Here is a 143781-nt window from a genome sequence, read left to right as displayed (position 1 = left end):
TTCCTGACTGTGGCGGTATTCAAAGCCACATTTGTAATGGGGATCCAAGCTGCTGTGACATGGAAGGAGTTCAGAAGTTTTTGCTCTCCTGTGACAAGGCAAAGCTGCCCAGACTGGAAATCAAAGACTTCCTCTGCCCCGCAGAGACCTGAGGTCACAGGGCCGGCCCCCCAATCTGGAGAGTCAGGCATCACTGGAAAGGAAGGTGGAGCTAAAGCACCAGATGCCACGGGGCAGGAGCGAGTTGTCGGTAATTCTAGCCAAGTGCCGAGTGACTGAGTGCAGAGCGGGCTCCGGGGCTGCCAGTGAGGGTGGGCCTCGCTCCTGCAGTCTTCTCCTACTGGGACCCGCAGATGGGGCTGCCCAAGTGAACTGTCAGGGGTTGGAAAATCCTCTTAATGCGACCTTCCTGGCCTTCCTCACAAAGGTCTGTGCTCTGTGGTGAGGTTCTAAGGAGACCAGGCTCCACACTTGGCTCAGTGGAAGGGAACCAGGCTTCCGCAGGAGTGAATAAGGCAGAAGCAGTAGTATACCGGGTAGGACACTTGCCTTACACAAGGCCCAACTGGGTTCAATCCTGCACACCCCATGTGGTCCCCTGAGCCCTGCTAGGTGTTGATTCCTGAGTGCAGAGCCAGGAGTAACCCCTGGGGTGTGACTCAAACACACACACACACACACACACACACACACGAAGTGAATAAATAATCAACTAGGGAGAGTGTCTCTGTTTTCTTCTGGTCTGAGGATCAAGTCTGGGCGGTGTCTTGAGGAATGGTCTGTGCTGAAGTTGGAAAGGGACGGAGCAAAGTAGGAGGAAGATGTGGGCAGAGTCTGCAGAAAAGTTTCTGAGGCGCGGTGAGCAGATGCCTGGGACAGGTGAGCAGGCCTCTGCACTAATGGCCTTGATCTCTGTCATTAGGAATCCAGCCCGAGAGCTGCAGGACAAGCAGTTCAAGGACAAGCCCCAGATATAGACAGGAAGCAAGCGCTGCTGTGCTATGTCCTCCACCAGGTCAACCCCAGCCCGTATGGGGACTGTGAAAAGCCTGGCAGCAGTGTGCAGTGCCAAACACTGTCCACATCTACCTTGTGACGAACCCAAGATGTTTCTCAGAGTGTGACCTGAATTTCCTGTGTGAAAAGGAGTGGCGAAAGCTGAGAAGGCCTGTTGTAAAGGAAGGGGAGCCCTGCAGTGCTCAGCGCCGCAAACATTGCACCCCCTGCTCCCTGCCACTGTAACTGAAACCCATATACAAGTCACTTGGCTACCTCAGTGTCTAGTTTTGAAATAACGTTGGAGGGGTGGAAGATAGGGTTAGGGCACTTGCCTTGCATCTGGCCAACCTGGTTTAGTCCATGACACTGCTAGAAGTAAACCCTGAGTATAAGACAGAAATAAACCCTGTGGCCCCAAATCAAATCAACAACCAAAAAAGAAGGAGGAGAGGAGGAGGAGAAATTTTCTGACCAATTTCAAAGAAGTAAAGAATGGAGAAGCACCAGTACTGAAGGTGTCACTCAGTGGATAACAGGTGTGAGACACTGTCACAAGAGTCAATCAACAAAGCTAAATTGTAAGAAACCATTCTCCAAAACCTTTTCCTTGACAGTGCTTGAAAACTAGAAATGAAAAGAAAATTCAGTAATTGTGAGACCATTATGAAAGTTATAATGAACATCATTAGAATATAAGAGATTGATAGGATTCAATAAAAGATTGGACCAATAATCAAGGCTATCTTTAAAAAAAAAACATAAGAAGGAAAATAGAGATTAGAACACTAAGCATGTTTGAACACGCTTGAGAATATTCCAAAATTGGCAGATAAGGCCTGGATCAGTTAATAAAGTGTACTGTAAACTCTAGCCAACATCTCAACACCTTTTTGTTGTTGTTGTTTTTGTTGTTATTGTTTTTGCTTTTTGGGTCACACCCGGCAATGCTCAGGGCTGACTCCTGGCTCTGCACTCAGGAATCACTCCTGGGGGTGCTCAGGGGACCATATGGGATGCTGGGAATTGAACCCGGGCAAGGCAAATGCCCTACCCGCTGTGCTGTCACTCCAACCCCTCAACACCTTTAAAAGGAGTAGAAATGACATCAGAGGGTCTGGAGCGATAGTACAGCGGGTAGGGCGTTTGCCTTGCATGCGGCCGACCCAGGTTTGATTCTCAGCATCCCATAGGGTCCCCTGAGCACCGCCAGGAGTGATTCCTGAATGCAGAGCCAGGAGTAACCCCTAAGCATTGGCAGGTGTGACCCAAAAGGCAAAAAAAAAAAAACCCAAAAAAAAAACCCCAAAACATCAGAGAAGAGGTGAGTGGAAGCATATTAAATGCTCAATTAAAAGCAGAGAAGGAAGACGGGTGGGGCAGACCACTTATGCATCAGATAGAAAACTTTAAAAATACAGACATGCGCTTGGAAGGGTGATGTGTGTTCTCGGGCTCTCTTCTATCTGTCTCTCTTCTCTGTCTCAGTCTCTGTAGTGTCTCCTCTGGTCTCTTCCTACCTCTTTCTGTCTCTTCTAGTCTCCTCCAGTCTCTTCCGATCTTTCTTCTTCCGATCTCTCTCTCCGGAGCCCTTCTGCTTCTCTCTCTGGAGCCCTTCTCGCTCTCACTTCTGACTCTGACACTTACTTCTGACTCTGACCCTCTCTCACTCCTGACTCTGACTCTTACTTTTGACTCGCTTTGTGCTCTTTCTTTCCCCTGCTTCTGGCTCTGATGACTCCCTGATTCTCTTCTGCTTTGTGCTCTGCTTCTGTGTTTTCTCCCCTACTTTTCTTACGGTCTTAGTTTATATAGCAATCATATAGGATGGTAACACAAAGGTCGGTTGAACATTAACACATCAACAAAGAGGGGTAAGACCACTCCTCCAAGAGATTAACAAAATCTCATCTAAGGAGATTACTCCAGATTACTAGGGGATTCGCTTCACGGCGGGATCCCATCCAGGGTGTGTTGCTTTCTTCTTTCCTCAGCTAGTAATCCACTTAAATAGTTGTAGTAAATCTACTTCTAGTATTTCTAGCAATGTCATTCTGTATGAGCACAGTAAGAGATATATCAGACTTAAAGTTTGGTTCTTCCTGAAGACATTCACTAAATATTCCAGACCACAGTCCTCAGGTCAGGTTAGTCTTCCTAACCCCATCAGGGTCCTAGTCCTTTTGGATCATGACAGCATTTGTCTATGACCATGCTCTCAACTTATAGTTGAGTATTGTGGTGCTTTGGCCTGGCCCATTTTGATGCCAGGGTAGCTCATAGCTTGCCCTAGGTCCATTCAATCCCTCGTCAGGACCCTGCTTTTGGGGTGCTAGGAACTAAGGGCAACTGAGTCAAGAAAGCAGATGCCCAGGAATAAATATTACTGGAGTCAATCAGCTCCCAAGTTATAAAGCATAATATTAACTGTCTTCTTGTGTCCATACAGAGAGGACATTGCTTTAAGGTAAACTAAGTTCCTGTGGCAAAGCTAAAAGGACAAGCCCAATATTATCCTACAGAAAGCATTCACATAGATGGTAAATTTTATTTTTGGTGATGCCAGGTATTGGCCTCACACATGCAGAGGGAACTGCGTTACCACTAAACTACATAAAGGTGGGTATTACTGTCACCACATTGAAAATGACTTCAGGAGCAAATGGTAAACACGACAGTTAAGAGATAGAGATTGATAAACTGGAATAGAAAAAAAAGACCAAACCCAGGATTTTACATGCAAAGCATGTGCTCCAGCCTTTTGAGCTACCTTCCCAGTGCTCTATATTATATTTTAAAGGAAGAGGATAGGGAAAGGTAAATTCCATTTATAAAACCCTGGAGTGGCTAGATTCACTTGAGACAAATTATTATTATCTTGTTATGAAGTTTCCTGTGCCATCACTTTGATGTGGGGAGACTTTTATAATTCCTTTTGATTTTTAAGAAATTGTGATTTAAGGTTCCAGCCTACTGAAGTAAGGCATTAGTCTGGAAGAAATAACATGATTATGTTTTGAGCTTTTTCTGTGCGTCAAAGCATTGAGGGTGAGGATGGGGAAGTTACATGAAGTGTCTTAGAAACTGTGTTCCAGAGAGTTACTCAGGGCTGGAGTGATAATGTAGCGGGTAGGACTCTTGCCTTGCATGCGACTGACCTACGCTCGATCCCTGCCATTCCATATGGTTTTCCAGAGCACTTCAAGGAGTAATTCCTAAATGCAGAGCCAGGAGTAACCCCCTGAGCACCACTGGGTATGGCCCCCAAACAAACCAAATCAAACTAAACAGAGCTACTGAGAAGAGTGGCCCCAGACAGAGGTTCATACAAGTGGATGAAGTGCTTGGTGGGATTGGGCGGGGGCAGGGAGCATTTGTCTACTTTCACACTGAAGTAGATGCTGGAAACAATTGCTTCCTCAGCATCCATGTGAACGGTGGTCCCGGTATGGAGATAGTCTGAGGTTCAGAGCTCTCTTTTCTTGTGAGGCATTACATGTACTTACATGTTCTTCACATCAGCCAGGGGTCCAGGCTAGGTTAAGGATGTACCCAAGAAGAACTATTCTCTGGTGAAAGCTACATACAGAGGGATAGCTTATGACAGACACCAAGGGTTCCTTGGTACTTTATAGGAGGTCTCTTATAGTGGGTGGCTGAGCTATATTTGGCCATTTAGGTGGGAGCAGAGAGGCTAAAGATCTTATGTGATGGCTGCATGAAAGGTGATTCTATTTACACAGACATTAGTCTCTGCACTTTAATCTCATGTGAAAATAAGCATTACCAAATACCGGTGGTATTGATGTTGGTGTGATGCTGTTAATGGTGGTGCTGGTAGTGTGCTGGGAGCAGTGTGGTAGTGATGTGGTGATAGTACTTTTGGGGGTGCCGGTGTTGGTACTGATATTTGTGTGCTGGTGGTTGGTGTGGTGCGGGTGTTAGTGGTAGTACTGGTGTAGTGGCTGTGCTGGTGGGGGAGGCCCAGTGTGGTCGGGCATGCCCTGCCGTGGTCCGCACTACCCACCCTGCCCCACACTCTCTGAGAATCCCTTTTCAGTTGTGCAGAACTCAGAGCACAGCGTATCTTTATTAACCCCAGGAACACAACGTTGGCATAAATCTACTGAGGCAAGTTTAAATCAACTGAACAATTTAATTACATCTTAGAAGAGGTTCCTGAGGGAGACTTATTTTTTCACTTGCAGATTTAATACAATAACCCCTTGGTCATTAATCTGCCTGGGCGGTTCGTGGGGGTTGTGTTCACACCTGCCCTGAGCTGTACTCCAGACCTCGTTCAGTTGTAAGTTTCCCTGACGTCAGCTTCACACACCACCGGCCCAGAAAAAAATCATGAAAATGCTCTAACTCTATCAAACCCTTCAGAGATATCCTTAATTTTTCAGCTATGTATAACAATTTTCAAAATGAGCAAACAATTTCTGAACAAAGGATATTGCCTTCAAATGAAAATTCTACCTGATTCAACCAATAATTAAATGTATTTTTGTGTGTGTGATGGGGAGGGCATGGTTCTATGCCTTGTATTTATTTTTAAAACCAATTTATAATAATTATGGAAAGATATTTATTAAAGAAAAAAAATCTACTGAATTCACCACCCCTTCTGATTTTGGAACCGAGGGAGAGGTTTGTGTTAGAATCTCCCTCTCACAGCACCAGGGGGAGCAGAAGCCCATTGGGGCTCCAGTTGCTGATTTAGGATTCTGTGATTTCTGATTTTGTAGCTTCTCATTTTCTCTGGTAAGAAGTCCTGAAAGTGAACAAGCACCTTCCGTTCATCCTCAGAGAGAATACGAGGGTGAATGCTGACGAGAGCCCTGTTCAGAGCTGGTTTGAGGGATCAAAGCTCGGACAAAGTTTGTTTGGTAGGGCGTTTGCCTTGCAGAGTCACCATGGGGAGGAGGCATCCTGGAAGTCTCACCCAGGACAGGAGACCACGGGAAAAGGCCTGGGTCTAGGATTTGGAGGAGCAGACAGTGCCCCGAGGTGGTGGTTGAGGACTGTGGGAACAAGCAATATCAAATAAATTATTTTGAGCCTGCTACAGAGAGGAGGAGGTGACAGTTGGGTTGTCATTCATCACAAAAATGACATAAAAGCAAGTATCATTTTTTGTTGTTTTTTTTTTTTGGTTTGAGGGCCACACCTGGTGGTGTTCAGGGCTTACTCCTGGCTCTGCACTCAGGGATCACTCCTGGAGGGGTTTGGGGGACCATCTAGGATGTTGGTCATCAAACCCTGGTCGCCCTCATTCAAAGCCAGCATCCTACCAGCCTTACGTTCTTTCCAGGACTATGGACACCATTAAAAAACCCTTTTATTTATTTTGCCCCCAATTTCTTTAAATACCATGGTTTATAAAATTGCTCATGATTCTTTTTTTTTTACAGGCATTCAATATTCCACCCCCAATCCCACCACCACTGTCACCTTCCCCCCACCATTGTCCCCATTTTCCCAACCACCCCTTCAGCCTGCTCCTGAGGCAGGCTCAAAATAACTTATTTTATACTGCTTGTTACCACTAAATGGCAAATGAAATTATCAGAAAACACTTCAACGAAAGAAAACTTGAACATTGTTGTATTTTACCATGGGGACATTTAGTCCTTGTCCGAGGGTTTACTAAGATGTTGTTGCTTGTTGGACATCTGTGTTCATTTTTGTTAATCAAACTTTGTTAAGTTTTTTTTTGTTAGTCAAACTTGGTTGGCTTCTACCTTACATTCCCATCCACGCTAGTGTGCTCCTACTGCAGTGTTAGTATTGTAGTTTGGAGTACTGTAGTTTGGAGATGTCACTCCATACAATTCGGAGTATTTAACTGGGCAGTGAACTTGATTGATTGTGGTGGTAGAATGTGGGTGTGGCTGCCGGGACTTCTGGAAGTACAGGTGAGGTTGGGGAGGTCTGACTCTGAGAGGGCCTGAAGTTTTCATCCAAAAAACCCGTTGTACCTGGGACTTTCAGCAGTTTGGTGTCTCTGAGGAGCTCATCACATCAGTTGTGATGTGGTGGTGTCTGGCCATAGGCATAGCGGCAGCTGTTAGGGTGTGAGCCCGCCGCCCTCCTAGATTACCTGTGATCTGGGGACCATGCACATAATTTTTATTAACACTTTTTTTTGAAAATACAATGAAGCATTTTATAAACAAAAAGATTTTAATCTTCATTTGCCAAGAAAATTGTTTCAATCCTATTTTAATCCAAATTACTGTAGTTACTTGATGTTCAGAGCTCCTTGGGTCTAGGTGGGGCTGCGATTTGTGTTTGTTTGGTAGGGCGTTTGCCTTGCACACAGCCGACCCGGGTTTGATTCCTCCATCCCTCTTGGAAAGCCCGGCAAGCTACCAAGAGTATCCCGCCTGCATGGCAGAGCCTGGCAAGCTACCTGGGGCGTACTTGATATGCCAAAAACAGTAACAAGTCTCACAATGGAGACGTTACTGGTGCCCATTTGAGCAAATCGATGAACTACGGGATTACAGTGCTACAGTGCAGAGCTAATTGTTTCCAGTTCTGAAATAGGATTTAGACCATGTAGAGCGGATGAACGGGTGGATGAATTCAACTACCATTGATGCCTTTTTGGTGATAGAACACTAGATGGTGCTGTTCCCTGAGAGACTTGATTAATTTTTTTTTTTAAGTGAAGCAAAATTGTTTTGATGGATAGACATTTAGAGATGTGAGGAGAGAGATACATGTTCAAGTTCAAGAGAGAACATGGGCTTATCCAGAGTGATGTAAGGCCCTAGCTCATTTCTTAAGTCTTTTATCATGTTTTTTTTTTTTAATGTTGTTCATTAGATAAAAAAGTCTTTTATTTCTGAGCTTAGTTAAGCTTAAAATTTAGGAGCAAATAAGCATGGCCATAAATAATGTAATGGTAAAGTGTTGGGTGCTCTGGGAAATTTGCTCTCTAAGGAAAAGAAAGGAACCATAGAAGTTGTTTATCTCCCTATTGCTAATAAGCTTTTTTTCTCTTTTGTGGTTGTTGTTGTTTGGCCACATCTGGCTACGCTTAGGGCTTATTGCTGGCTCTGCATCCGGGGCTCATTCCTGGCAAGGCCCAGGGGACCATGTGGGGTGCCTGGGATGGAACTGGGTCGGCCACGTGCAATTCAAACACCCTCTCTACCGCTCTGGACTCTCAACTTCCTTTCAAAAACAGCTTTTGATATACAAAAAAAGTCCAAAGCCAGTACACTGGACTCCTGTGTATCACGTGTCCACATGTGCACGTGTCCCCCTAGAGTAGCATGTTCAGGCACACGCTGTGTCTTGCGCGCTGCTGGTGTGTACCTGAGAGCGCCCGTGACTGGGATTTTCTCCTGAGGTCCCGTCCAGACTGCCAGGCATCCAGCCGCCTTTCCTCAGAGTCCTCTGCTCGGGCGGCCTCTCAGGCTGCTTTTCATTTCCAGTGACGCTGCTGGTTTTGGGGCTCCTGAGTTCGTGTCTTGTTTTATTTATTTATTTATTTATTTATTTATTTATTTATTTATTTATTTATTTTGCTTTTTGAGTCACACCTGGCAATGCACAGGGGTTACTCCTGGCTCTGCACTCAGGAATCACTCCTGGCAGTGCTCAGGGATGCTGGGAATCGAACCCGGGTCGGCCGCGTGCAAGGCAAATGCCTTCCCCACTGTGCTATCACTCCAGCCCCCGGGTTTGTGTCTTGTAGAGACACCAGCAGCGTCGTGAGTTCAATGGTTTTCCTCGTGACTAAAGGGAGGCTACAGAGAAAAAACCCACAAAGGGAAAGAGCCATGTCTCGGCCATCTGCCATGAGTCCAGACTAGCAGTGCAGCCCCCTGGGCGGTGCTGACTCAGTCTGAGTCCCTCGCTGACAGGTTTCCCCTGCAGTTAAGGGACCTCTGCCCTGATGCAAGCACTGAAGCAGGGGAGAGTTATACATTGTTTGGAATTCTGTCTGGAAAAATATTCTTTTTTTTTTTTTTGGGTCACACCCAGCGATGCTCAGGGGTTACTCCTGGCTCTGCACTCAGGAATTACTCCTGGTGGTGCTTGGAGGACCATATGGGATGCTGGGGATCGAACCCGGGTCGGCTGCGTGCAAGGCAAACGCCCTACCTGCTGTGCTACCGCTCCGGCCCCTGGAAAAATATTCTTGTCTCTTTTCATTGAACCATTTTTATTTCTCTTAGTATGAACTTCTGAATATTGATTTTACAGTCTGTTATCATCTAACACTACTTTATTGTACTACAACAAGTGTCCCAGATCCTTCAGTTTGCTGTTCTGTCCCTTTGACACCTGTTTGTTTAAAGCCTTATCTTTACTTAATTTATGATTTGTTGTGGTGGTGGGTGTATCCAGGGCTTGCACCCTTGGGTGTGGTACAGCCAGGCTTTGTACATATTATCCTGTCACTTCAGCTAACTCCATGGTCCAGTGTGTGGGTGCATATATGGTTTTGCTTGTTTTTGTTTGGGGGCCACACCTGGTGATACATAGAGGTTACTCCTGGCTATGCACTCAGGAATCACTCCTGGCAGTACTCTGGGGACCATATGGGATGCTAGGGGTCTAATCAGGGTCAGCAGCATACAAGGCAAGCACCCTACCTGTTTTATTCTCTCCAGCCCCATGTTTGTATTTCATTTTTTTAAGGAGCCACCAATTCACTTTTTAGTAAATTTTGTTCAGTCAACAAATAGAATTTAGCTCCATTATTCTGTATTTATCTTTTACTTGGTTGAATAATATGAATGATGAAAATTGAAAGATGGAAGCAGAAAGACAAGCTAAATTCAACCTTTGACATTAAGTCTGTTCCCTCGAAGTGACTTAGGCTGTTCTTTCACTTTTCTACTGTTATTACTTGCATAGTTTTGGACAGTTTTTCTTTCTTTTGTGGGGGAGGGTGCACCCAATAATTCTGTGGTGCTACTCCTGGATCTGTGCTCAGGGACAAGATGAGATGCCTGGTTGGATCATTGTTGCTGCTAAGGTAGCTGCATGCAAGGCAGGTGCCCTACTTTCTGTCCTATCTCTCTTGCCCTGGACGGTTTTTCTTCCCCTACCCCCTTGTTGGACCTGTTAGCATGCACATATCAGGAGATAGCTTCACTCTTGAGCTTCCAACTACCAGCATCCATTTGCCTTCTCATTCCTTACTTCTTTCCTCCCTGCTAACCACTATTCTTTATTTGTGGGGGGGGTCACATCCGGCGATGCACAGGGGTTACTCTTGGCTCTGCACTCAGGAATTACTCCTGGTGGTACTCGAGGGACCATATGAGATGCTGGGAATCGAACCTGGGTCGGCCGTGTGCAAGGCAAACACCCTACTCTATCGCTATCACTCCAGCCTCCCACTGTCGTTTTGGACTTGGTGCTGGGGCTCATTCCTGACACAGCGTGGCAGTAGGTCACTCCCAGCAGTGCTCAGGAATTGTGAAGTGTCAGCAATTGAACAGAGGCTCCTACATGCAAATCATGTAATCCACTGCTCTGAGTCATTTCCTTGGTTCTTGACCTTTCTTAAAAACTACAAGTGCTTTTTCTATATTTATTGCAGCACTATTCATGATAGCCAGAATCTGGAAACAACCTGAGTGCCTGAGAACAGGCGACTGGTTAAAGAAACTATGGTACATCTACACAACGGAATACTATACAGATGTTAGGAAAAATGAAGTCATGAAATTTGCTTACAAATGGATGGACATTCATGAAATTTGCATATAGGTGGATCAACATGGAAAGTATCATGTTAAGTGAAATGAAAGAGAGGGACAGACATAGAAAGATTGCACTCATTTATGGAATATAAGGTAACAGAATTGGAGACTAACACCCAAGAATAGTAGAGATAAGTACCAGGAGGATTACTCCACAGCTCGGAAGCTGGCCTCACATGCTGGGGGAAAAGGCAGCCCAGATAGAGAAGGGACCACCAAGCAAAGGGTGCTAGGAGGGCCCACTCGGGATGGGAGATGCGTGCTGAAAGTAGAGTATAGACCAAATATGATGGTCACTTAATACCTCTATTGCAACCACAACACCCAAAAGGAGAGAGAGAGAGCAAAAGAGAATGCCCTGCCACAGAGGTGGGGTGGGGTGGGGTGGGGGTGTTGGGAGGGATGCTGGGACCATTGGTGGTGGAGAATGGGCACTGGTGGAGGGATGGGCACTCAATCATTGCATGACTGAAATGCAAGCATGAATGTTTGTAAGTCTGTAACTGTACCTCACAGTGATTCACTAATAAAAATTAAACAAAAATAAATGGGTGGACATGAAAGGTATCATGCTAAGTGAAATGAGTCGGAAGGAGAGGGACAGGCATAGAGTAATTGGACTCATTTGAGGGATGTGAAAAAAACATAATATGAGACTAATACTCAAGGGCAGTACAAACAAGGGCCAGGGAGATTGCTCCACAGTTGGAAGCCTGCCTCAGTGCTGGGGGAGGAGGCAGCTGGGAAAGAGAAGGGATCACTATGACAAAGGTAGTTGGAAATGGTCACTCTGGATAAGAACAGCATGCTGAAAGTAGGGAAAGGAACAAACATGATAACCTCTCAGTATGTGTACTGCAAGCTGTTAGTGCTGAAAGGGGGGGAGAGAGAGAGAGAGAGAGAGAGAGAGAGAGAGAGAGAGAGAGAGAGAGAGAGAGAGAGAGAGAGAGAGAGAGAGCTGGTACAGGGATGGGTGTTGGAACAGTGTATGACTGAAATCTGATCATGAGCAGTCTTGTAACTGTATCTTGTGGTGATTAAAAAAAATAAGTACAAGTGCTTGACCCCAGAGTATAGAAAGGAGAAGGAGAGAAAGTGAAGAGGTAGGGGAGAGGAGTTAGATACGAAGCAGCAGGGGCAGGGCCAAGGGATTCAAGTATCAGTGGTGTTAAGGAATGGTCGAGATAAATACCCAAACCATAGTCAGCAACACTGAACTCCCGAGGTCCAAACTGTGGGAGCCAAGCTTAAGACGTGCCAGCCAGGATGGCAGGCTGGGTGGGGGCCAGGCAGGAGAGGGGCATGAGGACACCGCTGGAGGGAAGTTGGCCGGTGTTGGGATCATGATGGAACACTGTAGAGCAAAAAACCAACTATAAGTAACTTTGTAACTCACAGTGCTTTAATAAGATAAATTTAGGAAAAATGCAAGTGCTGGGACTGGAGAGACAATACAGTGGGTAGGGTACTTGCCTTGCATCCTGACAGCCAGAGTTCGATCCCTGGCCTCCCCTATGGTCCCCTGAGCTTTGCCAGGTGTGGCCCCCAAGGAAACAAACCAAGTGCTGGTGGGAATACGGAGAAAACAGTCACTGTTGGGTGGGCAAGAAAACCGGCCCTTTCTGTATGGAAGATGGTATGGAGGTTTCTCAAAAGGTTAAAATATAGAATCCCCACACGATGCAGGAATCCCGCAGCTAGATATCTCTCTCAGGAGCATGGAAACACGGAAACACTGTCTGAAAAGGCATTCATACTTGTCTCTGCGTTGTAGCACAATTACCGAGAAGAAAGATCCAGAAACAATCTATGTGCACCACTCCCCAGTGTGTGGATGAAGAAACTGGGAGTTAGACACAGTGGAATGCTACTCAGGCATAAGAAAAGACGAAATCTTGACTTTTGCTACAACATGGGTGGAACCAGTAATTGTCACACTAAGCCAAATAAGTCAGGAGGAAAAAAGCAAACACTGGGTGATTTCCCTCATACATGTTATGAAAAGAAACAAAACAATGTCTGGTAAAAAGAAACCCTTCCTTAGACTCTTACCAAAGAACTGAGTTTATTGAAGGTGAAAAGTACAACAGGAAGGGCATTGGCCTTGCATGCAGCCACCCCGCATTGCATCTGCTCCACTGAGTCCCACCAGGAGTGATCCCGAGCACAGAGCCAGGAGTAAGCCCTGAGCACAGCTGGGTGTGGCCTAGAGCCCCCCACCGCCACCCAAAGGTTTCTGCTTAGTTACTCTCTGTGCTGTCCAAAATTATCCATAAAAAGAGAACACAGTGTCCTGAAAAAACCATAAAACCCCAGAAGCTAAGCGCCTACATCAGAGGAGAGAGGAACGCTCTTAAAGCTCTGGAACTAGATATTGTTCTGTTGCTCTTTCTTTTTTTTAGCTTAAAAACTTTTTCCTGCGGGAGAGGTTTTCATTACTTGGTGCAGTAAGTTGTAGCTCCTTGCGTGCTCTTAGATGCAGGTTTCCGAGTTGATCTTCTGCCGCAGACGCCTTTATTGGTGCTCTGCTTCCAGCCACACCCGGTGGGGCAGAGGGCTCACTCCCGACTGTGCTCAGGGGTCACTCCGGGTGGTACTTGGGGGAGTATACGTAGTTCTGGGGATCAAGCCTGAGGTCAGCAGGGTGCCTTCCTGACCCACTGTACTCCCGGCCAGTGCCCCGAGTTTTTAATCCACAGCAATTGTAACCAAAAAGTTGCTATATGTGAAATCATACCTTTAATTGTTACGCCATTGATCAGTAAGAAAAAAACATTAATTTTTCTTTGACACTTTAAGGTTGAGAGTTTTAATTTGATTTTCAAGCTTTTTATATACTTTTCCTGCATTTCCTACCACAGACTAAGAATCTACCTGGGATAAGGCATATGTATATTATATATATATATATAAATGTATATATCTTGCTTTTTGGGTCACACTCAACGATGTGCTCAGGAATTACTCCTGACAGTGCTCAGGGGACCATATGGGATGCTGGGAATTGAACCCTGGTCGGCCATGTGCAAGGCAAACAACTCTACCCTCTGTGCTATCGCTCCAACCCCTGGCTTGGATATTTTTAAAGCTGTTGACAGATGGGACGCTGCTATTCAGAGAGCTAAGTGATAACAGAAGCTAGCGTGTGAGGGCAGGGGTGATACTTGTGTCCAGGTGCTCCTAAGTATGAAATACATTACAGATAGCCCTGCACCAGCGTGGGGCAGAGTGCCCAGCAGGGGGCCAGGAAATATTACCTGATCATGTAAATGAATAACTGGTACCTTATTGTTAATCATTTCTCAAACTTGAGAACAATTCACTTGTGCTTCCGATCCAAGAGTTCTCTGTCCTGAGTTCTGGTTTCTTTAGGGGAGAAATGCTTCAAATGACAGCATCTAGTCTGAGGATGTAGCTCTATTTAAGAGTGCATGCATGGCATTAGATAAAATCGTGAGTTCAATCTCTGGCATCTCTCCAGAAACCATTGGTGTTTCTGGAATACAATTAAATACAATGAATGATTCTGCCAAGAAAGAATTTGATGTTGGAGAGAATGTTAGCAAGCACTGGTGACCTCAAACCCTAGTTGTCAGTGGGACCCTTTGGATCTTGGTGCATTTGGCTATCTCACTAGTTCCTGCCGAGGGATCACAAGTACCAGCCCTGGTAGCCACACTGATCTGCTCAGTGATGCAACTGCTACTGGGTGTAATGAACAAGCAGAGGAATTCACCTGCACTGGTGGATGATGACAGCACAGGAAGAACTGCAAACACAGCGATGCTTTCTAAAATCCCTGGTGAAGGTGTCAATGCAACAATTCTTTTAATGCTCACAGAAATGAGGAAATAAATGGGAGAGAGCTCAATGAGGACAGAGAAAATGTGAGGTGGGAAAAAACCTAAAACAAGGGCCAGAGGACACTACAGAGGGCAGGGCACTTGCCTTGCACACTGCTAATCCAGGTTTAATCCTTGGATTAAACCTTGGATTAAAATATGGTCCCCTGAGCCTGCCAGGAGTGATCCCTGAGTGCAGAGCCAGGAGTAAGCCCTGGGAACAACTGGGTAGCACTGTAGCACTGTCGTCCCATTGCTTATCAATTTGCTTGAGCAGGCACCAATAATGTCTCCATGGTGAGAATTGTTGTTACTGTTTTTGGCATATCGAAAACACCATGGGTAGCTTGCCAGGCTCTGCCGTGTGGGCAGGATACTCTCAGTAGCTTGCTGGGCTCTCCGAGAGGGACGAAGGAATTGAACCCAGGTCGGCTGTGTGCAAGGCAAATGCCCTACCCGCTGTGCTATCACTCCAGTCTGAGAACAACGGGGTATGGCCCAAAAACCAAAAAGAGAAAACAACCAAACAAAAACCAAGCAAAAAACAAACTAATCACCAAAACATTGAACTGAAGAGTACAATAGCTGAGCCAATAATAAAATAGAGGGCCTCCACTCTTGCCTGACTGAGCTCTGCAGAGATGCCGAACTGCCAAAAATTTCAGGTACACCAGGTTGTTTTCTTTTCTTTCCTTTATTTTGACTGAAAACCCTGGGCCTTCTGGGCTACTTCTCCCCACGTCCCTGTACTTCCAGAAGCCCTGGCAGCTACATCCATGTTGCATGCTGCCACCATGTAAGTTCACTGCCTGTGTAAGTACCCGGTGACTTAGAATCCTGGCGGCTCTCTCTCGCCGCCACTCAGTGGTCTTGGGCCACTCCCCCACCCGGGATGACCAATGCCATGGGCAGATGAAGGAGGAAACAAGGGCCAGTTGGTTGGTGATCAGTTGGTTGCTGTTTATTTCATTCTCCCCACGTGCCTGTTCCAGTCTTACTAAGCCCCTCATTCCTTTTTTTTTTTTTTTTGCTTTTTGGGTCACACCCAGAGATGCACAGGGGTTACTCCTGGCTCTGCACTCAAGAATCACCCCTGGCAGTGCTCAGGGAGCATATGGGATGCTGGGAATCAAACCTGGGTTGGCTGCATGCAAGGCAAACGCCTTACCCGCTGTGCTATGGCTCCAGCCCCAGTCAGCCTCTCATTCCTATCTCCTCCTGTCTCCCTTGCTTGTCTCTCCGAGCTCCGCCTTGGTCTTCCTCTCATCTCTCTCCAACTCCCCGAGTTGGGGGCAGTAACCACACACCCAGGTCGGCTATCAGACTCCACGTGTCATAGCCCTTCTTGATCGCCTGCAGCCAGGTTCAAGGGTGAAAATACCAACTGGGGTTTTTCTCCTTTCCTTAGTCCAATAACTTAATTAACATCTCAATTCTACTTCTTAATATTAGTTATTTTGTATGGACACAGTAAGAGATACATTAAGTTTCTAGGGTGGCTCTCCTAAGGACATCTTGCTATAGATCTCGGACTACAGCGCTCAGGCCAGATTAAATCTTTCCTAACCCTATCAGGGTCCTAATCCAGTTGCTACTTTTTGGATCATGACAGAATTTGCCCACGACCATGCTCTTAACTTATAGTTAAGTATTATGGCGCTGTGGCCTGGCCCATTTCGATGCCAGGGTAGCTCACAGCTTGCCCTGGATCCAGCCAGTCCCTCATCGGGCCCTGCTTCTGGGATGCTAGGAAGTAAGGGCAACTGAGGCCCAAGTCGAGAAAACAGATACCCAGGAGTGAATATTATTTGGAGTCAATTAACTCCCATGTTACAAAAGCATAGCATGGACTGTCTTCTTATGTCTATACAGAAAGGACATTACTCTGAATTACTATGCAACGGACTTAAGGAGAAGAGAAAAGAAATATTTGCAAGTTAATAGAATCTGATTAGGAGATAAAGGTGACTGGTTGTGGAAGCAGTGCGCAAAGAAAGAGGTTACAAATAAACACAGAGGAATGGGAGCACTGTGATGGGAATAACCCAATAAAATAAGCTCCCCGTGGCAAGGTAGAAAGGACAAACCAATGTTATCCTACAACTTCCCAGTTAAATAATTTATTTATATAATATATAAATGAATTTATTGGAGAAACATCTTCAAACTTTACAATACTAACATCCCAGTAAGAATATAACAAACTGAATGGGAATTGTAAGGTAGGAGTCAATTAAACTTGATTAACAAAAACAGTAACATAACACAGAAGGGTCAACTAGCAACAACAGCTCAGCAAACACTCAGACAAGGACTTAACGTCCCCATGGGGAGATGCAGCAATTTTCACCAATTTTCTTTCACTGAAGTATATTTTGATTATTCCATAAGCCACTTAGTAGTAAGAAATATCACTGTATCATTGTCATCCCATTGTTCATCGATTTACTTGAGCGGGCGCCAATAATGTTTCCATTTGTCCCAGCCCTGAGATTTTCGCAGCCTCTCTTTACTCTTTTTTCCCAAGGATTGGAGGCTCTTTTCAGGGTCAGGGAAATGAGACCTGTTATTGTTATTGTACTTGGCATATTGAATATGCCACGGGGAGCTTGCCAGGCTCTTTCATGTGGGCGGGATACTTTTGGTAGCTTGACGAACTCTCCGAGAGGCATATATATATGTATATATATGATAAGAGGCCGTGTGGTCCAGGAATATGTTCACTCATGCGTGAGATTCAGCCTGAGCATGTGGAAAGCAGCCTGGAGCGTGGTGGCGGTGGGGTAGTGGAGGTCGGCTAGTAGGGCTGGGTCCCTTGGCAGTAAGACATAATATAAAATAAATTATTTTGGGCCTACTACAGGGGCAAGTTTTAGGGGTGGTTGGGAAAATGATGGCAATGGTGGAGGGAAGATGACAGTGGTGGTGTATCATGAGCAATTTTGTAAACCATGATTTTTAAATAATCACTGTATCACCCTATCACTATCATCCCGTTGTCCATCAATTTGCTCGAGCGGGAGCCACTAACGGTGCCAGTAACGTCTCCATTTGTCCTAGCCCTGAGATTTTAGAAGCCTCTCTTTACTCGTCCTTTCCAATGGTGCCGCATTGGAGGCTCTTTCAGGGTCAGGGGAATGAGACCCAGCATTTTTACTGGTTTTGGCATATTGAATATGCCATGGGGAGCTTGCCAGGCTCTGCTGTGTGGGCAGGATGCTCTCGGTAGCTTGCCAGGTTCTCCGAGAGGGAGAACTAAACAATAAGAGGGAGGCCTAGTCCCTATCCGAACAGGCTTGCAGATCGCAGCCTTGGGTCCCACACACTTGGGTTCCTCTGCCAGTTCCTTCACGTGTGAGGCTCATCCGAGTATGTGGAGAGGGACCTCGAGCTTGGCTGTGGCTGGGTTCTGGAGGTCTTCGGCTGCCGGGGTTCTGCTGGGGGCGGGGAGGGAAAATCAACCCTTCCCCACTCCGAGGAGCCCCGTGAGGACAGCCAGGCACGGGGGCAGGAGACTCTGCCGATGTTTAAATAAAGTGGGCAAAAATGGAGGAGCTCACCAGCAGAGTGACAGAAACTGAAGATCAAATTAGTAAACTCAGAATAGGAGAGAAGTGTGACAGAAGAGAACAGAAAGGGGCAGCAATATGCTTAAAGATGAGACAACATGGGGAGATGTGGATGGCACTGAGCTTAACCCCGAGCACGGTGTGGACTAGAGCAGCACGAGGAGCGGCCTCATGACTCCTGAGCACTGCCAGGTGTGCCTCCCTTCCCCAGAGGGACAGAAAGATAGAAGTCACACAAGAGATGTGCGTGACAGAGGCTGGAGCTATGGTACAGTGGGCAAGGCTCTTGCCTTGCATGCAGCTGACTTGGGTTTGATTCCCAGCACCCTTTAAGGCCCCTTTAACCCACCAGAAGTGATCACTGAGTGCAGAGCCAGGAGGAAGCCCTGAGCACTGCTGGGTGTGGCAAAAAAGGGAGAGATTTATGGGTCAGCATCAGAGAAAAAACATTTACATGGTAAGAATTACAGAAGGGTTTGGTTCTTGGAAACTAAGTGTTTTACTGGAAAAGCAGACACACATCAATGGAATAGAATTGAGAGCCCAGAAATAAACCCTCACATCTACGGAGTTTATTTATAACACAGGAGCCAAGAGCATAAAACGGAGAATGGAAAGTCTCTTCAACAAATAGTGTTAGAAAAATAGAATAACCACATCCAAAAGGATGAAATTGGACCATTTTCTCACACCATACACAAAAGTTAATTAAGAATGAATTAAAGACTTGGATTTTAGACCTGAATCCACAGAATACACTGAAGAAAACACAGGCAAAACATTCATGACACTGCCTCTGTGTTGTGTCCAGAGATTTCACTGCGCCGGCAAGGGCGTAAACACTTCACACTAGGAAGATCCCACACTGTGAGACTGTCATTGAACAAGTCATCCTACCAAGTGGGAGAAAGAAAAGTTTTTAATGGAGAGATGTTCTCCAGGATGATAGCCTTATTTTTAAAAGTTTTAAAAACATTTTGAGCAGTTTGGTAATTGGTATGGTTTCATATAAATAGGAGAAACTATTTTCAAATTATACATTTGACAAAGGGCTATTATGCAAGATGTATAAAGTACTCCCCAAACTCAACAGCAAAATAAACAACCCCACCCCAAATGGGGGGAAAGAGCTGGACAGATACTTCTCCAGAGACACGTAAGAGACCAGCAGGTCTCTTACTGAGCATAAAAAATGCTCAAAAAATGCTTAAATAAAAAAAGAATAGTAAGGTAGCATCTCACACCTATGAAAATGGCCTACACAAAAAAACCAGGGGCAGGAGAATAGCAGGTGGGGCGTTTGCCTTGCTCATGGCCAACTGGGTTCAATCTCCAGCATCCCAGATGGTCCCCTGAACACCACCAGGCGTGATTCTGGAATGCAGGGCTAGGAGTAACCCCCAAGCATTGCCAGGTATGGCCCAGAACAAACAGAAGAGACCAGAGCGAAAGTGTTGGTAGGGATGTGAAGAGAAACAAAACTTCATTCCATGCTGCTGAGTGCTCTATGGCTATGCTTCTGTGGAAAAGAGTCATGGGATCTAAAAAAATTGAAAGCTTCACGTGACCCAGCAATACGGCTCCTTGTCATCTACTCCAAGAGCAGAAAAACATTAATTTGGAATGACGTGTGCACACGTGTGCCCATTGCAGTTCTATCTGCAGTAGCCAACGACTTAATTGCCCAGTGACAGCTGGTGGATGACGAAGTTGTAGTCAATATACACTCTGGAACCCTGCTTGGCTGGAAGGACAGATGAAGCTTTTCTTAATGAAGTTTTCTTCACCCCCCAGACAGGGGCAGACTCGGGGGTGTGGTGGGGAGTGATGGGAGGGAAACTGGGGACACATTCTGGGAAATGTGAAGGGTTGGGTGTTGGAACACTGTGTGACTGAATCATGAACATCTTGATAAGCGTCTACCTCACAGTTGAAAAAAAAAGGAAAGAAAAGATGAAGCCTTACCATTTGCTACAACATGACTGGAACCACAGAGGGTCACATCAAGTGATATAAATCAGAAGGGGAAAGGCAAATGCCTGATCATCTCACCCACATGCGGTAAGCAAAAAACAAACCAGGGAGCAATGTCCAAAGAGGACAGGCTATAGAGCTGAGGGGCAAGTGGCAGGGATGGATTGAGAGCGTCCAGTGGACGGTGGTGGAGGGTATGTGAGAGCGTTGTGTCCCTAAGGCCAACACACAGTTAGGCTCTTGGGAATCAATGAAAAAGACATTAAAAAAAATCTTGTGTGGCCACGACAGGGTGCAGTGGTCAATGCATGCCAGCACACACCTCACCCGAGTTCAGTCCCTGGCACCACACGGTCCTTCAAGCATCACCAGGTACAACCCTGGAGGCCCCTGGCACACAAGGGGTGTCCCTGCGCATCCCTGGCAACTGCAGGGCTGGGCAGGGTCACATCATCAGTCCTTGCAATAAGCCAGTAGCTGGGTGGCAGAGGATCACCGGTGGGCCCTGCACCTCCTGAGCACTGGTTGGAAAGAAAAGAAAGAAAGAAAGAAAAAAGAAAGAAAGAGAGAAAGAAAGAAAGAAAGAAAGAAAGAAAGAAAGAAAGAAAGAAAGAAAGAAAGAAAGAAAGAAAGAAAGGAAGGAAGGAAGGAAGGAAGGAAGGAAGGAAGGGAGAAAGAATGAAAGAAAGAGAAGGAAAGAAAGAGAGAGAGAAGGAAAGAAGGAAAGAAAGAAAGAAGGAAAGGAAGGAAGGAAGGAAGGAAGGAAGGAAGGAAGGAAGGAAGGAAGGAAGGAAGGAAGGAAGGAAGGAAGGAAGGAAGGAAGGAAGGAAAGGAAAGGAAGGAAGGAAGGAAGGAAGGAAGGAAGGAAGGAAGGAAGGAAGGAAGGAAGGAAGGAAGGAAGGAAGGAAGGAAGGAAGGAAGAAAATAAGAGCCAAAACCTCTTTGTATATCTACGTACTTGTTGAAATAACGATTTGGTGGTGGATGGCCGCACTGGCCGTGACTGCCTGTGTCTGGGGGTGCCCGCTTGGAGCTGGGCTGGACACACGCCCTCTCCCTGTTCTTCCCATCATCACAATCACTGATGGAGAAAGCACCACGGGGTCTGGTGCAGAGGCCCCGAGTGGGACCTGCACCTTCTCTCTGTTTCTCGGAACCTGGCTTTGCCCACCCCCAAACGACTGCACGGAGGGGTCACGGCTCCGTGCGTGGGCACGTGAAGGCCAGGCTGGGCCCCACGAGACCACACAAGGGACCGCCCAGTAGCCTTGGGGTCTTTACTTGCAAGTTCAGGGATGTTTGGGGGATCAGAAATCATTATTTCATATTTCAGGAACTTAACTCTTTTTTTTTTTTTTTTTTTTTTTTTGCTTTTTGGGTCACACCCAGCGATGCTCAGGGTTTACTCCTGGCTTTACACTCAGGAATTACTCCTGGCGGTGCTTGGAGGACCATATGGGATGCCAGGGATCAAACCCGGGTCGGCTGTGTGCAAGGCAAACGCCCTACCCGCTGTGCTATCGCTCCGGCCCCAGGAACTTAACTCTTGTTCATATCAATTTGCTGTGAGAGAACTTGGTTTCCTTTCATGCAGTCTAACTCAGAGTTGGTTTCTCTGAACCGTCTGTGGGGTCAGGTGAGCACTGCCCCCCTTGGTCTGCGTGCCTGACAAGCACGTTGCGGACACGTCCCACGGGGCCCTGGGCACCGTCCTCTGCAGCCTGCTATCGGCTCCTGGCGTCTTTCCTCCGGCTTCTTTCTGCCCTGGAGGTTGCGGTCACGGCTCCTTGCCCCCTCAGCCCTGTCCAGTCCATCCGAGGAAGCCCAGGGACTGTATGTGTCACCATTTCAGGGCACAAGGCCCCTCAGCGCGGCGACTGCCATGGGCAGCCCGCGTGGCTAGCCCTCGCAAAGGCTGATGCCTTCAGAGAAGAGGGCACTCGAGGATAGCGAGAGGCCTCAGGAGGACCCAGCTCTGCCAGCACCTTGATCTTGGCCTTCCTGCGTCCGGAGCTGGGGAAGGCGCGTTTCTGTGGTTAAGCCACCCAGGACGTGGAGCTGTGTGTGGCAGACGCAGCCAGCAGACGCCGGCTCTCCACAGACGTCCGTTCTGCTGTTTGCCTTCCCCAAGCCACAGCCAGCCCGAGGGCTGGGGCAGGAGCACTGCCTCAGAGATGAGCCGAGCAGAGGCCCAGTCCTGCATGCTTCAGCTCTGAGATGCCCACCCTCCTGAGTGCTGGGAGCTGGGTTCCCTCCTGAGTGCTTTGTCACACCCCGTAAGCAGTGGAAATCCTCTCCCTGCCCCTGTCACTTCCCAGAGAGCGCTGCAGTTGGGTAGGGCGCCCGGGCCTGGACCCCGAGGGGCTGGCCTTTCCAGGGCGCTTTCCTCTGGAGGCTCATGCATCCCTTTCACGCCTCAAACTTTCCCTCTTACTGCTGCCTTTGATGTGAGCCTTCCTAGCTGGGCCCTGAGGCCTGCGGGCGGGTCTTGCTGGCCCTTCCAGGGTAGCCAGGGCCCTTCGTTTGCAAAGCAGTGACCACACCCCACACCTCCAGGGAGCCACCGCCCCTTTCTCACCACCCCAGTTGGCGGGGGACGAAGCTATGCTCCAGGGCTGACCTGGTCTGTGCTGGCCGCAAAGCAGGCCCGTGCCCTCCCCCCCACCCTGCTCTGAGCGGCCCAGTGCTCTGTGCCCGTGCCCTCCCCCCCCCCCCCCGCCCTGAGCGACCCAGTGCTCGGCGTGTTCTCTTGGGAGCTGTCAACACACTGCAGCAGTGGCACTTGTCTAGCTGTTGACGCATGCACTGACCTCATGCTACCCCAGGGAGTGCAGTGGGCTTTGGAGCACTGTCCCAGCTTCCTGCGGAGACCCGGACGACCCACGCTGTAGCTCCTGACCCCAGAACCAGCACAACTCATGATTTATTATTTTTTTTTCAACTGAGGGAACATTGGCTTACAAGTGTGTACATGTTCCTGTGTCTTCGGGCTCTAACGTCAGCCTGCCACATCCACCCTCGAGGTGCCAATGCTGCTTCACCAGCGTCCTCGGGATCCTTTCTGTCTGGGCTCCAGCCCGCTGCCTGGCAGCTCCGATCCTGCTGCCAGAGTCGCAGGCGTTTCCGCTAGACCTCGTCTGTTCACTCTGTCTTTCTCTCTGCGCTGTACATAAGCAGATCGTCTGATGTTTGTCTTTCCCCCTTGGATTTATTCCACGTAGCACAACAGTTTTTAGTTTTGTCCATACTGCAGAATAATGCGAGGTCTTGTTTTCCCTCACAGCCGAGTAGAATCCCATTGTGTGTAGACACACACCACTATTTCTTGTATGACCCCTTGGGTGGCCCTTGGACTGTTTCCCGATCTTGACTCGTACAAACAGCCCCGCAGTGCGGCAAGGCTCTGTCTTTCTGAATCAGGGGTGTTTGTGTTTCGGGACAGATACCGCTGCGTGGAGTCACCGGGACACATGGATGGGCCAGTTTTCATGCCTCGAGGTGTCTCCTTGCTGTTTTCCAGGGAGGCGGAGCTGGTTTATAATCCCACTGTTTGAATGAGGGTGTCATCGCATTCCCACTGCGCTAGTTTCTTTCTTTCCACTGTTTTAGAACACTGGCCACCCTCACCAGTGTGAGATGCCGTCTCGTTGTCATTTTTGACCTGCATTCCTCTGATAATTTGTGGTGATGAGCACTTTTCTGCATGCCTGCTGGAAGTTGAGCTGTACCCGCTTGTTCTGACCGTTCGTTCATTTTCTTTCAGAGTAGATGACCTAAGCTCGTGGCCCCATAGACACGATGCTGCAAACACACTCTTCTTTTTTGCAGGGGCTTCCAGAGGAGCTTGGGAGGCCCAGGGGGCCCTGGGTGGTCTCAGCTCACTGTGGGGGGATTGTGGCTCTGTGTGAGGGTACAGGCTTGGTCCCCCCAGGCTCCACGGCCATGCTTGGGGGTCCCCAGTGCAGCTGCACCGAGCACTGCCCATGGGAGCACTGTGACATCAGACCCACAGGTCAGCCACTGCGGGATTATGCCCTAACTATGTCCCTAGTCCCTGTAAACGGATTTTCTCTTATGCTTTTCTTAACCGTTTTGATTGTTTTTAGCTTACATTATTTTAAGAGTACAATCTTTGATACACATAGAGAACGTATTTTTTTTTTTTAGGGTGGGGGGTGCATCCAGCTGTGCTCAGAGCTTACTCCTGACTCTGTGATTACTTCTGACAGGCTCGGGGGATCAGAGGAGGTGCCGGGAGTCAAACCTGGGTTGGCCGAGTGCAAGGCAAATGCCTTACCCACTGGACTATCACTCTGGCCTAATTCTATTAGTCTCTTAAACAGAAAAACCCAACCAAAGTGAACAACAAACGTGAAGGAAACCTTACCCAGAGAATGACAGGAAGGGAATGAGCCATGTGTCTACGTGCAGCGTGCGTGATGCAAAATCTCTAATTGCCTTCTTGCGTTGTGACTGGGCTTCATCTTGGAGCATGTGACTAAAGCCATCACTGCTTCTGGACGTTCTCTGCGAGTGTCGCACATTGGCGGATCCTCCAGAGTTTCTGTTCTTTATCTTCCCGGACACGGAGAGATGGGGGCCACTGGGCCAGCTGCCACCATTTTCATCATTTTTCACATCCAAGATCACATGGTGGGCATCTTGGCAAGCTTGTGGCATCTCAGCACGCACTGGGGCCTGGTAGGAGACTCCTAAGAGCACCGGGAATCATCTGCCCACGGCTCAGTGGTGGAGCGCATCCAGCAGACATGCAAAGCCCTGGGCTCAGACCCTAACACAGAAAAAAAGTTAGAATAATCATACTGTGGCAATGTAGCACTGCACTGTCGTCCTGTTGCTCATCGATTTGCTCGAGCGGGCACCAGTGACGTGTCCATTGTGAGACTTGTTACTGTTTTTGGCATATCCAATATGCCACGGGGAGCTTGCCAGGCTCTGCCGTGTGGGTGGGATACTCCCAGTAGCTTGCCGGGCTCTCCGAGAGGGATGGAGGAATAGATCCTGGGTCGGCCGCGTGCAAGGCAAACACCCTACCTGCTGTGCTATTGCTCCAGTCCTTGAGTTATAATACAGAGAAATTAAATTGAAGCTTGTTTGCATTACAGCTTTTATTTATTTGTTTGAGGTCACACCTGCTGGTGCTCAGGGATAATTTCTGACAGTGCTCAGGGGACCTGTGTGGTGCCAGGCATTGAAGAAGGGTCAGCCATGTGCAAAGCAAGTGCCTTAACCTCTACACTCTCTCTTTGGCCCACTTTGCTGCTTTGGAATTACAGTTTTCCTCCTGAACATCTAACAGATTCGAACTTCCTGTGTTAATTTCCATGTCATAAAATGGGAACGTAGATGCTATCAGAATATTTGATGCAAAAGCACGGCATCTAGAAATATTTTTAAAGTATGTGAGTGGCTGGGGCCAGGGAGATAATACACCAGGGAAGGCACTTGCCTTGCACGTGGCCAACCGGGGTTTCCGGCAACCTCATCGGGAGTGATTCCTGAGCACAGAGCCAGAGTAAGTCTGGGCACAGCCAGGTGTGGTCTAGAAAACTGAAAGAAGTATGTGAGTGGTGAGTTGAGTTTCTGCATGATTTCTCTCCTAAAATACTAGGAGGATGTTCCCTTCACATCTGTATGGACTCCAGTTGGGCATTTTGTAAGTAATTCCTCTTGTCCACTTTGGACACCCAGCTGAGGCCAGGAAATTCCACAGCAAAGGTGTTTTATGAGGAAATGACATGAAATGAAGCCAGCCATTCCTCTGACGCCTTCTTTGTACCCAGTTTCCCAGCCGTGAAACAGGGAACATACCGTCTGAATCTTGTAGGTAGGAGTCTTGTGTGAAATAGAGGGAATTTTGATAAGATGCCGGAGCGCAAAGGGGAGCACTGAGTGAATGGGAACATCCCGGTGCCTTGTTTGTCTCTGGTCACCATGGTTACAATCACTTGTTTCCACTGGGAAGAATGGTGAGGCTGGTCCTCACTGTGACAGGTGCTCAGAACACAGGTCGAGAACTGGGGTCTCCACGTAAGGAGATGGGGGTGGGGGGGAGGAGACGGTGGGGGAGGGGCATGGGATGGTCTCATCTGAAAGATGCTTCTGGCTGGGAAGGTGCCTTCCCTAGGGACAGCGGCGTCAAGCCTGTGGGTTTCCCTCAAGCTCCAGGTTTGCAAGGACGGTGAAGACGCCCTTTTTCCTTCCTCCCCTGCCCCCTCACCCGACCTTGGGACGCCGTGTGAGAAGGTGAAGGCCCCTCTCTTCCTCGGCAGGTGGCTTGGCCATGAGGACCAGGCAGGGAGCTGCCCCCCAGCTTCGGGCCCATAGTGTGATCTCCTGGGAACCTTCCTGAGTCATCCTGTGTCCCTGACGTGTGGCCACGCTCTGAGGGGTCAGCACCTCTCTGGCCATTGTGTTCAATGGTCTGTAAGTGTGATCACTCAAATTCAGAGGGGTCTCACATGACACGCCTAGGCTTGACGGCGTAATGGTACCCACCAGGGCACTGTCATGCCCGAAGTCGGCTGTCGACTGAACTGTCACTGAGCGCCGAAATCCACGCACACACGTACAGGCCCCCGAGCAGACAAACAGACACGTACAGGCTCCAGAGCAGGCATCACGGTTCTCAACCTCTCAACGAGGCCCTGGGCAGTGAGGCTGCAAGTCCTTCTGCCCTGCCCGGGACTGGCCGCCCATGACGGGGAGAGGCAGGTCCAGTACCAAAGGACGATCCGGCCTGGGCTCCCCCAGGACCACATGATCAAAGCAGTCGCCACAAGAGTGTTGAAGCGGGAGCTGAGTGAGGGGAACTCGGAGGAGAAGGGAAGTGAACGTTCTCACCTTAGAGGAGAGCTCGGGCAGAAATGCCCAAAGGATGGAGAAAGAAGAGAAACAAAAACATACACCCAGTAATTGTCCAAAAATTTTTTTTTTTTTTACTTGAAGGGTTCTTTCCACTCGGCACCGATACGTTAGGCATTCGGGAATAAAAGATGACAGGCATTAGGATGGAGGAAGCTTTCTGTGGCACGCCACGTACCTAGGGCCGCTGACGCCATGCATGCGACAATATTCTGTCTCTGTGATGAAGGCACTTGTGAACTGAGGATTTTGAGTATTTTGGCATATGTAAAATGTTCCACCGGAGAGGAAGTTAAAAGTTAGGGGGAAAGGAGACTGTTTTCTCGTTTCCCCGTGACACCTGAGGTCTCGCCAACACTAACAGGATGAGAGACTACTGGCTCCTGCCACAGCTACTTGAAAATAAATCCTCCTCGGACATCAGAAAGGGCTTTCGGGCACCAGGGCCGCACAGCCCTCAATTTTCCAAGCTGAAATTGTTCAAAAGTAGAACTTCTGTGGGTGTGCTGTTTATCCTTTGCAACTCTGAGGAATCCCTGTTCATTCCCCTGACCCTTGGTGCTCATTTCTCATCCTGGAAAAAAGAAAGAAACCTGAAAATATTAAACACAAGTAAAAATCTTGAGATGTTATTATTCAGGTATATTCAAATAAAACCAGAAAATAGAAATATTAGTATGTACATGACAGCATTAAGTGACAGAGCATTTTGCACTGGAAGAAGCCTACAGAAAAACCTAGTCAACTGAATTTCTTGTCTCTGCATTCGTGACTCATCACCTTGCCATTCCTTACTATCCATGTATAAATAGTCTCACGAAATGTGCATCACATCTTACAAAAATCTAGAAAAGGTTGCTGGACCAAAAAAAAGTTCCAAGGACTGGCAGTTTTACTTTCAAGCGTATAACTAAAATTAACACACGACCGTGAAAACAATGTTCAGACCATCGGAAGCAAGAAGAGAATTCTTAGGCGGGGGAGGGCGCCCTACGCAGGGTGGCTCTCGGAACGACAGTGTCCAGAGGAAACGTGAGACGGAGACTCCGAGCCATCGGCACTGGCTCTTCCTGAGGGCGGCCGCTGCTGCTCTCTCCTCTCTGCGGGGGCAGGGTGGCAGCCGGACTCCACCGAGGCAGAGGCTGGGGGGCCTGAGCTGTGTCCACGGAAGGAAAAAGCTGGCGGCCTCCGATTCCGGGTCAATCACCAGGATCCGGAAAACACAATTTTGGGTTGATTTCGTTTTATTTAAGCATCTGCTTCGCCTGCAAGCGCTAACAGGTCAGGTTAGTAACTTTTAAACAGATCAGCCAAAGCACAGAGAGAAATCAGAGAAACGTCCTCAAGGGCATCTGCTTAATACGTGAGTGTCCTTCCGTGGCTGCTGGGCACGGGTCACAGCCCTGTTGTAAACACGGGCCAGCCGAGGGCACGAGGAGCAGGAGGGTCTCTCGGACGAAGGTGGGGGCCGGCCGTCGGCACAGCGAGGCAGGGCAGAGACCCAGTTCCGGGGGCGCCCCTGCTCTCGGGGGTGGTCGGCGCCCGCCAGCGGCTCAGCTGTCCCCGGCCCTAGGGCTGCTGCTGGTACTGGCCCTCCGTGGCCGTGTAGAAGTCGTCGAGGACGCTCTGCAGGTAGTCGAAGGTGGGTCGCTCCTCCGCCTTCTCCTTCCAGCACATCTTCATGATGTCGTACAGCTCTTCGGGGCAGTTGTCCATGCGAGGCATTCGGTAGCCCTGGGACAGGGCGGTCATCACGTCCGCGTTGGTCCTCCCTGGGAAGCAGACCCGAGCTGTTAGGCCCACACGGGCGCCAGCACTGGGGCCCAGCGTGGGGCCCGCCACTCCCTGCCCTCTGCACCCGGCATAAAGCTCTGCCCTGGAGCCTCCCCCACCCCCAGCCTCAGGAGCCCAGTCTTCAGACTTCAGCATCACCTCCACCCTCCTGTGTCCTCGGAGGGAGGGAGGAGGCAGAGGCGCTGGTGCAGACAGGGGACAAGGTCGTCTGAGGTCTCAGGGAGGCCTCAGGAGACACCAGGGCTGCTGACGCCCCAGCTCACGCCCTCACCTCCCCAGAGGTGAGAAAATGGATCTCTCCAGACCTGTGCCGTTTATAGCAACCCCAAAGAACATATGTGGTTCCAGCACTGCATGCGGCCTGCCAATTCCTGCCAGGAGTGAGCCCTGAGCACAGAGCCAGGAGAGAGCCCCGAGCACAGAGCCAGAAGGGAGCCCCGAGCACAGAGCCAGGAGTAAGCTCTGAGCACAGTCAGGAGTGAGCCCTGAGCACTGAGCCAAGAGTGACCCTTGAGCACAGAGCCAGGAGTAAGCCCCGAGCACAGAGCCAGGAGTAAACTCTGAGCATAGTCAGGAGTGATCCCTGAGCACAGAGTCAGGAGTGAGTCCTGAGCACTGAGCTAGGAGTGATCCCTGAGCACAGAGCAGGAGTGAGCCCTGGGCACAGAGCAGGAGTAAGCCCTGAGCACAGAGCCAGGAGTAAGCAAGCCCTGAGCCGGGAGTGTCCCCAAAACAGACAACTCCCTTCTCCCTAAAAAAGAAAATACCTGATCTTGGGGGTGTGGGTTCCGAGGGGCAGTCTGCAGGAGGTGTGGGCTGGAATACTGCATTAATAGAAGGCTTACTGCTAATAGCATCGTAAGTTAGTGACAAGAAAAAAAGGAAAAGAAAAGAGGAGAAGCCGGTACGTTTAATGCTGATTTACAACGATGAAGAGACAGATGAACGTGCGTATACACAGACGAGAGTCAGTGCGTGTCTGTGGAGTGTGAGCCTGAGTGTGTTTCTGCCTCTTTCCTTCCTTGTTTCGGTCGGGGAATGGCCGCCCCTCCTGATGGCCACATCTAGGCGTTTCCTGTTGCACCGGCAGAGCGGGAGTCCCACTACAAACCCCCGCGTCTCACTGCACAATGCCTGGAACACACCACAAAGCGTGTTCCAGGCATTCAAAGTAAGTGACGGAAATAACCAGTGAAGAAAAAGTGCAAGCACGCAGCCCAGCAGGAGGGCAGAGGAGGCCTTAGACTTTCTTTCTCAGAAGGGCCAAACTCAAGCTGTAGCCACATTGTGGCTCCATAGGCCTGTCCTTACTGTCCCCTGCGATCTGTGTTGGTGTTGTTCTGGGGCTGCGCCTGGCGATGCTCAGGGGTTGCTCCCGCTTCAGCACTCGGGAATCACTCCTGGAGGCGCTCAGGGCACCACACGGGGTGCTGGGAGTTGAACCCGGGTCCGCCACTTGCAAGACAAGCACCCTCACCTCGGGCCTCTCTCTCCAGCACCGTGTCCCCCCACTTATCTCTGGGCTGGGAACAGGTAAGGGCACGGTACCTGGGTAGGGGATTTTCCCGTAGGTGACGATCTCGTAGAGGAGAATTCCGAAGGACCAGACGTCAGACTTAATGGTGAAACAGCCGAAGTTGATGGCTTCCGGAGCTGTCCACTTGATGGGGAATTTAGCACCTACGGGAGAGACGGGAGACTTACTTGAGCGTCTGAGCTGAAACAAAAGCCTGCGGGGACCCTTGGCTTCTTCCCCTTCGGGGAAACAGTCCCCATCTCAGACAGGGGCCAGAGATACAGCACAAAACAGGGCCCCGAGAGTGCTGAGACGCTGACCCCGGGGGCTCCCTTTGGGGTATTCACTTGAGATGCAGCTTCTACGCATCCTTCCAGGAACCCGTCAGCTCACTGAGTCACACAGGAACACGACAGAGCCCAGGCCCTTATTCTGAGCCTGCAGTGAGTCTCCCTAGGCCAGTCCCTAACGCACTACAATTTCTGATACTCAGATTTTTTCCTAATAACCCATACTATGTTCATGGGAATAAAAATATCTCTTGATGCATATATTCATTTTTGGAGGGGCCTCACATCCAGCAGAGCCAGGCTTATGGCTCTGTGCTCAGGGGTCACTCCTGGGGGGAACGGCGTTGGCTGCATGCAAGGCAAGGGACTTACTTCCTGTACTCTCTCTTGGCCCATCACAGCAGATGCGCTCTGAAGCCTCCTCCTGGCCCTTAGCGATCTTTCTTTCTCCTTTCTTTCTTTCTTTCTTTCTTTCTTTCTTTCTTTCTTTCTTTCTTTCTTTCTTTCTTTCTTTCTTTCTTTCTTTCTTTCTTTCTTTCTTTCTTTCTTTCTTTCTTTCTTTCTTTCTCTTTCTTTCTTTCTCCCCTTTCTCCCTCTCTCCCTTCCTTCCCTCCCTCTCTCCCTTCCTTCCTTCCCTCCCTCCTTCCTTCCCTCCTTCCCTCCCTCCCTCCCTCCCTCCCTCCCTCCCTCCTTCCTCCCTTCCTTCCTCCCTCCCTCCCTTCCCTCCTTCCTCCCTTCCTTCCTTCCTTCCCTCCTTCCCTCCCTCCCTCCTTCCCTCCTTCCTTCCTTCCTTCCTTCCTTCCTTCCTTCCTTCCTTCCTTCCTTCCTTCCTTCCTTCCTTCCTTCCTTCCTTCCTTCCTTCCTACCTTCCTTCCTTTCTCTCTCTTTCTGCCACACCCAGGGATGCTCAGGGGTTACTTCTGGCTCTTGACTCAGGAATCTCTCCTGACAGTGCTCAAGGGACCATATGGGATGCTGAGGATCAAACCCAGGTCAGCTGCATGCAAGGCAAATGGCGTCCCCCACCCCCCTGCCATGCTACTACTTCGGCCCCTGACAGTCTTCTTGAAGGCCCGGGCCAGCCTGCCCGAGGAGCCTGTGCTTGGCGGTAGGAAGAGGGGTTAGTTCTTAACACTACAGGGGCTCCGGCAGTCCCCGGGCACTGAAACAGAAGGAAAGGAATGGAAAACGTTTAGAATAAAACCACATTTTAACAGCTGAGTCTGGTCTGTTTGGGGTTATTCTACAAACAAATGCTTCTTTGACCCAGTGGACTCATCAGTTCTATTCCCAAGTGTCAGAGCTGCTCTGGGACCAGCCCGCCCGGGACCCACCTTCCCTGGCTGTGTATTCATTATCTTCGATCACCCGGGCCAGGCCAAAATCTGCAATTTTACAGATCAGTGAGTCGGAAACCAGGACGTTGGCTGCGCGCAGGTCTCGGTGAATATAGTTCTTCCGCTCGATGTAGGCCATTCCCTCGGCGATCTGAAACAGAGCACGCCCTGGTCAGCACTGGGGGCTGGGGGGCTGCCCAGAGCGCCCGCAAGGGAAGCCGGCAAACGCATCCTGTCTGAGGTCCTTCGCGCCTCGGACTTTTGATTTTCAAAAGCAGAGAGTAAACGTCGAGGCAACACCCCCGCACCCCAACTCCATATTGGAAATCACTTCTCAACACGTTCTTTTTTTTTTCTTTTTGGGTCACACCTGGCGACGCACAGGGGTTCCTCCTGGCTCTGCACTCAGGAATTACTCCTGGCGGTGCTCAGGGGACCATTTGGGATGCTGGGAATCGAACCCGGGCCGGCCACGTGCAAGGCAAACACCCTTCCCGCTGTGCTATCCCTCCAGCCCCTCTTTTTCTTTTCTTAACTCACGGGTTTCTTTTTCCTGGCCCCCTGCTGTGGTGGACTTGTCCAAAACCCACTGGTGTTCTCCGCTCAGGGCCTTGTCACTACCTGGGGCATGCCAGGGCCTCCGGGATGGAAGCGCTAGCTGCTCTGAGCCGAAGAAAGTGCTCTAGAGAGCGTCTGGGTCTCTAACACAACCAGAACAGCTACGTTGCTGTCGCTGCGACAGGAATGCGGCAGGTGACCCTGGTGGACCCAGGACCCGGCCGGTCACAGCACCCTTCCCTGCTCTGCCCTACCCCGTGCCACTGACCCAGCGGCTCACGTCGCCCGGGTGCCCGGGGAAGGCTGCCGCAAGCAGAGGCAAGTGTGGAGGCGCCAGCTGGATGCGCTACCTCTTCTGCAACCCAGAACTACCTGTGGGCCCTGCAGCTGTGCGGGTGGGGCCAGGCCAGGCGAGGCCCCCTGCCGGCTGGGGGGAGGGGCCGCTCCCTGCTGGGCATCTCAACCCGCTCCCCTTCCACAGCGGTGTGGCCCACTGCCTCCGTGGACAAGAGTGCTCATTCCCTAAGGGCGTCTCGGAGCACGTCTGGGCTCCGGGACACAGCTGGGAAGGGGCCCTGCCTTGCACTCGGACCCCACCCCCCCACTCTCCTCAGCAGCACCCAGGCTCCGGGCCGCCCCCCCCCCCCCCCCCCGCCTCTCCCGGCCACTTCATTGGCAGGTGCCTCCTCCACAAGCCCCTCCTGCCCCTCCACCAGCCAGTGGGTCCCGTCTCAGGGCTCCCTGCACCTCGGTGCCGCCCCATCAGGAATGTAAACCCTGAGCGTGGCTCCGGGGGTGCAGGCCCCCATCTGGCACTCACAGAACACCTGCAATTGGATAAAAACTAGGGAGGCGCTGGACGCTGGACGCAAACACAACGTAGGTGTGTTGGAGCAGGTGACAGGCGCCATCGGAAAGGGTGCAGACCCTCCTGCGGAGAAGAGGGCCGACCACACTGCTGTTTGACTGGTGACATGGACAGAGCCCCCGGGAGCTGGCCTCCCTCACTCGTGGTCACTGATTTTAATCACCCGCTTCTGCGAGGTCTGGGGACTTGTGAGAGCTCGTGGCACACCCAGACCAAGTTCCATCTTGACACAAACCGGGATGCGTTTTTCGAGACGACTCTCTGACATGCCAGCAGAGTTGCAATGGGCGCAGCGTATTTTGGCTCTCCTGCCCGAGTCAGGGTGCCTTAAGGAGCGCATATTTCAAACAATAACAATAGTGTTGTATCCACCGAGACCCGGATTCAGAACCAGCACATCAGCCGAGCTGGAGCCCTCACGGACACGGGGAGCGAAGTCGTAGCTCCCTGCCATGGCTCGAGCTGGGGAGCATGAAGGACCACGTTCTGCTCGTTCACTCACTCACTCTCTCTCTCCGTGTGCTGCTCCTTTAAAAACAAAAACCCTCATCGCCCACCCCCAGTTGTTGTATTTATTTTGGCTAAAGTAAATCCAGCTGCATTTCACAACAGCAGGAGGAAATCAGAGGCTGCTCTGCTCATGGAACCGAGGCTCAACTTGTCCTTCCTCGAACAGTTTCCTCTTTCCCAGCCACCAGCCCTGGCAGTTGTCAGCAGTGCAGAAAGGGCTGTCAAATGGACGCACGTGCCAAGACTCAGCCGCTGGGGACCCTGGCAAAGGCCTTCCTCTCCCGCAGCATCTTCAAAGGGCCCACGGGGGAAGCAGTTCACGGAGTTGCTCAAATCTGGCTGACCCAGCAAACGGCTTTGTGGCCCGGATATTTTCCTACAACGATGACTGTAGGTGGATGGTTGCTAGGGGAGTAGGTAGGTGTTCATAACGTCACTCGACAAACGTTTGCTCTCCAACTGACACCGTTTGACTTTCTTTACACCCAACTCTTGTTTCTTTGGGCTAAGTGTTCCGTATCTCTGTTACATAGACAGACACGAGGCTTAGAGAAGCTCAAGGGCCTGGTGAAAACCAGCCCCAAAGAGAAGCAGGGGTCACACCAAGATGGGTCTCGACACTGAGCTTCAAGAGAGCTTAGAACCGACGAGACAACTAGTTGCTTCTAGAACTTACTTCCCATTGAGAAAATGCCTTCTTTCCTGAGAAGAGAGAGATACGCTTCTGCAGTTTCCTCTCACGATACCTAAGAGCAAGTCTCCGCTCAGAGAGGGAACCCAACACTCCTGGCTAGGATTCCAAACACCCCCCAGCAAGTCCACCAAAGCTTAGTGTGTCTAGAACGTTTCCTCAGCTCTGCCATGCAATCCCAGTTGACAAAATTCTGATTAAAATTAAGTGAGTGAATTTCTCCTTAACTGGGGAAATTAGCTACAAAGACAGTATTTTATCAGATAGGTCAGGGGTGGTGGGCCCAAATCTTCGTAATATCCGAGATGTCCTCATTCCCTCGGGACCATTCTTGGTTCCCTTGGGGACGACAAGTTCCAACATGCGATTTCCCAAACTTTTCCCACTCGAGACCCCTAGGATTCATTCCGCATCTGAGCGTGACTCCCTTTGGGTCATTGCGTGTTCAGAGACTTTACCGTTGCCAGATTTTCATGGCCTCTGCGTTCCCTTACGTGACCCTCGGTGGGGTCCTGAGCCGCAGTTGAAGAAGCTGGGCCTGGAATAGTGACTTGCCACGCCAAGACCTCGGCTAGCCCGCAGAGGGGAAGACCCCGCTTCACAGACGCTAACTGGGTGGGGGAAAGACACTGATTCAAAAGATGCCAACCAGAACAAAGGTTTATTTTTTTGTTTGTTTTTGGGCCACCCCTGGCAGTGCTCAGGGGTTCTTTCTGCTCAAGAATTACTGCTGGTGGCCTTGGGAGACCAAGTGGGGTGCTGAGGCTTGAGCCCAGTTAGCCGTGGGCAAGGCAAACGTCCTACTTGCTGTGTTGTTCCTTGGGCCCCTGGAACAGGATTCGGGTTAAAGCCAAGTTTGCCCCATGGCTCGAAGGAGCGAAATAAGATGGATGATCTTATATTCTGGTCTTGGATGAGGCTGAGACCGTCAGAATGAAAACAACCAGGCTAAAATTAAGCTGGAAAATACTCTTTCATCCAAACGACCCCGAAATGTTGTGAAAAAGCAATAACAATAATTCCCTGTAGACATCTGTCGGGGTGGGAAGGAAATCACTTTCCCAGAGTCCTTCACGGTGAGCGCAGTGATCTGCAGGCGAGTCCAGTTTCCCTTCTGCGCCTCCGGTGATTAAATTCCACCCTGTAATCTTAAGTCAATATTTCTCAACTTGGGCTGGCTACCTCGGGAGCTTTTAAACTCCACTCCTGGTCCTCCCCTGAATCGGCAGGAGCCGGGCCAGGTATGAGCCACTCCCGGTCCAGGTAGGGGCCTGTGACACCAGCTGCGACCCCGGGTCAGTGGCTGCCTTGATGCCAGAGGGAAGTCTGTTGCTGGAATGCAGCCATTTGGACTCTGTCCCCAAGTCCATTCAGCCAGAACCCAAATGCCCGACCCGCTGTCTCGACAAGCACGTGAAAGCAGAGAAGCACTAGGTGAGGTCATAAGCCTTTAAACTTAAACCACCTCAGGGTTTAAAGTGCTACGTAAATTGGGACAAAACCTTTAACTCTGCCTCTAAACAGCCCTGGTGGCTGCCTGGGGCAAGTCAGTCCTGCCACCAGGGGACGGTAGAGAGCTGAGCCAGGAGCTGCAGGTCCAAGGAGGAGGGGCCCAGCCGGAGCTCTCTCCGCCAGCTCAGGGAGTGGTGCTCCCTTTCTCCCAGGGCTCAAGCGAAGGGCTCTGGTGCCATCCTTTTGAAACCAGCTCAGTGACCTGGGCTGGGAAACGCATTTCCTCTTCATGTTCTCACACTATTTGAGATTCTTTTCACCTATAGTCCCACGATGGGGAAAGCCTAACTTTCTAAAGCACCCGCTGGTGCCAAGGCTGAAAATACCCGCGTCTTGGGGCTGATCTAACTCCACCAGAGTTTGAATGCGAAACGATTAGAAACCTGAGTGAAACAACATCCTCCTGGCCTAACACGAAAACAGCCAAGAGAGAAGATAATCTGAGTGATGTTTTCATAGTTCTGCCTTAAAATCCACGGAGCAGGGTGTAGATGTGCTTTGCATTTCTCGTATTCTGCTCAAACAGTGCAACGATTGAGCAACTTCTTAGTTCCTCTTTTTTTGTGGGGGTGGGGGGGGAGGAGGATGTGGGGGCTCTGCCCAGCCGTGCTCAGGGCTTACTTATCACTTTTGGGGGTGCCTGAGGGACCATCTGTAAGTACTGGGCATCAAAGCTGGGCTGGCAAGTGCCAGTGCAAGGCAAATGCCTTAACCTTTGCATTACCACTCTGGCCCATTTTAGTGGAAATATATATTTTCTCCCTCTGATGGTGTAAGTGTAAGTGGGTGTATGGATGGATGTGTGCATGTATAGCACTGTAACACTGTTGTCCCATTGTTCGTTGATTTGCTCGAGCGGGCACCAGTAACATCTCCATTGTGAGACTTGTCATTGCTGTTTTCTGGTATATCGAATATGCCACGGGTAGCTTGCCGGGTGCATGTATGTATGGGTATTGATATATGTCCATGTATGTGCATGCATGCACATGCGTGAATGTGTATGTATATATATGTGCATACTGGTATAAGTACATGTGTGCATATGCATACACATATTTTTGCATGTGCTGATATGTATGTTTTGTTGTATATATAGATGTATCCTATGCATGTGTACATGTGTATATGTGTGCGCTGATATCAATGTGTACAGGCACGTGTGTGCATGCATGTATACGCATATGTGTGTCTGATATTGGGGTGTGTGTGTGTGTGTGTGTGTGGATGCTGCTCTGGGTGGACAGAGGGAACTTCCTGACAGGTGAGTTCTGCGATACCTTGACACCCCAGGCATCTGCACCGGACGCCAGTTCTGGCCCCAAGGAAACGTTCACGAGGACGTGTCTCAGTTAAAGGTCAGTCTGGCCTTCACATGCCAGAGCAGCAAAGAGGCAGCTCCTGCAGCCTCACCAGCGGGCCGAGGGGGCTACGGGCATGGGAATCTGTGCAGGCCTGTCTCGCCTTCCACACATGGCGCCCTCCCCGGCGCGATGACTGTGACCCAGGGCTAGTCAGTAAGGTGCGGTCTTTCCTAGCCCAGCTTCTCAGCTGGCCTCAGTGGTCCCGTCTGTGTGGCCAGTGGGTGGCTGTGTTGGGACATGTCCGTGTCTACATGCATAACTTCACATGTGTGATTTGCGTGTACACACATGTGCGTGCGTACAACCCCAGGTAATGTTTCAGAAGCCCCATAGCATGGAAACAACGACAGCTACCTCCATCGGCTTGTCCCTTTCGGCCAAGTGCGCTCGAACACACACACACACACACACACACACACACACACACACACACACACACACACACACACGATGTTTACATCTATGCTACTTCAGACGGGCAGGGGTGGGTACTTAGGCCTACAGTGCTCTGTAGTTTAAAAATTCATTTTTTCCAGTTCCCAAATGTTAAACCAGACCCGAAGTTTCAGACGCACTGAGCCGTGCTTCCTCGTTTGTGATTTTCTGCATGATCCAGGAGAAAGTTTTCAAGGAGGGATGGATTGCATCGCCAGACGCGCTGACAGAGGTGTGAGCGATATCTCAAGAAACCTCAGCCTCGGGTCTAGGCGGGACTCACGGGATGTGGAATACAACTTCCAGAGGAATAAGACTCACCGTCTCCTGTGCCAGCGGAGAACTGAGACCGGGCCCTTTGCGTGGCCTTGTGTCGTGTGTGAGGGCTGCAGTGACCTGCGCATCCCTCTCACTCCCCACTGTCGGCCAGCTCTGCGCAGGCAGGCTCTGCGGCCAGGTTCTTCCCAAGTCTCTGCTCCGGAAAAAGTGCTCTCTGTCCACCCGCTGCACTAGCTCCGTAGGAGAAATCAGTGAATTAAAAAAGACAGGGAAAAAAAAAAAAGCGGCTGGTGTAGACGGCCTTGTCTGGCAAGGCCTGCTCTGGTGAGCTCAAGTTCATCTAATTACTATCATTTTTCAGGGAAACTGGCAAATAAGAAGCTGTCGTGCTTAGGGAGTTATTTTTTAAAATTTTAATGAGAAGAAACCCACATTTGAGTCAGCGGAGGGGGCGCGTAAAGAATGAAAGGGACCTAATGGAACCTCTCAATGTGATCTCTCAAGCACAGCTAAAATCTACCCAGGAAATTCCAGGCTCAATGAGAAACTGGAACTGAAAACACAACCTGCCTTAGAATTAATTGGCTGATTGGAAAACATTTGTCATCTAGACAAGCCGGGAGAGACTGAAGCAGAACCCAGCCAAAAGGCAGGAAAGAATAAAAATCTGCTTTCCGTGTGGCTTTACCTATTCTCCCGGGCCCTGCCTGCTTCCCTCTCTGGAGCTGGATTTCCTTCCTACACAGAGGGAAAGTGCATTTTAAGTAATTACTTTCAAATGCCCTAAGAAGCTTATGATATAATAGTACTATTAATAGCTTGGGACTGAACAATGGGAGCAGTTGGGTCGAACTACAGGCCCTCGGAGGGGTCAAACGCAGAGTAAAGAAAACAGCTTTCCAAGAGAACGTTTAATGAGAGATGCTGACGGGGCAAGTGTTTGCCTCAAGCCGCTGGCGCTGGAGCTCTCCCAGCACACCTAGGAGTGATTCTTCCGCTCAGACTCGGGAGTAAAACACCGGAGCACAGCGGTGGGGCCTCAGAACCAAACCGGAATCCATCTCCCCGCACTCCAGATATGGCTGCACTCGTCTTACATGCACTAGGAGTTCTGGAGAAAGAGTTTTCTCCCTATTCCTACTCACGGCTGCTTCGCTTTGGACCGATTTGTCTCTAATCCATCCTTGGGATGAAGGGACGAGGAATACCACTTGCCACGGTTTGGGCCAAGTGTTCTTAGCACTCTGGTTTCAGCCTTATTTGTCATTTTGAAGAACGGGAAATCACTAATGAACCATATAACTTCAAGATAACAGGCGTGAGGAGGGCAGTGATGAAGATGACGGCTGCCTGCACTGGCTGCCCAGGAAGCCCACCGGCATTCACCGTCCCTTCCTGGGCCTGGAAACAGGCCTGGGAGGAGGCAATACCCAGTCCAGACAAGGAAGGGGAACCGCAGCAGAATCAAGACAGAGGCTGGGCTTGGAGTCCACCCTGACCCTGAAGCGTTCACCCTTCCTGGCTCTTCACTTTAAAAAGAGCAGCGGAATGTTCACATGTTGATGGTTCCAAAAAGAGAAATTAGAAAAACAGATGACTTATTTATTTGACTTATTCATGGTCTTGGAGCCACACCTGGCAGTGCTCAGGGGTCCCACCTGGAGGTGCGTGGGGGACCATACGTAGTGCAGAGGATCGAACCCACGTCAGCTGCATGCAAGGCAAGTCCCTGACCTACTGCACCGTCTCTCTGGCCCAGGAAAGTAGATGCTTTAAAAAGAGGTCAAGTTAAGTTTGCCGTAGATCAACCTGTACTCATTTGGCATACACAAACTCAGGACCGGGAAATTTTCTGTGCCTTGTCAGATTTTAATCGGCTGACAGGCCTGGGGGAAAGTATGATGCGTCAGAGAGACACCATTTCCTAAAAGACAGTTTCACCAAATTACCATACTTAGCAAATGTCCATAAATTGCTAACAGAAAAAGAGAAGGAGGAGGAAAAGGAAGAAGAAGAAATGTCAACTAATAATCCCCATGAACTCTGTCTTGAGCAAACTTGTTAAATTTATTCATTAGGATGGTTATGACTTAAAAACACACATACACACACAAAGCCCCAAATTCAAGTGCTGGCAAGGATGTGGAGAAACTGAAGCCTTGTTCACTGTTGATGGGAATAGAAAATGTAGCAGCTACTATGTTGAAAAGAATGAGTGGTCTGAAAAAATGAAACATAGAATTACCATAAGATTCACATATAGATTCATACGAAGAAAAAGCAGGACTGTAACAGAGATTTGTAGATTCTTGCTCAAGGAGCACTGTTCACAAAAACCAAAAGGTGGAAGCGCTGAGGGCTCAGCCATGACAGAATAGATGAGTGAACGTGGCACAGACACCAGGGAACTCTACTTGCCAGAAAAGAGTAGAATTCTGGCACAGGCTACAACAGATGAACCCTGAGGACACTGCTGGGTGAACTAAAACCCATCACCGAGAGACAAATAGTTTTTGGTTCCATTCACGCGAGGTCCTTGGAGCCGGCAAACCCAGAGACAGGAGGTGGAAGGGTGGTCACCGAGGTCTGGGGGCAGAGGAAACGGGGAGGGAAGGGTTCGGAGAGACAGAACAGCAGTTGTGAGTTCCGGGGAGGGTGGAGGTGGTGCCCATATAGCCAATGTACTGAACAGTGCACCTAAACATGGCCAGAGTTTTATGTTCCGCATTTCACCACAAATCAGACAAGAACTGCATTGGCATCGTCTGGTCCCAGGAAGGCAGGACCAGCACTGGCGTGAGTGTGAGCTGAGAGCTGGGGCAGCTGCGGGCTCAGAGCCGGGGAAAGGCCGAGGTGGCCCCTGGGGGGACCACACCCAAGTGGGAAGTGTCGAGGTTCCTCCTGTCTCACTTCCTCCCCCAGCTGCTTCTCCGTCTGCCTCAAACAGGCGTGGCCTGATCGAAATGCAGAGTTTGAGACCCCGGTTGGATGACTGCGGGGCTCTGACGGTCTCCGGTGGAGATCAGGCACGCTAGAAGGAGCCCCGGCGGGTCGGTAGGAAAGAGGCTGAGCCCCTCTCCTCTCCAGAGGCAGTGAGGTCGGAGCTACGGCATGCAGCCGACCGGGGTTTCATCTCTGCCATCACACAGGGACCCCCGAGCCCCGCCGGGAGTGATCCCTCACCCCAGAGCCGGGAATAAGCCCTGAGCACTACCGGTGTGATTCAAAACCAAAGAACAGTGAAAAAGGAAAAAAGAAAAATGAATATGATAATGAAAACCGTTTTGGCAGGATGGGGCTGGAGTGATACTACAGCAGGGAGGGCGCTTGCCTTGCACACAGCGGCCCCGGGTTCAACCCCCGGCCCCCTGTATGGTCCCCTGAGCTGCGCCAGGAGTAACCCCTGAGCATCACTGGGTGTGACCCCCACTCCTAAATAATTTCCACCCGAGGCCCAGAAGGGCACGTGTAGTCCCCAACACTGTGACTTTCCTTTCTAACAGGCAGGTGGAAAGGGGCACCGGGGCAGACACAGACCATGCCGGATGGCAGAGAGGGAAGAGCGGGCACCGGGGCTGTGTCTGCGCTCCGGTGAGACCCCTCCAGCACTGGCACTCCTGCCGGACGGGAAGGAAGCCTGTGCAGAGACAGCACTCTAGCTGAGAAGGGACCCCCGGCGCCTCCCCCCGCAACAGACCCGAGGGAAGTCTGTAACAAGACCTGGTAAATTCCAAATCTCCCTGAAACCGACTTGCTATCATCTTTATTTGTACGCAGGCCCACTGAAAAGAAGTCTTCAAAATATGTGTGTGTAGGCACGGGGCCTGTGAGCGTCGGCCCTCCCTGCATTTCCCTTTTCCGGGGGATCTGGGAGCAAAATGGGGCTCTGAGTCTCGGGGAGGGGGGGGTGGGGAGCCACGGCCGCATCTGAGGAAGCAGCACCGCCCAGTATTTTGCTCCCCAAGAAGAGTCCTTCCATGCCCACAGTTAGGGGAGTGACGACTGGGGGCTTCACTAACGTCCAGCCCTCCCTGGTCGGAGCAGCCTTCCGACGAGGACAGGCGTGTCGCACCCTAAGAAGCAGAGCCTGCAGCAGGATGGCCTGCGGTGATACCTGCGACGCAGGAGAAGACTCCACGCCTTGACCAGGGGGAAATCAGAGTCCCCGGGAAGTCTCCGGGTGAAGGACGAGAGACCCTGCGACAGAGTCGCCAGACGAAGCAGCGGGTGGGAATTCATGGAAAAGAAGAACTTCCAGGGCAGAGCGGGTGGGGACCCTCCCATAGTGGAGCTAGAGCCAGTGGGCGCCTGAGCGGCATTCTCTCTGGCTGTTTGCTTTGGGGCCACACTTGGCAATGCTCGGGGGACTGTATGGGATGTCAGTGATTGAACCCAGGTTGGCTGCGTGTAAGGGGAGCACCCTACCCAAGGGACTCTCTCCAAGCCCCCTCAGAGATGTGCGGTGAAGAACAGCGGGAGGCTGAGGGGGAACAGGTTTGACTTACACGGAGAAGCAGCACCCAGGAGGCTCCAGAAACCCAGAGACAATGACAGGGAGAGAGGGCAAATGGTGATCCCAAGCCCGGGGCCCCCCGAGATCGGGAGAGCGGGAAAAGGATGGAGGAACACGGTGTCTCACTGCACCTCGGCGGGTAGGCTGAGCCTCTAAGCTCCGTCCCTGCTGCCACTCCTCATGCGACTGTGATTCAGCAGCTCTGCCCACGGGCCGAGTGTGCACGGCCGCCAGCACTCCTGAGCGCGGGACCCCCAAGAACACAGTGACTAAGTGCACAACCCCCTCAACACCAAAGGGGAGGTTCCTCTCGGTCACCAAACAGCAATAAAGGAAAGGGGAAAAGAAATCGACTCATTTTTCAAACGGATGAACAATTAAAGGGCCGGCGAGGCAGCTCAAAGGGCTCGTCTGCAGCCTTTGGCGTCACAGGGTGCCCCAAGCACCAAGCAGCACAGAACCAAACCCCAAGCAACAAAATCCCCCGGGCCCACACACAGGAGCTGACGGCGATCACAAAGCCACGACTGCCCCCACTGGGGACACGTATAAAGACCAGGAGCATGGACACGGCATGAATGAAGCCTGCTGGAGCGCTGGGTACGATGGGAGGCTCGGATCAAGCCAGAGTGCAGCCAGGACAGGGGGCGGAAACACGAAGAATCAGGTGGGCCTCAGGTGCAGTTCCTGGGACCGAAACAGACTGTTTCCCAGCACTGAAACAATGTGTCACTGGCCGACCTGAACCCACCAGGGAAGCTCCTGGGCCCCGCCAGTGGGCTCAATCGGTCACTACGCCTCGGCTAAAGTGCCCCAGAAATGATCTCTCGTTAGCCGTGAAGAACGGGCAGCCTATGCAATCACAGAACTGGTCCTGCTACTGGAAACTTGTTTAACTGTTGCCTGGTCACTATGGCCACCACGCGTGCTTGGTTTGCATGACCGTGTGGGGCCTTGGTCTCTCCGCAATTGGAGAATCTGAGACTCGGGCACAACAGAAGGACCATGAGTGGGAGCCGGTTCGGGCTCGCTGGCCGGTGTGTGTGTGTGGGGGCTCTCCCCGGCCCTAACTGGCTTCACGGCCCCCGCCTGTGCTTCCTCCCGCCCGGGAAGGGGACAAAGTGGCTCTTTGTCTGCTGAAGTCCAGCCCCTACGCGCGACATCCTTCTCGTACTTTCACTCCGACCTGTGAGGTCAGCCTTGTGCAGGAAAGTAAACACAGAGGCGAGGGCGGGAGAGGTGTACCGGAAAAATATTTTACGATGAGCTGACTCCTGAAATAAGCCAGAGGATGGTGCGAGGGAGGAGGGGGGACGAGAGAACGCGGGTTCTTCTCACTCTGTGTGCGGGGCTGCGCGAGGCAGAGGAGGGGTAATGCCGTTCGGGCCAGACACAGCAGAGCGGGGGAGACTCTCGACCTGCGCCTGGCTGCCCCCGGCAGGGTCCCCGCCCCGCACTCTCCAAGCCCGGCCACAGTGACCCTCGAGCACAGAGACAAGTGTTAAGTCCTGAACACAGTGAGGGGTGGCTAAAACCGGAAACAGAAATAGTAACTTGTGATTGATTTGAGACACTAACCTTAACTGACTGCTTTGTATTTTCAAGGTAGGAGAACTAGAGTGATTGAATCAAGGGAAACCACCAACTAACTGCTCACAAAAGTTACTAATTCACAGGAGTGATTCAGTTTTTTAAAGTTTGAAAAACATTAAACCATAAATTCAACAGCCAATCAGCATATACCCTCTAAGGAAATAAGCGAAGTTTGGGCTCTGAGAAGTCCATATTGCTAAGTGTGTAAATGGGATTCTATAGTTACTAAACAAGATAGATATATATGCTTTGCCCCTCTCGGAGAGCCCAGCAAGCTACCGAGAGTATCTTGCCCCCATGGCAGAGCCTGGCAAGCTCCCTGTGGTGTATTCGATATGCCAAAAACAGTAACAACAAGTCTCACAATGGAGGTGCTACTGGTGCCCGCTCGAGCAAATCGATGAGCAACGGGATGACAGTGCTACAGTGCTACAGTGATATATGCTTTGTTCTGCTTTGTATATGAGACTAAACTCTGAGCCTGCAGAGACAGAACAGGGGTCAGGCTCTAGGAATGATCCCTGAGCACAGAGCCGGGAGTAAGCCCCGAGCACCACTGAGTGTGACCCCCAAACAAAAACCAAACCAAACCGAAGAATATGTTTCAAACTGAATACTGGAGCCCCACTTTGGTCAGTAGAAACATCCCCCGCCCAAAAAAAATCCCCAAACCAGCAAGTAACAGTTCTATCCAGGTGCTGTGTTAAGTGCCAGAGGTAGGGAAAAAGAATGGAGGGGACTGGGCGGGAGAGAGAGTACGGGGGTATTTCACGCGCCCTGCATCGAGGCCATCCGGGTTCAACCCCCGGCACCCCACATGGGTTTGATCACCAGCGTCCTCCTTCCTGAGTTCAGAGCCAAGAGTGACCCCCGGCCCTTGCTGGGCGCCTCCGTGTCGAATGGACGGAGAGGGGACGCTGGGAGCACGGCCATGATTGGAGGCACGCAGACAGGCGGGTGGGACCCCAGGGGTGGCAGAGCTGGGGTGGGAGTCGTGTGAGGCGCGTCTTCGGACCTGGATGTCCAGGAGGGGGCTTGGGAGAACCCTCAGGGTCCCCGGGAGCTGAGGGGTCACGGCAGGCCTCTGTGCCCCGTGGCAGGCAGCGGGCACTCTGCCTGTCCCCAGCGCACAACTGCCTTCCACCTCGGACCCGCAGACACAGGGTGGAGGCTCAGCCGGGGGCTGGAGGAGAGGGCGGTGTTGGGTGCGGGAGTTTCCGCTCGGGAAGAGAAGGACATTCCAGAAAGTTCTGGGATGGTATGTGGACAGAAGGTCACTGAAAGGAGCAATTTGGGGGGGGTGAGGGATGGCGCCTGGCACGTTTGATCCCTGATGCCGCCTAGCCCCACCCACAGTGCTCATCTGCTGACTCAGCGTGGGAATGTGCAGGGCCTCCCGGAATAGCCCAGCGGGAAGGACACTTCTCACCTTGCACGCCACTGTCTTGAGTTCGAGTTCGAGTCCCAGCACCACAGGTGGTCCCCTGAGCCCCACCAGGACTGATCCCGGGTGCAGAGCCGGGTGGAAGCCCTGAGCACTGTCCGGGGCAGCCCCGAGTTTGCTTTTCTGAAGACTCTGTTACCTCAAACACGGCAAGAGCAGTTCGCCGCCCGTGCCAGCCCTCCCTGCCGGGCCGGCGGGAGGGACAGGCGGGGACAGGCGGGGACAGGCGGGGTTCCTGCCAGGAGCCGGGCTGCCGTCGGTGGCCCTGGATCCCTGGGCGGGAGCCGGATGCTCCGTGAATCCCCAGCCCACGCGGGCTGCCCTGTCCCTCCAGCCCAGAGAGCAGGGGGCGGGCGAGGGGAGGAGAGGGAGCAGAGCTCAGGAGACCCCCAGGAGAGGAGCCTGCAGCCACCCCTCGGGCTCAGGGCCGGGAACGCAACTTCCAGAGGCGGCTGCTGGCCTGGAGGCCGTGGCCTACCCAGAGAAACTGGGGCGGGTGTCCTGGGGCCCGTGTGGCCTCAGGGAGACCCAGCAGCAGCAAAGGCCTCCCCCACTGGGTGAGGGGTTCGAGCTGACTCCGCTCCCTGCAGTGCCTAGACGGGGCTTTACCGGATCCGCAGAGCCGGTGTCGGAGGCGGGCGGGGGAGTGGAAGCCTGGCCCTGCCCGGCTGGAGAGGCAGCACGCGAGGAAGGGGCCCCCACGCGGTCACCCAAGCAAGCTCGGTCCCTGGCACCCAGAGCCCGGAGAGCAGGAAAGAGGAGAAGAGAAAAAGTGACCCTCTAATTCTATTTCATTCTTCTTTCCACAGGTCAGCCCGAGTGCTCACACGGCCCGAGCTCACGGGGCCTGGCGGTTGCGGAGGGCGGCCGGGGGGGACTGGGAAGGGACCTGGGGAGCAGGGTGGACTCCAGGAGTGGGCGAGGGCGGCACAGCCCCATGTTTGGCCTCCGGAGGAACCAGGACACGGAGAAGGACCTAGCAGGTGCTCCAAGCACTCACGTCCGCAGAGCCCTCCTCCTCCTCCTCCTCCTCCTCCTCCAGGCAGCCCCTCTGCCATCTGCGCCTCTCTCAGTCCTGCTCTGCTGCACCCAGCAGCCACCCAGGCACTAGCCAGGGACCCAGCCTTCCAGAACTTTCTTCCGCTCCTGCTCCCACCCCCACCCGCTTCCAAGAGCCCACTCCTGTTACTGGAACATCTGAACGCAGGGGGCACCCCGAGACCTCACGCCTACACTGAAAGGTAAACTGGTCTCGTCAGCCAGGCCGGTGTCCACTCGGCTGCTCCGTCCAACCCCCGTCTCAGTCTCCCCTCTTCCCTTCTCCCCCAGCCCTGTCCTCCCCAGCCTCCCGCTTCCGGTCACGTCTCTGCGTTTAAAGCTCGGGGCCTTTCCCAGCTGGGCCCTTGCTCCCCACCTCTCAGGATCAAGCGTCTGCTCAGGCCTCTGGCAGGAAGCCCAGCTGCGCAGACCCCGTCGGAATTGTGTAGGGGGAGACGGATATTCCGGTGGCAGTGTGAATGCCCTCTGAGCTCCAGATCCCAGGAATAGTGCTCTCTGGCCCTGGGGCTGCGGGGTGGGGATGTTAAGGACCCCCACGGCTGGTCGGCTTCTGGCCGCCCTGGGCTGCACGTCTAAGGTGTGCAGGGGGCCAGGCTTGCTCTCCCCCTCCCAGCCCTCCTTGTCTCCTGTTCACACGCGAACGGGGGCCAGGGCAATCACACAGCGGGCTGAGCTGAGCGCCTTGGATGTGGCCGACCCGGGTTCGATCCCCGGCACCCCTAGAGTTCCCCAGCCATGCCAGGGGTGAACCCCGAGCTCAGGTAAGAGTGAGGCCTGAGCATCGTCAGGTACAGCTCTCACGGAAAACCCAAACCCAAAGCAGACAACAGCGAAACGGGCACAAAAGGAACTTTCCGGGGCAGAAAGGCCGAGTGTAGGGCTGCCTGATGGTCATAGAGCTGTCGTACCTCCCCGCTAAATACAGCAGATGGACTAGCTGAGGGTGTGTGTGTGTGTGTGTGTGTGTGTGTGTGTGAGATACAAACACACCCAGTGGTTACACAAAGGGAACCGTGAAGAGTGTAGACCGGGGTTCCTGTGTTCTGCCTCGTTCTCAGCTATCTCCCCAGATGCACCAACAGGTGCGGGTCCCCCCCCCCCACCCCGGCCTGAGCCAAACACTCTTCCCGCTTCTGACCAGCCTCATCTCTCGGGCTCCTCCACACCCCCTGGCACTCCCTCGCACTCCCTCCTGCACTTCTCGGGCCCCAGACCCCCACTATCACCGGCTCCTCCCTGGCTCCCCTTCCCTGCTGCCCACCTGCCCTGCAGACCCCAAGCCGCCTCACACCCCTGCCCTACCCCCTGTGTGCCGCCCACTCTCTGCTCTCGGCGGCCTCTCGCACCCGGACTCTGCTCATCTCCTCCCCACACACAGGCCCTCCCGTGCCCAGTGTGCGTGCCTGGGTGACGAGGAGGGGCCCGCAGGGCGGGGCACAGGGCAAGCCAGCCCCGCACGAAACACTCATCTCCCTTAAGAACTGTGGGCGGCGAGGGGCTGGAAAGATAGTGCCGTGCGTAGTATGCTCTGGCGTGCAACTGACCCGGGTTCGATCCCCAGCATCCCACATGTATGATCCCGAGACCCACCCAGGAGTGATCCTCGAGCACAGAACCAGGAGTAAGGCCTGAGCACTGCTCAGGGGCTCCCCCAGAAGCAAACAAACAAAAAAACAAAGCCACAAACCAGCCGTGAGCAAGCTCCCAGTGTGGCCTGTCGGGGTCAGACTGAGTGCGGAGGGCAGATGCGTTTGTTAGTCCGAACAGCCTGGAAATGGCCCCAACACCCGAATGAAATCGCACCTAGGTACAGGCTGAGCCAACCTGCACCGCCCCACACAGGAGCTTCGAGTTTCCCCAAACTGGGCACGAAAACTCGCAAGTCAAGGTTTATAGCACAACCACCTTTCCAAAATTTAAATGACAAGTGAAACGCAATTAGTGAAAATGAAAATAACACGTACGCTTATTAGAGTGAATTAAGATGATTAGACTCGATTTAAACTAAATCACTCCATTCAATTGAAATGATAACCCCACTTTCTGTGTTGTTGGGCATTTACGAGGCCAGTCAAGACTCCTCCGCTTACATAAACGCCACTCCCACCAATATCGGCCATCCAAAAGAATATCAGTTCCTGTTTCAGACTATTTTTAAGTGACAGTTTCCTAGTTCAACTTTTTCAAAAGAAAACTGCCTCGAACCCAGTTTTGCAGTTCTGACAGTTTCAGTTTCACCTGTGCCTTTTGAGAGTGCTCACGACCAAAGCGGAAATGTCAGATGTGCGACCCACTCTTCAAACCGGAGTCCCTTAGGTACGGACACTTAATTTGTGCAGAACCACTGGGTGACCCGAGCAAATGGGATCTGCCCCCTGCACGGACACCGCACACCTGCCCCCTGCACGGACATCGCACACAGGTCGCCCTGCTGCCCCTCTCACTCCCCGCCCCCAGTCGGGACTCGCGTGAGCCTCAGAGTTTGCCCGTTCCTTTATTTAGAGCCACGTCAAAAATCTCCCGGCAGGGTGCCAGCCCACGCCCAGAATGACGAGTTTTAACTCGGGTGATGATGCGCGTGTCTGAAGCCCGGGGAGACTCTCTGGGTGCTGGCCCTCTCCGCTGCCCCTCACCTCGCACCTGAGGACACCTGCACCCACGGGGGACGAGCAGGTTTGCGGACTCCTGAGCCAACAGGTTCCCTACCACTAGCTCTAGACTCAGGAATTACTCCTGGCAGTGCTCAGGGGACCCTACGGGATGCTGGGGGTTGAACCCAGGGGGTTGGTCGCGCACAAGGCAAACGCCCTACCCGCTGCGCTATTGCTTTTGCCCCCTTCAGCCCTTTGAGGAGGTTCCTGCACTTGAAAGGCAGCCCAGCCCTCAGAACTTCCGAGCACCGAGGAAGAGTCCGTATAGGGTGGGAGGCGTCTGTGGGCCGCGTGAGGCCAGCGGAGCCTACTGACCCGAGCTGGCCTTCTACGGGTTGTTGGTTCAACATCTGGTTCAACGTCTTCACCCAAGTGGTCCTTACAGAAAGTGGTTCGGATTGATACACTGTGACAGCTATTAAACACAGACTCATTTTCGTTATGGTTTTGAAAATAAAGGGCTGTTACAGGTGTGAGTAGGGGAGAGGCGGGTAGGGAGATCGGAGCCAGAAGCTAGAAAATAAGGACCTCGCTTAGCTTTGCGGTGCCTTACAGAGATAAGAGGAGATGCCTGTCTGGTGGTATTTACAATGTTCTAGAAACTTCCCAGGTCCAGATATTTTCTGTTTGATTTACCACCATTAGACTGCTGGATTCCAACTCCAAGTTATTCCCAGGGATTTCTGCCCTATATATGTTTTCTGTCAGCAGATACTATAATGAAGACTAGAAAAGCTCTGACATTAAGGCTTTCCTATTAAAAAAAGGTTGGCTTTCTTATTTTTTTTTGGGGGGGTGGATGGGGAGGAATGGTGGACATACTGGCAATGCTCAGGGGTTACTCCTGGCTCTCTGCTCAGGGATCAGTCCTAGGCAGGCTGGAGGGACAATATGGGGTGTGTCAGGAATTAAACCCAGGTCAACTGAGTGTAAGGCAATTGCCCAACCAGCTGTACTATCTCTCTAGCCCCAGATATAGATATTTTTAAAAAGAAAGAGCTAAAGACACATCTTTAATTTTGATGAGCAAAGCCCATAAAGGGAACCATGCATAAAAGCAGAGTTTCCAGTGTGGAAGCATCTAAGGAGTAAATCTTGTCTTGGAAAGATGTAGGGTACAAAGAAAAGAACCGGTTATCCGGATCAGAAGACCCAGAATGAGTCCAGGGGTTCCAAGTACTGTGTAACTTTGGGAAAGTCTCAGGCCACCTCTTCACTTGAAAAATGTACTAAACAACCATACAACCATACATACACATTTACATATAAAACAACCATATCTTTATATATATATATATATATATATTCAAGGTAGCACTGTAGCACTGTTGTCCCGTTGTTCATCAATTTGCTCGAGCGGGCACCAGTAACGTCTCCATTGTGAGACAAGTTGTTACCATTTTTGGCATATTGAATATGTCACGGGTAGTTTGCCAGGCTCTGCCGTGCGGGCAGGATACTCTTGGTAGCTTGCTGGGCTCTCCAAGAGGGACAGAGGAATCGAACCCGGTTCGGCTGTGTGCAAGGCAAACGCCCTATCTGCTGTGCTATCGCAGCCCCGATTTTCTCATTCTTACAAAAATAATTAAACTTTGACTTTCTTTTCATTTTAACTGCAGCTTCACTGACATATAATTTCCCATTTTAGTGTTACTACACTTACACTTTATGGAGACTGCCACCAAATAGCCAGAAATACTCCGATTCAGTTTCTTGAATCAAAGAAAGCGGCGTGAAGGCTCAGATGATGATTTATGTGACCTTTGTAGTGCAACTAGAATTTTGTACCTCCTTTTCCTCTCCTGTCTTTAAAAGCCTCTGATTCCATTTCAACTTCTGCTGTGGGGAAGTCCCACAAATTTTTAACTCCTTTTTCTCCTTCAGGAAGGCAAACGCAGGGAGGGCATTAGTCAGTGTCTCTGTCGGGAAGCGCCCAGCTTCCTCTGTGCAAGATTCGTTTTCCTGTTGCTTCATAAACCATAGGAGAGACAGCCCTGGGCCTTTCAGCTCTCGAGGCGTTTCTTCATGGCCAGTGGGGAGGGGGGGGGTGGGCTGGGAAACGGGCCAGTGTGGCTCAGTCTGGGGCTTAGAGGAGCTTCTGAGATGCCTCCTGGGACAGGAAGTCACGAAATCAGAGCTCACATGCCAGGGAGGCGTCATGTGTTCTCACCCACTTCCCGTCTCTGAGGGGACAGTGAGGGGAAGTAGGTCTCGGGGAGAAGGAAGAAGAGGCCAGGAAGAGACCGGGTGAAGTCACAGCACTGCCCCTCACCCCCGCCGGCTTCCTGTGAGCCCCAGGCAGGGGTGGGGCTGGGACTACACAAACTGGTTCATTTTTTTTTTTTTTAAGTTCTCCTATTCTCGAATCACCATGAGAGACAGCATCCTAAAGCTGCTCACGGCTGGGGTTCAGTCAGACGGTGCCCAGCACCTGCTCCTTCAATAAATAATAAATAATAGTTTATTTCTATCCCGATCTCTTATCAAGAAAACCTGCTCAGTTTAACCAACTCCTCTCAGGAACACTCAGTCTCCTCACTCGCTGATGCTATTGGCTGAGTGTGTGGAGAAGAGAAAATGCATTGATTTGGATTTTGCACCCCCCCGCCCAGGGGACTGAGGGGCGGCTCACTCAAGGGAGTGGACTGGCAGAGGGGAGGAAACAGGAGCTGATTTGCAGGCTAGCCGTCCAGTCCAAGCTCAGACGCCACAAGGGCAAATATCTTTTTCTTCTTTTTCCGCCCTAGACAGTCCAAAGGAGGGGCTCGGCAGTAGCTTGGAGGCAAAGCATCTGGGGGGGGGGGGAGTCTGAGGCGGCTGCTGACGCTCGTGTCCGATCCTTGCTCGGCCCCAGGTGCGACGCAGAAGCTCTGCTGTTGGGACTCTGCAGCCCACAGTCGCAGAAGCAAGTGCCACCCCCGCTCCTTCCGAACTCAGGAAGATTCACTAACTGAACCGGGATTTACTAACTGCAACTAGGAAGGAAGAGACCTTGACTTGCGCCCTAATATTTTTTTTTCTGATTCTGTCAAGATAAGGTTTTGTCAGTCAGGCAAACCCCACTGCAAAACAGCCACATGACAAAATGAAGCCCCTGTCCAAAATCAAGCCCTGCCCCGACATGTATTATTTCCGCCTCCGGAGCTGCAGGCACCAGGGGCATCCTGGGACACATGCAGCAGCCAGGCCCTGCAGGCTCTGGGCCGCAAGTCCACCTTCCCGCTCCCAGCACCCCCTCGACCTTCCTGGGGCACTGGGGAGATTCCACTTCCCAAGTCTCCTTCCACAGGGACTGGCCAGGCCCCCAGAGCACAGCCTGGCTCATCGGTGCCCGCGTCGTGACCCACTGGGGCGGATCCTTCTCTGCTTCCTGCTCCTGCCGTGAGAGTGAACACTCAGTGCCCGCGAGGCAGCCTTCCCGGCCTCCAGGACTGTCCGAACTACGACCCTGGGCTCCGTTTGCCCAGGCAGCCTTCAGAGCTCAACGCCAAGTCTGACAGAGAGTTGAAAGTCAGGGGCCCTGCACTCCTTCCGAACTCGGCAGTTTGCTGGCCCCCCACACTGCCTACGGGACCTCCAGGTCACCCCTGAACTCCCGACACAGGGAAGGAGTCGCTCAGCTAGCCACACGTGGCTCCGCAGAGCAAGCAAGGCTGAGGAGAAGCACCTCATCACACACCACGACAGGAAGGAGACTGGGGTCGCTTCCTTCCACTTCCTTGCACTGGTGTCTGCCACCTCTGTTTTACTGGACACCCAGCACCATCCCCTAAAGCAGGGGCTCCCAGATCCACTGGACGGGGCAATAACTTCAGCCCAAGGGGCCAAGGTGTTAGAGCTACAGGCAGCTGTGGAGTCCTCAGATGTTACGTTCCAGCTCTGCCCACAGTGCTCAGGAGTGGAGATTCTGTTCTAATCCCATCTTCCTTGGGGTGCTTGGCACGTGCCCAAAGTTATTCTTTTACATCTCTTATTCCTAAGAAGGTCTTAGTGATTTCCCAACCCCTGGAGGCCTGAAAGCCGACCCTGGTCTAAGCCTTCTGCATGCTGTGTCCTGCTACTTCAGACTTTACGGTAGCTGGCCCACCCAGTATACTGTCTCCCGGCCAGGCTCAAGTAAAAGGAAAACTACCCAGCAAGACACACAAAACTGAAGAGTCAAGCGTGGGCACCTTCTAGTGTGCATTTCCTGGATCTACCAAGCACAGTCTGGGTTTCTGGAGAGCTTTCCTCGGCCCTTAAGCACACATTAGGAAACACGTGATTCAAAGTAAACCAACTCACAACTTCTCTGCCAGCCCTAGGAATAACGGGAATCGCGAGTTCTCAGAGTCGGAAAGACACAGTAAACAAGGACTTAGAGGCGGTAACTGTGAGAAAGGAACGTAGTTCTGTTTTCAAGAAAACTAAAAATGTCAAAGTTCCAGTACGTCCTCCCGGTAAGTTAAGTATCACTCACACGTTGTCCATATGATGTGACGCTTACCCTACCTGGAATTCTTTCTCCAAACCACAGCACAAAGGATCCGAATAAGCGGCATTGTTTTTATCACGAGTGTAGACAGGGATCGTGCAACCCAAACTCAACCCAAGGGTGTCCTGCGTGACACCCCCACAGCTGGGTCCGGAATGCGTGTAATAACTGTTGCCGGAGCCAGCGGGAATGCCTCCTTGGGGGACAGTTTCACTCTGGGTCTGAGCAAGGAGGCCTGTGCAAACCGCCCAGGGCGACACCCGCTGGTACTTCACCTGAGCAGAAAAGTCGATGAGCTTCGGAAGCAGCACTTTGGCCCCCTCGGCACTCTTCAGGAAGTCCAGCAGGCTCCCTGTCGAGGGAGGAAGGGCAAGGTCAGGTAGGGTAAAAGCAACAGAACGTCAAGAAATTAAGGGTCATGATTCTTGGGGGTGGAGAGGCACAAAGCGATGGGCTTTGCATTTCCATGTGGACTTAATGCCTCTTCCTGGACAGGTCAAGTTCATTTCCTTTGACCTGGTGTGAAGGAAAGGTGGCATGAGCTCCCTGTGACAGATGCAGGTCCTCTGGGTTTCTCAGCAGCGTCACTCTTGGGCACCCTGTCCCTACCCGCCCAAGGGGAAAGGAGCCCCTTGATCCTCAGGGCCTCTCTGCAACAGCAAGTGCCCAGCACGGGCCAGCTTACAGCCAGGAGTCCACGCAACTCACAAAGGCCAGAACTCCACACGGCGATGCGTGTCCACGAGCAGCTGAAGTTCTGTGCTTTGGGAAAGAGCCACCTTCCGAAAGGGGACACTGACAGACCACTGCTGGGCTGCTAAGACTCCGTCTCTAAATCAAGACCCGCGTGTACAAGCCGGAGCGACAGTCCAGCGGGGAGGGCGTTTGCCTTGCACGCAACTGACCCAAGTTGGATCCCCGGCATCCCTTATGGTCCCCCAACCACCGCCAGGAGTAATTCCTGAGTGCAGAGTGGAGAGAGCCCTGAGCATCACTAAAACAAAACAGACTAAAAAAGACCTGGTCTTCCCTGGAATCTTGGGGCTCCGCCGGAGAGTAGCTCCGGGCAAGCTCCTTCCCTTCCCGAGGTCCCTGCAAAGGGGACTTGTCCCCGTGGCTGTATCAAGATGGGCTTGAAGCACCGTGCCATGGCCTTGGGAAGCAGTAAGGGCTCAGGGAATGTTTGCTCCCTCCCCCATACGTAGAGCAGGTACTTAGGCTTCAGGGAAGTTAAGCAAGATCACCCCTGAAGAGCATGAAGAAACCCTGGCATATTCGCATGCTCAGTGAAGGTTCGATATTGTTCTAGGAGAAATTCCTGTTTACGTGTGTGACAGAGAGTACTATTAGTTAATCCCACAATTTGTAAGATGCAGAAATCTCTGAGTCTGCTTCTGAGTTCATGCAGCCTAAGTCTGAGGGACTAAGGTGGTTTGTTTTGGTTTGTTTTTGTTTTTTAAAAGCAGATTTTATGGAAGGACTTTGAGTGATTAATATAATATTTTGCTTATTTTTCTTAAATTTCTTCCTGTATTCCTCAGAGATTTTTTTTTAATCACTGTTTTGTTGTTGTTTGTTTTTTGGCCAAACTTGGTGGTACTTAGGGCTTACTCTTGGCCCTGTGCTCAGGATGACTCCTGACGGTGTTCTGGGGACCATAGGGGGTGCTGGGGATTAGACCCAGGTGCATCGCATGCAAAGTAAGTGCCTTACCCTCTATGCTGTCTCTCTAGTCTTCCATTCAGTAGTTTTTAAAAAGTATCTCTCCTGAGGGGCTGGAGCGATAGCACAGCGGGTAGGGCGTTTGCCTTGCACACGGCCAACCCGGGTTCGATTCCCAGCATCCCATATGGTCCCCTGAGCACCGCCAGGGGTAATTCCTGAGTGAAGAGCCAGGAGTAGCCCCTGTGCATCACCAGGTGTGACTCAAAAAGAAAAAAAAAAGTATCTCTATTGGAAGAAAAGAGACCTGAAACCCCATGTTCCATTATTCAGTGGTTATATAGAAGCTTCATCTTGGCACACTTTTTTGCACAATTTATTAACAACAGCAACAGTTCATAATGGCATCCTGAACATGCAGATAATGCTAAGGAGGAAAATGAACAATTTTTAGAGTTGTGAGACTCACATTTTAGCTATGGAGCAAAATGCTAGTATTTGAAATACCTATTATTTGACCAATATTTGTAAAGGCCAAAGTGGGTGGATGGGGGACTCTTCTGGAGTTTGGTACAGAGACAAGACTATTAGTGGCAGAACGCAGACGACTTCTGGTGAGTTGAGGAACATGCACTGATTTCTGATGCTTTCCAGGTTTCCTGCAGTGAGTCCCTGTTCCCGAGTGCCCCCACTCTGAACAGTCCCTGGGCATGCAGGAATTTGCCCTCCCTGAGCCTCGAGCCTTGCGGACGGATGCACCCCGCCCAGGTACCCACCTTTGGCCATGTACTCTGTGATGATGTAGATGGGCTCCTCCTTGGTGACCACGGCGTACAGTCTCACCAGCTTGTCATGCTGAAGCGTCTTCATGAGGTTCGCCTCCTCCAGGAAGGCCTGCACGGACATGGTGCCCGGCTTCAGGGTTTTCACGGCCACTTTGGTGCTGTTGTTGTAGAAGCCTGGGAAGACGGAAGGGAAAGGGGCTTCAGCGAAAGGAACGCAGTGGGATGTGCACAGGAGAAAGTTTCATTGCAGAGAGAAACAGTGCAAATGAAACTCCACAGTCTTGGCTCGAGAACGTGCGGGGATGGTGGAGAGTATCTAGCAGACCTTCGCAGTAACAATACTCTGCAGCTCTTAGAGCAAATCATGCACTTTGCAGCAACAAGGATGGGACCAGAGGATCTCAGGCTGAGTGAGATCCATCAGACGGAAAGGGACACATACAGAATAATCTCTCATAGATACTCAGCAATGGGGCTGGAGCAACAGCACAGCGGGTAGGGTATTTGCCTTGCATGCAGTCGACCTGGGTTCGATTCCCAGCATCCCATATGGTCCCCCCAAGCACCGCCAGGAGTAATTCCTGAGTGCATGAGTCAGGAGTAACCTCTGAGCATCTCTGGGTGTGACCCAAAAAGCAAAGGGAAAAAAGATACTCAGCAAGACAGCAACAAAGGGCACAGTGGGAGTAATATGGTGGGAAAAGCGACCCACACAATTGAGTTGGGAGAAGGGGTTGAAAGGAAAAGTGTTGGGGCTTTTGGGGGAGGGAGGTGGGTATATTGCTGATGGGTGTTGGGTTGGAATTATATTCATGGGAAACCATTATTAGTAACTTTGTAAGCCACAGAAACACAATGCCAGAAAGTTAAAATAATACTGGAGCCACTTAAAGGGTTTAAGATCAAGGGATTTTATAAAATAAAGTAAAAATGGGAAAGCCAATGTTATAGTATAGCAGGTTGGGTGCTTGCCTTGCACCTGGCTGGGCCGGCTTTGATCCTTGGCATCCCGTACGGTCCCTGGGCCCCGCCAGGAGTGATCCCTGAGTGCACACCAGGAGTGTGCCGAGTGTGGCCCCCAAACCCTTAAAGTAAACATGTATACGTGTACTCCACCACAAGAACTAGAATTTTGGGGCTGGAGCCATAGTACAGCAGGTAGGGCACATGCCTTGCATGCGGCCGACCCAGGTTCGATCTCCGGCATCCCATAAGGTTCCCTGAGCACTGCCAGGAGTAATTCCTGAGTGCAGAGCCAGGAGTAACCCCTGAGTGCCGCCGGGTGTGACCCAAAAAAGAAAAAAAAAACTAGAATTTTTTCTAATTGTTCTTTTCTGGAGGGTGAGGGAGGGGGAGGTGGGCCGTAAGCAGCACAGCTCAGGGCCTGCTCCTGGCCCTGTCCCCAGGAGGGACCCCGGCAATGTTTGGGGGACCATACAGGGTGCTGGGGATTTGAATCAGGATCAGTGAAGTGAGAGGCAAGCAACTTGCTCTTGTATCATCTCTCGGCCCAATAAAGACGAAAAAAGAAGAAACCCACACAAATGTCCTTTATACTCACACACAAACGCACGCGCACAGCACACTGTAATCCCCACTTAGAACATATAAACTTGCCCCCTATCAGAATGGACCGAGAAGAGACACCAGCACACATCGAATGCTGCTTGGCTCCCAGTGCTGCACTATTTTTGTTACTTTTATTCACTTTCTTTCAGGAGTAACCTGATTTTCAACCAGAAAAGAAGTTCCTAATTCAAATATCTAATCAGAAAAAGAGCTTCCTAGTTAAAAAAAAAAAAAAGACTTCTATGTAGTAATAACCTTTAAAGTGCGGTCTGTGGAGCTGGGGCAATACCCAGAGGGGAGGGCACTTGCTTTGCACACGGCTGACTCGGGTTCGATCCCTGGCACTACATATGGTCCTGCAAGCTCACCAGGAGTGATCCCTGAGCACTATGGGGTGTGACCCAAGCAGACACGCATGAAGATGGCCACATGCTTGCAGGCAGTATGCGGGGAGGTGGCTCCTGCCTGTGGAGGACCCCAAATGTAACACATCTGCAGCACCTCTGCGCAGCACCCTGGTGGTCCCTCATGACCCTGAACTTGGGGCTAGTTCCTGGACCCTGAACTCGGGATGGGGGGTGGCACACACATCCCCTCCCCACCCAGCACCACTCCACCAAATCACAGTGACAATTTCCAGACGCACTTGGGAGCTTCTCCTTGAAAGGAGCATTCTGTGTTGGAGCCTGGGAGCAGAGGGTCTCTGTGCCGCCCCCTGCCCCCTCCCTGCAGAGCCTGGAGTGGCTGGGCACAAACTCAGCGTGGACACTCTCTTCACCACACGCCTGGGCTCCGTGCCCTCACCCTGCAGGGAGCACTGTGGGATCCTCTCTCCTTATCCCAGCCCCCCAGGACAGCCCTCAGGGGCGCTCACCCTGCAGGGAGCACTGTGGGATCCTCTCTCCTTATCCCAGCTCCCAGGGCCTGCCCTCAGGGGTGCTCGCCCTGCAGGGAGCACTGTGGGATCCTCTCTCCTTATCCCAGCCCCCAGGACAGCCCTCAGGGATACTCGCCCTGCAGGGAGCACTGTGGGATCCTCTCTCCTTATCCCAGCCCCCAGGACAGCCTTCAGGGGTGCTCACCCTGCAGGGAGCACTGTGGGATCCTCTCTCCTTATCCCAGCCCCCAGGACAGCCTTCAGGGGTGCTCGCCCTGCTGGGAGCACTGTGGGATCCTGTCTCCTTATCCCAGCCCCCAGGGCCTGCCCTCAGGCCCTGCTCAGGGACGGACTTCACTCTCAGACTCACTGGAGCCTCTTTCCTGGGGTTTGCTGTGCAGAAGTGTGGCCTGTCCGGTTCCCGGGTTCTTTCATCTGCTCTGAGCTTCTCTGGGAAGCTCCGAACACAAAGGTGAGAGGGAGGAGCCTGCGGTTACCCCGGGAACTGCGTGGGTCTGAGGCCAGTTCTAAGAAACACATGGGGAAATGCAGCTTAATTGTAAGTTTAATCCCCATTTGGGTCATATTGTCTTTTTGCAAAACATCCACCACCCTCATCTCTAGGATGTCGAATTTGGGGTGACATTTTCTCTCATGCGTTCTTTTCTATTTTGATTAAATTAGTGAACAAGTATCTTTTTTATTTTATTATTTATTAATTTATTTCGCTTTTGGGGTCACACCTGGCCATGCACGGGGGTTACTCCTGGCTCTGCTCTCAGGAATTACTCCTGGCGGTGCTCGGGGGACCATATGGGATGCTGGGAATTGAACCCGGCTGGCCTCATGCAAGGCAAATGCCCTATTTGCTATACTAGAGCTCCGGCTCCCCTGTCTCTTTTTTAAACGAGAAGGATTTATCTTTGTCTACACTCAAATAGGGGGAAAAAATAAAGGGCTAGTGCACAGCTAACAGTCAGCCCTTGAGAAGAGGTTGGTCATTAAACCTGGTCTCTAGAACAGTTTTTCCTTTCATATCCCACTTTGGTGTGTATTTAATAGCAGATTGTAGTATCCTCAAGAAAATGAAAGGATGCTGTGTACAGGATGAGTGTTAGAACATATGGTTAGAGAGTAATAAAAGCTGAGAAAATATAATAAAAGCTGAGAAAATAGTGAATATATTAAATTGATTTGCTGCAGGTATAACATAACAGTTCCTATGCTTCTAAAGAGTCAGTTTAAAGTAAATCCCCTCGAAGAAGTCTTTTAATATTGTTTTAAAATCAAGATGAATCCATTATAAATTTGTTTAAAACTTCTTACAAAGATGTTCAGCATATTAATAGAGCAATGACAAAGCTTTGAAGGAAAATAGACTCTGGAGTGTAGGGTGGGGTAGAAGGATGGGAGGGACAGGGTAGGGGTGAAAGGGGAAAAAAAAGAAAACTGACTCTATGACATATGAAACCACATAGGATAAAAGAATTCTTGGAATTGAGAAGATAGTACAGCAGGTAGGAAGTTTGCCTTGCATGCTTCTGACCAGGGTTCAATCCCTGGCACTACCTATGTCCCCCTGAGACCACCAGGAAGTGATCCCTGAGTGAGTCAGGAGTAAGGCCTGAGCCCTAAGCACTGTCAGGTGTGACTCAAAAACTAAACCAAAATAATCTTTGCAAATCAGTAAGACACACTGAATAATAGGCAAAGGGTGAGACGGGTATTTCAAGGAGCAGAAATCCTAAATGACTAATGAGACTGTGGAAGAAATGCAATCACATTACTGGCCAGAGAAATGCAAATAACAAGATCTGGAGAAAACCCCTGCAAGAAAGAAGTTCCAAGTGTGGCAATACTGACACTGACTGTTTCACTGCTTCCCTCTTTGCCCTGGTCTGGCCATCTCTGAAATTCAGTGGTGAAGCTTCTGCCTGGAGCGACAGCCCCGGGGCCCGAGGCGGATGTTCTCAGAAAACAGACACCTTTAAGGTAGGGATTTTGCCTGCACCGACTTGTGAGTCTTCAGAACAGCACACTGAAGACCTGTGCACATCACGGTGAGTCGAAACTGGGACAAGCGCGTTGAAAGCAACTCGGCAGTGTTCAGTAGAGAGGAAGACGGGCTCATCTGTGACCCCACAGTCCCACGGCTGACCACCCTAGACAAACTCATGTGTCTTTCTATCTGCACAAAAAGATTCACAGCAGCAAAATTCATAGTCCCCCAAACCTGGAAACAACTCCAGTTTCACGGAGAGGAGAAGCAATGGCAAAGCCCAACTCTGTATTCCACAGGGCAAAGAAGGTGGGTGAGCACTGGTGTCCACGCCCAGCCCGAGGGTTAAACTCACAATGCCAGGCTGAGTAAAAGAAACTGAGAGAGCTCAGACATAATCAGAATACATTTCACTTATACGGGGGGAAATCAGGAAAACAAGCCACAGTGCATTCCCATACACAAGACAGTAGAAGCACACACAAAACCCAGGAATTACCAAGAAAATCAGAGGCAGAATTGCGGTTGGGAGGCAGGTGTACTCTCTGGGGACAGGGACTGTGATTCTGTGACTGGAATGGACAGAGGGGACCTCTGAGTGCGCCCTCTAATCTCAGTGGTCACCATGCCAGTTTTGTTTCTGTAATTCCTTAAAATGACATGTCTGTGCTATATATTTTTGAGAACAAGAATAGCACTGGAGCACTGTCGTCCTGTTGTTCATCGATTTGCTCGAGTGGGCACCAGTAACGTCTCCATTGTGAGACTTACTGTTACTGTTTTTGGCATATCAAATACACCACGGGTAGCTTGCCAGGCTCTGTTGTGCGGGGGGTGGGGGGGAGACTTTCAGTAGCTTGCCAGACTCTCTGAGAGGGACAAAGGAATCAAACCCGAGTCAGCCATGTGCAAGGCAAACACCCTACCCGCTGTGCTATCGCTCCAGTCCTTGATAACAAAAATACAGGAAAATATTCTTTCTGTCATTAAATAAAAGGAACTCATCAAAACTTAATATAAATAATTAAATTAAATAAAGTTAAATAAATAATTAAGTTAAATAAAATTAAATAAATAAACTTAAACAAAATTATAGGTAGATGGGGGTTGGAGAGACAGTACAGCAGGAAAGGTGTGGCCTTGCAGGCAGCTGATTCTGCTTCAATTCCCGGGACCCCATATGGTCCCCGAGCCATGTTAAGAATGATCCCTGAGCACAGAGCCAGGAGCAAGCCTTGAGCACCAGTGGGTGTGGCCCAAGAACAAAAACTTAGAGGAAGAGGATAAAGGGGAGAAACAGTTTTCCGAAGGTAGCGGGAAAGGTTGCGGGGCAAGACTGATGGCATGGACAAGGCCAACCTGGGTTTAGATAAACAACTAACGCAAACCGCTCAAGAGAGGCAGCAGCCTCGGCCCAGCCTTCTCCCAGCTCCACAGCTGGAAAACGAAGGGGCAGGTTTTCACCTCGCATCAAAGACAGATTTTTATCAGAGAACCAATTTCACTGGACTCTGAAACTTCCCACCGGTGTGCAGGTTCGGTCCCACGGGGGGGACTTTTGTTCCAATGAAAACAAACAACCTTCAAAGGGAGCAAAGAGCTTCCTGCAGAGTTCCGCTCTGCCAGCTCAGGAAGACCGAGCGGACACTTGGAGATAGCTCTAAGGCGTGCGTGACTTATCCAGACACGCCTCAGGACCGCGGAATGGGCTCCGGACACCAAAACGCCGTGTTGAGAGTGGGAGAGTGATTCACTGCATCAGGGCTGGCACACATGGCGACGTTCCTAGCAGACTCCACGCAAAGTCAGTTCCTCTCTTTGGCAGCATCTCGAAACAGGCCGAGCGGTAACAGGAAACATCGTCCTGAGCTTCGCTGGGCGGTAGTTTCGCTCAGAACTCAACAACCCGTCGGGGGGAAGCTGTCACCCCGCCAGATGTCAAGGGGATCAGAGGCCCGGGAGGAAACAGCTTGCAGAGAAACCCCTCCGCGCTTCTCCCACAGCCCCGTCCTCCCCATAAAGTCACTTCCTAGTATTTGTTCACTAGCTCCGACGAGGAAACGTGGCTGCTGGTCCCTGAACCAGCTCTCACGCGTGGCCAAGCATGAGCCTACCCAGCTGACAGGGATGGAAGCTTTAGTTGGTGGTGAAAGCGTTTGGGAAAGGCCTGTGAGGAAGGTCAAGCCGCCTCTGGCCACCGTAGGTGACAGAGATGCGCAACCAGAGGGCGAGAGACTGCGACATCTCTGATGACGTTCCCTCTATGGGTGGCCTCCCAGCCCCTGTCTGCTAAACCCATTCCACACACTGACGTGATTGAGGCAGGGAGGGACTTCCTGCCAGCCAAGGTCACAGAACCTCGTTGGCCACAGACCATAGGTTGAGAAAATGTGGAATATTTAAAATTTCTCTTCTTAAAGTAAATAACATAAAATTTCTTTTCTTAGGGAGTGTGTCTGCCACAGAGGCATGGTGGGGATGGGTGGGGGCGGGGATACTGGGAACACTTGTGGTGGAGAATGGGCACTGGTGGAGGGATGGGTGTATGAACATTGTTTGACTGAAACGTAATCACAAAAATTTGTAAGTCTGTAACTGTATCTCAGGATAATTCATTAAAATAAAAAAAATATTTTTAATTTCTCTTCTGGGGCCGGAGCGATAGCACAGTGGGTAGGGCGTTTGCCTTGCATGTGGCCAACCCGGGTTCGATCCCCGGCATCCCATATGGTCCACCAAGCACCGCCAGGAGTAATTCCTGAGTGCAAAGCCAGGAGTAACCCCTGAGCATCGCCAGGTGTGACCCAAAAAGCAAAAAAAAAAAAATTCTCTTCTTTCTTTCCTGACACCTTTTCTTCTCCCACACTTTCTCCTTTTCTTCCTTTGTTTCCTGTTTTGTTCACTTGTTTTATGGTACTTGAGGCCACCCTTGGTGGGGGACGAGACCATGGTGGGACGGAGCTGGCACACGCGGAGCCTGTGCTGAGCCCACTGGGTTCTCTCTCCAGCCCTTCATTCCTCCCTCCCTCTCTCCCTCCCTCCCTCCCTCCCTATCCTCCCTTCCTCCCTCCCTCCCTCCCCCCCTCTTTTGGGGCAGTGGATCTACATCCAGTGGTGCTCAGGGCTTACTCCTGGCTCTGCGCTGCTGAAAAATTACTACTGGTGGGTTTGGGAAACCATATGGGATGCCAGGGATTGAACCAGGCTCCGTCATGCAGAAAGCAAAAACTCTACCCACTGTACTATCTCTTTGGTCCCCAACACAATGTTGTAAAGGGTCATTCGCATCGCTGCATGTGAAACTCCTTCAACCTTATTTATGACTAACAAAACATACTCCATGGATAGTTTGGGGGCTTTTACACTTTATGGCTATTGTGACTCAAGTCATTATAAACATGTAAAATTTATGTGTGCATATGTATTTTCACATTTGTGTTAACTCCTATAACTGCAATGACCTATAATGATTTAGAAATGAAAGTTAATTAAAGAAATGACCAGTGGTGAGAGGGGAAATCGGGGATAATTTCTCTCCTCTATTATATTTATTCCAATGCTACCATAGTATCTTTACAATGAAGTCAACTATTTAATAATTCTTTGATGCTCAGATCATCAATTCAATATTTCATTCAATTCTTAAGCCATCCCTAAAACTTGAGTTCTCGGGGGTGTGGTGCCACCAGCAGGTCAATCTGTACCTGTAGGGTGAGAGCATCAGCAGCCTGATGGTGCCTTCAGATTTCCAGATACCCCAGAATTGCTGCTTTTGGACAGACCCCAACAACTTGGGGCCAAGTTTACCAAGAAATTAAATGGCCAAAATTTAGGTATGTTTTTGCTATGTTGAGCACCTCCAGCTCAGCTATATAAGCTTACTTACTGGCCTATTTCAAAGACCCATAAAAAGATGCAGTTAGGGTCTGTAGTGCAGAGATAGGCAGAAACCCGTGACTGAGATATCCAGGCTCGCTTGGATCAGGACTGGGCCTCCTCCCGCTGGATCCCCAGTTTTCCAGTAACTTGGCAGTCTCACCCACAAACTGCCCCTGGAGCCATGTAATCTCATCAATGCCCAAGACCCAGGGACTTTATAAACTTAAGGTCCTGGAAGAGAGCGCCACAGAATGTCCTGACCCCGTGCCAAGCTATCTTCACCAGGGCACCTTGAATGGGGGCAAGTTGAGTTTCCTTCCCTGTCCCAAACAGAACCCCAATAGCCAAAAACCTCCAGAACCCAACTGCCGCCATGCCCAAGGCCACTCTCCACGTGCTCGGATGAGCCTCACCCAAGAGGGGATGAACCTCACCAGAGAGCGCATGGGCAGGAAAACCCAGATATGTGGGAACCCGTGACTGAGATCTCCAAGCCCACTTGGATTGGGACTGGGCCTCCTCCCCCCAGGTCCCCAGTTTTCCAGAAGCTTGGCAGTCACACCCACAAACTGCTCCCCAACCCCCTCCCACCCACGCCATGTAATTTTATTAACGGCCAAGACCCAGAGACTATAAACAAAAGCTCCCAGAAGAGAATGACACAGAATTTCTTGGACATTACATTCTATCCATAACAAGCAATACAAAACAAACCATCTAGCATTGCCTTTTCGGCAGGTTTGAGTAGTGGTGAGACTGGTGTCAAAATATCGAATGTAGCCAAAGTATAGAGAGAGTATGGGGGGAATTGTCTGCCACACAGGCAGGGGGAGGGTTGGAATGGGGTGTGTGTGGGGGAAATACTGAGGATTTTGGTGGTGGAAAATGTGCACTGGTGAAGGGATGGGTGTTTGCTGATTGTATGACCAAAGCTCAAACATGAAAGCTTTGTAGCTGTATCTCATGATGAATCAAAAAAAAGGGGAGGGGAGAATAATAATAAAATAAAATTAACATTCAGATAGAATTTAAAAAAAGTAATGTGCAGTTCATGCCCAATTCAACAATTCAATCAGCTTAATCAATGGCTGAATAAATAGCATGTGACTCCTGTCACTGTCATCCCATTGCTCATTGATTAGCTCGAGCGGGCACCAGTAACATCTCCATCGTGAGACTTGTTGTTATTGTTTTTGGCATATTGGATACACCACGGGGAGCTTGCCAGGCTCTGCCGTGCAGGCGGGATACTCTTGGTAGCTTGCCGGGCTCTCTGAGAGGGACGGAGGTATGGAACCCAGGTCGGCTGCGTGCAAGGCAAATGCCCTCCCCGCTGTGCTATCGCTCTGGCCCGCAGTACTCCTACATTATTAATAAACAAATAAACAAACAAACAAATAAATAAATAAATAAAAGCTGAGCTCATTTCAGATGTAGTTCTATGGCCTCTTTTGACTTTGAATATTAAATTTTTGGTGGGGGATGGGATCACATCTGGTGGTGTTCGGAGCTTCTGCCTGGTTCTGTGCTGTAGGGTCACCCCTAGCGGTGTTTGCGGGAACACATGTGGTGCCGGGGATGGAACCAGGGTTGCGTGTTAGCCCCTGCAGTATCTCTCTGGCCCTTACGGCTTTTATTTATTTTGTTTGGGGGCTATGCTCGGCGGTGCTTAGGGCTTATACCTGGCTCTATGTTCAGGAATCACTCCTCACGGGATCATATGGGATGTCAGGAGCAGAACCAGGTCAGCTGCGTACAAAGCAAGTACTATCCCCACTGTACTGTTTCTCTGGCCCCGGGCTTCCTTTGAAAGGAAACAAACAACATCCTTTTTTTCTTCTTTTTTGTTTGTTTGCTTGTTTGTCTGTCTATCTATCTATCTATCTATCTATCTATCTATCTATCTATCTATCTATCTATCTATCTATCTATCCCTCCCTCCCAAAATGTGTTCAGAAGTCTGAGAAGCAACTTCCAGAAACAACCGATTAATGAAGTATTACTGGAGGTGGTTCCCCCTGGCCATACATCGTGATGCTGAGACCAAGTGCTGGGGTCACTAGGCCACTCTGTTGGTATTCTGGGGGGTTTTCAATGCTGGGGACTGAACTTGTGGACTTTTACCGGCTTTGCATTTACAATAGCTCCTAAGGGGCTGGAGTGATAGCACAGTGGGTAGGGCGTTTGCCTTGCATGCAGCCGACCCGAGTTCGAATCCCAGCATCCCATATGGTCCCCTGAGCACTGCCAGGAGTAATTCCTGAGTGCAGAGCCAGGAGTAACCCCTGTGCATCGCCCAGTGTGACCCAAAAAGCAAAAAACAAACAAACAAAAAAAAAAAAACCCAAAAAAACAAAAACAAAATACAATAGCTCCTGAGCTATTTCCCACAAGATCAGTGCAGCAGATCCACAGGTGACATGACTTCCACAACAAACAACATCCTTGAAAGATGGGCAAAGGTCTGGTAGCCACATTTCTCTAACGACAGACAAACAGCCAGTGCACATTGAAAAGATATTCAACCTGACTGAAATCTAGAAATTTTAATATTCAAAACCATGACGAGACACTCACCTCACCTTATTTAAGATGGCTGCTACAACAAAATGAAAACAACAGCCACAACAACAGGAAATAACAACTGTTGGTGAGATCGGGAAAGCCTGCGCTGGGCTCCTGGATGCTCACGGGAATGGGAAAATGTGTAGGTACTACGGGACTCTCGTGGTGGTTCCTCAAAAACACTCCACGATGCCAAGTCATGTGGCCATCTCAATCCCATGAGTCGGCTAAGAGACTGGAAGCAGCATCTCAGGGAGCTTATTTTTCTTTCTTTCTTTATCTTTTAAAGATGTGATCATTGAATCACCGTGAGATAGACCCTTCCAAAGCTGCCCATGATTAGGTCTCAGTCATACCGTGTTCCGCACCCACCTCAGAGAGCTATTCTTACACATATGTTCATGGAACACTGTTCACAATTGCTAAGTGGTGGAAGCAAATGAAGTGCTGACTGGGGGTCAAACAGGTTAAGAAGCAGCACAGACAAACAAACACTTTTTAGCCACAAAAGGAAAAAATTTTTTTTCTGGTGCTGGGGACAGAACTTGGGTCTCACACATGGACAGCAAGTGCTCTGCCACTGAGCTGTACCCCCAGCCCCCGAACCCCACAATTTAACTCTACTATCCCTGCTCCTATTCTGCAGAAGGGATAGGAAAAGTACATATTAATACTTAAACACAGGGCTTGGAGAGGCAGGATTGCTGATAGGACACTCACCTTGCAGAGTCTAGTCAATCTGTTCAGTTAGCACTGGACATAGTCCCTGAGCACAGAGCCAGAGGGAAGACCCAACGGCCACCAGTTATGGCCCCCAAATAAACAAAACAGAAATAAATACAAATACTTCGTGGGGGCTGGAGTGATAGCACAGCAGGTAGGGAGTCTGCAGACAGCCGACCCAGGTTCGATTCCCAGCATCCCATATGGTCCCCCGAGCACCGCCAGGAGTAATTCCTGAGTGCAGAGCCAGGAGTAAGCCCTGTGCATCTCCAGGTGTGACCCAAAAAGCAAAACAACAATAACAACAACAACAACAACAAATACTTCATGGGGAAGAAGGGAAAGAAGCAATATATATATGTATATATACATATATATGTATATTTTTGGGGGTCACACTCGGCAATGCACAGGGGTTACTCCTGGCTCTGTACTCAGGAATTACTCCTGGCGGTGCTCGGGGGACCATATGGGATGCTAGGAATCGAACCCGGGTCGGCCGTGTGTAGGCAAACACCCTACCCACTGTGCTATCACTCCAGCCCCAAGGAAACAATTTTTATAATAACAATTTGATGGATGGCTCACAAGCTACATATAGAATCATCATAAACCCAGCAATTCCATTCCCACACTTACAAACCCAAGAGAAATGGAAGCATTCATCTTCACAATAATTTACACCAACCAAAGGCCAGAGGGACATTATTCACAAATGCCCACAGGTGAGCTTTCAAGACCCATCGACAGAGAAATGGATCAGCACACTTCGATGTCCCGTGCAATCAACACCATTCAGTCCTAAACCGGGGGAGATTCTGACACACGCCAGGGCAGCAGCTGCATTGTGAGCACACGGTGTAACCTGACAGGCCAGACACACAAAGGACAGTTGGGTGTCTTTTTCCTCTGCGCGTCTACTTACTCGAGCTGCCTAAGGCTGTCGCCCACCTTCAGAGACAGGAAGTAGCAAGCGGGGAGGGATGGTGTGACTGCTGAACGGGAACAGAGCTTCCTCTTGGAAATATTTCAGAATGAGACAGACAGCAGTTGTGTAACGACGTGACAGTAGTTCAGCGGCACCTTGCTGTGTGCTTGAAAATGACCGGCAGAGATGCTCGGTCTCCATGCCAGTGGGCAAGAGCAGGGGCCCCAGGCCGTTGTGAGGGGAAGGGCTGAGCCGAGGCCAGAGGCTGCCGGGCACGGGCGTGGCTGACCGCCAACAGGGGTCGGGGCACCCGGCGAGCAGCTCTGAACTAGAACGGCGAAAGGCAGGACGTGCATCGGTGCCCTTGGGCTTCACTGGAACCACAGGCAGACGGCCATGGCCACGGCCAGCGAGGAAGGGCCTTGCTGCAGGGCGGTCCCGACCTGCCGTGTCCAAAGGGCCCCTCAGCTAAAGCCGAGGCAGCGGAGAAGGCTGGGCCGAGCCGGGTCACCCAGAGGCTAAAATTTCATAGGCCAGTCTCAGTCTCTCAGACGCTGGGTGAGGAAGTGAGAAGGCCACGTGTGGGTAGGAGGCTGGGAGGGTCTTTGGTTTCTGCTTGGCTGAAACTAGTTTTTTTCATTCTTTCATTTTTTTTGGGGGGGGTGGGGGGAGAGGGTCACAGCAGACTGTGTCCAGGGCTCACTCCTAGCTCTGTGCTCGACAGATGTGGTGCCAGGGATTGAACTGAAGTCGGTGCATGCACGGCAAGTGCCTTAGCCCTGTACTATCTCTCTGGCCAAACTAGGCAGTTTTGTAAAGCCCCCGAGCCCTTGTTTTTAGAAATTCATATTTGTTCTTCCACAAAGCTGGCACAGAAAACCGGTTCAGTAAGAGGAACTTAACACGTGACCCAGCAGGAGTAATTGCATCCTCACTCAGAACAACAGGGACAGCACGATACTCTCAGAAACAGAGGGAAGAAATTCTTACTGGCCTGGAGATAGAATACAGCAGGCCAGGCACTTGCCTTGCACACGGCTGACCCTTGTGTGGTCCTCACAGCCCCGAGCCTTGTGAGGTGTGACCCCTGAGTGCAGAGCCAGGAGTCAGCCCTGAGCACTGTCACATATGGCTCCAAAATCAAATGAACAAAACCCCACAAAAGTTGCAAAAAATTTCTTATCATAAAAGAAAAAGAAATTCACACACACTATGAAACCTCAGGTAAAGTAAGTGTTTTCATATTGTACTTCCTGCTCGTCTGAGAATGCAGTGCTGAATGAAAAGGAATACTTCACTCAGGGTGACACTGTGAGCCTCTTGAGAAACTTTCTTGGTGAGAAACTGAATCAACGTGAGGTTTCCTGGGCGGCTCACAGCTAAGGATGGCCTTCAACCCACGTGCATCCTTCCTGGACAGGTAAGCACATTTCCTGCGTTTCACACGCGTGTCCAAGAATAAGAGACGTATGAAAACTAGGATGAAACCATTGGGATAACTACTCACGGCCCTCTGCCTCGCAAACTCGACTCTAGGAGAGAATTACTAAGCACGAGGAAGAGGAAGTCCAGTAAGGAAGCTTTGTAGCCAGCTGTTGATGCCAGCTGGAGAAAGGAGAGCGAGTGATACTTCTGGTTAGGACTTGGCAGAGTAAACAAATCCCAGCAGTGGATCGGAACCCCTGTTTGTGCTGCCGTCACCTCCGGGGTGACCTCTGCCTTCCCACACTCACCCATCCAGACTTCTCCGAACTGGCCGGCTCCGAGCCTCTTCACCAACTTAATGGACTCCCGAGCGATCTCCCAGGCGTCCTTGTCCCACGGCTTCTGTGGCTTGGGGCTGATACACGCCTTCTCCAGCCTCCTGCACAGCCCGTCCGACTGCTCTGGTTAGGGACAGAGAGAGCAAGGTTTCGCCGTGTCAGACTTTGCGCTCCGCCACGACCTAGAAACGACCAGCTCTATCATTCCCTTTTTCTTTTCATGTGTCAGAACTCATTTTTATTAGTGATTGATTGTGAAGCCTATTTGGCTCTTTATATTCTGCATATAAGATCTTCTGGTACTTATCTTTTACTTTTTTTTTTCTGAGAGCTATTTTATATTTTTTAAATTAAAAAAAATTATTAATTTTTTAAATTGAATGACAGTGAGATACAGAGTTGCAAAGTTTTTTTTGTGATTGGGTTTCAGTCATATAATGTTCCAACACCCGTGCACTTTCCCCACCACCAATGTCCCCAGTTCTCTTCCCCGCCCCAGCCTATGGCAGGCACTTTTTTCTCTCCCTCCCTCTCCCTTCCTCTCTCTCTCTCTTTCTCTCTCTCTTCCCCTCCTCATCCTTTCTCTCTCTCCCTCCCTCTCTCTCTCTCTTTCTCTCCTTTTGGACATTATGACTTGCAATACAGAGACAGACATACATGAAATATAGGTACTGTCATTTCCAGCTTGTCATCAATTATCAACCTTATGGGAAAAACTTCCCGATGGGATATCTTTTGCATAGTCACGGCCTTGGAAAAGCTTAAGTGAAATAAAATGTTAAACTCGATACAACAGAAAGAACAGCTTAAAGGCTTAAGATGCAATTTCAGATGACTGAGTCCACGTGACCTTTCAGAACACAGGGGCAGGCTCTTGGGCCTGTCACCTGGGGGTCATCAGCACCGGGTCAGCCAACAGATGCTGAGGAATGAAGGGTGAGATGACAGAGGAGAGGAGACTCTCTGGACCCCAGGAAACCCTGTTCCCTCCACATCAGGGTTCGAAACACTGGTATAGGGGACGGGTCTGGGGCGTGGATGACAGCTGAAGGGTCACTTCTCTCTCTCTTTGCCTTTTCTTTTCCTTTTGGTTTTGGCCACACCCAGCAGTGCTCAGGGAATCACTTCCGGCTGGACTCGGTACCACGGGTGCTGGGATCAAATCCGAGTCGCCCATGTGCAAGGCAAATACCTTTCCCTCTGCCCTACTTCTCCAGGCCCTCTCTTTAACCCCCTTGTTTTATTTTTGGACCGCACCTGGAATTGCTTACAGTCTACTCCCAGTGCAGGGTAGGGGGTCATTCCCAGGGGTATCTGTCTACTCCCAGTGCAGGGTAGGGGGTCATTCCCAGGGGTATCTGTCTACTCCCAGTGCTGGGTACGGGGCTCATTCCCAGCGGTATCTGAGGGAAGCACTGAGTACCAGATTCTAGAGCCAAGCCTGCGGCATGCAAGACAGGAGTACGAGTTTAAATGACTTTGACACACAAGCAAACACGGAAATGCAAAGACACAGATCTTCAAATCATCATGCTTTATATATTTAAAGCTCCAAGACAAATTTTTTCGTTTTGTATTTTGATTTCTTTGTTTTGGGGTCGCTCCCGGCTGTGCACTCAGAGGTGATAGGTGATAGGTGACACCTCACTCCTGGAGGTGCAGGGCACGGAACCTGGCTCGGGGTGTGCAGAACAGCACATTCCCTGCGCACTGTCACGCTGGCCCTTGGATTTTTATTTTTATTTCTGTGAGCTGGAGCGATAGCACAGTGGTAGGGTGTTTGCCTTGCACGTGGTTGACCTGGGTTCGATTTTTCCGCCCCTCTCAGAGAGCCCAGCAAGCTACTGAGAGTATCCTGCCCGCACGGCAGAGCCTGGCAAGCTCCCTGTGGCGTATTCAATATGCTCAAAAATCAGTAACAAGTCTCACAATGGAGACGTTACTGGTGCCCGCTCGAGCAAATCGATGAGCAATGGGACGACAGTGACAGTGACATTTCTGTGAATGGTCAAGTCTAAACCCTCCTTCCTTCCTCTCTCTCTCTGCTGTTTGGTTTTTACTTTGGTGTGCTCCTGGTATGCTCAGGGCTTACTCTGACACCGCGCACAGGGATGACTCCTGGCAGGGCTGGAGAACCACATGTGCTGCCGGGGCTGCGACACACCAAGGCGAGCGCCATCCCCCGCTCCACCACGGCCCCGGCCCTCTGCCTTACTCCTAGAAACGTTACAGTAACTACCCTCCCAACTCCTCTGCTTGCTCCCTCACCTTTCCAGGTGAGCCTCCCGGCTGGAGTCTCCTGGGCCTTTGTGGGGCCTGCAGGGTTCCCTTCCCTCCCAGCAGAGCTGCCCTCCCCGTGGCAACAGGCCCCGACCGTGGCCCCACTCTCCTGCCAAGCCTCACACCGCTCAGGATTACACTTCCTGCCTCTGGGTGAAGACAGAGGGGGAGAGCGACTGCTACGGGGGGCTAACTACTAAGACCCCCTCAGCACACCCGGAGCACAGCTAGCTCAATGCGGAACACTCCCAGAATCAAAGTTCAGCGAGGGAAAATAATAACACAGAAGCTCTGTCAGGATCAAACAGTCTGTGAACTCTCAAAATGCCGTTGTTTTTTTTTTTTTCCCCAGCTCTTTGGGTCACACCCAGCAATGCTCAGACGTTACTCCTGGCTCGGTACTCAGGAATTACTCCTGGCAGTGCTTGGGGGGACCATATGAGATGCCGGGGATCGAACCCGAGCTGGCTGTGTGCAAGGCATATGCCCTCGAGCCCCTGTGAGAATGACTTTAGTGACAACACACGGCAGGTGTTTAAGGAGCTCAAAGAAATGACTGTGTAGGCTGTTGGCAAGGCACGGGAAGCTATGAGAGCCTGAGTGAGAAAACTACCATCAGAAGTGAGAGAAATGAGGAATAGGGTAGGTGATTAAAATAACGCAAGGGAAGCTCTGGACAGCAGAATAGCAGCAGCTGAGAAGAAAGGCAAGGAGTGCCAAGTCCCTAGAAACAAAGATGGAACAAAGTGTGAAAAGACATGGACATAAAATGTTTTTTAACATTTTTAACATAGAGATTTTTACTATAATATCTCATTTATTAATGCAGGTACTTAAGCAATATCTACAGCATAATGTTATTTAGTATAAAGCCAATATTCTGTTTTTTAAGGGTAAAACACACTTTAATACTTTTATAGGCTTATTCACATTTTCCCTTTAAAATCTTTATTCTCTTCATGCTAACTCATTTTTACACTGTAGGATTTATCTCTTTTATGTACATTTACAAATTTCTAGACAGAATTAACCATAGCACAGCAGGTAGGGAGTTTGCCTTGCACGCAGCCGACCCAGGTTCGATTCCTCTGCCCCTCTAGGAGAGTCCGGCAAGCTACTGAGAGTATCTCGCCCGCACAGCAGAGCCTGGCAAGCTCCCCGTGGCGTATTCAATATGCCAAAAACAGTAACAACAAGTCTCACAATGGATACGATAATACCCGCTCGAGCAAATCGATGAGCAACGGGATGACAGTGATAGTGACAGTGATCAATTTATCACTGAATTATAATTTTGCGGAATTTCAGGAGATTATTTCTATTCATATATATTGTGTAGGTGTCACCACCCTGACAATAAAAGAAAAAAAAGAAAGGGCTGGAGAGACAGGACAGTGGGTAGGGTGCCTTGGACTCAGTTTACCTGGGTGTGCTCCCCCGTACCACATACCAAATACGGTCTCCTGAGCACCACCAGGAGTGATCCCTGAACACAGAGATGCAACAAACAGACATATCAAATGAATGAAAGACAGCCTCTGTATTTATTCAAGATGACCATGAGGTAAGGAAGACTCAATGTAGTTTGTATTTCGTGAAACCTGTCCTGTGTCAATGGCAGGAGTGCCTTGGTATTTCTATTCTCCTAATCAAAGGTAGATACTATTTTCACACATAAACATAGAAACATTAATACATAGATCTTCAAACCATCATTCCTATTTCAGATAGCTAAATTATTTTTTCAAAAGTGTATTTTGTGGGGCTGGAGTGGTAGCACAACGGGTAGGGCATTTGCCTTGCACGCGGCTGACCCGGGTTCGATTCCCAGCATCCCATATGGTCCCCTGAATACTGCCAGGAGTAATTCCTGAGTGCAGAGCCAGAAGTAACCCCTGTGCAACGCCGGGTGTGACCCAAAAAGCAAAAACAAAAAAGTGTATTTTGTAAAAGTAATATTCAATTTTCTCTTGGTAATTTTGGAAAATTAACTGTCAAACAGCAGGAACTAGGTGGGAAGGACTGAGAGAGTTATTCACAAAAATCAAATCTGAATTTATATATTTAATTATAGAATGATTTGGAATAGCACTGTAGCACTGTCATCCAATTGTTCATCGATTTGCTCGAGCAGGCACCAGTAATGTCTCCATTGTGAGACTTCTTGTTACTAATTTGGAATAAACTATAGAAAATATCCTTTCCCAAAAAAGAAACATGTAAGATCCAAAATAAATAAATAAAAATAATGTGGAAAGATAATAGAAAGAGGGGCTGGAGTGATAGCACAGCGGGTAGGGCATTTGCCTTGCATGTGGCCGACCCGGGTTCGAATCCCAGCATCCCATATGGTCCCCCGAGCACTGCCAGGAGTAATTCCTGAGTGCAGAGCCAGGAGTAACCCCTGAGCATCGCCAGGTGTGACCCACAAAGCAATAAATAAATAAATAAATAAATAAAGCCTATTTATCACAATTAACATACTTTGTCTTGCTGATCTTCAATTTTTACTTACTTTGGTAATGCTTGATCATGTCACTGATACAAGGAAAAGTGATTCGTGGAGAGATGTAATAACCCCCATTGTCCAGGCTTCTGATTTTGTAGTGCTTAATAACATCACCATGCACAGGGTCATAATCTCTGACAGACAGAGAGAAGCTTCCTGTGGGGAAAAGTACAGATTATGTTTATTCCATAAATAATATTTATGTTATACAACACCATGACACTCATTTTGCCATAAAGTATGCAAAATATAAATTCTGTATAGAGTCAAAGCATTTATAAAATTACTGTGTACTTCCCAAGAGTCGGCGTTGTAGGTAAGCTACCATGCGGCTTGCTCTGAAGCTGACCCACATGTAGTTTTCCTTCTCAGTGGCAGTTTGGTTATTTGCTCATTCAACTGAAAAAGTGACTTTGATTTTCTTACTCCTCAAAGTTTTGGGTTCACTCTAAATAACAAAGCAAGAAGTTCTGCAGATAGCGTGATAATAAGGAGGTTTTCTATGTTTTTCTATGTCCATTAGCCAAATGAATTATTTGTTATTGAACAATAAAATGTTCAGTGCTTGAACATCACCCATCCTCTGAAGTTTCTTAATAGGAGCGATTTCCTTTAGGAGAGGAGTTGAAAAACCACATCTCACCTTTCAGTGTCTCACTTTCCCTGATGAGAAAAGCTCCGGGGCTGTTTCCTGGTGCCAAAAGTTGCCTTTCTGCATCTTTCCTGGTGATGTCCTTGAAAAACCACCTGAGAAGACATTTGGACAATGCGTGGAGGTCAGAGGTCAGGGTCCAGGGAGAGGGAACGAGAACCACAGACTCCAGGCAAGCGCCCAGCAAGGACTACTCACTCCTCCGTCTCCAAGGTGTTGGCTTTGGCGACATAGTTGCTGGGGATGAAGCCTTCTCGCTTGGTCGAGAGGGATTTCGCCTTCCACCACTCTCCGTGCCTGGAATAAAGCACGCGTCACTGGCTGCATTCTGGAAACCCAGAGTAGCAACAGCCATTCTCTTAAGGTGCTTGTCCTGCGGGCTGAGGGAGGGTGGGGGAGGTCCCTAGAACCCAGGATCCAGGGGTGAAATTCACTCCTCTTGCCGAAATAAAAATGTGTAGAGGCTGAAGCCCAGGAAATCAGTTGTATCGTTGGTGTGGTCCCCTATGCTCCATGCTGTATGCACAAGAGTGGATCACTGTCATTGTCACTGTCATCCCATTGCTCGTAGATTTGCTCGAGCGGGCACCAGTAACGTCTCCATTGTGAGATTTCTTGTTACTGTGTTTGGCATATCGGATATGCCATGGGTAGAAGAAAGAAAATGGTGCGTGTCTTGCAGAAGCAAATTCTCATCATTTCCCCTAAGAAGGTCGGGAAAATGCTGGCGGAGCCTCGGAGAAAACCAACGGGGCGCTTGCCACAGATGGTCCCTGGAGATCGTCAGGAATGATTCCCGAGGGAAGAGCCCTGAGTGTCACCAGGCGTGGCCCCCAAATTAAAAAATATAAGTATATGAGAGTCAAAGGAACCACAGGTTCATGTTATAAACTCGCTGAGTCAAAACACCCAGTTTTCCTAAACGGATATGAAGGACAGGCAGGGGTGGTGGTGCAGGGAGTGAAAACCCATAAAATAATTCTAGGCAGGTGGCCTCACCGCTGTGCTCTGCCTCAACACAAAGGTGGCCTGCAGGAGCCCTTGCGCCCCGAGTGTGTTCCCCTCCCAAATCCCACAGACAGACCGGACCCAGCCTGCAGACGCAGGCAACCAACTCCCCACTGACCCCATAACACAAGGACTGTCATTCCCACGGATAGAGGAAGTGACTTGTCAAGGCCACACAGCTATCAAGTGACGGGGCCAGGATCAGAGTCAAACTCATGGTCAACCAGTAACCAACAACTGGTCTCAGCCACTAAGTGTCTGCTAAGCAGGAGCCGGAGAGAGAGCCCCGGATACATCGCTGTAGCTGACCCTTGTTGGATCCCAGACACTGCCTGTGGTCTCCTGACCCCTAGTAAGGGTCATCCCTGAGCACAGAGCCAGGGGTAAACCCTGCGTCCAATCAGCTGTCGTTCCCACACCTAAACACACGCTGGTCTGCATGTCTAACACCTGATGGTGAATGGGGGGGTCTCCCTCTCTAACCCGGGCTGGCCACGGTGACTATTACGTGGGGGTGGGCGGGGAAGCAAACTGGACATTAGGACCCAAGTATTAACATACTAGGAGGTCCTGATTCTCAGTACTCCCTGGGTCTCTAGGTGTGACTCTGCTCCAAGCTCTAGTGTCAGCGCGGGAGAGCGAGGGTGGAGGAGGTGTCTGGAGAGATGAAGCGTGAGTGTCTGCATGAAGCTTCCCTGAAGCCGCCGTAGCCCTGAGCACTCCCACACCAAACCCAGCTGGGTCCAGAGACTGGAGGACGAGGAGTCCAAAAAGATGGCTCATAAAATAATGCACAGAAAGAAAACCACGCCTGTTGCACGTCCGTCTGAATTTCTACAGCTGCGAGGGAAGAGGGAGAGACTGGGGAGTTGTCCCCACAGAGACCCCCTGGACAGGGCTCGGAGGCTCAGAGTCACGCGTGAGAGCAACTTTCGCTGGTCTTCCTGGTCGTCAGAAGCCTGAGGACCTCGTGCCCACCAGAAGAAGCGAGTCTATTTATCACGGGGTTACTGGGTGCAAAACGGGGGAGCAGGGTTTGGGGCCAGGGACCAAGAAAGGGGGCCGAAGGCGCAGGGGGCTTGGGGACTCACTCCTCCAGCACTTTCATCTTCTCCCCCTTCTTGAAGGACAGGTCGTCTGGGTGGATGCCATCGTAGGGGTACAAGGCGACCACAATGTCCCCTTGTTCCTCTGGGTCTGGAAATGGAAGACAAAGCCATGATCTCTATGTCACCACAAGCAGCCGCGGCCGTCTAGAACTCCTGGAACATCCCACCCCCACTTTAAGTCCAGCTTAGGAGACCAAACCCAAGCTACGGGTCACAGCGAGATCCCAAACCCCTCGGTCAGTGGCTTCTGTGCTGACCCTAAAGCTACAATGGCACCAGGATTTCAGTTATGGGAAACAATAAACATGTTTCATGATAAAAAAAAAAAAACCATTAATATGTTGGCAGAAAAGTTCCAGCAAAGTTGTTGGACCCAAAGACTGAGATGAAGAGGGGTCACTGGAGGGGATGGAGCGATAGTATAGCGGGTAGGGCGTTTGCCTTGCACGCGGCCAACCCGGGTTCGATTCCCAGCATCCCATATGGTCTCCTGAGCACGGCCGGGGTAATTCCTGAGTGCAGAGCCAGGAGTAACCCCTGTGCATCGCCTGGTGTGACCCAAAGAGCAAAAAAAAAAAAAAAAAGAAGAATGTTTGGAATGTTGGCGTGTGTTTGCTGCCTCACGGGCCAGGGGACCAAGTCCCTAATGTATGTGGCTGTGGTATTCGTGATCTCGGCTCAGCCAGACCTAGAGCAGTGATGAATTTTGCAGGTGAGACATACTACATCCGTTCCACCGTGCGGTTATCCACAGTGGTCAGATGTTGGATGTAATCCAGATGTGAAGTGACAAATGGATAGATGAAATGGGGCTCACACAAGTGAGGAATCCACAAAGTTCACACACACAATCAATCCACAAAGATGCAAATAGAACGCTGGTTGCCAGGGGCTGTCGGAAGGAGGGATGGGAAAACAGGGTCTAAGGGGCACTGAATGAAGCTCAGTCTGGGAAGATGAAGAGATTCTGCAGATGCACGGTGAAGGTGTGAACTGTATGCACAGACAACAATGAAATGATTTATGATTTATATTCTCTATGTATCTGTCCACAGAACAAAACATCCAAACATACAGAATAACCACCTTGCAGAGACCCTAACAACAGCATCCCTGGGTTGCTATGGAAACATACCTTTAGTCTGAAACCTCTGTCCTGGTAAAAGCTGAGAATCTGGAACCTAGGAGAGAATATTCATTAGAAAAATAATTACGTTTAGCTTTTCTGACAGTCATACTGTATGTTCTGTCTATCATTTTCCCCTAACAGTCGCAAGGGAGGTTTAGAGGTGCTGATTTAGTAAGCTGAAAAGGAGAGGAAGAGGAAAAGTCTGCACTATTTCACAAGCTGTGTGGGGGGAATGACGTCTTCCAGAGGCAGCTGTTTGCTTCTGCTGGCAGGAAATGAACACGCTGTACCCACTGCCAGGGGCCCCATCCTAATTCCCGTCACCTGGGAGCAGACCCCTAATACTATGGGGGTGACCACCTGTCCGGTGCAAGGACTACGCTTCAGACTCTGCAGATGCGGGGAAGGAGTGATGTCTAAGCAAATGGCGGTGTGTCCCGCCGAGGCCAGCGCTCACCAGATCAGGACAAAGTGGACACCAGACAACAGCAAGGGCAGAGCAAGAGGTGCAAAGGGACTGAGGCCTCATTGGCTTCATGGCATTGCCACGTGGCCTGGGAGAGCTGATGTTCACCTTTCCCAGACTTCTATTAAAATAAGTTGGCAGGGTGCTTTATTGCTGGGACCTGGGCAAGTCCTAACATACCCAGGCTGAGGGGCCAATCCTGCTTCTGGCCAGATGTTTGAGTTAAGTGCTGAATTATCAGGAAAGACCTGGAGGTATAAAGGTCCTGTGGCCGATTCAATGACCTCTTGAGTCAAATTCCTTTCTCTTTCAGGTGACCCTGGAAGGATCTGGCCCCTGGAAGGAGTCAATACCTGGGAAGCATGTGACAATGCTGTCTCTCTCCTTATTAAAGGGATTCAGTAAAATGGGACCACCACAGTTTGTACTGAAATAAAATTTCTGATCAAAGTCAGACCACAAAATCTCCAATTCATGGAGCTGAAGTGGGGAAAATTACTGTATTTTATGGATCAATATTTATGTCCATAAATGCCATCCTTTTTAAAATCACTTATATTTGCATAAACAGGATCAATTTTAAATTATTATTATTATTATTATTTTGGTTTTTGGGTCACACTTGGCAATGCACAGGGGCCACTCCTGGCTCTGCACTCAGGAATTACTCCTGGCGGTGCTCAGGGGACCATATGGGACGCTGGGATTTGAACCCGGGTCGGCCGCGTGCAAGGCAAACGCCCTACCCGCTATGCTATCACTCCAGCCCCCAATTTTAAATTATTTAGAGAGAATAATTAGGCAAGAAACTACATGATTGAGAGCAGTAAACTGATTTTCAAATACGAGTTTTTACTTTAAAAATGCTTTAAGATGCTTCTTTTAAGACTAAAGATGTACAGTCCATCTCCCATCATCCTCTTTCAGGGACACTCTTTGCCCTTAGAGGGTAGATGGGATTCTGCCTCGCTCTTGCATCAGATGCCCCTGTAACTCTTCCCAGGGCCCACACACTTGGCTGGACCTGAGAGCGTGGCCGATGGCTGTGGACTGAGGCCACACTGACCATCAGGGCCACAGAAGGCATGAAATAAAGCATTCTCTGCACACAGGCGGAAATCGAAAGACTGCAGACGTATCTACTTCTGCTTTTTAACTGAACTTTTTTTTTCTTTTTGGGTCACACCCGGAGATGCACAGGGGTTACTCCTGGCTCTGCACTCAGGAACTACTCCTGGCAGTGCTCAGGGGGCCATATGGGATGCTGGGAATCGAACCCAGGTTGGCCTCGCACAAGACGCCCTACCCGCTGTGCTATCGCTCCAGCCCCTTAAATGAATTTCTAACCGACCTTCTCTTGATAAGAGGACAAATGGTGTGTGACTTGCTATTATTTTCCATTGCTTTTCTCAACAAAGAACAGTTTCATATTCCCCAAATACACACACTCGCACGCGTGCGCATGTGTGGGCACACACACACACACACACACACACACATACACAGGACCACTTCATTTTGAAAACATGCGGAATCTACAACACGTGATGTCAGAAAAGGCCAAATCCTTGGGGGGGAAACTACAAACAATTATAGTGAGTTTTGTGTTGAAATATTGAATGTAATCAAAGTAAAGAGAAAGTAAAGTGAAATTTATGAGCTACACAGGTGGGGTGGGGGGCTGAGGGGGTGGAGGGTGGAGGGGAGGTTTACTGTGGTTCTTGGTGGTAGAATATGAGCACTGGTGAAGGGATGGGTGTTCGAGCATTGTGCAACTGAGACTTAAGCCTGAAAGCTTTGTAACTTTCCACATGGTGATTCAATAAAAAAAAATAATTAATTAAAAAAAAAGAAAAGGCCAACTCCATTATATAAGATCATTGAAGCCTATAAGAAAACTGATTCTTTAGGTTGATCAATATTTTCTGTATCACATATCATATTCCACATTTATGTCTGCTTAAGTGATGTTTTTAAAGTCTTTTACATTACTTATTTATAAATCTATTTGGGGGCGAGCTGGAGCGATAGCACAGCAGTAGGGTATTTACCTTGCATGCGGCCGACCCAGGTTCGATTCTTTCATCCCTCTCGGAGAGTCCAACAAGCTACCGAGAGTATCCCACCCGCATGGCAGTCTGGCAAGCTACCAGTGGCGTATTTGAGATGCCAAAAACAGTAACAACAAGTCTCACAATGGAGATGTTACTGGTGCCCACTCAAGCAAATCGATGAGCAACGGGATTACAGTGACAGTGATTTGGGGGCACCCCAGACAGTGCTCAGGACTTCCTTCTGAATCTGTGCTCAAGGGTCACTGTTTACAGGCTTGAGGGTTATGGGACGAGGGGGATTGAATGTGGGTTGGCCCCAAGCAGGGCGACTGCCCCACGCACTCCTCTACTTTCACTCCAGCCTCTATGTTATTAATTTATTAAAGGTGTTGACAGCCTTATGCATTTTAATCTCCTAGATATAAAAAATAAAGTTATTTATCTGTCCAGAAATTGCACGCATACTGACTTTTTTTTTTGGTAGTGGGGAGTCAACCCAGTGCCTTATACACGGGAAGTAATTGCTCAGCTTGAGCTACAACCCTACCCCTGTGCTTGATAACTTAACAGCATATTATATTGTCCATGGGCTGGAGCGATAGCACGGCAGGTAGGGCATTTGCCTTGCACGTGGTCGACCCGGGTTCAATTCCTCCGTCCCTCTCAGAGAGCCCAGCAAGCTACTGAGAGTATCCCGCCCGCACAGCAGAGCCTGGCAAGCTACCAGAGGCATATTCAATATGCCAAAAACAGTAACAACAAGTCTCACAATGGAGACATTTCTGGTGCCTGCTCGAGCAAACTGATGAACAACGGGAAGACAGTGCTACATATTATCCATATTTTTTAAGGAGGCCAATTATAACTAATCCGTTTCAGTAATGACACCCGTTATACCTGTAGGATAACGGGGTAGTCGGGGGAGAATGAGTGTGAGCAGAGGGCATGATGACAACAGCACACTCCAAAAGGCCAGGACACTTGGAAATACGTCAGTCTAGAGAAAGCCCAGAAGCTCAAGAAACTCCTAATATCGGGAGGGCTACGGGATAAGTTGCCCTAATACTAAATGTTTGAGAGTTTCCTAAACAGCAGGCGATGGGAAAGTATCTTTCCATCCATCTATCCGTGTCTATGGAGACGAGAGGTGGAAAGCAGGCAATACCCCACTGAAAGGAAGTGCGCTAAAAGCTGTGATTACTAAAATTTCTGCTCTTTCTTCCATGATATGTCAGGCACAAATATTTGTCCAAAATTAGAGGGAAGAATGGAGTTAAAACTTTTTATTTCAAGTCTCTGTCGTAAGTTGTGATATTAGTGTCTGTACAATTTTGAGTTCAAGAATGACAATATGGATGTAATCCCCGAGAGAATATACTAGAACCTGTTAGTTTCTGCTTGAATCTAGAAATTCCTTCTGATTCTAGATGACTGCACTAATCTCATGACCTAGCCTAAGTGACATAGCTCAGATGTCCATCATAGCCAGCCCTATAAGTGTCTGGATGTGTCTCCCTACACAGCTGCCGGTACATACGATAGTTATAGACAGATTTTTATATAAAGAGTGGATCTTTGCGCCAGCTATATGAAAGATGTTTTTTTTTTTCCTCCCAAACACAACAGGGGGACCAAGGCCCCTTTATTATGCATTAAGTGGCCTGGTTATCCTAAAATGCTTGCAAGCTCTTTAAAGGATTAAATGATAAAGCAAATAAAAATGATTTCAGGCCCAAGAAACCACTGTGATTTTTTTTTTTGCATGCACATGTTACAGATTAGGGTCTGGGGGACGCAGCCATGCTTTGCTCCTGCGGCGGGAATTCTTCCCTGACGCTAACTACTTACTGGCCTTTGCTGCTTATTGGACGTTGGATCTCTCACATAAATAGTTCGGTCAGTATTACGTACTGGTTGAGTCTTCAAATCTATTCCATCGTCATTCACATGGTCTTTCCTTTTTGATTTTATACATCCCATATTTCCTGTTGGAACATAAAAGCAACAACAGTGTTTTACCATCCGAGAACTGGCTGCAAGTCACTAACATCTCAGAACAAAAAGAAACTTTCAATCTTTATCGTTGATAGCAAACTTGGATGTGCCTTACATATGGGTTTGCGTGTTTGTTCATCCAGCCATTCTGTGGCGATTTTCGTATCAGTAAGGCATCAATCTTAGTAAAAGCCCCCACACATATGAATAAATAAGTAAACATAAGAGACTTTTAAAACATCACTTAACCAGATACAAATGTGGAATATATTATGTGCTATAGTAAAGGTTGACCAACTTAGGGAGTTAGAGTCAGTTTTCTTACAGGCTTCAATGATCTTAAACAATAGGGATAAGAGACAGTTTCTGCTCTCAACTTGCTCGTATCCATGTGGCTAAGTTCTGAGTGTTCAAACTGCAGGACAACGTGGAGAGCCAGAGACAGAGTTGTACAGGATCTCGGAAAGGACATCTAATTCAGGCCGGAGGAAGAGGAGGCGGCCACGGAGAGCTTCCTGAAGGAAACGCTCTAAGCGTCTTAACAGAAGGGACGTCAGCCAGATGCTAAAGTGGAAAGAGATTCCAGAGAAAAGGAACTGCACATGCAGCACTGGCCCGAGATAAGTTAGCCCTCTGCTCTTGCTCAGCCTTGACTCTTCAAGAAACGTGTTTTCTAGGTTGGAGCGATAGCACAGCGGGGAGGGCATTTGCCTTGCATGCGGCCGACCCGGGGTTCAATCCCCAGCATCCCAAAGGGTCCCCTGAGCACCTCCAGGAATGATTCCTGAGCACAGAGCTAGGAGTAACCCCTGAACACCACCTAGTACAGGCCAAAACCACAACGAAAAAGAAACACGTTTTCAACCAGATTCCTTGGAGCTGCTCTAGGAGTCTACGCCCTTTAGCCAAGGAGCTGGTGGTGGGGCTGAAGGGGGGTTCAGTGCATGCTGAGGAGCTGTTCTTTGGACCCCAAAGACAACGGACACAATGGTCAGTGGAAGGAGGGGTGTGAGACTTCACAGGAGGGCATTCCAGAACCAGGCCACCTCAGAATGTGGTGGGGAAATGTGGTTGCCTTCCTTCCTCGAGACCGGAAGTCAAAAGGCAGACACAGGAGGAGAGAAGTAACACAAGACATCTTTGGGGTATAGGAACATGCAAAGGGCGAGATCCCGGCAGCTTCGCAGGAAGGCAGGTTTCCTGTGCGTGGAAACCAGGAGAGACGGTGGAACTAGGGGTGCAAAGGAAGGCGTCAGCCAGTCACCATTGCGGGGAAGATTTCAGACCATGGGGCCAGATAAATAGTATAGGGGAGAAGGTGCTGGCCTTGCATGGGGGTCCCCGAGCTCTGCCAGGAGTAACTACTGAGCATAGAGCTAGGAGTAAGCCCTGAGCATCACTGGGTGTGGCCCCCGAATGAGGAAGCACGGAGCAGGACAGACCTGCCTCTCCTGGGCGACCCCGCCATCCGTCCAGCCAGAGACAGGAAATGCAACGCTCCATGGGAACGGGAAGATGACTTCAAACACTGGAGTCAGGTACAAACCTCGCTTACAGCACAGGCTTGTAGTCAATATATGTATACATGTTGTCAAAGTAATATATATACATATATTGTCATTACATACACATTGACATTTGTTATACACATATTATACATATAATACATATATTATACATATGTTGTCAATGTACATATATAGCGGGTCGGGCTCCTGGGTTTGATCGCTGGCAACACTATGGTCCCAGCATACCCTGTGGTCCCGGCATCTCCTGTGGTCCCCTGAGCCCCATCAGTAGTGACCCTTGAGTGCACAGCCAGGAATTATTCCTGAGCACCACTGGGTGTGACTTCGAGCAAACAAAAACATTGAATAAATGAATGGTCCTACAGAGGACCTTTGTTCCCAAACCCGAACAAACGCCAGTTTCACCAGATCCATGAAAACACATTTCCTGGATGCTTTCGAGGATTCTTTTTCTTTTTATTGACTCACCATGAACTACAGTTACAAGCTTTTATGTTTGAGTTTCAGTCATACAATGACCGAACACCCATCCCTCCACCAGTGCACATTCCCCACCACCAATATCCCCAGTATACCCCCCTTTCCCACCCTCCCCCTACCTCCCTGGCAGACAATTTCCCCCATACTCTCTCTACTTTGGGGCATTATGGTTTGCAATACAGATACCGAGAGGCCGTCATGTTTGGTCCTGTATCTACTTTCAGCACACATCTCCCATCCCGAGCATCCCTCCAACCATCACTGACTCAGTGATCCCTTCTCTGTCCCAGCTGCCTTCTCCCCCAGCTCAGGAGGCAGGCTTCCAACTATGGAGCAATCTTCCTGGCCTTGTGTCTACTGTGTCGTCTCCCATGGTGTTACTTTATACTCCACAAAGACGTGCAGCCCCTCTATGTCTGTCCCTCTCTTTCTGGCTCATTTCACCTAGCACGATACTCCACATATCCATCCACTTATAACTGACTTTCATGACTCCATCTCTTGGAGGAGATTCCTGAGGGCGCCGTGGGGATGCCCCTGCAATCTGTATGACTCGGGAGCACTAGCATCTGGGGACCTGGCTCCACTCTCGGGGGAGGAGGAGGGCGGAAGGCGGACTGCACACCGCGTGTCTGGGCGGGGGAGACGCTCCCGGCTCTCAGAGGAGCCACAGCTCAGCTCCGCACTCTGTCCCGTGAGCTTCCGGTGGGGCTGCGCCTTCCCCTGGTCACCCTCGAAGGAGCGGGGCTGTGAGGGTACACGGCCCTGTCACACGCCAGCTGTCCCTCAATCAAAGGCGAAGCCAGCACTTTGGGTCACGGCAGCGTGTGCTCTGCCACAGGCCCACGTTTCTGAAACACGCACAGCCAACACCGCTCTGTGCGTAGACGGGGTGCGAGTGGATCCCGAGGGCCAGAGAGACACAGGGGCTGAGGCACGTGCCACGCTTGTGGCCAGCCTAGGTTCACTCCCCAGCACCACGGAAGGTCCTTGAGCCAGGAGTGAGCACTGACAACTGGGCCAGGAGTAAGTTCTGAGCACTGCCAGGTGTGGCCCCACCCACACCTCTTCCCCCCAAACTGAGGGGTAGAGTGGAGCCGTAAGTCAAAAGTCCAGCGAGGGCTTGTGACCAGGTCCAGCTTCCCCCAGAGCTCCCAGTCCCCGCAAGAGCGAGAGGTGAGTGATGGGCCACTGAAACCGTGCTATGTCAGGAGAGCCGCAAACGCAGGCACAGAACCACACCTGGCTCAGGGCACTGCGCCCTCCCCACCCCCTCTCTTGGGACTCCCCTAGTGTCACATTACCTGCCTGCCCCTCACCCCAACTTCACTAACTGCCCTGTAGGGAGAAAAAAAAAATCCTCTCTCTGTCCACTCCTCCGTTTTTTCAAACTGGGACTCACACATCCCAGTTTGTTTGTTCTTTTTTTTTTTGCTTTTTGGGTCACACCTGGCGATGCACAGGGGTTACTCCTGGCTCTGCACTCAGGAATCACCCCTGGCGGTGCTCAGGGGAACCATAGGGGATGCTGGGAATCGAACCCAGGTCGGCCGCGTGCAAGGCAAACGCCCTACCCGCTATGCTATCGCTCCAGCCCCCAAGTATGTTTGTTCTTTTGCATCAGTTTCCCCAAAGAACAAGCGCTGATCTTTATGGGCAGGCCCCGCGCCTGTTCACTGCACTATTCTCAGCATCTCCAACAGCGAGAGCTCAGAGCAGGTGCTCAGGGCTGCAGGAGGCTCTTGGTAAAAGAGGGAGAAGAAGACTCACTGCCGTGTACACACACACACACACACACACACACACACACACACACACACACACACACGGGAGGGGAAAAGAGACAGAGACAGAGAGACACAGAGAGAGAGAGAGAGAGAGAGAGACAGAGACAGAGAGAGAAAGAGAACGCCTACAGGAAACTGCTAGTTTGCAGGAGACATAGAGGACAGAGACAAAATCGCAGATCAGCCAGTGATCCGCACTCAAGTCAGCTAGCCTGTGGCCAAGGGGCGGGGCAGAGGATACAACTTGCCTTCGGAAGAGACTCGGGAGGGGGTGAATAAGCACAGGGAAGGGGCAGGACCCCTGTGGCAGGGGAAGGTGCAGTAACTGTGTGCGTCAGGAAGAGAAACTGCCGTGACGCCTCGACACCAGTCGAGAACAAAGCTCTCAGGAACTCCCGCATGACGCAGAGCCTCGAGACACGCAGACGGGCTGGACAGAGAGTGACGCGGGCAGGCAGGCAGGCAGGCAGGGAAGCCCCCTTCCAAGCACGTCTAGGTTCCCTGGACGTCATAGCCCTGACCCGATGGAGAACTGGCGCCAGTCCCTAAGAGACCCTGAGGGGACCGGGCCAACCCCCTCCAACAGAAGCTCCAGCAGAACCAAGGCCAGGAAAGGATTCCACAGAAGACCGTCCCCACTCCCAACTCGACCCCTGACGACCTCCTTAGCAACGGACTCTGACCTAGGTAGAAGCCCCACGAGGGCAGGCTGGAGAGGCCACCTTGAGCAGAGGAAGGGCACATACGCTGCCCAGCCCGTGTGCTGCCTGTGCCCACGTGGCTGAGCACGTGTCACCCACATCCCCCCTCTTGAGATGGGGACTTTCACGATTTCGTGTCTAATGCTGGGGTGTGCGAGGGGTCTCTCTGCCCCGGGAGGAGCCCGGGATCTCTCTTGAGCGCGTTACTCTCCACTCTCTCCCACTTTCTCTCCCTCCTTCCCTTCAAAACCTCCAAATAAACACTGTCATTTCACTGCTCGTCTACTCCTGCAATTCCTTCCTGCGAGGCAAGACAAGAACCCAGAAACCCTGGGTCCCGGGTGGCAGAGGCGGGTGGGGAGAAAGTGACCGTCTTTCTCCTCCCCGCTTCACATGAGCCACCGTGGGGCCCCCAACATCAACAGGACAGTGGGTCAGCGTTTGCCTTGCACACGGCCAACCTGGGCATGATTCCCGGCACCTCACATGATCCCCTGAGCATCACCAGGAGTAATTCCTATGTGCAGGACCAGGACTAACCCTGAGCTTTGTCGGGTGTGAACCCTCCAATCCCACCCCGCCCCCCAAAAAGTCCACAAAAGCATTAATTTGAAAGAAAAGATGCACACCAGTGTCCACTGCAGCACTTGGTACAAGAGACAACAGCCAAGATACGGAAAAGAGCCACAGGCCCAGCTGAAGATGAGTGATCCAGAAGTCGGGCTGTACACAATGGAATACCATGCAGCGCCAAGAAGGAACAAAATCAGGCAATCTGCAGCAAATGGGTGAAACTAGAGGACACCTTGCTGGGGGAAGTCAGTCAAAGAAAAAGGAGAGGTCCAGAGGGACCTGTGTCGTGTGAGACTCAAAGATACACAGCAAGGAAGCAGCAGTATAGTGGGACTGGAAAAAAAAAACAAACAAACAGAGAAAGGCAACACAACGGCAGACTCTAGAGTAGCCCTACCGCTCGAGCTAAGGCAGGAAGACAATATAAACATCTCTGCTGAGTGACCCCAACCTGGTGCCACACTCGGCCACACTTCAGTGCCACAACGCCTGCGGAGCACTGGGGAATGAACATCTCAAATTTCTAACAGGTCTTGCAGTTCCTTAGGTTGTGGGAAGACGCCAGAGAATCAGGAAAATGCAATATATACATTTCAATATGAAACAACAAAACCAAACCAAAAACACTAAGAAAATGGGACATATTTGCAAGCGAAATAAGCTACATTTTACAGCTGTTTTTTTTTTTTTTTTTTTTAACAACTGGCTTCGCTTGTTTGTTCTGGAAGGCAGGGGTGGGTCACGCCCAGAGGCTCGGGGCTTCCTGCCGGCTCTGTGCTCGGGCATCATTCCTGGCGGGGCTCAGAGACTCCACTCAGCGCCACAGACGGCACCCAGCACAGTACAAGCAAATCAAGTGCCTTCAACCCGTTCTGTCTGTCCGGCCCCTGCCTTCATGTTTGAACATGAGTAGTTTCCTGAGCACCTCACTTCAGAAAGGCAGCGTTAGGGAGGGGGAGGAGAGAGGCTGGAGGGGAGAAAGGGTGGCAGGGAGGGGGATGGAAAGACTCACAGAGTCTGGCCTCACATCTGGGCTCCGTCAGTTTCCGACCATCACGCTGGCTACTGGGACAACTCTATGTTCTCAACTAATGACGCTGAATGAAGAGATCATTTGGGGATTTTTTGTTTTTGTTTTTCACTTTTTTAATCAAACCACCATGAGATAGACCCTTACAAAGCTGTTCATGACCGGGTTTGAGTCACACAGTATTCCAACACCCGTCCCTCCTCCAGGGCACATTTCCCAGCACCAGTGTCCCCAGGGTCCCTCCCGTCACCCCCCACCCCCCACCCTCTGCCTGCCTCTAGGGCAGGCGCTTTTCTTTTCTTTCTTTTTTTTTTTTTTTTTTTTTAGCTTTTTGGGTCACACCTGGCGATGCTCAGGGGTTACTCCTGGCTCTGCACTCAGGAGTTACTCCTGGCGGTGCTCGAGGGACCATATGGGATGCTGGAAATCAAACCCAGGTCGGCTGCGTGCAAGGCAACTGCTCTGCCCACGGTGCTATTGCTCCAGCCCCAAGGCGCTTTTCTTCTTGAAGGGGTCATTTTGGTAGCTTGCATCTTCCTCAAAAGGATTTAAAACGGGGAGGTGGGGGGGGGGAGCCAAAAATGAGGCCAGTACCGGAGAGCAGAAGCTAGAGAAGAGAGAATGCAAATCCGGTGGGCCCGGGGCTCCTGCGGCTTGTCACAGCCTTTTTGAGGGAAGAGGAAGTTGACCAGGTTCCTCAAAGGCCAGGGTGGCTCAGGGCCGAATTTTGAGCTTTCTGATGACTCTATGGAAAGTTTGGGCACGATGGAGTTTTTTGTCTTCAGTTTTTAACTGCAAATGAAAGCATCGAAGTCTCTCAGTTAGTAATAACCAAATCAAGGGCCAGAGAGATGGCACAAGGGTTAGGGCATTTGTCTTGCACTCAGCTGACCTGGGTTCAATCCCTGGCACCATAGAGGGTCCCTTGAGAACTCCAGGAGTGACCCCCGGGAGCCAGGGATAAGCTCTGCTCACAGCTGGGAACGGGCCCCAAACCAACGCCGTCATCATTATCACTGAAACACAAGTTTTCACACACAAATGCAACCCTGCTATGTTCCTTTTGGAAGCCCAACTATGTGTGCACGTCACCAGAAGCTGGGGAGTACTTGGGTCACAAAGCGGCATCCAATAATGTGTCCAGACAACAGGAGAAGACAAAGAAAAATGTCTTTCATGGAACAAATATCCACAGGTGTCATCCGTAAGATCCGTAGTCAGACGTGTTATCCATTGTGCCACTGGCCCGATCAGCCCCTCTCGGAGAGCCCGGCAAGCTACCGACAGTATCCCGCCCACACGGCAGAGCCTGGCAAGCTCCCCATGGCATATTCGATATGCCAAAACAGTCACAAGTCTCACCATGGAGACGTTACTGGTGCCCGCTTGAGCAAATCTATGAGCCATGGGATGACAGTGCTACAGTGATCATCCATTAACTCATCAGAATCTTTTGTTTTGCTTTATTTAGGGGGCGGGCCACACCGAGAGATACTTGGGGAATTATTCTTGGCTCTGCACTCAGAGATCACTCCTGCCGGTGCTTGGGGGACCATATGGGATGCTGGGGATTGAACCCGGGTCTGCTGTGTGCCAGGTAAACGCCCTCCCCACCGTCCTATGGCTCCAGCCCCAAATCTCTTATTGTTCATACCAAAATCCAACTCGGGAGTAAAAGACTGACTGTGGTTCCCGTTTAGCATGCTGCTCCCGCTGAGGTGAGTGATCCTCGCAGACAAGCTGCCGAGGCTGTTCCCTGACTCGGGGCCCTTCTTCCCCTCCGCTTTACTGAGAGGCGACTGACCGACAGGATTGGGTAAGTTTCAGGTGTGTGGCTTGATGAACTGATGTTCATGTGGACATGTTCACACTGGAAGTGACACCTGGGTCACTTCGGAGAGTCAGGGGGCTGGGCTGCTGGCCTGGTGTGACTGACATTACTGCAGTCAAACATCATGTGTTTCCACTGCAGGGGACCGAAAATCAACATGTGTGCCCCTATCACAACTCGCCACCCCACCGCCTTAACGGCAGCCAAGGATTGTGTCACTACAGTCGACAGCTGGGAGTTTCTCTCTGTCTTGCTGTGGCTCCTGTTCGGCTTCTCCATCACCGGGTAAGTGAAGGCACACTGCTCCTGTCTCTGTTCTGTTTCACCGGGCACAAAGCACTCCAGCATCCCAGTGGCTGCACTGCAGGTGCTGGCCTTGGTCTTCCTTTATGGCCGGCCACACCGCTGTGGATGTATGAGCGGCTGATCTGAATTTGCGTAACAATCAATGAACATTTCATGCCTACTGGCCATCTTTCCAGATATGCCCATTCTAAAGCCTTCCTTCCCTCCTTCCTTCCCTCCCTCCCTCCCTCCCTCCCTCCCTCCCTCCCTCCCTCCCTCCTTCCTTCCTTCCTCTTTCTTTCTTTCTTTCTTTCTTTCTTTCTTTCTTTCTTTCTTTCTTTCTTTCTTTCTTTCTTTTTCTTTCTTTCTTTCTTTTTCTTTCTCTTCCTTCCTTCCTTCCTTCCTTCCTTCCCTCCTTCCTTCCTTCCTTCCCTCCTTCCTTCCTTCCTTCCTTCCTTCCTTCCTTCCCTCCTTCCCTCTTTCCTTCCTTCCTTCCTTCCTTCCTTCCCTCCTTCCCTCCTTCCTTCCTTCCTTCCTTCCTTCCTTCCTTCCTTCCTTCCTTCCTTCCTTCCTTCCTTCCTTCCTTCCTTCCTTCCTCCCTCCCTCCCTTCCCCTTCCTTACTCCCTTCCTTCCTTCCCGTCTTTCTTTGCCTTTTGGCCCACACTCAGTAGTACTCAGAGTTGTGCCTCCGGGCTCTGGCCATCACTCCCAGTGGTTCTCAGGGTGCCTCGACGGACTCCAGCTTGGCCACCATACTGCTGCTCTGTCCCCTCGCTCGGGCATTCATGGTAACCCATCACCGCTGGCAGAGAGTAGGTGTATGAATGAAGCTCACCAGAGTAGTGAGATGTGGGGGTGAGTGGGGAGGTACAGGGGGCAGTGAGAAAGGGTGGAAGGAAATGGACTCTCTGGTTTTGGGTATGGGGTACGCATGTCGTATCAGGAAATCCTTCAAGGGGCAGTATTATAAAATTGTATTGGTGACTAAACTAAAATTAAAAAATAAAAGATGTATATATAATTATGCGTGCATCTATTTCATATGTGCAGAAAAATGTCTGAAAGAATACCCTGCCTTTTGCCCTGTTGGTTAGGTCTAAACTTTCCTCATAAGATACAAGATCCTATACAGAAGCTGACAATTCGCATGATGTAAAGCCGAATTACTAAACTCCAACCCTTGGTTCATCGAGTATTGGGTGAGGGGCAAGTAACACAGTCTTGCTGTGTGTCAGTCCTGAAAGACAGACATTCACCTGTCAGGAGGTGAAGAGTTAGTTTAGGTAAGATCTGTTAAACGCTTAGAGTACTGAAAACAGCACTTATAAGAGCTGCACAGTGATCCCTCCTTCACCACGCAGGTATGTTCCAGAACCCCCGTGAGTTCCTGAAACCTCAGTAACTAATGCTCCACACGAGGGTTTTTACCTCACACACAGCTAAGATATTTGACTTGCAAACTAGGCATGGTAGAAGTTTTGTAGCAATAGTAAAACACGGGAATTATCACAAAATACTGTGGTGAGCTCCATCAATGCACTCTCTCAAAATGCCATATTGCACATCATATATCTGGACTGCCATAGACTGCAGATGAGAGCGCCGGTGGCAAGCCAAACCTTCAGTGAGGGATGGGTGGGGGTGGTTTACTATACACACAGTTCTTAATTCCCTTAAAGAAATGCCAGGCAGACACTACTTCATTTTCCAATCATCATCATCATCATCATCATCATCATCATCATCATCATCATCATCATCATCATCATCCCGTTGATTATTGATTTACTCGAGCGGTCTCAGTAATGTCTCCATTCATCCTAGCCCTGAAATTTTAGCAGCCTCTCTTTACTTGTCCTTCCCAATGGTGCCGCATTGGAGGCTCTTTCAGGGTCAGGAGAATGAGACCCATCATTGTTACTGGTTTTGGCATATGAATACACCACGGGGAGTTTGCCAGGCTCTCCTCAATGGAAAGCAATATATACAGATTCAATGTGATTTATATTAAAGTCCAATATCATTTTCCAATATCAGAAGAAAATAATCCTGCAAAACTGCCAGCACCTCGAAGGAATGGTAGGACACACCTTGAGCTTAGTCACGGCCTGATTAATTGAACCATCTGAGGAATAATAACTTTTTTGTTGGGGTGGGGCAGGAAGGCACACCCAGCAGTGCTCAGGGCTTACACCTAGCTCAGGTGACCACAGGGGTGCCAGGGATCAAGGCTGGGTTGACTGCGCACAAGGCAAACGTCCCCCCACCGGATTCTCTCTCCGACCTCTGCTTGCACCATCCGAATAGGCATTTTCTCCCTGGCGTCTTGTCCCCGTCTGGAGGAGGGGTATCCTACAGGTGCTGTCACAATGCTGTGTGCTTTGCAATGACGCAGCAAACGTGCTCAGCATGAAACGTGTGCATCACTCTGTGACAGAGGAAAGCACTGGAAAAGCAGAGCGAGGAGGGAGATCCCATATCCTGGCTGAACAGAATGGATCTGGGGTCAGATTTTCTCATCCTGGAGTTTGTAGGCTGAAATAGGATTCCACTCGTTACCTTCTCTATCAACTAGTTCACAGGCTCTCTGCCTGCTACATGAGGGTTTTTAATCTGCTATTTCTCATTTTAGCAGAATTTACAGAAGTGAAAAATAGGAACTGGATGTGACACCCCCCTAGGAAACCTAAATGCAACTGTCCACATAATCCTAGAGCTGAAACTTCAAAAATAAAACTCACCATAATTTAACCTCCTCAACCTAAATTTCTTTCCTTTACAAAATGCTGAGAGTTTTATTTTTAGCAGGACATTCATTTTCTTCAGTTAATCCAGCTGCCTCCATGGAGAAACGAAAAACTCCCCCCTCCCCCCAACTACATCATAATTTCCTAAATCCAATATTTGAATGACATTGTGCAACAGCTGAATTACCCGTACAAAGGCTTCCTGGGAATTCTCGCACCTTCTTCCTGGTACTGATGTTCTCCTGCCCGGCCCTTAGGTTACAGGCGGGCACGGTGGAGCGAAGAGACTGAGGGTCCGAGGCAAAGAGGGGCGGGAGGGAAAGAGAAGGACTCAGGTACGCTGAGCCTGGGCGGGCACTGCCCAGAACAGAGAACAGAGCTGCAGAGGGCAGGAGCCAGGCAGCAGCAGCCTCGGCAGTGCCCGAGCTCGGGCCATCAACTTCCCAGATTGCTCCCGCTGCCTCCTGTGGAAAGACCCGCAGCTCTTTCCTGAAGCGCTTCCTAAGTTATGGGGCCCAGAAGGAAGAGAAAGGCAGCTCCGGAGGCGAGAGGTGGAAGGGAAAACACCCAAGCACAAATGATCCTTGGCTAATAGAAAAGGTGGGTGCAGTGGGTAGGGCCCTTGCCTTGCGTGAGATAGTACAGTGGGTAGGGCGCTTGCCTTGCGTGAGATAGTGCAGTGGTTAGCGTGCTTGCTTTGCATGAGATAGTGCAGTGGGTAGGGCGCTTGCCTTGCATGAGATAGTACAGTGGGTAGGGCGCTTGTCTTGCATGCAGCCAACCTGGGTTCGAGCCCCAGCATCCCCTGAGCCTGACAGGAGTGATCCCTGAGCATACAGCCAGGAGAAAATCCTGAGAACTGTTGGGGGTGTGGCCCAGGAACAAGCACTAAAAAACAAACCATTTGGGGCCAGAGAGAGAACACAGCGCGTAGGGGAGCTTGGAGAGCGTCAGGCGGTGGGCCACGCTCAGGGCCAGGCCCAGAGCCCCGAAGAAAGAGAGGCAGTGCAGCTTCCCCCTCACTCGTTTCCTGACCAAAGCCTGCGCATTTGATTCGCTGTGCATCTGCTGATGCCGTGCCCTCTCTGAAACCATTTTCTTTGACAAGCGCTGTAAACCTAAGCACGGTGGCAGAGGGTTCCGTCCTCACAGGCCTGGGGCTGCACAGCCTCAGTGTGGTGTGGGGGTGAAAGAGTAGCGTTCACCCCCCAGAGACACTCTGAAACAAGGATGAGCACGGAGAGCAAAGGGACTCTGCTTCCTAGCCCCGCCGTAGCCGCTGGTCCCTCCTCTCCCTTCCGTGCGTGCTGAGGGTGACTGGGGCGTCACACCCCCGATGGCTGCACAGCCGAGGCCACACTCGGCCATGCTGGCAGGGCTTCCCCTTCCCGTGGCAGGGTGAGGCTTTGTGCTCGTGACTGCAGGCCTGCGGGGCTGGTGCTCTACCGCTGAGCCACCTCTCGTCCCTTTAAAACTGTGCGCGCGTGCATGTGTGCGCACATGTGTGTGTGTGCAAATGCTTGTGTGCATGTGTGCTCATGTGTGTGCATGTGTGTGCATGTGCATGTGTGCGCATGTATATATGCGTGTCTGCATATGCTTGTGTGTATGTGTATATGTGCACACGTGTGTACTTGTGTGTGCACATGTGTATTTGTGTGTGTGTGTGCTTGTGAGTGTATGCGTGCACCCTAGGGGGTGGGGGATGGGCTTGTTTCTAGGTACCCCCAGTAACGCTCAGGGCTTGCTTGGTTCTGCACTCAGAGATCACTTCTGGAGGGTCTCAGGGAACCAAGGGAGGTGCAGACTGACCTGGGGTGGGTCCATGCACAGCAAGTGCCAAACCCTCTGGATTCTTTCTCCTCCCCCACTTAACACAGCTGTTTCCCTTACTTATCCTTTTTTGTTTGGCTCAGCGCAGAGCTTACTCCTGCCTCTGTACTCAGGGGTCACTCTTGGCGATACCAGGGGACCTTAGCGGTGCTGCCAGATAGCAAACCTGGGTAGCGAGTGAGCGAGTAAGGCAAGCAACTGGCCGCTGTCCCACCTCTCCAGCCCCTAAAGTCACCGCATTTATTGAGAATGACTCCAGGAACGAAGCTCAGAACAGTAAAGAAATATAGGAGAGGTTTGACGCCCGACAGTTTGGATGAGCTGGAAGATACCTATGAAGGGAAGAAAGCCAGAATGAGACAGACCAACAGGACGGTAACCCCTGTACATGGCATTTAGAGCGACTGGCTGAGGGCATGCAACAGCTTACAGGGGGATGCCTAGGTCAACCTTGGAGCCAGAGCACAGAGAGGACAGAGTGAAAGGGCAAAGAGAGAGATGAGAAGCAACGGGGCAGGGGTGAAGTGACTCATACAGGGTGGGCACGGAACGATCGTGCTAAATAGCCAAACCACAGAGTCAGCAACATTGAAATCACGAGGCGCAAATTTTTAATAACCAGAATGTAAAGGTGCCTGCCAAGATGGCAGGCTGGGGCGGGGTAGGAGAGGGAGCTGGGGGCGCTGGTGGGGGAAGTTGACACGGGTGTCGGGATCGGTGATGGAACATTGGATGCTAAAGTGCCAACTATGAACAGCTTTGTGATTCAGGGTGCTTTAACAAAATAAAAATTTGGGAAAAAGGAAAAAGAAAGCTTGGAGTCAGGGCAGAGACTCCATAGTATTTTGACCCACGTGCTAAGAGAGCAGAGAGAGTAACGAGACGGGCAGGACAGGCGGAGCTGAGCAGGCTCAGGCCGGCTTTCGTGGTCCTATAATCACAGACAAAACCACTTTCTTCTCGGGCACTCATTTCCTCACCAGAAATCACGGAACTTGGCATGAAGGATAAACAGTGGCTTTCTGAACTTCACAATACCGTCTTTTAATATATATATTAAAATATATATATATATATATACGCTTTTTAACCTAACATCACCACTTCTAGCAATAAGTTACTTCTAAGAAAATAACTGGGCCACCACACCAAAGTGTGTAAAAGAATACTTATCATGGGACTGTTTGAAATATGCAAAATCAAGAATTTACTTGTTTCTCAGTTAGGCACTAACTAAATACGTGTAGCTTAGCCCTCAAAATTCATTTCCCCAATTCAGTTCTCTGAATGTTTTCAACTTACGTGATAGCAAATTTACCAAAGAGGTTTATCTTTTGACTCTCTATGAGGCTTATATAATTTCTTATCAGAAAAGGTAGCTAGCAGCTTAAGTTAACAACAATTGACACTAACTGGAGTCATTTTAGTACCTTAAGAATTTAACATTTTTTTGGGGGGTGGAGCGATAGCATAGTGGGTAGGGCGTTTGCCTTGCATGCGGCCGACCCGGGTTCGAATCCCAGCATCCCATATGGTCCCCTGAGCACCGCCAGGAGTAATTCCTGAGTGCAGAGCCAGGAGTAACCCCTGTGCAACACCGGGTGTGACCCAAAAAGCAAAAAAAAAAAAAGAATTTAACATTTTTTGGTTTGGGGGGCCACATTTGGCAATGGTAGGGTTACTCCTGGCTCTGCACTCTGACTCCTGGCAGTGCTCTGGAGAACAGATGGGATGCCTAGGCTCGAACCCAGGTCAGCCGTGTGCACGGTAAGCACACTACCAGCTGTAGATTTCTCCAGTCCCTTGAATATAATCATGTTTATCAAATGTAATTGCTTCAAAGGCTTGTGAAGATTTCCACAATATCTTTTAAGGAATCGTCTATATTTTAAAACTAAGGACTTGAGTCTTCTTGGAACTATATTAGCTTCAGTGGACAGAAGTTAGTGCTTATTTCTTGAAGCACAGTCATGAGGCGGGCTAGGGAGATGGCACCTGCTCTGGATGTTTGGTCTCCAGCGTTGTTCCCTGAGCACTGTCCAATGTTCTCCTCCCCAAGTAAATAGCAAATTAATATAAATTTAAAATTTTGGGGATGTGATATACAGGAAATCAGCCTGTGGGGGCCGGAGAGGCAGGGTTAAGGGCACTTGCCTTGTGTGTCATTACCCTGGTTTGGTCCCTGAGCACAGCCAGGGATGCTCTCTGCAAAAGCATTATGAAACAACAAGAGAAAAGTGATCATTTATTGAATATTCTTTGGTAGCAAGAATTACATTTTTATCTTTAAACATAAAACTTATTATTAAACTTATGATATTAAACTTATGTCTAAAACATGATTCTTCACCTTTTAGGGAATACAATTTAAATATTTATGGTGTAACTTTGAAAGCAGCTTAAATGTACTATGAGAAATAGAAAGTTATTTCTGTTCTTTCCAAGTACACTTCTTTTACTCATCATTATGGTTTTAGAATTTATTTTTGTTTGGAGGGGGCGACACTTGGCTGTGCTCGGGGTTTATTCCTGGCTCTGAACTCAGGGATAACTCTTGACGGGGTTTGGAGACGGGGGTGGGGGGGCATGGGGGGAGGGAGCAGAAGTGGTGCCAGGAATCAAATCTAGGTCAGCAGTGTGCAAGGCAAGGGCCCACCTGCTGTTCTGCTGTTCTATTTCTCTGGCCCCAGTTTTAGAATGTTAAACTGATTTCTTAAAACTCTTTGACTTCTGTGGTCTATTATTAAATCTGAAGCTCAGGATTTTTGCTTCCTCCTAGAAATTTCTCACACAGCCTCACTTCCCTCCCATATTCAGGACCTATCTTTTCGTGTCCGTTTCCTGACAAATGGATCTGCAAACAGAGTCCAGACTGACATATCCCGATTTCTGCGCAGAAACTCATGTCTCCGCATGTCAAGAATGTTTTGTCACTTACTGAGAGGTGGATGAGCAAGAAGCCTTTTGCAGTGCTGGTGGGAATGTAAACATGGCATAGACACTTTGCAAGACAGCTTGCATTTCCGATGCAACTAAATACACTCTAAACATCTAATTCTGTCACGTATTTTTTGATGATAGCACAGTGGGTAGGGAGTTTGCCCTGCACCTGGCCAACCTGGGTTCGATTCCTCTGTCCCTCTTGGAGATCCCAGCAAGCTACCGAGAGTATCTCACTCACACGGCAGAGCCTGGCAAGCTCCCCGTGGTGTATTCGATATGCCAAAACAGTAACAACAAGTCACAATGGAGACGTTACTGGTGCCCGCGTGAGCAAATTGATGAGCAACGGGATGACAGTGATACCCAAATGAACTGAAGAATTCTGTTCACACAAAAATGTATGTATATCCGGATGTTTATAGCAGCTTCATTCACAGTTAACAAGACTTGAAAACAACCAAGAGACCTTTCGGTGGGTAAACAAATATTGGAAACTGAGTATTCTTTGATGAAAAGAAATGAGCTAGCATGCTCCAGAAATACACAGAAGGGGCGTAAATGCATATTACTCAGGCAAAGAAGGACACTCAGCTGACCAGGCTCTAAAGTCTACATCTGAGGGAGTCCAACAGTACGAACTTCTGGGAAAAGGCCAAGTGTAAGCAGTAAGAGAAGCAGTGAAGGACTGGAGCTAGAGCACAGTGGGGAGGGCACTTGCCTAGCATGCAGTGGACCCAGGTTCAATTCCCAGCATCCCCTACGGTGCCCTGAGCGCCACTGGGAGTGACCCCTGAACTCAGTCAGGAGAGGCCTAGGACGATTGCCAGGTGTGGCCCCAAATCAAAAGAACTTAAAAATTCACCCCCCCCCCCATAAAAGACAAGTGTGGTTGCCAGCACTCCAGGAGGAGAGAGGACTGAAGGAGGGACAGAGGATGTCTTAGAGCAGTGACACGTCTCTTCAGAATATTCCGTGCCCCGAGTGAACCCTAGTGATCCTGTGGACTTTGTTAATAATAATCGATCGTGACTCATCGGTTCTGCCAAGTGTGTCTCAGGAGCGCAGATGTCGCTGGTGAGGGGACAGAGCTTGGGCCAGCAGCGCTCGGGAAACTCCGTACTTCCCCTTCCCTCTCGCCGGACACACGACTGCTAACCCTGACTCTTCCTTAACACTTCAAAACTTGCTCGTGGATTTTCAGAGGCTGGTGGCCGATGAGGCACAGACCCACGTCATTCTCCATCTTTCAGAAAACAGCCTCATGATTTTACCAAGATCTCTAAAGCTTAACGCATTTCTGTTGAGGACCATCCATGGAAAGTGCTCCTTCTTCAGATCCAATCGCTTCTTTTCTTACTCTTTGTTTTGCTTTTGTCGTGTGGACGCAGCCAGTGGTGTCAGGGCTTTCTCCTGGCTCTGCACTCAGGGATCGCTCCTGATGGGGCCTGGGGGACCGTATGTGGTGCTGGGGGTGCAACCTGGGTCAGCCCTACACCCTATCTCTCGAGTCCAGCTGTTTCTTTTCCATTCTGAAGGGCAGGCTGTTCCCTGCTCTGCCTTCACAATTATAATGTAAACTCCAATGGGATTTCATCAGATTTTCTTGGTTGAATCCCCAAACTACTACCATCCAGGCTTGGGGAAAATAACCTTAGGGACTCGAGTTCCATCCCTACTCAGCAGTGGTCTTTATTCCCAAGGAGATAGCCCGAGTCATTAATGATAAATGAAAGGCACAATTAGGAATTTACAGTTAGGCCCATAAAGAGGGCCAGGCAAAGTACAGCTGATAATGCGGCCCTACACTTACACTTGCCTGCCTGCATAGCGAAGAAGGCTCCGTCCACGCCAGCAATCAATAGGGGAGGGAAGTAACAGCGGGACAAGGAGCAGGTGCGAGCATGGCACGCTTCTGGACGGAGGACTCTGGGAGTTTGCTGAAACTCAGGAAAATAAAGCGGCTAGAGCTGGGGAGAAGGCAGAGCTGCAACCCAAACACACTTTCTAAGCACGCGGTGTCCAGGTTCGGGGGCAGCACCTCCCAAGATGCAATCCTGCCGCCCCCCCCCAACCCCGCCAGGGCATGTGCCTAGAGGAGACGAGCACTCAGGGAGCACCAAGGCTGAGTCCGGACCCCACACCACGGGGAAGGTGCAAAGGGATAAAATGTTTAGGAAAATACAAAACAAGAAGTAAATGAAAGATTACAGAACAAACTTGCGTATTCTGCGATTTCCCTGCTCAATCTTCTTTCCCGACTAAACCTAAATGGTTCCCGAACTGTGCAGAGACATGGCAGGGGGCCAGCAGGCTCGCGGGGCGCCTGGTGCCCAAATGCTCAAGGGAAATACGGCGCTGCCCCAAGTTCTCCCACTGTCTCTGACTGTACCGGGGTCCTTGTCACAGCTTATCCTTCAGGATCAAAGCGAAGTCCTGGAGGCAGAGCAGGACACTGGGTTTGCTTTCCAGGCTTCGGAAAAGACCGGCCAGATAAGCAGTGCATTCTGCTTTAATTTTATTCTTATTTCATCATGATTTTGAGTTTGGGGCCACCCTGTGATGCTCAGGGATGACTTCTGACTCTGCATTCAGGCACTACCCCTGGCAGTACGCAGGGGAACCATATGGGAAGCCGGGGATTGAACCCTGAGTGGCCGCATGCAAGGGAGGCAAGTGCCCTACCCACTGAACTATCTCTCAGGCCCCTGTTTAGTTTTTGTTGGGGGCCATACCCAGCAAGTGTTCAGAGTGTGCTCCTGGTTCTGTGCTCAGGGATCGCTGAGAGTGGGCTGGGAGGGGGAAGAGGGAGACTTCAGCACCAGGGATTGAACCCAGTTTGGCTGTACAAAGTGGCACTGTGCTATCAAGACTCACTTTGGGCCCAGCCTTCCTGGCTGCAGATGGGCCCCTCGCTGGTGCCTCTGGCCGGCCCCGCATGTCCCTGCGTCCTTGGCAAATATTCTCAGTGCGCTACTTTATATTCAACATCCTTCAAAGACCATTTGCCTGGCCAAAGAAGTTAATGCACACATATCCACACAGTCCTGTCCAAAGGTTCCGTCCTTCATCCACCTGCCGTTTTACGGTTCCTCCATCTCACTGCTACAGTTTACCCACAGGACCATCTTTCTCTGCCTGTGTAAATGTGGAGCTGACCAAGGGGGCTGGAGCCGTAGCACAGCGGGGAGGGCATTTGCCTTGCACTCGGCTGACCTGGGTTCGATTCCCAGCATCCCATATGGTCCCCTGAGCACCACCAGGGGTAATTTCCTGAGTGCAGAGCCAGGAGTGACCCCTGAGCATTGCCGGGTGCAACCCCAAAAAGCAAAAATAAAAATTAAAAATTAAAAAATGTGAAGCCAAACAGGGAGCTCCCAGCAGGCCTTGGGAGACCATCCTTAAAGCCGCTGCACCATCTCCTTGGCCCTGAGTTCAGGGGCTTTTGTCTGTTCTTTTTGTTTTTGGTTTTGTTTTTTGAGCCACACCCATTGATGCTCAGGACTTACTCCTGGTTCTGTGCTGAGGAATTACTCCCAGCGGCTCAGGGGACCATAAGGGACGCTGGTGATAGAATCCGGGTCGGCCGCTGTTCTGTTGTATGACCAGTGCAGACAGCCTGATGCTAAGCCGTATTCCACAAACGAGCATAATGGCCGGGCAATCCATATCCAATATTATAGCTGCTATTCAAGCATCACCTCTAAGACTGGCAACACCACAATTATCGCCAACAGAAAACGGCTTCAAATATTCAAGCTGTCGGCCACAGAGCCCTGCCGACTGGCCCACGGCCTCCCTCCTGGTTCCTTCCTGCAGAAGGCTCCATTCACGTGGGCTTGGCTGCTGTGTTCGACCTGGGATCTTGGTTCCTACCCACTGAGGCACACCCGCCCTTCCCGCCAAAGTCCATCCTGGTCCTGTACAGCCGCCCCCTGTGATTGCTTCTCTCTGCTGTCTGAAACGAAAAGGCCCTTAACATCCCGCAGTTGATTTTATGCCCCTATAGAACTAGAACTCTCTGTGGGTGCTCTGTGGGAGTGTGTAAGGGCTTTCCTTAACTCCACTGTAAACTCTCAGGGACAAATACTGACTCTCTGCTCACCTTTGTGCCTGCCCTTCATCACCAAAAATTCCACAGTACCACCACTCAGCAAGGAAATCAATAACAGAAGACCATTTACTGAATTTAAATGGAACTTAATGCCTTGGACTAGATTTGTCCCCAGAAACAGTTCTGTAAGTAGAACTTTTTGTTAAAATTAGCCACTATCTACTTGATTTTATATTAGATGATCAATAAAAGTTAGTCACCAGCATTATTTTTGTTTCAGACATTGCTATACCGTGACAATGAGAGCACCACCATAAATCGAGGATTTATGATCGTTCAGACATTTGGGGCTGACACTCTCTATTTTTATTGATTTATTATCAGGTTCCACCCCCTTCCGAGGGGCTTGGAAGGAACCTCATGCATCAAGGAACGGGCAGAGGAACCCAGGTGTGCGGGACCTGAGGCTGAGATCTCCAAGCCTGCTCCAATGGGGACTGGGCCTCCTCCACCCAGATCCCCCATTTTCCAGTAGCTTGGCAGCCACACCCACAAACTGCCCCTAGCTCCGTGTAATCCCATCAATGGCCAAAATCCAGAGACTATACAACAACGCTCCTAGAAGCATTTGCAGCACTGCTGCATTTGCAGCCATGCATCCTCGTCTAGCCTAGTATAGTCTAGTTCTCCCTCTTGGAGAACCTGGCAAGGTACTGAGAGCATCCTGCCTGCACAGCAGAGCCTGGCAAGCTCCCCATGGCATATTTGATATGCCAAATACAGTAACAATGATGGGTCTCATTCCCCTGATCCTGAAAGAGCCTCCAATGTGGCACCGTTGGGAAGGACGAGTAAAGAGAGGCTGCTAAAATCTCAGGGCCAGGAACAATGGAGACGTAACCGAGACCACTCGAGCAACTCGATCATCAATGGGATGACAGTGATACAGCGATACAGTGATGATCAGGTTGCAGACTCTGGAATCTCAGTCAACTAGCTTCAGTCCTTATGTGTGAGTATGCGCGAGTTACTTCGCACCTCTCCACTGCGTCTCTAGCATGTCCCACCACTGAAAAGACCCTGTCACATTCCTTCCACCCCGGCTCAGTCGCCTCCTGTCACCAGCACGAGTCTCTGAGTAGCAAACTTAGGGATTTGGGGGGTTTGTTTTGTTTTGTCTTGCTTTTTGGGTCACACCAGGTGATGCTCAGGGGTTACTCCTGGCTCTGCACTCAGGAATTACTCCTGGAGGTTCTCAGGGGACCATATGGGATGCTGGGGATCTAATCTGGGTCAGCCGCCTGCAAGGCAAACACCCTACCCGCTGTGCTATCGCTCAGCCCAGTTTTGTCGTTTTTTGACGTTTGTGTGCTGTGGCTATTTATACTCCACCTAGAGTGGAACCATCTGGCAATTGTCTTTCACTTCCTCACTTGTTTCACTTAGCACAATCGCCTCAAGATCCATCCATTCTGTCCCCAAAGGGGCGCTTTCGCCTTTCGTGGCAGCGCCACGTTCCACGGAGGATGAAGATTGCAGCTTCTTTACCAGCTTCTGGCCGGCAGCGAGACTGGTTCATGTTTTGGTTACTATGAACCATGCTGCTAAGAACAGATGGCAAACAGTCCTTCAAATTGGTGCTTTAATCCACTTGGGATCTTTCCCTGGACGGACCACCAAAATATTGCTGGTATTCTCAACGTTTTAAAAAAAAATCTTGCTGAAAAAAAATGATTGCAAGGTGCTTTAGGATGAGGAAGTCCATGTTCAACCTCGTTCCTCTGTTTATTCGGCCACATAAACATCACCGAGGCACTTCATTAAGTTTCGCTTTACTGGTCTGTAAATGGGGCTAATTAATACTCCTCCTTCAAGGTTTACTGTGCGGAGTGGATGAAACGGCAGCTGTTAACTGCTTCACCCCAGCAAGTAAACAACGTGTTACTACTTCCCATTTCCCCTCCCTGTGCCCTCAGACGATTAGAGTGACACTATTTTAAGTACGTTAAGACTCCCCCAGCCTTTTCGCACTAACAAACTGTTCAATAAAAATTGCCGACGAACCTTTCTATGTGTGGATTTATTTTTTAAAATTAACTCATTTATCTGGATTTAGGGGGCCATACCCAGTGGTGCTCAGGGGACTGTATAGGGTGCCAGGGATCGAACCCGGGTCGGCCACATGCAAAGCAAGCGCCCTACACACTGTACTACCTCTCCAGTCCCAGATGTGGGTGGATTCTGCAACCTCTGAAACATCTGCGGTTCCAGAATTCCAGGTAACGTCCCGGGAGCCCCTCCTGGCCGCCACCCCCCCTCAACTGACTGAAGTTCAGATGGGGCCTCTCCCAGCTCACACCGTGCTCCCCTCACAGTGCTCACGCCTTTGGTTCCCTTTCACATCCCGCACTCAAGTTTCTGGGTCTGCAGATACGTCTCTCTCTCACCCGGCTTTGACATTTTTTTTCTCTCTTGGACTTAGGCACCCAACAGGTGGAAAACGAGGAATTCACCATTTCAGCCTCCAGACACGTGGGATTGCAGGGCTGAGGCGAGCGGGCGGGCCCAGCCTGGCTCTCGGTCACTCACCCAAGGCCGCGTCTGTCTTCACTGCCCCTTTGCCTGCTGGCCGCCCCCGGCCTCACGCTGCGCAGGAAGGCGCCCAGGACGGGCATTCGGGCTTCTCGCTGCCCAGAGGAGGAAGTGCCTTGTTCCCACGGCCGGCCGGCTGGGGCTTTTCTTTTTGTGGGTGTGTTTTCTCTTTCTGAAACCAGGAAGCTAGATTTGCCTAATGGTTAAGCCCAAAAGAATTTCAGATTCTTTCTTTAGGAACCCGCGGGGGCCCACAAGCCATCCTTCTTATAAAATCCAGGCGTTTCCAAAGTGCTGTCAGAGAGCGGGAGCTTTCTAGAGCCCTCAGCAAAGTTTATTCTATGGTACTATTTTCTTGAGACATGTTACATTATCAGCTGAATTCTATTCTTATCTCCTGAACACTAAATAATATTTGTTCTCCAGAAGGGGGAAAAATATGAAATGCCACTTTCCACACCTTTATTTTTCTTTTCTTTCTTTTTTCTTTCTTTCTTTCTCTCTTTCTTTCTTTCTTTCTTTCTTTCTTTCTTTCTTTCTTTCTTTCTTTCTTTCTTTCTTTCTCTCTCTCTCTCTCTTTCTTTCTTTCTTTCTTTCTTTCTTTCTTTCTTTCTTTCTTTCTTTCTTTCTTTCTTTCTTTCTTTCTTTTTTTTTTGGCCACATCTAGTGTGGGACTCAGGGGACATATGGGTTGGAATCCAGTTCAGCCATGTCCACAGCAAGCAGCCTACCCCCTGCACTGTCCCTAACCCCACCCCACCCCCACCCCCACACATCATACACACTTTATTTATTTCTTCTCTAAAGCACATTTAGCTCCAGTCTTTAATAACCATTCTCCGCATGTCTGTGCAGTAGCCTTGGAGACCCTAAGTTCTAAGTTCTGCTTTTCTCGCAATGACGAGATCCTCTTTCTCCACCATCTCTATTGCTAAAAATGTCTTCTAATGAGTCACAGCGCCCCACGCTCCCCTGGCCTTTTCTAATGGGGGGGTGGAGTGCTGAAGGGTGGGGGTCACACCCAGTGGAGCTCAGTGCTTACTCCTGGCTCTGCACTCAGGGGTTACTCCTGACGGGCTCAGGAGACCATCTGGGGTGCTGAGGACGGAACCCGTGTGGGCCGGATGCAGTCAGATGCCCTTCCCGCGGTGTATGGTACTGGTCCCTGTCACCAGTCCTCTCTGAGGACGTCTCCCTGATGTCATCCTCTGCACTCTAGTCACCACTCCTGGTTCTGTTCCTGGCCAGGGAGAGACTCTGGGAAGCTTCTTAGTCTGTCCTCAGAGTCCTTATTCGGTGGGACCACTCTCTGGTCACATTTGCCAAAGAGCCTTGCGGCCACTGGGCAGCCTTGGGAAGCTCAGTTGCCCTGGGCAAGCCAGGACTGACCAGCCATCCCGCAGGCCGGTAGAAGGGGTCACCGAGCTCAGTCACCCCAAACAGTCAGGGATGGCTCTTGTCATCACCACTGACGCGTGCTTCCTTCCTTTTCCAGCTATTCCTTCGGGCCCATTCTAGAGCGTCAAACACATTTTCAGCGGCACATTCCGTGTTTCTCGAGCATCGGGGAACTGGTCACTCTAAGGCTGTAGCGGGTGGAAGAAATGAAGGCCCGGGTTGCTGGCCAGCGGGTCCACTGGAGGAAGTGTCCTGCGTGGCTCTCAGACGGGGCGTCCACGGCAGGCGGGCTCCTTCCCCCTCCCCCCGCTGCTTGCCCAGCTCTTCCTTCCGCTTGGTGCAGTACCCCAGCTTCCCTCCAGTCCTCCCCATCATTGCTTAACCCAGCGAGAGGAAGTTTCCATGGAAACCCAAAGAACGTTTACAAACATGACACGTTACCTCGTTAAAAATTAGCCTTATTTATGAGAGCAAACGGAATTTCAAATTAGAAAATAATAGTATTTTAGCCATGACAAAGCAGAGGTCCCATACATGTCCCCCACTTTTTGGTGGGGGACCTACCTCTCCTCACTCACAAACAGGTCAGACAGAACAGCCCCACCTCAGCTCGAATTGTATGCATCTATGAATCGGGAATCACTTCCCTGGGTTAAAATGTTCTATGAGCAATACTGGAAGCAGAAATACCAATTAGTCATGAGCCTCTTCCCTCTCCTCCAGGAACTGAGAATATTCTCTCCATGTTAACGAAGGCGACTCACCCAGAGTACACATAGTGAGGGAACTTTCTCCTTCTCTTTTCTTGAGTTCATGCTGCCAACTCGGTCCTCCCTTCCCCTTAACCCTGCCCTCATCTTCACAAACTTGATGAAATATTACTAGTGTATCCAGTGCATAAAAACATACAAAGAGCAGATTCAAAGTAACTTCCCTTGACTTCAACATACCTCAAACTAGCAGAACTTTGATATTTTATTTTTCTGAGCTCTCTCTCACATACTCACATACACACACACACACATAAACACTCAGACACACTCTCACACACACAAAACACATGCACACATATAGAAACACTCATAGACATATACAGACACACATGTACTCACATTCATGCAGACATACATGCACACTCATAGATGCATGCACAGAGTCATACAGACATGCATACACACATTCACATACATTCACACAAAGGCTCACTCACAGAGAGATATATACATGCACACACACAGATACACAATCAGAGATCTACTCACACATGTACACACTTGCAGACTCATTTACATACACACATACACACTGAGACACACATTCACACACAGAGACCCACTCACACATAGACTCACAAGCATTCACAGACACATACACACACACACAGAGGCCGAGGTTAGCATGAGCCATTGTGCAGTGTGTAAGGAGCATGTCACCGGTTCCTCACTCCTCAGTGCTCAGGCGCTGTCTCCATGGAGGACACCGGGAAACCCATGCACGAGGAGGGACTGAGGTCAGGACTCAGTCATGGACAGGTGGTGGTGTCACACAAGTGCTCCCGTGTGAGAGCAGGCACGCCTGCTGCCCTCGGGTGTGAAAGCGCCTCCACTGCTCTGCGACCAATGTCTCACTCGCATCCTCCTAGGCAACAGCACGCTTAGGAATCAGGTCCTGGGGCTGGAGTGACAGCACAGCGGGGAGGGCGTTTGCCTTGCATGTGGCTGACCCCGGTTCGATTCCCAGCATCCCATAGGGTCCCCCGAGCACTGCCAGGAGTGATTCCTGAGTGCAGAGCCAGGAGTAACCCCTGTGCATCGCCAGGTGTGACCCAAAAAGCCAAAAAATAAAAAATAAAAGAAGAAACCAGGTCCTCCAAATCACCCGGACTCACTGATGTGGAGCAGAAGCAGCAGAAGGCTGGGTGCTGACTGCACTCCTCTTTAATGAGGAAAGAGACTGCTAGCAAAAAACAGTGCGAAACCAGCCGCGTGGGTCTAAGGTACTAGCAGGATAAGAATTCTGTGTGCTTAGGATCGTTGCAATTTCTCCCCACCTTCTCCCTCATTTCCTCGAAAATGAAGAAACAAATAGAATGGTGTTCCGTTCAAACCAGCATTTCTTTAACACAGAATCACTTACCATAAAGTGGAATTGTACATGCCTGTCTGATACTACATGTGTGTGCATGTAAGTATGTGTCTGGGTGGGTGTGAACGTGTCTGTGTCTACATCTGTGTGCGTGTTGTGAGCACTTATCCATGTTTGATACCGACGTACTAACATTTTTCCCTCTTCAAATACTGCCTTGGTAATTACTAACAAAAGTTGCTATCTCAGCTTAAATCTTCACTATGTCCACGGGATAGTATGCAAAGCATTTACATGAACTGCTTGATTTTCAATCTTTACATCCACCCTTTGAATATTGCTTCTATCCCCATTTAACAGATGACCCATTTAACAGATGAGAACGTTAAGGCTCACAGAGATAAAGCGAATCTTCCCAGATCACCGAGGGAGAAAGCAACGGAGCCAGGTTGGGCATGCAGCCTCTGGGCAGGCACCATTTGCTCCACAGGGCAGAAGGCAGAAGGGAGAGAGACGGATGAGAAAGAGAACCCACGTCTCTGGGAGCACCTGTGAGGGAGGCTGCCTGCCCACGCCCTACACTCGGAGGCTGTCAGGGAAGGGCTTTCTGAGGGGGAGGAAGACTCAGACCGCAGGAGGCAACTGGACGAAGGGGCAGGAGCAATAACAAAGCAGCCGAGAGCTGAGAGCAGAGACGGGCAGAAACCAGTGTCTCTGTGGGAGACGGTCTGTGCCCCGCGCGTTCCACTCCCACTCTCTGACCTGGCCAAGACGAACCTCGGGACATCGGAGCCAGAAACGTCAGGCTCTTTGGGGCTGCCCTCGAGACAGGCATTCCCAGGCTGTCCCCCAGACCTGCTGACTCAGAAACCTGGGTTTGAACAAACCTTTCGGAGGGTTCTCACGCAGATTTCAGAACCATAGTTGTTGGGGTATTTGTTTGTTTGTTTTCTTGGGAACTTGCTTCTGTTTTCCTTTTTCTTTTGGGGTTACAACTGGCTAAGCCCAGGGCCTTCTCCCGGCTCTGCCCTCAGGAGTCACTCCTGGCGGTGCTGGGCTGGCAACCCAACCTGGCCGGCTGCACACGAAGCAAGTGCCCGACCCATCGAAGCATCACTCTGGCCCCCAGAACCACAGATTTGGGAGTTGAGCCTTACTCGACAAGCCAGGCAGTGAGGCCCAAGGATTAAACACGGGACATGGGAAGTGAGAGAAAAGGGAATCCCAGCCATCAGCTTTCTTAGCCCACAACCCCAGTCATTCGCTGTTTGGTTCTGATTTCACAGGAACACGGAGGTCCAAGAATAAGACTCTAATAGGACACACGTAAACAATTACCGTTAACATGATTAAAGCTGGCCAGCAGAGGGTCAAGGGCAGCTGGGATTGTGGTCCAGGAGTTCAGCAAATATCAAGTCAAAAACTATCAGCGTAATCAGAAAAGCAAAGCAGCATGTATTTCTAGAATAACAGGTAATGGGCAGGCGCAAGGGTCCTTAATGGAAATCAGCAGAAACTGATGGAAAGTGAAATAAGACACACTTGCCAGAGGAAGAGCAGACAGCAGATAAGGCTTTAACCATCATCAACCGTAGTTAACATGACAAAATGATAAATCTAATTAACAGCCTCCATTGTGCTCACCCAGCTACCATGCACATCATTAGATTACGCTGATACACAGCAGGTGAAACCCCAGGCACAAACACAGATGGCCAGGAGCCCGTTTCCAGTCCTGGGGCTGGAGAGAGCACAGCAGGGAGAGCACTTGCCTCCCCTAGGCTGGACCCTCAGGATCCCAGAGGGTCCCCTGAGCACCCCCAGGAGTGAGCACAGAGCCAGGAATGACCCCTGAGCATTGCCAGATGTGCCCACGGGCTAAAAGAATGGTAACCTCCTTCATCTCCCTCCTGTCTCGCGGGGAGAAATGGGCTTGATTGGGCTCTGAAGCCCCTGGAGGGTGGGAGAGGCGGGTGGGGAGGGGGCACGGAACCCAACTGCCCCTCCGGGTTCCCACCCAAACGCCTTGCGACGGAGCCTCGGAGAAGGTGCCAGAACCTTGCGGCCCCGTAGCAGTGGGCGGGACAGGCTGTGGCGAGCCCAGAAGCTCAGTGAGGGCACTGACGAGAGCTGAGACCCCCACGGCGTGACCCCCATCCCCGGCTCCAAAGGAGACTCTCGTGGCTAAAGTGGTGCTAGAAAATAAGAATATTCCCTCTCGCTAACTCCCATCTCAAGGGACGTCTCTGCATTCCCCCACCAAGGACTTACACTGCTCACTGCAGTAGGCGGCATGCTCCCCCACCCGCCGTTCTCTCTCTGGCTCCTACACACACACACACACACACACACACACACACACACACACACACACACGCTTTGCCGATGACTTTCCCCCAAACTACTCTGCCCTCTGCTTCCTCATTCCTCTTCTCGCAAAAAAAAACGTTCTTCCCATCAGCATTCCCACTTGGCTTTATCAAGCCCTTCATCCCCTCCACCCCGCCCTACACAGCAGTCACGCGGACACCCAGCGGACGAGTCACTCACATCCTCCTGCCCTCCTGCCCGCTTCTGCTCCTGGGGACCTCACCTGAGAGCAGGCCCCTCCTTCCAAAGGACCCGCTGCAGGGGTCCGGCTCCTCCAGGCAGAGCTGCACCGCCCAGCCCTGTGCCACCCACTCGAGTTTCTTACACCCGCAGCCCCACGCCCAGGGCAATGCCATGCCTCTGGTTGACACTCAACCAAGCCACCAACTTTGCTGAAGTTTTTAGCCAATGAAATGATTCCCATGCAAAGATTTCTCCTCTGGGTTCTCCTTCATTCACTCATTCCTTTAGTGGAGCTGGACACTTTATTCATTTATTCTTTTGGTTTCTTGGCCACACCTGGCAGTGCTCAGGGCTTACTCCTGACTAGGAGCCATCTATGTGGCAGGAATGAAAGCAGAGCCAGGTGTGCTTAAGGCAAGCATCCAACCCCTGTACTTTCTCTCCAGCCCCTCAAACGACAACTTTAATCCTTTCACTCAAGCCAGTGTTTTACAGACTTGCCACTTTATTCCAATGACCAAGGTGCCTCTTAAAATAACACAGATTTTGGGGTTCCACCTCTTGCGGATCCGTGAATTAGAATCCGTATGGGGTTACAGGCAATTGTCACTGTCACTGTCATCCCATTGCTCATCGATTTGCTCGAGCGGGCACCAGTAACGTCTCCATCTTGAGACTTGGTGTTATTGTTTTTGGCATATCGGATATGCCACGGGTAACTTGCCAGGCTCTGCTGTGTGGGCGAGATACTCTCGGTAGCTTGCCGGGCTCTCCAAGAGGGGCGGAGGAATCGAACCCAGGTCGGCTGAGTGCAAGGCAAATGCCCTAATGCTGTGCTATCGCTCCAGCACAGGCAATTGAAGCAAACAATATTGATTTGACTTAGGTGACACAAATTTTGCTCCTTACTCTAATGTGAGTGTCTTTCCAAAAAGAATAACATGGTAAAAATTTTTGGGGGCCCACACCCAGTGGTGTTCAGGGTTTGCTCCTCTCGGTGCTCAGGGAGCACTTCTGGTGGGTCTTGGGGAACTCTCTGTGGTGCTATGCCCAAACTGGGGGCTGGTGCTGTGCCAGACGAGGGCTCCCCACGCTGTGCGACCTCTCCAGCCCCAACAGAAGGACTTTTAACTGGTTACACCACAGTGTGAATTAAACAGAGATCAACATCAGTGTTTTCTGTCTCCAGCGTCCCCAGAACTGAAACTGGCATATTTTTTTTTTTTTGGCTTTTTGAGTCACACCCGGTGATGCTCAGGGGTTACTCTTGGCTCTGCCCTCAGATATCACTCCTGGCAGTGCTCAGGGAACCATATGGGTTGCTGGAGATGGAACCCGGGGGGCGGGGGGGCGCATGCAAGGCAAACGCCCTACCCACTGTGCTATAGCTCCTGCCCTTGAAGCTGGCATTTAATAGTCTTTTTGTCTTTATCTGCAGAGGAATGAATAAATTAGCTCACTATAAGTTGAGATTCCCAAATTTCTCAGCAGCCTTTATTTTCAGCTTTCAGAAGTTATTTTTCATGCACTGTGTGTGACTGGGAATCAGTTAGTACAGGGAGATGGTTGGTGGAGTTACCTGGGAGTTTCATTGTGTTTTAAAGTTGTAATTCGGGGGCTGGAGGGGTAGCACAGTAAGTCATCCCTGAGTACTGCCAGGTATGACCCCAAAGCCAAAAGAAAAAAGGGAGAATTTTTTTAAATGTGTAAAGTTGAAATTTAAAAACTTAGCTCCTGGTGGCGTATTCATATGCCAAAAACAGTAACAAAGATGGGTCTCATTCTCCTGACCCTGAAAGATCCTGTAATGCGGCACCGTTGGGAAGGACGAGTAAAGAGAGGCTGCTAAAATCTCAGGGCTAGGATGAAGGGAGACATTACAGAATTCCAGTGGGACCGTTGATATCAAGGAGCTGCCTGTGACCCACTGGGGCACGGCTAAAAACTGAGGGGGGCAAGATTCCTAAGCAGCGTCATTAGAGAATAAATAAATTCATTCTTTATTTTATGGCCCAGTTCCCTAGCAGCATCATTTGATAGAAATAAATCCATCCTGTAGGTCAGAAGGAGAAGGACAGACATAGAAGGACTGCACTTATTTGTGGAATATTAAAAAAACAAAACAAAACAGTATGAGACTAACACCCAAGGGCAACAGAAACAAGGATCGGGATGAACGGTCCATGGTTGGAAGCTGTGTCATGGGCTAGAGGCCAGGGCAGTTGGGACAGAGAAGGGGCCATTGTAACAATGATGGTTTTATGAACGAAGGGACCCCTCTGGATGGGAGATACATGCTGAAAGTGGGCAAAGGACCAAACATGAGGGCCTGATGGCCTCTCAGAATCTGTACTGCAAACCATAACGCCCAAAAGGAGAGGGAGGGGGGAAAGGGGGAAGGAGGGGGAGAAGGAGAGAGACGAGAGAGGGAGAGAGAGGGAGAGAGACAGAGACAGAGACAGAGACAGAGAAGGAAAGTGCCTGCCTTTATAGAGGGGCTGGGGGGGACACAGGGGACACTGGTGGTGGGAAATGTGCACTGGTGGAGGGATGGGTGTTGGAACACTTTATGTCTGAAACTCAGTCATGAAATGTTTCTAACTATGTCTCACGAGGATTCAATTTTTAAGAATTCTTCAAAAATAAAATCACAGGGAAGAAAAGGAAATCCATCCATTTATCCTCATTACTGGGAACTGTCTGTCTGCAAAGGAGAAAATGCTGAAAGTTTCACGTCTTTCCTCCAGCTGGAGGCGGGTCAGAGGTCTGCGGTGCTCCTGGGGGCTCTCGGCGTTATTGATTTAAGACACTTGGGGCCTAACAGGAAGCCAGAGGCCTGTGAGGCCAGGAAGTGGCTGGCCGGGTGGATGTGTGAGCCGGTCAGCTGACTCCAGCGAGGAGGAAGGAAGACCAGCTCCTTCTGGCCTCCGGGAGCGGAGAGGGCTGGAAAGTGAATGCTGCCTGTTTCTACTGCCCGTTCCTCCTGCCCCGTTTCCCAGAGACGCTGGTGCAAACACAGCCCAGGAGCCGTCCTGGCTTCCCGGCCACCTGGCGTGAGCGCGAGCAAGGGAAAGCGGCCAAATGGGACCATTCCTCAGGGCGGGGGGAGGAAGGGGCTCATCATGAGCACCCGGAGGAGCCCCCCAGAAGCCAGTGAGGGGTCTGTGCCACACCTAGGGAGGGCCACAGGGCAGCGTGGTCAAGTGGCTTCCGCAGGGACGGGATCGGGTCTTTGTTCCGGAGTCACTGCCTCACCATATGCCTTTGCTTTTATGCGTTTTGGTGAGAGTATTTTGAGGGTTTTTTGTTTCTTTTTGGGTCACACCCAGAGATTCTCAGGGGTTACTCCTGGCTCTGTTCTCAGGAATTACTCCTGGCAGTGCTCGGGGGGACCACTGGGATGCTGGGAATCGAACCTGGGTTGGACGCGTGCAAGGCAAATGCCCTACCTGCTGTGCTATTGCCCCATCCCCAGTATTTTGAGTTTTTTAAGAGAAGCAAATTCCATACGACTCTCTGTTGACGGAGTGTGAGACGCCCTGCGAACACTGCACATGTTCTCAGAGCCATGAGACCTGACAGATGGGTAGGATGGGAAACGTGATAATGTGCATGTTTTGGGATGGAGCAATAGCACAGCGGTAGGGCGTTTGTCTTGCACCAAGCCGACCCGGGTTCGGTTCCTCCGCCCCTCTCAGAGAGCCCGGCAAGCTACCGAGAGTATCCCGCCCACACGGCAGAGCCTGGCAAGCTCCCCGTGGTGCATTCGATATGCCAAAAAAAGTAACAAGTCTCATAATGGAGACGTTACTGGTGCCCGCTCGAGCAAATAGATGAACAACGGGACGACACTGCTACAACGCAGACAGTGTATGTTTTATCACAATCAAAAAAATGAAAACAAACTTCTATTTTGACCCCAAAAAGTATGGACTGTGAAACGCACGGACCTTAAATGCTGTAAGAGGCTGGCTTTGCTCCACATCCACACCCACACACTCAGCTTTCGAAACAAGATTCAGCCCTGCCACCTCCAACAGTGCCCTGGCCCTTTCGAAGCCTCTGTCTCCCTGGCATGGAAGGAAACTGGGGACACTGGTGGCGGAAAATGCACACATGCGAAGGGACGGGTGTTGGATCACTGGCTGAAACCCAACAATGAACCACTCTGGAACTGTGATTCATGGAAGAAATATCTATTTGTGTGTGTTTTCTTGTCTATATACCTAGGAGAGGAATGGCTTGATATATTAAGTATATATATATATATATATATATATATATATATATATAAACTAGGTATATTAAAGTTTATTTTAAAAAATGTCTAAAACTACCCAAATAATTCCTGCAGCGGCCACCCCCTTTAACTCTCCAGTGTCCCCTCTCCCCAGGGACGCCTTCTTCCCTGGGCACTGCCATGTCCTGCTGACTCATCAGAGAAACATCTGGACAGGTGACCGGGCCCCTGCGGCCAGGGTTGGGGGCTGCCCCCTCAGGCAGGTGGTGGGAGCTTCAGGGCCTGCTTCAGCAGGAATTCCAACCGGGCTGGCAACAGCCCACAGCAATGCACCTGTCCCACGCTGAGATGTCTGCATGTGCGGGGAGGAGGGGATTTCGAGAACCGCCCCCTCCCTCCCTCTCTCCCCCCTCCCTCCCTCCCTCCCTCCCTCCCCCCTCCCTCCCTCGCCGGGACCCGCGGGGGCGCCCGTCTCAAAGTGGGCTATAGTAAACACAGGCCCTGCGGAATTCCGTGGAAAATACTCTTCCACGACTCCCTCAGCTCTACCCCGAAGCAGCAACGACACAACATCTCGGCCTAGTGCCAGAGCCTGCAGGAGTCACTGGGACTGGGCACAAGTGGGTGTGTCCGCAAAAGGAGCCGCGTGGCCCTGAGAACAAGCACAGACCCTGATGCTGAGACAGAAGAGTGTCCACGCCGGAGTGGGCGTCCAAAGCACTGGGTGTGGGACGACGCGAGTGAGAGTGCACGGAAAGGGGCCCGAGCAAGCGGGGCCGAGCAGGCTTCCCCTCCTTAAAGGAGCAGTCCCCGCGCTGAGGGCTGCTTCTCCCGGAGCCCTTCCAGAGAGAGCCCTCCTGAAACGCGAACAGCCGCCTCACAGACAGGCTCAGGGTTCCCCACGCTGAGTGCCGTCACCCGCGCATCACTAATGCCTCGCTGGACCGGCTCCGAGCTGCCTGACTCACCCGCTCCTGCACTCCCTGCCAGCTGTAATCTAGTAACCGACTGCCCAAGTCCAAAGTTTTTAGCTTCCATGGTGATTGGGGGCGGGGGCGGGAAGGGGTGCACGCTCAGCTGTGCTCAGGGCTCACTCCCGGCTCTGTGCTCAGGGCCCACTCCTGGCTCTGTGCTCAGGGCTCACTCCCGGCTCTGTGCTCAGGGCCCACTCCTGGCTCTGTGCTCAGAGCTCACTCCTGGCTCTGTGCTCAGGGCCCACTCCCGGCTCTGTGCTCAGGCCTCACTCCCGACTCTGTGCTCAGGGCCCACTCCTGGCTCTGTGCTCAGGCCTCACTCCCGGCTCTGTGCTCAGGGCCCACTCCCGGCTCTGTGCTCAGGCCTCACTCCCGACTCTGTGCTCAGGGCCCACTCCTGGCTCTGTGCTCAGGCCTCACTCCCGGCTCTGTGCTCAGGGCCCACTTCCGGCTCTGTGCTCAGGACTCACTCCCGGCTCTGTGCTCAGGGCTCACTCCCGGCTCTGTGCTCAGGGCTCACTCCGGCTCTGTGCTCAGGGCTCACTCCCGGCTCTGTGCTCAGGGCTCACTCCCGGCTCTGTGCTCAGGACTCACTCCCGGCTCTGTGCTGAGGGCTCACTCCCGGCTCTGTGCTCAGGGCTCACTCCCGGCTCTGTGCTCAGGGCTGACTCCTGTGCAGGGCACCACAAGCAGTGCCAGGGGCTGGATGCGGCAGTGCCTTACCCGCTGTACCATCTCTCCAGCCCTCAAAGTCCAAGGCCTTTTTTCGTTTTTGTTTCTTTTTCTTAAATCAGTACTTTTGGTCAAGAGACGAACTAGATGTATGTTTAAAACAAGCCAGATGTTTTGTTTGTCTGGGAACCACACCCAGCAGTGCTCAGGGGCTAATCCCTGAGGTGCTCAGGGGACCGTGTGTGGGGCTGGAGCTCAAACCAGGGCTGGCCCCACACAAGGCCTTACCATCTGCACTCTCTCCCCAGCCCTAGGTGCACAATTAACAAAGGAAAAATGTATGCGACACACCAATGAAAAAAAGAAGACTCAATTCATCATAATTAGGTTTGGGTCACCTGCTTTGCCTTGCAGGTAGCAGAAGACTGTTTCTTCCCTCAGCACAGAACGCCAGCTACCACAAAGTCAAACAGACGGCACAGGCAAACTCAACTTGATTGCAAATCTTAATTTTAGGTTTAAACATTCAACCCAATTTCAGTGTGTTCTTCTCCTTTCTCCAAGCTGTCAACAGAGCGTAAGCAGCCCAGATGGGTCTGAGAGTCGGAATATCTGGGTTCAAGTTTAGTTCCACTTTGCAGAGCTGACACTGTACAAGTTGATTAATCTTCATTTATCAGCAAAGGCCGGGATGATAATATCGTCAGTTTCATGAAGTGGTCATGAGGATTAAATGCAACAGAAGGTGACTGAATAGGGGAATGGCAGCATGCGGTCAAGATATGTTTGCTGGGGCTGGAGCGATAGCACAGCGGGGAGGGCACTTGCCTTGCACGTGGCCGACCTGGGTTCAATTCCCAGCATCCCATATGGTCCCCTGAGCACCGCCAGGAGTAACCCCTGCGCATTGCCGGGTGTGACCCAAAAAGAAAAAAAAAAGAGATATGTTTGCTGTAGAGGCAAACATATTTGTAAAACATATGGATTTACATTTAAATTAATATATAAAGTCAACTTGATAAACGGAAGTCAAGGATGTTGCCTCCCACAAGCAATAATCCCAATTAAAATATGTTTCAAAATTTAATAATGCAATATCTTGGAAGTCAGATAATCAAAGGTCTTATGTACTCCACAGCTAAGGAAGCAAATGATTTACAGTCTCTGAGCTCTGGCTTCTTTATCAATAATAAGCATATCAATAACACTTCTTGGGAGGCTTTTACAGTTGCTACACAACACTTAAAAATTTACAATCTAATCCTATTTTTGTGTAAGGTAATTATTTTCTGTTATGTGGCTAACCCGGGTTCGATTCCTCTGTCCCTCTTGGAGAGCCCAGAAAGCTACTGAGAGTATCCCGCCCGCACGGCAGAGCCTGGCAAGCTCCCTGTGGAGTATTCGATATGCCAAAAACAGTAACAACAAGTCTCACAATGGAGACGTTACTGGTGCCCGCTCAAGCAAATCGATGAACAGTGATACAAAATTAAAACAAGTAAGAGGTGTACTGGCAGCATAAAATAAAAACAAACAAACCCAAGTCTTCCCATTAAGAAAGAAACTTGCTGGGCCTGAGACTAGTTCACCGAGCTGGAACGCAGGTTTTGCATGCAAGGGCTTGGCTCAGCTCCCACCATGAGCTGAGATGGGGCGGGGGGCGGGGGAGAAGAAGAGGGTGAGAGAAAGAGAGAAATTTATTTTCCTTCTGTGTGCGTCAAAACTACCCATTCCTCATTCTCCTTGTTCTTCATCTATGAGGTGTTTTTTTTTTTTTTTTTGCCTAAAGAAAACAATGGGATTCTGTATGATATTTGGTTTGGGGCCACACCTGGTGGTGCCCGGGGCTTACTCCTGGATCTGCACTCAGGAATTACTCCGGGTGGGTTCAGGGGACCACAGGGGATGCAGGGATCGAACCTGGGTTGGCTGCGAGCAAGGCAAGCACCCTCCCCACTGGACCATGACTTCAATCCAACAGTTGGGCTGTGTGGCTCATTATTAGCGTTCAGTAAAAGTCGGTGAGCTCCAGAGACCCGCCCACGCAAGGGAGGTGGACTCCCCTCGCTCGGTTTCTCCTCTGACCACCCCTGTTCCACCAAACGGCCCTCCCCCCCTCTGTGCAAGACACGTTGTTTTCGAGCCTTAACCTCCATTTCAAAACAGAGTTCTGGCTCCAGCCCCGGCGCGCGTCTGAGTTCAGATTGTGGCCTTTTCAAACTCCCGGTAGTTTCCGTATTGTTGCACAGAATACACTCCCGAAAGACTACGATAACCAAAATGTTTATTTTAGCCCAAAGAAAAGCAAATATGAAATATTTGTTCAACCTCTATTATGCTTTGAATACACCTGCATAAATAATCAGAGCAAAGCGCCACAAGACCGTCTACGATTTATCCTCACATCACAGACGACACAAGGACCTGTGAGATGACGGACTCAAGGTCGTGCCTCAGCCATGACACTGATGTGCCCAAACGTGGCTCCTGGCCATGAGCTGGGACGTCAGTCCGCAACTCTGGGGGGGGGGGGGTCTGTCACCAAGAACAGAATGACCAGACGCTGCTCCTGGCACCCAGGGAGGCCCCTGTGAAGGTCTGATCATGCCCATTCCCTCGATGGGAGAACCGAGGCCCATAGTCCACACCCACACCAAGCCTGCAGCCTGAGCACTGTACGCCCAGAGCCGGCAGGAGCAGTGGCCACAGAACCAAGTGGCACAGTGCGCTCGCTCTCAAGAGTTCAGTGCTCCCCGCTCCTTCCCAAACAGCTTCTGCTCTGCCTTGGAGGAGTCTAGTGGACGGAAACTTTATTTTTGTTTTGTTGCTTTTGGAGTCACACCCGGCGATGCACAGGGGTTCCTTCTGGCTCTGCACGCAGGAATCACTCCTGGCGGTGCTCACGGGACCATATGGGATGCTGGGAATCGAACCCAAGGCTATTGCTCCAGCCCCAAACTTTATATTTTTCAAGTAGCTCTTAAAGAGAAAAGATACTTGATTAATTTTGTTTACTAAGAGCAGCTCATCCACCCCCATCTCAAACGCAATTAAGAGAGTAGGCCCTAAAGCAACTGTCTTGTCAACTTCTATGAAATTCTTAGTTTTATCAGTAAAACTAGAAATTTTCATCCAAAAACATGTACAAAATATTCTAACCAAGTCTACCCGCATTCTTTGGAGACAGAAAGTACCTTCGTGGCCATCTAGCTCAGGAGGACCCAGGGTGCGGAAGACCGCTAATGAGGATGGGATTTTTTTCAGATTGATAAACATGTCAAATTAATTGTAGACATGGTCACAGAAACTCTCTGAACATACTAAAGCCCACTGCCTGTGTGCTTTATGTGGGCAAAGCATTATCTCTCAGTAAATTATCTCAGGGAACTATCTCTCAATAAAGCTATTATTTATAAAACCAGCGGGGAGGGCGTTTGCCTGACATGCGGCCAACCCAGGTCCTATTCCTCTGTCCCTCTCGGAGAGCCCGGCAAGCTACCGAGAGTATCCCGCCTGCACGGCAGAGCCTGGCAAGCTACCTGTGGCGTATTCTATATGCCATAAACAGTAACAACAAGTCTCACCATGGAGGCGTTACTGGTGCAAAACTATGAACGACAGTGCTACAATGCTATTCTCTATCATTCAATTTTTTAAAAGTGTGTGTAGGAGCCGGAGCAATAGCACAGGGGGTAGGGCATTTGCCTTGCACGCGGCCGACCCGGGTTCGATCCCCGGCATCCCATATGGTCCCCCAAGCACTGCCAGGAGTAATTCCTGAGTGCAAAGCCAGGAGTAACCCCTGAGCATCACTGGGTGTGATCCAAAAAGCAAAAAAATAAAAATATATATTTTAAAAAGTGTGTGTAAACACACACACACACACACACACACACACACATTTTTGTTCTGTTCTGTGGCCACTCAGCAGTGCGGGGCCCAGCCTATAGGACAACTGTGGCTTCACACAGGCAGACAGGCGGGTCGGGTCCCTGGCCTGGGCGTGCTCCTGGATCCCAAGGGAAAGAGACAAGTGATGCGCATCTCAACCGGCTGCTCTGAAGAAGCAGCTGAACTTCCCGAGAGTATCTGGAACCTTCCTGCTCTTTCGAGCAAACGCGCCTGCAAGTCACAGGCCTGCATATTCATGAGCAGTGAGACTCAGAAACAGCTTCTGGATGATGAACAAGGGAAGGCTGCTTCCTGGGTGAATCAATTCCAGGGGTCAAATTATGTCTCTCGCTCACCCCCAACAAAAACAAATGTCAAAACCGCCCGGAGCAGAAGCAGCAGAGAGTAACAGGGCAGTCTGTTCCGTCACAGCAGAAGAGAAGGCCTTTTTCCCACTGAAGTCAGCTCAGAATACCAGCTCTCTCCTCCTCGGCACCCGGCGGGCTCTGCCACACAGCAGGACGTGTGAACAGATGTGGGTCTGAGAAACCACCCTGATTACCACCACACATTTGCATTCACAGCTTAGCTGTGCAGAAACAAGTAGAAAAACAAACTATATATGGCAAGGGCCAACTAATTTGACTAACAATTGAATTCCAAGGTATTTAAAGAAGACTGCTCAAACTCACGTGTGACAGTTTTAGCAGTGCACAAAACAGGAAAACTTCGTTTTCAACCAAATGGCCGCGATGCGATACACAGAGAGATGCCGGGCGCAGCCAAATCCCCAGGTGCCAAACTCTGTCTGGCTGTCACTGTCCCACAGTGACCAGAGACAAGCTTCCCCTGGTTACCAGCCCCTTTACTCCGTCATCAGCCAGGAGCCTGAGAGAAGGAGAGAAAGTGCTGTGTGGAGAAGAGCTGGGGTGAGCACGCTTCTGCTTTTTGATCTGGAGTGGTTACAGGAGGGTTTTCTTTGAGCTAAACTTTCCTGGGGTTTGCCCTTCGCAAATGAGTATGCTATAGGTCAAAGAGAAAAGCACCCACTCCTGCAGTCAGGGGTAAAATGCCCTCGAAGCTCATTAAACTCCATTAGGACTATTCTTTCCTGATGAGCGATTTAGAATCAGTAATACATGGCTGGAAATAAGAGCCTTGTGATCCAGCCCTTTCCAGAAGGTGCCGTGAGGTAGGCACTGAGCTGGGATTTGCACGCTTCAATCGATGGAAAGGACATCTTTTTTGTTTTTTCTTTTTGGGTCACACCCAGCAATGCTCAGGGGTTACTCCTGGCTCTGCACTTGGGAATTACTCCTGGCGGTGCTTGGGGGACCACATGGGATGCCAGGGGTCGAACCCGGGTCGGCCATGTGTAAGGCAAAAATGCCCTACCAGCTGTACTATCACTTTGGCCCAGAAAGGACATCTTTAGCCTGCGGTTGGACAGTGTGGACACCTCAGCCAGAAGCTCCTATTCTCTCACACCACAGCCATTTTGCTGTTCTGTCTCAGACCACAGGCCTGCATCCAGTGAAAAGTGTTCAAGATACGACAACCTCTCCTTCCAGAAAAATGAACACCCCTCAGTTTGGCAGGCAGCTCCCAATCATGGGGGGCGGGAGAAACAACCCAGCAGGTAAGGCCCTTGCTGTACCCCCCGACGGTCCCCCAAGTCCAGCAGAAATGACCCCTAAGCTCAGAGCCAGGGGTAAGTCCTGAGCACAGCCCGGTGTGGGCCTCCGGACACAAGAACTTCCCTGCGTCAGACTCATACGCAATCCCAAGAATCCCCTCGTCTCTCAAGCAGGAGGTCACAAATCCCGGGGGGTTCTGCTCCCTCTGGCGCTCGGGGAACCAGGCTGAGCTGGGGTGGGGCTGGGCTCCCACAGGCCGAGCGCACACTCCAGCCCTCTGAACCCAGCTCCTTGAAAAGCATTCTTAAGTGGTGATAGCACACATACCACAAGATTTACACCGTGACCATTTATTTATTTATTTATTTATTTTTTATTTCTTGCTTTTTTGGGTCACACCCGGCGATGCACAAGGGTTACTCCTGGCTCATGCACTCAGGAATCACTCCTGGAGGTGCCCGGAGAACCATATGGGATGCTGGGAATTGAGCCCAGGTCAGCCGAGTGCAAGGCAAACGCCCTACCCGCTGTGCTATAGCTCCAGGCCCACATCTTAACCATTTAAAGAGTAGTATTCAGTAATATTAATGATAATTAATATTTACTCGTCTTTAGTAATAAAGACGAGTAAAGGAGGCTGCTAAAATCTCAGGGCTAAATCTCAGGCTAAAATCTCAGGCCCCCCGGAAAGAAGATACAAAAGCAAAACCGAAGCCTTCCTTGGGCTGAAAGCACTCGGATTTACATCCCAAAGACCGGGCTGGGCTGCCACAAGAAATCCACATGTCAATTACAAACTAGGCAGCACCTGAAATCTACATCCCAAAGACTAGGCTGGGCCAGAGCCTGGAATCTACAATGTCAAGTCAGGCCTGGCTAGCACCTAAGATCTGCGGGTCAAAGACCAGCCAGGCTTCTGTGACAAAAGGGAAACTGCCTCTGAAATTAACTCCAGAAGGCAGCTGGAAAAGGGGAAATATTCCAACAAGTAAAAAAGAAACTCTGCTCATGTATCAGTCTTCCCGTCTCCCTGCCTCAGAAGAAAGGACCATCAGACGTGCTGTCCTTTTGTGATGGGCTTACTCCTTGATCTAGCATCCTCAAGGTTCGTTTTGTGATGGGCTTACTCCTTGATCTAGCGTCCTCAAGGTTTGTCTGGCTGGCAACATGCATCAGGATTTTCTCCTCTCTTAAGACTGGATAATATTCCAGTGCTGCAGCTGCTACTGCCATTGGTTGACTAAAGGACACCAGAGTCGCTTCCACATCTGGGGCCGTGTGAATAACGCTGTGTTCTAGGCACGGCTGTGGCCACCTCTGTAAGAGCCTGCGTTCCCATCCTCAATTTCTCTGTTGTGTGGAGGAGACTTTGAGCCACGCCTGGCAACCCCTGTGGGCTCCACGCAGCTCTGCACACTTGGCTGGGGGCTAGGAGTAGGTCACGTGGTGCCAGAGTTGGTGGCAGACCGGGCACACCCGGGAAGCCCGTACCATCTCTCTGCCCTGGTTCTAACTCTTCGCGCCAGCTCACCCGGAAACTTGGTTGGCCTTTGCCAGTCCTGCTGTCCTCGCTCCCGTCTCCACTCCACGGCCCCGTTTGATATTTGTATTGGCAGAGGACACGAGCTGCTCCACATTCTTGCCCACACTTAACTGTGTTCTGGTTTTGTGCCGCTGCTGTTGTTCGGGTGCTGTTGTTGTTTGACAGAAGCCCTCCCACGCCACTTTCTTTTGGAAGCAGAGACCATCACAACTGCCACTTGCTTCCTACTGCATGTGTCGCATTCGGAATTCGTCGCCAGCTGAACCGACCACGGAGATGACATGAGGCCGGGGTGGACCCAAATTCTGGGGCTCAAATGAATAGACCTCGAACCCGGGGCCCGCACAGGACACCTTCCAGGCTCCCTGACGGCCCGTCTTGTGCACTCGCTTCCTGCCCACCAGAAACACAGGTTGTCGGGCACTGGATCTGGGGTCCTAGAGCTAATGTCCCAGGGTCACCACAGACCAGTCACCCCTCTGGTCTGTGGCCAGCCAGAAGAGATCCGAGGGTGACCCTGCTGGGGTGAGAAACAGGTGCTCATGGATTTTTATATTTTCCTCCAAGCACACAGTCCTAAATAAATACACATTTGAAAATTAACTGTAGGGGCTGGAGCAATAGCACAGCGGGGAGGGTGTTTGCCTTGCCCACGGCCGACCCAAGTTTGATCCCCGGCATCCCATATGGTCCCCCGAGCACCACCAGGAGTAATTCCTGAGTGCAGAGCCAGGAGGAACCCCTGAGCAACACTGGGTGTAACACAAAAAGACCCTCCAAAAATACATTGTGGGGGCCAGAGCGACAGCACAATGGCGGGGAGGGAGCCAGGAGCAAGCCCTGAGCATCACCAAGTGTGCGGGCCCCCCCAAAGAAACCAAAATTAAAACAAAAAATAAATTGAGGTAAATTAATTTAAAAACAAAATAAAAACAAATTGTGATTCTAAAGCACAGTACCTAAATCACTAAAAAACATTTTTTTTTTTTGTTTTTGGGTCACACCCGGCAATGCGCAGGGGTTACTCCTGGCTCTGCACTCAGGAATTACTCCTGGCGGTGCTCAGGGGACCATATGGGATGCTGGGAATTGAATCCGGGTCAGCCGAGTGCAAGGCAAACGCCCTACCCACTATGCTATCACTCCAGCCCTAAAAAACATTTTTCAAAAAAGAAACTGTGGTTGATAACTCCAGGTCAACCTCAGGGCAAATGATTTTCAAAGGTGCAGGAGCAGGTACAGCGGCAGAACTGGAACCAAAGGGTGGAAAGTAGGAAGGGAAGATGCTGTGATGGCTGCACGTCAGATAAGAGGCTCTTACTATCCACCACTGTCTGGAAATGACAGCAGCCACCGCAGAGGTCAGCTGGGGGACCCCGGGCACTGGACACCCAGTATTCAAGGGAACAAGATTGCTTGTGTAAGACTAGGTATAAAACACCCAGCAAAATTTGTTCCTTCTGGGGCTGGAGCAATAGCACAGCCGGTAGGGTGGTTGCCTTGCATGCAGCCGACCCGGGTTCGATCCCCAGCATCCCATATGGCCCCCCGAGCACCACCAGGAGTAACCCCTGAGGATCGCCAGGTGTGACCCAAAAAGCAAAAAAAAAAAAAAAAATTCTTTCCTTCTGCAAGAGTCTCTGATTCTAAATTGGCACCAAGGTTGGCAGTTGGATGAGGACCCAAGGGCAAGTCATTTGTTCGCAAGGCTGTGTAATACAAACCACAGTTGGGGACATACGCCTGTATCCGTGTGACTTTTGAGATTCATTCTCTGAAGCATTCAGAAATGTTTTTCCAAGAAACTCTACAAAGATTAACCAGTTATAAGAGAATTTAAGGAAAACTGCAATTAAGGGCCAGAGAGGATGGCCCAGGGGTTCAGACGCTTGCCTGGCATACAGCCAATCCCAATTCCATCCCCGAACTGGGTCAGAAATTAGCCCTGAGCACCAGTGGGTGTGGCCCACAAACAACATGACAACTAAATCCTCACTTAGTGATCAGTTTCACTTAGAAACCATTGTATTGTTTTTTTTTTTAAGTAGCTATGAAATTGAACTTGTCAAAATTTCAAATTCATATTTGGAATTCACGACACTGGGAAGAATTCAGGGTGAGCGAGCCCAGGAGGGAGGACGCTTGCCTAGCTGGAGGCACGGCAGCCCGGGTTTAATCCACTAGTGCCACACACACTCCCCCAGCGTGTCCAGGGTGACTCCTGAGCAGGGTCTGCAGCAGCTGCTGAACACCAATGGGAGTGCACCCAGATAAACCAGTAAATGCACGTGCACCACTGACACTCGGTGGGGCCCCGGGAGATGTCGCGCCCGCTCTGATGCGTGCATTCAATCACAAGGAGGAGCTTGAGTCCACACTGCCAACCCTGCCGGAGAGGCAGGACAGCAGGAAGGGCACTTGCCTTGCATGTGGCTGACCTGGGTTCGATCCCTGGCATCAGATACAACACCCCCCCCCCCACCCGATGCAGCTTCCTGAATGCAGAGCCAGGAGTAAATCCCTGAACAGGGCTGGGTGTGGCCCCCAAATAAAAACAAAACACTGCAGATGCACCTGACACCTGAGCTAGGCGCGCATCTGCTTCCCGGCAGCCAGTGTAGACAGCCAGTGTAGACGCAGCCCCTCTCCCCTGTCTGCGCTCCCTCCGGCCTCGGATCCCTCCTCCCTGCAGCTTGTCCACAACCTCTTCAGGGTGCTGTGTGCAGACACGCAGGACAGCCACTCTCCACCTGTCACCCCCCCAGGGCTGAGGGCCACCTCCCTCCCTGGGCAGCAGCCACTGACCGAGCGATTCCCAACAGCTGGCCCAAGGCCGCCCTGGGGGTTGTGGCTAACTCAGACCTCCAGAGAGGATCAGGCCTTGTTCAGGCTTCCTACTGAACAGGCTTCCTGGCCGGGAGGAGGAAGCAGGGCTGGCTGTGCCACAGGGCGGCCCTCGAGGGGCCCAGCAGGGGGACAGCCACGCAGGGTCAGTCCACTGCAGCCCCACAGCCCGGAGGTGGCTCACCATCACCCTTTGCTAAATCTAGTCAGCGAGGGGCCGGAGCGATAGCACAGTGGGGAGGGCGGTTGCCTTGCACGCGGCCGACCCGGGTTCGATCCTCGGCATCCCATATGGTCCCCCAAGCACCGCCAGGAGTAATTCCTGAGTGCAAAGCCAGGAGTAACCCCTGAGCATCGCTGGGTGTGACCGAAAAAAAAAAAGCAAAAATAAAAAAAATAAATCTAGTCAGCGAGAACAAGGAACCTGCCTTTCCCCCTAGACTCCTGAACACCGGAGTCTAGGGGGAAACCCACGTCCATCTAACTCGCGGGCGTGTTTCCTTCCCACCAGACTGGTGCCTGTGGTATATTAGAACTGTCTTTGCTCCACTGAAAACCCAGGACAGAGGCTGGGGGCAGCTCAGCAGAGACTGGATGTGTGAGGCTCTGGGCTGACTCTCCAGCAACTACACACACACACACACACACACACACACACACACACACACACACACACACACACACAGTGAGAGCGAGAGAGAGAATATTATGCAACAGTTCATTAGCTCATAGGTACTAAACGGCATTTCTATCCAACATGCTCTATCTGGTTACACAATGTGGTTGTAAAATTGCTATTTTGACCAAATACTACCATTCTAGTTACACTGATATTTCTGCGGTATTTTGTGCAGTGCCCAGGACTGGGGGAGGAGAGTGGAGGGCAGGAAGTGTGCTTTGGGCCCTGTGTTTGTTTGGTGCCGGGGATCATGCCCAGGGCCTCACACAAGTGACCACGTGCACCCCTGCGGAGCTAGTGGTCAGTTCCGGTGGTGCTGGGGCCAAGCAACCCAATTCATGTGCTGCACGAGCAATCTCAGCACCCACTGGCTGCCTTACACCATCTTTCCCTTCTTTGGAGTCACCCGGAAAACCGCAATACCCCACAAAAACATGAATCGCAGCTCAAAATTTCTTATTTCTTCAGCGGTGTCTGCACTATCAAAAAGACTTGGATTAGCGCGTGAGTAAGATCACATCATTTGGTTCCATTAGCCCCATTATCATTTGGGACCATTCATGGTGACTTCGAGGATGCACCTTCTGATGACATGTGATGGGGCAATCAGTAGGATTTTCTCGTCCCCGGGTCATCTTGGTGGGTGTCCCTGTTTGTTCTTCGGTAAAATCACCACTCAGAGCTGTGAGCGGGCGGCAACGTCGCAGAGTCTAAGCGAAGTCCAGGCGAGAAGCTGGCGCCTGTCTGGGTTGGCGGGACCGGGCAGTGTGTAAGGCCGTGGCGTGTGGCCACCCCAGGCTCCAGCCTGAGTGACCACCAGGAGTGAGCCCTGTGCAGAGCCAGCAGGACGCCCTGAACCCCCCTAGGTGTGGCCCCACACCCTACCAGGGTTCAGGGACGCCCCTCATCGGCCCAGTAAGGTTCAGCATTTCTCTCCGGGGACCAGGCCCTCACGCTGCGTGTGCGCGGGGCGTTATCAGGCCAGGCAGACCCTGGGCAGTGACCCCGCAGTCCGAGCCACCCTTCCTCGGCCCCACGGGACTATCTTCACGGCTGGGCCTGACTCAGGCCTCAGGAGCAAGTGGACGCAGGCCTGAGCCTGGCGGCACCTTCCAAAGCCGAGAGCGGACGGCAGCCTGCGGTGACTCTGCCCGGGCAGCACCACGGCCAGCCTCGCGCCCGGCGCTTCCCCTCTGAGCTTCTGCCCGCCACGCCCAGGCTGAGCTCCGGGCTCACCCCACGGCCAGGCCGAAGTCTGAGTGACAGCGCTCCCTCCCGGAACACAAGGACATCCCAAAGGAAACAACCGGCATCCACCTGTCTCTTAATTATTATTAGCAATAAGTATTGATAATAATCATTAATATCCAACATTAATAATCATTAACTATTGTTAATTAACTTAACTGTTGATTATTATGGGATGGTATCAATTGTCATTTTAGAATTTATAGTATAGTATTGATATAATAATTATAAATTATTATTGTGATTATTATCAATAATTATATCAAATATTATGCCAATAACTTTATATTATATAATATCAATAACTGTCTAGTTAACGCACAGTTGGAAGATGATGGCTTCCTTGGGTGCCAATATCTTATTTCAGAACAGGTGTCAGTCACTTTGGGTTCTATGCTGTAAAAGCATCTTTCGTAATTATGTTAATGCAATTTTAAAAGATGGCTGGAAGGTGTAACACTGTGTGACTGTACTTTCATTTCTGTACTTTCATTTCTAGTTCTTCAATGAACCTCCTCACTGAACTGGAGCTTATGAAATTGTTGGGTTCAAGTCTGTGTTTTGAGCCTTACACGAAAGGCTTACACAGGGCATGCTCCTGCCAGCAAGCCGGGGTGACGGAGGGACTCTCGTTGACACCTCTCTCTCTCTCTCTCTCTCTCTCTCATTAACACCTCTCTCTCTCTCTCTCTCTCTTGTTGACACCTCTCTCTCTTCCTCTCACTCCCTCCCTTCATCCCTCCTTCCCTCTCTCTCTCTCTTCCTCTCACTCCCTCCCTCCATCCCTCCTTCCCTCTCTCTCTCTCTCTCTTCCTCCATCCCTCCTCCCCCCCTCTCAATAAAGACAGATATGCATTCAGGTACCTGAGAACAATGTTTCTTGACAGGGGCTCTAACCAACAGAATTGGGAAACCACTGCTCTAGCCCGAGGAGTTGGCCGGGTTACAGAACACTGGGCCGGGGAAAGGCACAAGACGGTGCGTAGGCTTGGCACGGCCGAGCCCATGGCCTACCACTCGGGCCCGAGCACCCTGCCAGGAGCTGTCCCAGAGCACGGCCAGGTGTGCTCCCCACCAGGAAAAAAACCAAAGTTGAAAGTAATTTGACATTATAGCTTGGATAAAGAAATCATCATATCGCTGGAATGTCAACCAAGACGTCTACTTAGGGGGCTGGAGCAATAGCACAGCGGGGAGGGCGTTTGCCTTGCACGTGGTCGACCCAGGTTCAATTCCCAGCATCCCATATGGTCCCCCGAGCACCACCAGGAGTAATTCCTGAGTGCAGAGCCAGGAGTAACCTCTGTGCATCGCCAGGTGTGACCCAAAAAGAAAAAAAAAAAACAACCCACCTACTTAGGGTTTCATGACAGCCCCTCTGTCCGCGGATTTCCAAATGCACCCCTTTCTGTGGCTGCGACAAAGGGTGGCCACCTCGGGCTGGACTAGAGAGGGCTCTGCACCGAGGCCAGGCTCGCTCTTTTCTCGCCCATCTCCATCCTCCCTGTCTCTCCCCAGGGCCAAGTGAACAGGGCGGAGCAGAGGAGGATGAAGAGCCTGAGGAAGCAGCACCACAGGCAACTGACCAGGCGGAGGCACTCGGCGGAGCACTTCCCGACAGCCTCCTCCCAGCCTCTCTCTTGGGCCTCCCCACGCCGGGCCGCTGAGGCGCTGCCACACGCCTTCCTGTGGAAAGCAGAAGTGTCGTCCCCCGCGAGAGGGGCTCTCTGCCGCAAGCTTCTCCGTTCCCCTCACCCCTGAGCCTGACATTTCCAGGAAGAGCTGGGCCCCCGGAAGGCCCCAGCCCCGGGAAGATCTCCCAGACCGAAAGGAAGGAAAGCTGCATCCGCCCACCGACGCCAGCAGGCTCCGCCAGAACAAACCCGCTGGGGGAGAGGGGAGAGGAGAGGGCCTGGGCCAGGGAAGGGTTTCGGGGCGCAGAGAGGGGCGCGCTGGGCGAGGCACAGAGTCTGTGTAACATGTGAATGCCAAGAGGAAGACGCAAGGAGGCGAAGTCTGCGCCACACGAGGGAGAGTCTTCCCCGAGTGCTGCACCTCACAGGGACGCGGCCTGGGCTCTCGGGAACCCCACGACTCTGCAGTTCGTCCGAGAAGCCCTGACTTCCGCATCTGAGCACTCTGGAGACAACCAGGGATGGCCACAGGCGGCCAGTCATCCCCGCGCAGCCTCGGTCAGCTCCTTCCCGGCCATTCACACTGTGGGGCGGGAAGAGGGAGGCTGGGAAATGTGTTGGGGGTGGAATCAGGCTCAGCTTCCAACTACTCTGCAAACGGGAACTGTGACATGGCTGTGGTTACGACTCTCCAGACGGCCTTGGGAGTGCCAGGGGTGTGCCTACAGCACTAGAACACACCCCCTACAGGTCAGAGAAGACCCTACACACGGCAACACACAGCCACCAGGCACCACCTCCTCCTAAGCACAACCACCACCACAACCCTCACTGCATACCACCACTACAATCACCACGGCCAACACAAACACCACCACAGCCAACACAACCACCACTCCCACCACCACTAACTCCATACCCACAACCATCACTACCTCCACTGACACAACTGCATCTGACACTACAACCACTACCACTACAGTCACTACAACCACACACTACAACCATAGCCACTACAAACACATTGTCACAACCTACCCTGCCACTACCACTACAAAACCATTCTAACAGCACCACTTCAACCACCACGACAACCATCACAAGCAACACTCCAGGCAACATAACCAATACTACCACCTCCATTAAAACCGCTACAACCAACACCGCAACCAACACTACCACCACAACGGTCACTGTACATACAACACAACCATCACCACACAACCACAAGAACAATGACAACAATGATCCACAACAGCCACAATCACTACAATCCCCACAAGAATAACCACAATCACGACCATGAGAACAATCACAATCACAGATCACTACAAACACAAGAACAACCACCACCACATGAGCAACCATCTCTGCAGCACCCCCATAACAACAGTCAAAACAACAACAATAGTAGTTTTGTGGCAAAGATGGAATACAGACAGCTTATTCAGAGCTAAGAGAAAGTGCATTCAGAAAGAGATTGAACCAAAAGCACAAGGATGAAGAACAAAGGTCGTTATAAGGCCCTGCCCCTTGTCAACCTTGATTTTTTTTAGCACCTACCAACTAATCATTCCAATTTGCTATTATCGATTATGAGAGAGCTCTTTCAGTTCATCAGAATCCACAATGAAAGAAGGGCCAATTCTTTAAACTGGCCTGTTCCAAAACTTCGTAAATTTCTCACTTGGCAGATTTCCAGATTTCCTTCTCCCTTCTACACTTGGGCTTCTCCCCTCTGGGAAATTACTCAAAATATATGTTAGAAATGATGGTAGCCCAAACTCAAAGTTTCACGGTGCAAGTACAAGGAGAGAAGGAAGCTGGGAGAAATCTGTCAATATTTATGACACTCCATTCGAGCCCACCTCCTCCCCACCCCGCCAGAAAAAAAAAAAAAAAAACCTTCCTCTTCCTCACCTATCCTTAATTTTATCAGTTTTCAAAAGTCAAGAGCCCCCATGTGGACAGACAGAAGGACTTTGGACGTGGAACGGGGCCTTGCTCATGGCTGTGCTGAGGGAGTGGGGTGCACTCTGCATCTCGGGCCGCGTCTCTCCCTCACGGCCAAGAGGCTGGGCCCCGTCGTGATAAGCACATCAGGAAGCTCCTCGGAGGCCGCTCTGGCAGGGCCGGAGGCAGCCTCTGCTGAGGACTGCTCCCCATGGCAACCGTACCAGCAAGCGCCCGATAAGCCCCACGGCCGGACTGTTCTTGAGGAAGGAGCACAAGCGCCCCCCCGCAGCTAGCAGTGCCCCCATCCCAGCGGGAAGCGGTGCTGGGGGCCAGAAACTCCTCTCCAGGCACACAACAAGTGTCCGGGTCACACCGCTTCTGTGCGCTGAGTGGCCAGCTGCAGGGTATCCACGGTCACCAGAGACAAGAGGAGTGCCTTGGGACTCTCGGCATTAAACACACACACACACACACACACACACACACACACACAGAGACACACACCCCACACACCATACACAGACACACACCCCACACACATATACCACACTTACACACACATCACACACCACCACACACCACACACACCACACACACACCACACACACACACATACACCACACTTACACACACACCCCACACATATACATCACACTTACACACACACAACACACACACCACACAGCACCACACAACACACACACCACACACACCACACACATACACACCATACACACCATACACAGACACACACCCCACACACACCACACTTACACACACCCCACACACATACACCACACTTACACACACCACACACACACCATACACACCATACACAGACACACACCCCACACACACACACCACACTTACACACACCCCACACACATACACCACACTTACACACCACACACACACACACACACACCATACACACACACAAAAACACCATACACACACACACGCCTAAGGGCCTGGAGAGATAGTGCAGCAGCAGATAGGGCGTTTGTCACATTCCATTCCCGGCACCCCTTATGGGATCCCTGAGCCCCACCAGGAGTGACTCCTGAGTGTAGAGCCAGCAGTGACCCCTGCACATCCCCAAGTGTGACCCAAAACCAGAAAAAAAGAAAGCTTATTCGGGGCAAGAGAGTTAGGACAAAAGATAAGGCACTGGCCTTGCATTGGGTCAACCCAGGTTCTGTCCCCGGTACCACAGAGGGGGCCCAAGATCACCAGGACTGGTCCGAGAGTGAGCAGTCAGGTGTGGTGCCAAACAAAGACAAAACACTTGTTAAATAATTAACTCCTTAATTGATTGCCTCCTGCAGGCCCAAACGCTGCAAAGCGCAAACAACCCTAAAATTGGAGCCACAAAGGGGCGGTGAAGATGGCACCGTGGTTAGGACATTTGCCTTGCACACGGCCCTCCTGGGTTCGATCCCCAGCACCCCAAATGGTCCCCGGAGCCCACCAGGAGTGATTCCTGAGCGCAGAGCCAGGAGTAAGCCCTGAGCACTGCCAGGTGTCACACACACACACACACACACACACACACACACACACACACACACAAAATAAAATTAGAACCACAAAGTATTAGCCCACCCACAGAACCTCTTCATCAGGCCTGCGACATTGGACGTGTCACCAAACCTCTCCTTTGAGGCCCTGTCTAGCCCGTGGAGGCCCCTGTGAGGTGCAACCGAGATTAGCTGAGGAAGCCCTCAGGACTCTGCTGCTGATCCGTGTCCCCACTAACAACACGGGGACTCTCAACGGGGCCAGCTCAAGCACACGGTGTACTCACCCTTCAGACAGCACAGCTGTGAGTGTGGACACTACGCTTTACTGAGTTACAACTGCTATGCTCCGCCGGACCAGTTGGGATCTCGGATGTTGCGGAGATTTATTTTTGAGACCAAACAGAGCGGAAACGAAGGGCTTTGGGGGTAACTCATACCCCCACCCCCCACCCCATCACTTCTTTCTTGACTAGTCCCTGAGTGGGGCCAGGGGGGATGATACTGGGGGGTACAGACGCTTGCCTTGCAGGCAGCACTGCAAACCGTTGCCCGGCGCCATCCCTGAGCACAGAGCCAGGAGTCAGCCCCGAGCACTGCTGAGTGCAGCCCCTCCCTGCAAATTCAAGCCTCAGAGTGTGTGCGTTTAAGGAGCAGCAGCGATTCGCCGGGCGCCACACTGTTTCAGAGCGGTCGCCTCGGGCAGGAAGGACTTAGAGCTCAGAGAGTCGCGGGTGGCCGAGCCCGACCCGCCCCAGGGCGCAGCCGGCGGGGGTCTGGGTCCGCTCCCCAGCGCTGGGCCCGGGCCGGTGTGAGCGGGAGGAGGGGCTGCTCGGGGCCACGCGCGCCCCGGCCGTGCAGCCCCGCAGCCCGGCTGTCACCCCCCCTGGCCGGCGACCCGAGGCCCGGCTGGACACGGCGGGGACTGCCCGGCTCGGAACCGCCGACGGCGCGCAGCGCGTTCGGGGCGATTCGGAGGGGATCCCGCCCCGCGCACGGCGAGCGGGAGGCGGAGAGCCAGCCCGGGGTGGCGGGGGTCGGCGCTCGCACCCCACCCCGGCCGAGGAAAGCACCCCTGGATTCTTAAAATAACTCGCGTTTCCTCCCGGCGGCCGCGCGCGGGGGAGGCGCCTGCAGGGCGGGCGGCCGGGGGAAAGGGGCGCGCCGGCCCGGCCCGGGGGGACTCGGGGAGCCGCTCCAGTGGGGTCCCCGGGCTGGGCTGCAGAAGGGCTTCGGGGAGGCGCCGGTCCGGCCCGCCGACGTCACAGCTCGGCCCGGCCCGGAGTCCCCCGAGCCCGCCGGGGAGTCCCCGCCGCCCCCCACCCCGGGCCGCTCCCGCCCGCCGCCGCAGGTCTCGGGGGTCCTCCGCGCGCCGCCGGGGGGGGGAGCACAGCCCTCCCCACCCCCACCCCTGACCCTCCCCCCCCGGTCGGCCCCCACCGCGCCCCCCGACGGCCGCTGCCCGGGCGCACCCCGGGGCGCACTCACCAGACGGGGCGGCCGCGGGGCGAGGCGGGGCGCGGGGTCCCCGGGCGCGCCAGGGCCGGAGCTACAGGCGGCGGCGCGGAGAGGAACTGGCGGTGGCCGGGCCGGGCCGGGCCCAGGGACTTCCTGCCGCCCGGATTTGCATGCCGCGCCCGCGGGGCGGGGAAGTGACCGGCTGGCCGCGGCCCAGGCGCGGGGCTCGGGGGCGGCTGTCGCGGCGCGCGGAGCGGCGGGGACCCCGGAGACACGCGCCCGCCCGAGGGTCCCGCGGGGACACCCCGCACGTCGGGCGGCCGCGGCCAGGGGTCAGCAGGGGGAGCGCGGGGAGATGCGCCCCCCCGCGGGCAGGGCTGTGGCCTCTCTGGGTCTCGGGCGGACCCCGAGCGCGACTCCCCAAACTGCCCCCCCAAATAGGCAGACGCGCCGCGCTGGACACCTGCGCGCGGGATCCCTGCCCGGTGCGTCCACGCGCTGACGCCCGGGAGCGCCCGGCCTCGCGGCGCCCTGACCCGGGGCTCCCGGGGGGATCGAAAGCCTGGGAAAAGTTGCAGAGGGTCGCGTGGCCACGCTCCCCCCGGGACCCCGCGGGCGGGGGAGGGTCCGCTACACGGGGGGGGGGGGGGGGGGGCGGGGCTGGGCACTCAGAGCGTTTGCTAGAACACAGACCGCGCGGCTCCGGCAACGCGGCTCACGTGGTAGAGAATGCGTGTTAGCAGTTTTTTAGAGACCCCCAGTAGGAACCGACCCCACCATCACCCCACCCGACCCCCGCCGAGGCCCCAACACTCAGCACCACCTGGTGCAAACTTGGAGGTCCCTAAGCATCTCGCACCATAGGGCTGAGCCCCTGACGTAGGGGAGTGACAGGTGCCCAGGAGCACTGCTGGGTGAGTTTCCTGTGTAGATTTACAGTAAACGCAGGCACGGGGACATCCTGGGGCACCTCTCCCCAGCCTGAAACAGACTGTCTCCTCGGGCGAAGCCCAGGTTCTCTCTGATATTTCTCTAAATTAAACTATTTTAGGGCCAGAGAGACAGCACAGCTGGTAGCCACCACCCCACCCCCCAAATAAAACTATTTCACTCCCACCTCAAAAAAAGAAGCATCTTCCAGTTCTTGTTATAACTCGGTAAATACAATCTACACTGAGGCAAATACTGTCTGCACTGAGATGCCATCCCTGCAGACACCACATGTTGTTTTGTTTTGTTTTGTTTTGTTTTGTTTTGTTTTGTTTGGGGGCCACACCCGCAGGGTTACTCCTGGTGCTGTGCTCAGGGATCATTCCTGGCGGTGCATAGGAGACCGTATGGGATTCCTGGGTCAAACCCCACTTGGCAAAGCCATTGGCCCCGGAAACTCCGAAGTTCTGGGCAAGACTCTGCACCCAGGGACCTCAGCCTTGCACACACTGGACAAGATAGTTCAACATTTGGGGCTGGAGTGACAGTACAGCCAGTAGGGTGCCTGCCTTGCACATGGACAACCCAGATTCCGGACCACGTATGGTCCACCAAGCCCCGACAGGAGTGATCCCTGAGCACAGAGCCAGGAGTAAGACCTGAGCACTGCAGGGTGTGTCTCTCCCTCCCCCTGCCCCCAAAAAAGAGAATTAAGTATTTGTTTATTTAATAACAATTCAATAATTATTATGAGAGTGTAAGCAGCCGTGCTGGATTTGGTCTTTGTATGAATAATAGCAAATACTGACAAGGTCTGTAGAGCACAGTCACTGTGACATGCTTAGTTTTTTCTGGTCTGCAGTGTCCCGTGAGGGGAACAGTCTCCGTCCCAGGCTCACTCATCCACCTTGTCCCACCATCTCCCAGGGCGGTCTTTGTCACCAGAAGACCAGCAAATTTTTGCCTTAAAATTAAAGCTTACGAAAGGCTTATCAATCATAAGGTGAAGTCTGTCTTGAACTTTCTGGAGTATTCTAGGATCCTGAGGGCCCGTTTCCTGCACTTTTCTTCAATATGAATATATTCCTTGCTGGGAGTACATCCAGTATTAGAGACCCCAGTGGGAACCTGCAAGGTATCTGCAAGCAATATATATATTGCTTTGAGGGCATTTGCCTTGCCCGCACCCAACACTGGTTCTAATTTCATCACCACATACCTATCCCGAGCCCACCAGGAGTGATCCTTGAACACAAAACCAGAAGTCCTGAGCACAGTTGGATGTGGCTTAAAAACCAACCAAACAAGCGAACAACCAAATGTATTGGCCCTCGGTCAGAGTATTAGCTTAGTAGGTTGAGTGCAGGCTCTGCAGGCAGACTCAGCTCCGCTCCTGATATCACAGGGCCAGGAGCAACTCCTGAACAAAGAGCCCGGAGTAGCACTGCCAGGTGCTACCCCCAAACCAAAACCGGGTCAACAAACAAAAGCCCTTAATTAATAGATCTACTATTACCAATGAGTCTTAGAGATCCAGAGGTCAGTAAGTATGGAACACCAAAACTTGGCACCAGTGAATCCATCAGAACCGTCTTGGTTTTTGGTAAGTGTCTCTTGATGTCAGGAAGCAATCACCACTGCCAGAACTCAGTCACTCTCCCTCCACCACATCCAGCTCGGGTGTCTAGCTACGTTCTCTGTTCTTTCTTAGAAGAAACAGAACTTTGTTCATTTCAACCTCCTAGGCTATACTCATGATTCCTCAATACTTTCTCCACCCACTTTCTACATCTATCCTCTTCTTTAAAATCCTACGAACCCCTCGAAGATCAGGCACAATCCAAAGCTGCCTGCTCTCACCAGTCCTAGTCAATATAATACTAGAAGTACTTGCCCAGCAGTCAGGTGAGGAAAAGACATTTAGGGCATCCAGATAGGAAAGGGATGAGAAAGGAAGAAGTCAAGCTGTCACTACTTGCAGATGACATAGTACTCTATTTAGAAAATTCTATTAACTCTAAGAAAAAGTTTCTAGAACAATAGATTGTAAAGTGGCAGGTTACAAAATCAACATATAAAAGTCCATGGCTTTCTTATATACAAATAATGAAAGAGAAGAAAGATATGTATGTATAGATAGATAGGTAGATAGACAGATAGATAGATAGATAGATAGATAGATAGATAGATAGATAGATATTAAATCCCATTCACAATTGTGCCTCAGAAAATCAAGTACCTTGGGATCAGCTTGATTAAAGAGGTAAAAGACATTCAAAAAGAACACTGGGGCAGGAGTGATAGTACAGTGGGTAGGGTGGTTGCTTTGCACATGACCGACCTGGGTTTGATCCCTGGCATCCCACATGGTTCCCTAAGTACTGCCAGGAGTAAATCCTGAGTGCAGAGTCAAGACCACTGAGCCTAGCCAGATGTGACCCCAAAAGCCAAAAGCAAAACAAAAGAATAAAGTTTTTTAAAAAAGAAAACTACAAAACACTGTAGCACTGTAGCACTGTTGTCCCATTGCTCATCGATTTGCTTGAGCGGGCACCAGTAACATCTCCATTGTGAGACTTGTTGTTACTGTTTTTGGCATATCAAATACGACACAGATAGCTTGCCAGGCTCTGCCATGCAGGCGGGATAGTTTCGGTAGCTTGCCGGGCTCTCCAAGAGGGACAGAGGAATCAAACCTGGTCAGCTGTGTGCAAGGCAAACGCCCTACCTGCTGTGCTATCACTCCAGTCCTTCAAGAAATAAAAGAGAACACAAGGAATGAGAACACACCCCTTGTTCATGGACAGGGAGGATTAACATCACCAAAATGGCAATCGCCCCAAAACATCACCCCAATGTAATCCCTATAAAGACACCCATGATATTTTTCAAAGAAATTGATCAAACATTCATGAAATTCATATGGAACAATAAGCCCCCATGAAGAGCTAAAGCAATCCTTAGGGGAAACAAGAGGCATCACCTTCCCCAACTTAAAAATGTACTGCAGAGCAGTAGTTATTAAAACGGTATGGTATTGGGATAAAGTCAGACACCTCACATCAACCAGTATCAGGACACAGAGTCTCAAATATATTATCATTTAATCTTTGATAAAAGAGCAAGAAATACAATGCAGCAAGGAACGCCTCTTCAACAAATGGTGCTGGGAAAACTGAGCAGATACATGCCAAAAAACAAAAAATGAAGTCAGACTTCTTTCTAACACTATGCACAAAAGTCAAATCAAAATGGATTAAATAGCAAAAAAAAATGACTAAATAAAGACTGCAATATCAGGCTTGAATCCATGGTGCATAGAGGAAAATGTGGGCAGATCTCTCCATGACATTGATGCCAAAGGCATCTTCAGAGATGAAACACCACTGACCAAGTAAACAGAAGCAAAAATAAACAAATGGGTCTAGTTAAGCTAAAAAGCTTCTGCATTGAAGAAAACAATGACCATAATAAAAGGACAGCAAGAACTTTTTACCCAACACCCATCTGATAAGGAGTTAATATCAAAGATATATAAAAGGCACTGGTTGATATTTAGAAGAAAAAAACTTCCAGTCCTATCCAAAAATGGGGAGAAGAAGGGAACAGAAACTTCCTCAAAGAAGAAATACAAATGGCCAAAAGGCACATGAAAACATGCTCTACATCACTAATCATCAGGGATGTGCAAATCAAAACAACAAGGAGATATCACATAAAGACATAGATATTTGTAGGATATCATTGGTTCATCCTTTCTCCCTTGCCACAAAGAGTTTAGGCATATCTCTCTCTCGCCTGTCCCTTCCCGGGGATGAAGGGCGTGGGGACCGCCATATTATGACGACCACAGATGGGATTTTACGACAAAAACTGCAGCAAAAGGGCGCGAAGGTGCTCTTGGGAAGGTGGGAGGCACCGGCCCCTCCTACCGCTGCCGAGATGGATCCCGGGGGCCGCAGGCGTGTGCGGCTCCTCCACAGCTGCACGAGCGTGAATCCAGACCCAGCTGAACCAACTACAACATGGACTGCTCCTTGCAGATTGTCTCCAGCCAGAGAACTAAGCTGCGACCCCAGGCCCGCCCAGGAGGGGAAAGGTATTTCTCTCTCTCGCCTGTCCCTTCCCGGGGATGAAGGGTGTGGGGACCGCCATATTATGACGACCACAGATGGGGTTTACAAGCTTGCAATGATCGAATATCCGGATGAAATGTCCCTGGACTTAGTTGTTAAAGTACAGAAATACAAAACCACGCAGCCGCTACTGCGGCCGCGCGACCTCATTTCTCTTCACAACAGGTCTGACTCTAGTGGGGTGCTCCTAATAATAATGGTGAGGTTTGTGTTGAAATATTGAATGTAACCAAAGTAAATAGAAAGTAAAGTGAAATTTATCAGTTACAAGGGGGGGGGGGGTGCGGGGGTGGGTGGGATGGGTGGTGTACTGTGGTTTTTGTGGTTTTTGTTTTTTTTTTTGTCTTCGGTGGTGGGATATGGGCACTGGTGAAGGGATGGTTTTTTCAGCATTGTATAACTAAGACTTAAGCCTGAAAGCATTGTAATTTTCCCATGCTGATTCAATAAAATAAAATTTAAAAAAAAAAGAGTTTAGGCATATCTGGTAATAATCTCTAAACATTTTAAGACAACATTGATATGTCCTGTTTTCCTTGCTACGGGGAGCTTAGATTTATCGGGTCACACCCATCAAAGTGCTCCCGAGTCACTCCCATTCCTTTGTCTATCTGTAACCACTTCTCTATGCTCTCTTCCCCAACCAGTTAATCAGCTTTTCCCCTAATCAAACTCTGTTAATTTATAAGGTCAGACCTTGCTAGGATAGTGAACTTATATTGTAAGTTAATATTGCCTTTCTCCTCTCCTTGTGTCTTTTGAATAGTTTACTTTAAAGCAATGTCCTTATTGTATGGACAAAGAAAGATAGTTGTTAATATGCTTTTGTAACATGGGATTTAATTGGCTTCAAATATTATTCACTCCCGGGCATCCGCTTTCTCGACTTAAGCCTCAGCTGCCCTTACTTCCTAGCACCCCCAAAAGCAGGGTCCCAATGAGGGACAGGACGAACCCAGGGCAAGCGGTGAGTTATGTGCTACCCTGGCATTGAGATGGGCCTGGCCAAAGTGCCTAATGCTTAACTATAAGTTAAGAGCTTGGTCATGGACATGTCATATCATGATCCAAAAGTAATGATGAGACTAGGGCCCTGCTAGGGATAGGAAAGACTAATCTGGCCTGAGCACTGTAGTCTGAGATCAAGGTGACCCCAGGAAAGCAATTCTATAAGCTTAATGCATCTCTTGCTATGTCCATACAAAATGAGTGATATTATGAATGCTTATATGTTAATTGGACAAGGAGAGGAGAAACACACCCATGGGATTCCACTCTTGGGAGGTTGTCCTGCTGAAAGAGAATCTGTCCTAGAAGAAGCATCCCCTGAGGGAAAGAACTTTACCCCTATTGATTGTGACCACACCTATGTGTAAGCCCCAACCCCTCATGCTGGGGGATTTAACTAGGCTGAAAGAGTGGGCTGGGGGCAGGTCCCAGTGCCAGATCTGGAGAAGCTAGATCGAGATCCAGATCCAGAGGAGAAGGAGAATGAAGTAGCATGGGGGAGGAAGAAGCAGGAGGAGAATCAGAGGAGAATGGAGATGGGAATGGAATAAACTGCAACTGAGACCAACCAGCCTGGCCCTCGTTCCTTCCTTCACCTGCCTCGTCATCACCATCAACCTCCCCGGGGTAGGGGAAGCACAAAAACCACAGTACACCACCCATCCCACCCACCCCCGCACCCCCCCCCCCGCCTTGTAACTGATAAATTTCACTTTACTTTCTATTTACTTTGGTTACATCCAATATTTCAACACAAACCTCACCATTATTATTAGGAGCACACCACTAGAGTCAGACCTGTTGTGAAGAGAAATGAGGTCGCGCGGCCGCAGTAGCGGCTGCGTGGTTTTGTATTTCTGTACTTTAACAACTAAGTCCAGGGACATTTCATCCGGATATTCGATCATTGCAAGCTTGTAAACCCCATCTGTGGTCGTCATAATATGGCGGTCCCCACGCCCTTCATCCCCGGGAAGGGACAGGCGAGAGAGAGAAATACCTTTCCCCTCCTGGGCGGGCCTGGGGTCGCAGCTTAGTTCTCTGGCTGGAGACAATCTGCAAGGAGCAGTCCACGTTGTAGTTGGCTCAGCTGGGTCTGGATTCACGCTCGTGCAGCTGTGGAGGAGCCGCACACGCCTGCGGCCCCC

General features: G+C 50.7%; 1 protein-coding gene across 5 annotated transcripts; it reads right to left on the bottom strand.

Moving 5' to 3' along the window:
• Positions 1 to 27099: 27099 nt before the first annotated feature.
• On the bottom strand, positions 27100 to 136754 carry LYN (LYN proto-oncogene, Src family tyrosine kinase). 5 transcript variants are annotated; one of them, XM_055126821.1, is made up of 13 exons: positions 136590 to 136754; positions 83697 to 83833; positions 79335 to 79380; positions 78182 to 78287; positions 76281 to 76379; positions 76074 to 76177; positions 75437 to 75586; positions 70612 to 70764; positions 56330 to 56512; positions 54167 to 54243; positions 31938 to 32091; positions 30346 to 30477; positions 27100 to 28775 (listed from the first exon to the last, which is right to left on the bottom strand). In XM_055126821.1, the coding sequence occupies exons 2-13, from the start codon at positions 83826 to 83828 to the stop codon at positions 28573 to 28575; spliced, it is 1539 nt and encodes a 512-aa protein (XP_054982796.1). In that variant the 5' UTR covers positions 83829 to 83833; positions 136590 to 136754; the 3' UTR covers positions 27100 to 28572. The 5 variants fall into 5 exon arrangements, with proteins under 5 accessions (XP_054982796.1, XP_054982800.1, XP_054982799.1 ...); XM_055126825.1 differs by having other exon boundaries at positions 83760 to 83833; XM_055126824.1 differs by lacking the exon at positions 136590 to 136754 and adding an exon at positions 135389 to 135428.
• Positions 136755 to 143781: the final 7027 nt, after the last annotated feature.

Source organism: Sorex araneus, chromosome 2 (genome assembly GCF_027595985.1).
Source record: "Sorex araneus isolate mSorAra2 chromosome 2, mSorAra2.pri, whole genome shotgun sequence".
In the NCBI taxonomy this organism is placed as follows: domain Eukaryota; kingdom Metazoa; phylum Chordata; class Mammalia; order Eulipotyphla; family Soricidae; genus Sorex; species Sorex araneus.
Note: the sequence above shows the minus strand (reverse complement) of the source record. Positions and strands in the feature narration are given on the sequence as shown.

What these genes read in the sequence shown, in the direction of transcription:
- LYN (XM_055126821.1), bottom strand. Translation starts at nt 83,828, where the DNA reads ATGGGATGTATAAAATCAAAAAGGAAAGACCATGTGAATGACGATGGA. An exon ending in CCAATAAGCAGCAAAGGCCA is followed by an intron (nt 79,381 to 83,696) that starts GTAAGTAGTTAG and finishes ATTCTCTCCTAG; the next exon opens with GTTCCAGATTCTCAGCTTTT. An exon ending in CACAGAGTACATGGCCAAAG is followed by an intron (nt 54,244 to 56,329) that starts GTGGGTACCTGG and finishes CTCCCTCGACAG; the next exon opens with GGAGCCTGCTGGACTTCCTG.